At 33.6% G+C, this 120,523-nt stretch overlaps 18 protein-coding genes, 1 long non-coding RNA gene and 2 other non-coding genes across 37 annotated transcripts; 6 read left to right on the forward strand and 15 right to left on the reverse strand.

Moving 5' to 3' along the window:
- Positions 1 to 6,315: 6,315 nt before the first annotated feature.
- On the reverse strand, positions 6,316 to 8,489 carry LOC106386953 (coiled-coil domain-containing protein R3HCC1L). The gene is made up of 6 exons (XM_013826779.3): positions 8,124 to 8,489; positions 7,909 to 8,000; positions 7,599 to 7,829; positions 7,356 to 7,517; positions 7,016 to 7,105; positions 6,316 to 6,865 (listed from the first exon to the last, which is right to left on the reverse strand). Exons 1-6 carry the CDS (start codon positions 8,426 to 8,428, stop codon positions 6,675 to 6,677), a joined length of 1,071 nt encoding a protein of 356 aa, XP_013682233.1. The 5' UTR covers positions 8,429 to 8,489; the 3' UTR covers positions 6,316 to 6,674.
- A 3,944-nt stretch (positions 8,490 to 12,433) lies between these two features.
- On the forward strand, positions 12,434 to 13,063 carry LOC111203545. Its single transcript, XM_022697410.2, has one exon. The coding sequence runs from the start codon at positions 12,434 to 12,436 to the stop codon at positions 13,061 to 13,063; it is 630 nt and encodes a 209-aa protein (XP_022553131.2).
- Positions 13,064 to 14,209: 1,146 nt separating this feature from the next.
- Positions 14,210 to 14,878, forward strand: LOC106383525. The gene has a single exon (XM_022697411.1). It carries the CDS (start codon positions 14,210 to 14,212, stop codon positions 14,876 to 14,878), a length of 669 nt encoding a protein of 222 aa, XP_022553132.1.
- Positions 14,879 to 21,669: 6,791 nt separating this feature from the next.
- Positions 21,670 to 25,619, forward strand: LOC106386951 (transcription factor E2FB). Its single transcript, XM_013826777.3, has 14 exons — positions 21,670 to 22,094; positions 22,580 to 22,733; positions 22,869 to 22,925; positions 23,012 to 23,097; positions 23,177 to 23,265; positions 23,363 to 23,417; positions 23,925 to 23,977; positions 24,050 to 24,100; positions 24,175 to 24,223; positions 24,319 to 24,384; positions 24,463 to 24,539; positions 24,622 to 24,850; positions 25,074 to 25,143; positions 25,261 to 25,619. Exons 1-14 carry the CDS (start codon positions 21,918 to 21,920, stop codon positions 25,425 to 25,427), a joined length of 1,380 nt encoding a protein of 459 aa, XP_013682231.1. The 5' UTR covers positions 21,670 to 21,917; the 3' UTR covers positions 25,428 to 25,619.
- Positions 25,603 to 27,012, reverse strand: LOC106386952 (probable CCR4-associated factor 1 homolog 11). Its single transcript, XM_013826778.3, has one exon. The coding sequence runs from the start codon at positions 26,559 to 26,561 to the stop codon at positions 25,704 to 25,706; it is 858 nt and encodes a 285-aa protein (XP_013682232.1). The 5' UTR covers positions 26,562 to 27,012; the 3' UTR covers positions 25,603 to 25,703.
- A 4,020-nt stretch (positions 27,013 to 31,032) lies between these two features.
- Positions 31,033 to 32,427, reverse strand: LOC106385432 (protein salt-induced and EIN3/EIL1-dependent 1-like). The gene is made up of 2 exons (XM_013825348.3): positions 31,818 to 32,427; positions 31,033 to 31,628 (listed from the first exon to the last, which is right to left on the reverse strand). Exon 2 carries the CDS (start codon positions 31,577 to 31,579, stop codon positions 31,298 to 31,300), a length of 282 nt encoding a protein of 93 aa, XP_013680802.1. The 5' UTR covers positions 31,580 to 31,628; positions 31,818 to 32,427; the 3' UTR covers positions 31,033 to 31,297.
- A 2,006-nt stretch (positions 32,428 to 34,433) lies between these two features.
- On the reverse strand, positions 34,434 to 35,865 carry LOC106386946. Of its 2 annotated transcripts, none has more exons than XM_048752149.1 (3): positions 35,572 to 35,865; positions 35,219 to 35,404; positions 34,434 to 34,762 (listed from the first exon to the last, which is right to left on the reverse strand). In XM_048752149.1, exons 2-3 carry the CDS (start codon positions 35,372 to 35,374, stop codon positions 34,589 to 34,591), a joined length of 330 nt encoding a protein of 109 aa, XP_048608106.1. In that variant the 5' UTR covers positions 35,375 to 35,404; positions 35,572 to 35,865; the 3' UTR covers positions 34,434 to 34,588. The 2 variants fall into 2 exon arrangements, with proteins under 2 accessions (XP_048608106.1, XP_048608105.1); XM_048752148.1 differs by having other exon boundaries at positions 35,219 to 35,394; positions 35,572 to 35,858.
- Positions 35,866 to 36,316: 451 nt separating this feature from the next.
- Positions 36,317 to 39,783, reverse strand: LOC106385942 (NAC domain-containing protein 89-like). The gene is made up of 4 exons (XM_022698774.2): positions 38,633 to 39,783; positions 37,373 to 37,626; positions 37,053 to 37,268; positions 36,317 to 36,792 (listed from the first exon to the last, which is right to left on the reverse strand). The coding sequence occupies exons 1-4, from the start codon at positions 38,823 to 38,825 to the stop codon at positions 36,451 to 36,453; spliced, it is 1,005 nt and encodes a 334-aa protein (XP_022554495.1). The 5' UTR covers positions 38,826 to 39,783; the 3' UTR covers positions 36,317 to 36,450.
- A 1,206-nt stretch (positions 39,784 to 40,989) lies between these two features.
- On the reverse strand, positions 40,990 to 43,216 carry LOC106386945 (cingulin). Its single transcript, XM_013826771.3, has 3 exons — positions 42,262 to 43,216; positions 42,077 to 42,169; positions 40,990 to 41,993 (listed from the first exon to the last, which is right to left on the reverse strand). The coding sequence occupies exons 1-3, from the start codon at positions 42,682 to 42,684 to the stop codon at positions 41,082 to 41,084; spliced, it is 1,428 nt and encodes a 475-aa protein (XP_013682225.1). The 5' UTR covers positions 42,685 to 43,216; the 3' UTR covers positions 40,990 to 41,081.
- Positions 43,217 to 51,175: 7,959 nt separating this feature from the next.
- On the forward strand, positions 51,176 to 51,247 carry TRNAQ-CUG. Its single transcript has one exon. It is a non-coding gene; the product is annotated as a tRNA-Gln (tRNA).
- A 234-nt stretch (positions 51,248 to 51,481) lies between these two features.
- Positions 51,482 to 54,371, reverse strand: LOC106386943 (ruvB-like protein 1). Its single transcript, XM_013826769.3, has 11 exons — positions 54,138 to 54,371; positions 53,545 to 53,733; positions 53,324 to 53,455; positions 53,102 to 53,251; positions 52,867 to 53,022; positions 52,656 to 52,790; positions 52,398 to 52,570; positions 52,220 to 52,319; positions 52,051 to 52,142; positions 51,897 to 51,966; positions 51,482 to 51,813 (listed from the first exon to the last, which is right to left on the reverse strand). The coding sequence occupies exons 1-11, from the start codon at positions 54,225 to 54,227 to the stop codon at positions 51,724 to 51,726; spliced, it is 1,377 nt and encodes a 458-aa protein (XP_013682223.1). The 5' UTR covers positions 54,228 to 54,371; the 3' UTR covers positions 51,482 to 51,723.
- Positions 54,372 to 55,921: 1,550 nt separating this feature from the next.
- LOC111213668 lies at positions 55,922 to 58,691 on the forward strand. The gene is made up of 9 exons (XM_022715478.2): positions 55,922 to 56,182; positions 56,301 to 56,470; positions 56,789 to 56,911; positions 57,032 to 57,088; positions 57,240 to 57,320; positions 57,723 to 57,757; positions 57,881 to 57,970; positions 58,070 to 58,229; positions 58,327 to 58,691. The coding sequence occupies exons 1-9, from the start codon at positions 56,029 to 56,031 to the stop codon at positions 58,429 to 58,431; spliced, it is 975 nt and encodes a 324-aa protein (XP_022571199.1). The 5' UTR covers positions 55,922 to 56,028; the 3' UTR covers positions 58,432 to 58,691.
- Positions 58,692 to 59,191: 500 nt separating this feature from the next.
- On the reverse strand, positions 59,192 to 60,734 carry LOC111213669 (vesicle-associated membrane protein 714-like). The gene is made up of 4 exons (XM_022715479.2): positions 60,385 to 60,734; positions 60,104 to 60,294; positions 59,844 to 60,007; positions 59,192 to 59,592 (listed from the first exon to the last, which is right to left on the reverse strand). Exons 1-4 carry the CDS (start codon positions 60,602 to 60,604, stop codon positions 59,502 to 59,504), a joined length of 666 nt encoding a protein of 221 aa, XP_022571200.1. The 5' UTR covers positions 60,605 to 60,734; the 3' UTR covers positions 59,192 to 59,501.
- A 5,980-nt stretch (positions 60,735 to 66,714) lies between these two features.
- Positions 66,715 to 67,624, reverse strand: LOC125584156. Its single transcript, XR_007321146.1, has 2 exons — positions 67,149 to 67,624; positions 66,715 to 67,063 (listed from the first exon to the last, which is right to left on the reverse strand). It is a non-coding gene; the product is annotated as an uncharacterized LOC125584156 (long non-coding RNA).
- Positions 67,625 to 69,998: 2,374 nt separating this feature from the next.
- LOC106385152 (NAC domain-containing protein 90) lies at positions 69,999 to 71,585 on the reverse strand. The gene is made up of 3 exons (XM_013825108.3): positions 71,282 to 71,585; positions 70,506 to 70,792; positions 69,999 to 70,424 (listed from the first exon to the last, which is right to left on the reverse strand). The coding sequence occupies exons 1-3, from the start codon at positions 71,439 to 71,441 to the stop codon at positions 70,164 to 70,166; spliced, it is 708 nt and encodes a 235-aa protein (XP_013680562.1). The 5' UTR covers positions 71,442 to 71,585; the 3' UTR covers positions 69,999 to 70,163.
- Positions 71,586 to 80,822: 9,237 nt separating this feature from the next.
- LOC106386937 (putative fatty acyl-CoA reductase 7) lies at positions 80,823 to 87,303 on the forward strand. Of its 5 annotated transcripts, XM_048752154.1 has the most exons (11): positions 80,823 to 80,865; positions 83,284 to 83,376; positions 83,507 to 83,610; positions 83,696 to 83,904; positions 85,003 to 85,103; positions 85,194 to 85,386; positions 85,481 to 85,642; positions 85,762 to 85,843; positions 85,946 to 86,233; positions 86,323 to 86,450; positions 86,810 to 87,303. In XM_048752154.1, the coding sequence occupies exons 2-11, from the start codon at positions 83,301 to 83,303 to the stop codon at positions 86,958 to 86,960; spliced, it is 1,494 nt and encodes a 497-aa protein (XP_048608111.1). In that variant the 5' UTR covers positions 80,823 to 80,865; positions 83,284 to 83,300; the 3' UTR covers positions 86,961 to 87,303. The 5 variants fall into 5 exon arrangements, with proteins under 5 accessions (XP_048608111.1, XP_048608110.1, XP_048608112.1 ...); XM_048752153.1 differs by lacking the exon at positions 80,823 to 80,865 and having other exon boundaries at positions 83,174 to 83,376; XM_048752155.1 differs by lacking the exon at positions 80,823 to 80,865 and having other exon boundaries at positions 83,174 to 83,376; positions 86,323 to 86,446; positions 86,810 to 87,162.
- Positions 87,304 to 88,625: 1,322 nt separating this feature from the next.
- On the reverse strand, positions 88,626 to 90,169 carry LOC106386936 (60S ribosomal protein L10a-3). Its single transcript, XM_013826763.3, has 5 exons — positions 90,018 to 90,169; positions 89,509 to 89,731; positions 89,255 to 89,420; positions 88,965 to 89,170; positions 88,626 to 88,872 (listed from the first exon to the last, which is right to left on the reverse strand). Exons 1-5 carry the CDS (start codon positions 90,020 to 90,022, stop codon positions 88,819 to 88,821), a joined length of 654 nt encoding a protein of 217 aa, XP_013682217.1. The 5' UTR covers positions 90,023 to 90,169; the 3' UTR covers positions 88,626 to 88,818.
- Positions 90,170 to 90,367: 198 nt separating this feature from the next.
- Positions 90,368 to 98,488, reverse strand: LOC106386935. 2 transcript variants are annotated; one of them, XM_048752152.1, is made up of 18 exons: positions 98,234 to 98,488; positions 97,735 to 98,049; positions 97,429 to 97,669; positions 96,977 to 97,245; positions 96,621 to 96,788; positions 96,387 to 96,526; positions 95,786 to 96,305; positions 95,572 to 95,663; positions 95,278 to 95,340; positions 95,105 to 95,193; positions 94,940 to 95,005; positions 94,212 to 94,841; positions 94,035 to 94,100; positions 93,869 to 93,939; positions 93,732 to 93,789; positions 93,366 to 93,621; positions 92,670 to 93,227; positions 90,368 to 90,432 (listed from the first exon to the last, which is right to left on the reverse strand). In XM_048752152.1, the coding sequence occupies exons 2-17, from the start codon at positions 98,010 to 98,012 to the stop codon at positions 92,821 to 92,823; spliced, it is 3,414 nt and encodes a 1,137-aa protein (XP_048608109.1). In that variant the 5' UTR covers positions 98,013 to 98,049; positions 98,234 to 98,488; the 3' UTR covers positions 90,368 to 90,432; positions 92,670 to 92,820. The 2 variants fall into 2 exon arrangements, with proteins under 2 accessions (XP_048608109.1, XP_048608108.1); XM_048752151.1 differs by having other exon boundaries at positions 92,670 to 93,233.
- A 1,572-nt stretch (positions 98,489 to 100,060) lies between these two features.
- On the reverse strand, positions 100,061 to 108,330 carry LOC106385151 (putative serine carboxypeptidase-like 23). Its single transcript, XM_013825106.3, has 8 exons — positions 107,932 to 108,330; positions 106,417 to 106,524; positions 106,197 to 106,292; positions 106,003 to 106,095; positions 101,305 to 101,390; positions 100,743 to 101,227; positions 100,557 to 100,662; positions 100,061 to 100,433 (listed from the first exon to the last, which is right to left on the reverse strand). Exons 1-8 carry the CDS (start codon positions 108,167 to 108,169, stop codon positions 100,287 to 100,289), a joined length of 1,359 nt encoding a protein of 452 aa, XP_013680560.1. The 5' UTR covers positions 108,170 to 108,330; the 3' UTR covers positions 100,061 to 100,286.
- A 2,046-nt stretch (positions 108,331 to 110,376) lies between these two features.
- BNACNNG57610D lies at positions 110,377 to 114,438 on the reverse strand. Of its 10 annotated transcripts, XR_007321148.1 has the most exons (8): positions 114,140 to 114,304; positions 113,720 to 113,986; positions 112,788 to 112,999; positions 112,039 to 112,710; positions 111,753 to 111,951; positions 111,395 to 111,486; positions 110,850 to 111,083; positions 110,377 to 110,766 (listed from the first exon to the last, which is right to left on the reverse strand). It is a non-coding gene; the product is annotated as an abhydrolase domain-containing protein abhd-5.2 (transcript). The 10 variants fall into 10 exon arrangements; XR_007321152.1 differs by lacking the exon at positions 111,753 to 111,951 and having other exon boundaries at positions 110,850 to 111,040; XR_007321150.1 differs by lacking the exon at positions 111,753 to 111,951.
- Positions 114,439 to 115,790: 1,352 nt separating this feature from the next.
- Positions 115,791 to 119,917, reverse strand: LOC106386933 (zinc finger protein ZPR1). 2 transcript variants are annotated; one of them, XM_013826753.3, is made up of 17 exons: positions 119,679 to 119,917; positions 119,315 to 119,452; positions 119,121 to 119,165; positions 118,958 to 118,998; positions 118,793 to 118,874; positions 118,552 to 118,596; positions 118,336 to 118,392; positions 118,049 to 118,108; positions 117,827 to 117,954; positions 117,492 to 117,744; positions 117,330 to 117,396; positions 117,152 to 117,222; positions 116,978 to 117,067; positions 116,722 to 116,830; positions 116,407 to 116,498; positions 116,213 to 116,318; positions 115,791 to 116,059 (listed from the first exon to the last, which is right to left on the reverse strand). In XM_013826753.3, the coding sequence occupies exons 2-17, from the start codon at positions 119,435 to 119,437 to the stop codon at positions 115,947 to 115,949; spliced, it is 1,482 nt and encodes a 493-aa protein (XP_013682207.1). In that variant the 5' UTR covers positions 119,438 to 119,452; positions 119,679 to 119,917; the 3' UTR covers positions 115,791 to 115,946. The 2 variants fall into 2 exon arrangements, with proteins under 2 accessions (XP_013682207.1, XP_013682209.1); XM_013826755.3 differs by having other exon boundaries at positions 119,315 to 119,449; positions 119,679 to 119,834.
- Positions 119,918 to 120,523: the final 606 nt, after the last annotated feature.

Consider the following 120,523-nt stretch of genomic DNA (forward strand, 5'->3'; position numbering starts at 1 on the left):
ACATATGATATATGGTGTACAAACTGAAGGACCTTCATCTTAATATTCGTTATTATCTCTTTGAGAAGAAGAAATATTAAAGAAATGATATTATCACTTTACTACAGCTCTCGACCATCCAATAAAACAAGGATATGATCTCATGCAGATCCGTAGAGTAACGTTTAAGATATAGAGTTTTTTACATTCAGGGTCAGTTTCTGAGTTTTAATTACAATAAAAGACAGTTTGTGCTCCTCAGACACTTTCTTTAATTCATTATTTTCTCTTCTAACCAACGTAACTAAAGTATCATTTAGGAGGATCCACTTCTTTTATCTTCTCACAATTTTTTCTCTAGTTTTGTTTATAGCAATTTTTTTCAATAGCCACCAAATTAAGATATGCTCGTGAGCACCAAACCACCACGCTCTCTGTTCTTGCTCAAGTCTCATGTGAAGCGTTTGTAAATGAAAACTGAGACACATAAATTGAACTCGAGGTCTCCTTGTTGCTGCCTTAGTCGTCGTCAACAAATCACCTCCGGATCACTCCGCTACGCTCATCTTCACCGCTGTGGCCATCTGGAGTCGTTGTGGCTGTGGTGTTTTGTTTCAATTCGGCCACTGAGTTGGGCAAATTAGAAAAAAAAGATAATTTTCTGAGTTTAGAAGTTTAAAATAGAGTTTAAAATGAAATTTTTACAAGCTTGAGATATAATAAACATGGAAAATGAAAAAAAAAAAGTGATGAATAATGGAAAAATAATGGCTAGCGGAGAGAAATTGCAGAAAACCCTAATTAATTTAGGAAGAAGATGATAAAATTACGAAAATGCCACTTATTAAAGAAAACATTAAAAAGAAGCCAAACACATTGCCTATGCGAGTCGAACCGACGTACATGATGTAGGGCATAACCATCATAACCACCAGACTAAAGCACCTATTTAGTATCAAAGCCGTAGACTATTTTCTATATATCTAATATCGGGATATAATCAAGTTAGTATTTCATCAATTTAGTATTTCACTGTGTGATTAGTTTGTTGTTTGTCCACAATGTTTTGCGGAGAATGAGTCACATAAATCTGGTTTTGTAGTAGGTCTTTGTCCTCCCCTAAAGAATGAATCATTTCTTGTTTCTTGTGTATGTTGTTGTAATGCTATACTAGAGCTAGACCCGCCCGACCGGGCGGGTGTTTTCTTTTGTTTACTTAATATAATTAATTTTTTTTGCACCATTATATAAGCTAAAAAAATTATAATAAAATGATGACAAAAATATTGCACATAATAAAAATATTTCTGTAACATAATTTCCCTAATAGTTGTTGCTTTTAAAAAAAAAAGCAAATGTGCATTTGATTACACTATGACAACAATATTGAGTCAATTCATAAATATATGTGAGCTAAACTTTTGAAAAAAAAAACAAATCGATGTGGTTTCCTTATTTGTAGATCGTGGAGTTATTTTAGGAAATGTGGAAAAGACAAACTATTTTATGGTGAAACTAATTAAATTCTCAGTGGCATATGACTGTAAATAAATTGGAAAACTAAAGGTTATTTTATAAGTGTACTTCTATTTTAATAAAGTAGATATTCAGTTACAAATATTTCATATTGTTCTATAAGTAGTTTAAAGATATTTAAATCTTAGCATATATATATTTTAAATTTCAAAATAATTAATAGTAAGTTAAACATATATTTTAGGAATATTCTTCATATTGTTTAATATCAAATTTAAACTTGAATTTTGTTCAAAAATAATTAATGGTAACATTCTCCAAGTTTGATATTGTTAAAATCAATTTTAAATTTGAATATTCCCAAAAATTAGCTAATTTGTTTTAGGAAACATATTAAATCCGAAAATTAAGCTAAATTTGATTTAGGAAATAATTTGATAAATAGGAAAAGACAATGATTACTTAAAGATAGGTTTATTTAATTACTTCAGTGGCATACCATTGTAAATAAGTAGAAAAACTTAGGGATATTTTATAACTGTACTTCTATTTTAATAATAGAGATGTATGTATTTATATGTACATGATACCTTATACCATAATTTCATTGTACACATGTACAACGATTCACATTTACATTATATTTGACTAAGATTTAGTTATTTAGATAGAAAACCTACAAAAAAAAAATTGTGTACACAATTATTTTTATGTATAATACAACTTATGTGTACACATGTACAGTTTGAATATAATGTACATACGACTTTTCTTTTAAACCAAATATGATACCACAATTTGGAAAATTATTCACATGTACACTGTAAAAAATTTCACCAAAACCATATATTGTTTTTTTGTGGGGACCATAAATCTTATTTTGCAACTTAATCAAAAACCCCACTTTTGTGCGTAAAAAATTAAAATACTCATTTTACCTAATTTGTAAAATACTTCATCCGTTTCCAAAAGAAAAAATTTCTAGAGTATTCATGCATATTAAAAATACAATTATATTTAGAAAATCTATCTGTATATAATAATAAAAAAAATCTTAAAATCTTACTTTCTTAAAACAAAATTAATTTTCATCAAAATTAATCTGTCATTAAACATATTTTTTTTTGGGGTAAGGAATATATGAGGTATGTGCCAAATTGTAACTTTAAAAGCTATTTAATGTGTACAATATACTATGTACACAAATTTATTATTATCCATATGTACATCAATAAAGTTGTACAATAATACGTAGAAACCAGATAGTTTTTTAGATATATGAGCAAGAATTCACATGTACACCTGATAGTTCGTTAGATACATTTACTCTTGTATGAAAGTATGGTGAAATTTGGTTGAATTTAAGAGTTTAAAGAATGTATGTAAGTGTACACATGTAGTTTAAAGAACATATGTAAACGGACACATGTTCAGTTTGAAGTTAATGTACATATGTACACATTGAAATTAATGTACATATGTACATTATGAAGTTGATGTACACATGAAACTAGCATGAAAACACACACACTAATTAGAAGCTCTTAAACAAGGTGTGAAGGATGATATTTGGGTTCAGTCATATATCAAAAATGCCCCGATCATGTGTGTACATTGGATGAAGGTAAAAAAATTCACACGTACATTGAGTTAACATTATCTTGAGTTCATGAAGTCGCAGGACCTTAGTTATTTAGATAAAAAACCTACAAAAAAAAACAAAAAAGTGTACACAATCACTCTGATGTATAATACAAAATGAAGTGTACACATGTACAGTTTGAATGTAATGTACACACGACTTTTTTTTGTTCATTAATGTTGTAAAATTACGAAAATAACCTCATTTTCTTCCTTACCCATTGTCGACCAGAAACCCTAATCTCCGCCTATCTCGCCTATTTTCCACAATTCTTTACATTCTCAACTTGTTTTTAATGTATTTTTACGCAGATGTGATAGCTTTCAATCCTAATTCATGGCTTTAATCTTAAAAGTTCAAACTAAAGTGATTTTTTTTGTTTCTGATTTGTTGAACGATTTGTTCCATCAAAAATATACCTTGACAGATCTCAAAAGATAGATTGAATAATAAAAACACTGATTATATACATATTTTCTTCAAAAAAAAATCAGGAAAAACAACATTCATTTTACAAAAAGAAATAAGGAACTCAAGAGGAAAAACATGAGACCCACTTCCTTTTGTTTGCTATGAAGAACCGTGAATAGATTCGACAAAAGTGAGATGTTAAATTAGTTGAGGTGATATCATTTAGTTATAAGCTTATTTAGTTAGTTTATAACTAAGAAGTGAGATTGGTTAAGAAAAACTACTCTAGTAGCACAAACTGCCTTAAAATGTAAAATAAACTTATAAACCGTCTCTGAATGTAATTCTTTCCCACGTCAGTCTTGTCGATCCCAAATTATTTGCCATTTTTGTATGTCACGTGTTATGGATTGTATATGTACTCTACATACGACATTCTTGATAATTAACTTCACTATCTTGCACGATTTAGCCCGATGGTTGTAAGATTTAAATTTTGGTACCTTGTTCTTCGCATATTATTGCAATTTTTACACAACTAACATTTCAATATAGGAGTGTATGGTAGCATATATAGTGGTCTCTCGTCTAAAATCAAGAACATAAGTTAGTCATATTTACATAATTGACTGTGTACGTATATTGGATCACTTAGAGCATCCGCAATCAGAGTCCTTAACTGAGAATCCTTCGGAAAAAAATAATTAAATAATCAGTGGATCCTATCAAAAACTAAGGATTCAATCCTTAAAATTCTTAAATAAGAACTCTTTATTAGTGAATCTTTGCACTATTTGCGGTCTTTATTAGTGAATCTTTGCACTATTTGCGGGTCTCCACGACATGTGTCGATCCGCGATTGGTTGATATATTTTTTTTATCTGAAAAAAAAATAATACTTAATAAATCAAAATACACTTTTTTTAAGGACTCTTCTTTGAATAGCACAATTGCGGGTGTTCTAAATATCCTCGGTTGCTAGGTTGTCAAGGAACATGCTCACCGTCAAGCTTGTAACGAAATGTCAGCGAATCACAGTAATTAAGATGCTGCGTAGTGAAACCAATAGGAAAAGATATATAAAGGTGGCCGACAACAATAAGGATTCAGAAGGCACCGATTCATGAGACTAGCCATACATCAAAAGATGAAAAAAGCAGCTTTCATGGTTATAAATATATTTTGTATATGTGGTTACAACTTATTTGTAATTCAGTGTTTTTTTTTAGAATAAAGAAAAAATGATCAGACTGCACCTTACCACACGCAAGGCAAGTTGCAACAAGCAAGTAGTTTCACATCAGCTTTGGTAATTTTAAATGTTTTTCAGGAATAGAAGTTAAACAACAATATTCAATTGGATGCTCATATAGTCTTCGCACCAGACTATTTATATTTCCATTGTTAGCTGATTGCAAGAGTTTACCGTTTTCTAGTTTACCGTTTTCTCTAATTTTGGTTATGCAAAATAAAAGTGAGAAACAAGACTGGAGAATGAAGAGTTTAGGCAAAGCTCAAAGTACGGACAAAACAGTGCGTTATATCTGATTGTCCGTACAATTTGTTGAGGGTTTCTTTGTAGTTAAGGAGAATGTAATCTCTTTCCTTGACGAGACATCGCTTTGTTGTTTTACCTTTTGTAAAGAAAATATAATAATGTTTGATTGTTTGGTGATCGGTCACACCCATGTTTTCTTGTTTCTTTTTTTCTCTAACCAATTGTATGTTGGTATTAATTTTTTTTTTACAATGGGATGGCCCATCTTTGATTCCGTTCAAATCATAACTATTTAGAAATTCAAGTCGATTGATAATTTATTTATTGCTTTATAAATTCTTTGTTAAAACAAAAAAAGGCTTTAAAACAATTTTACTCGTTTTTTATTAACGTGAATATATCAAGACTTGTTGTATGGGGAAAATGTGAAGTAGATCAAACAAATATGATATTTGGGACAACAATGGATCAAAGACTTGGTGTTGCTGATGCCATTAACCACTTTCCAAACGATTCAATTCAACACACAAAAGCATTACAAACAAATGCCATAATGAAATAATCAACTCAAGTGAAGACTGAGGCTTGTAATCTGTATGTATACACCAATCAGCACATACACATGATAAAAGCCGGTAAGCCATACAACTTAGGCAAACGGCCAATGTCAGTCATCTCCCCAAGCATCGTCCCTTTGCTTATGCCTGGAGACAATCCTGCTTTTCCTGGCAGCTTCTTGGTCTCGTAGCTCTTTAGACCCGAATCCAGAAGCCGGTAGCTTCAACCCCATACTGTGAGCTATCAACCGTTGTGCTGTTCTCGCTGATGTCTTTGGTCTTTGAGACCGTGGTTCCAAATCTGAAGTAGATTTGAGCATAACATGACCACCCATAAGAGACACAAGCAACATGTGTTTTGATTGTTTCGTTCATCAATAAGCCAGCTTGACCAAGCGAATTAAAGAAGAATGATAACCATGGCAGAAAAAAGAAGAGTGGATTACCTTTTCCAGATATTGAGCCCAAAAGAGAATCGTGATCATCGAGAACACGTATGGTGATAGAACACTGAACACTTTTGCAAGCCTCTTTGAGCTGTTCCAATCATCAAAACCACATCAAGTTTGGGTCTTAGGGATAAGCTATAGTCTGAATCAGACTTCTGATATGTCCACTCAGTTAGCAACAAAGGGCACAACTTTAGCTTTGAGTATTAGCAAAACCTACTCAACTATGTTAACAAAAAACGTAGCATACTACGCAAAATTATAACTTTAAAAGGTTAAAATGTAGCATACTACGCAAAATTATAACTTTAAAACGTTTCTATTTTAATATATAAGGGGTATACACAACTGAGCGTCTCAACACCAAGCTGATAATGGAATAGAAAGATGGGTGAAAATATAAAGTAGATAAGAAAAAAAGTACAATTTGTGGGACATCAATGCATATCAAGACTTGGTGTTGCTGATGCCATTAAGCACTTTCCAAATGATTCAATTCAACACACAAAAACATTACAAACAAATGCCTTAATGAAATAATCAACTCAAGTGAAGACTGAGGCTTGTAATCAGTATGTATACACCACCACTAAGCACACACGAATGATAAAGCTGGTAAGCCATAAAACTTAAGCAAACCGAACCATACGGCCCGGCCAATGTCAGTCATCTCCCCAAGCATCATCCCTTTGCTTCTGCCTGGAGACAATCCTGCTTTTCCTGGCAGCTTCTTGGTCTCGAAGCTCTTTAGACCCGAATCCAGAAGCCGGTAGCTTCAGCCCCATGCTGTGAGCTATCAACCGTTGTGCTGTTCTCGCTGATGTCTTTGGTCTTTGAGACGGTGGTTCCAAATCTGAAAGTAGATTTGATCATAAAATATGGTCACACATAAGAGACAACAAGTAACATGTGTTTTGATTGTTTCATCAATAAGCCAGCTTGACCAAGCGAAGTTAAGGAAGAATGATAACAATGGGCAGAAGAAAGAAGAAGAGTGGGTTACCTTTTCCAGATATCGAGCCCAAAAGAGAATCATGATCATCGAGAACACGTATGGTGAACGAACACTGAACACTTTTGCAAGCCTCTTGCGCTGTACCAATCATCAAAACCACATCGAGTTAGCGTCTTAGGATAAACTCTAATCCCATTTGTAAACTCAGTTAGTAACAAAGAGCAGAACTTTACATTTGAGTATTAACTGTCAAGATACTAACCAAAGTTTAAGCAAAAAAAAAAAAAAAAAACTGTCGAGAAACTAAACCTAAGCTATCAATTTTAAATGTTTAAGAACACAAAAGTCTACCTAATGGATGGAGAAAAATCAAATTAGATATAAGTACCAGTTGAAGGAGTTTTGAAGACTGCAAGTGCTGTTGTATCATTAACCCAACGAATGAGGAATCCACTGTCTTTGAAGTCCACAAAAAGCCTCTCCAGATCAGTAGTCCTCAAATTTGGAGAAAAATCAGCAAGTACAAGGACATGTCGTGTGCCATACTTGGCTGCAATTTTTATACCAAGAAAGAAACTCAGGCATTGTGCTTAAAAACCAGTAAAACATTTAAGAAGCAATATGGCTTTACCTTTCAGTGATTCATCAGCCTTCTCTGAGCCACCACGAGACATATCGTTATCTCCTGAATCTTCAAACCTCGATTCACTGTACATCACATCCTTGTTATACGTAAAAGTTCCCCTTCCACGCCTCTTAGGTCCTTCAAATTTAGGTTCTTCAACAGAAAGCTTTGATATCTGAGGTAACTCGTCTACAGAGAGTAACGTACTCGGCTCACGATCTGCAAGAGCTTCCCAATCTGCAAATGTAGCATGATAAATGAACAATCTCACACATTACGTTACCTCAAAAATGTATAGATTATTTACGAAACATACCGTCATCTGAAGAATCATCCTTTGTGGGATTCAAGGGGCACTCACTAGACGAACCACTAGTCTTCGTTTGATTCTCTGCATCGCAGGAACCTCTGCAATCATATATTATGAACCCTAAGATCGATGAAGCATACAAAGTTTCTAGCTTTCGATCTCATCGACACGTTTTACACAATCTTCTCTAATTTCTAGATAAATCAAATAGCAGTTAATACCTTGAAGAGGCAAGATCGGAATCTAAAGCACGTTGCTTTACGAGGGAAGAGCGAGCGAGAAGCTCATCGGATTTGAGGGAGAGACCCTGAGAAGAGTATAGATTCGCCAATTGGGTTAGAGCGGCTGATAACTGAAGCCCCAACTCCGTTGAGGATGATGAAGAAGAAGAACCGATCCGCGACTGGAGATTGGTCGTTAAAGACTCGAGAAACGAGATCGCCGCCGTGACGTCTCCGGATGCGACGAGATCCTCCACGCGCTCGCTCCAATTTGGTTCGTCTTCGATTTCCAGTTTCTTCTCCATAGCTTTTTAGGTCTCCCTCTCTGTTTCTAACTCTGAGTTGTCCGAATAAAGTTGGGAACTAAGGAAATTGATTGGAACCGGTTTTGAAAATTGTCTCATCGGTTTAAAACAGTGTTTTCAAACCCGAACCTATCGGATCGGATTTAACCAAAAACATATTCAAATCCTTAAAGAGAAAAAGACAAAAAGACAAAAATAACACTAAATCAAGTTTTTGTTCCCAAACTAGCATTCAAGGTCAAAAGTCACAAAAATAGCACTTAATGTTTGATCAAAAGTCACAAATTTAGGGTTTAGAGTTAAAAGGTGGGGTTTAGGATTTAGGGTTTAGGGTTTAGGGTTTAGAGTTTAGGATTTAGGGTTTAGGGTTTAGAGTTTAGGGTTTAGGGTTTAGGGTTTAGGGTTTAGAGTTTAGAGTTTAGGGTTTAGGGTTTAGAGTTTAAGGTTTAGGGTTTAGAATTGAGAAATGAGGTTTTGGGGATAAGATTTCAAATTTTGAAAAATAAAAAAATTAAAATTTTCAAAGGATAAACTTAGAAAGGTGCTATTTTGATCATTTTAGTTTTTGAGTGCTATTTTTGTGATATAAACTTAAAAAGGTGTTATTTTAGAGATTTGCTTATCTTTAAATCCGATGGATAAAAACCGGTTTATTTGTAATTTGCTATCAAAACTGATTTTTTTTTAATTATTTATCTGTCTTTTAATAAATCATACAAATAAATATATATATTTTTCAATCATAACTCACGTGATAATTATAAAAATTAAAATATTAATGTTGTATTTAAATTCAAAATATTATTTTTATATTTAATTTTCATATAGTTTGACCTTAATTCTATTGAAAACTTTAATGCACGTTTATCACCTAGGGCCAAAAGGAACAATCAAGCATTACATCAAAACCAGAAGGTTGCGAGTAAAATAATGCATCATATAATACCTTATTGAAAGCAACAAATGCAACGGTTCGGAAAAAGATACAGAACACAAAATCTTGATAGAAGCAAAAGACTAATGCAAACTGTACTGCAAACTGAGGTAAAAACGAGATAAGCTTCTCCGCAGCTGAAAACCGATACTCCTAGTGAAGATAGATGTGATAGAAGTAGATGGAGAAGTTGTGCCTTGGATCCGTCCGAGTTGGTGGTTCTTCTGGTTTTTATTTGATTTTTCGGTTAGTTTTGGTTTAACGAGATTATCAGTAATTTTAACGCAGTTTTTTGTTCGACCAATAATAAAATAAAGTTCCATAATACAAATAGTACTTTCTGTGCATACTAAGTTAGATGATGTTTTATTTTTACTTAAAATTTAATAATTTAATGTAATAGATTTTTTATATTATAAAGTTTTATTTTATTATTGGTTGAATTGTGATTAATGAATTTTTAATGATGTCTCTGTTTAAATAGTAAAAAAGAAATTAATTTTTTTTTTAATTGTATACACTATACACAATTCTAAAAGGTCAATAGTAGTAGCTAAAACCAAATCATATATTACTATACATGCTTAATTTCAGTTCTAATCAATTTTTCCATATTTATTTATCCGGTTTAGTATCCTAAAGAAACTGAAGAAAAATTGGAATGCAAGTGAAAACTGGAACGCAGATCATGCCAATATTACATCAAAGATACATACAAACAAACAACATGAGCAAACCAACTCACTCCACACTGCAACAAAGAGATACAACACAAAAAGAAATTTAAGGTTGTTTAAGGTTGTTCACACATATTAAGAGAAATTAAATATTTATTTTTATCTATTATGTTTTGGTTTTTCTTTTAGTTAGAAAATATAAAAAAAATATTTATTTGTATTCAAATAGAAAGATAAAATATTGTAACTAATTTATGTAAAAGTTGATAAAATTTTGAAGAATGGTCCACAATTAAAAAATCACGCATGAAAAATTTATCACTACATTATATATATATTAAACTATTTATTATAAAAACAGTATATGGCTGAATCTATAGTATTGTTTTTTTTAAAATATTATATATTTATCAATACATGTTTGTTAACAAAATACCTATATAAATATTGATACATGTATAATATAATTAATAATAATAACATTTATTATGCAAATACAATAGTGTTAGGTTTTTTAATATTTGATTCGATTTTATTATTTGCAAGGTAAAACTGTAACATTATTGTATTTGCATAATAAATGCTATTATTATTATTAATTAGATCATATACAAGTATAAACTCTAGAATAATTAAATGTTATTATTATTAAGTATATTATAAATGGTTATATGCAAATATAATTATATATTGATGAAATATTATATTTTCGAAATTACGGATATCTTATAATATTTTGATGGAATAAAAAAAGAAGTAAATAGGTTGTTAGGATTTTATCATGAAAATACAAAAAAAAAATATAAGCAACTTTCTAGGGATGATCCACTTAAAATATCACGCATGAAAGAAGTCATGACTTCTATTTTAATCAGGGTTCTAAAAATCGGTCTAGGCGGCGCCTAGGCCCCCGCCTAGGCCCCCGCCTAGGCAGCAACTCGGTCCCCGCCTAGGCAGCAACTCGGTCCTATCCGAAACGATTTTCTTAAAATCCGATTTATACCGATTTATATGATTCAAATTGGTTTAAACTGTTCTAAATCGGTTAAAATTGGTTAAAAACAATCTAAAATTGTCTATATATGTTAAATAAAGCAATAATATTATTACAAATCTACAAATTTGTCTAATTTCTTCTGTTTTGTATATCTAATTTTGATAATTAAACTTAAAAACTAAAATATGTTATACAAATGTATAAAATAAATCAACAATTTGCTAACGCCTAGGCCTCGCCTAGGCCCCGAATAATCCGCCTAGTCGCTCGTCCTCTATAAAGCGCCTAGTTACCGCCTAGCGATTTTTAGAACATTGATTTTAATAGTATGGATAAATATTACGGTATTTCTGTAACAAGAACAGAACCCTTAAAAATATATATATATATATATATATATATATTAGAGTATTTCTGTAACAAGAACAGAACCCTTAATGCTTTTATGTCTTTTTCATTAACCTGAAATCAAATAACAACCCTTACATTTTTTAGGCTCTTGAAAGTTACAACAATAGATACAAGTTTATCCATAAACATTCTGGATATATGGATTAGTCAACTACTGAATATATTCATCTTTCATGATGAATGTAAACCATCATGTTTTCCAAGAAGAATCTCCAACTTTGCGAGTCCTTAGAGAATTCGCATAGGCTTTAGTCGCCACCAGCTGAATGATTCAACGATTGGGGACAACAGCAACGTAACTGCTTCTTTGTAACCTTCTCGAGGGTTAACCACAACGAAGCTTTTGACCATCGGGTCAACAAAATGTGATTATTGTCACTCAAACCATTCGGTTTCCCACATATGAGATACGCTCGTGTTTGCACTTGCCACAGTGAAAATACGAACGTTAAAGACATCCAAGGCGTAGCACAAAAAAGACATCTAAGGCCAACTATGTTCTTACTTGAGCGAAGACCACTGAAATTCTCTCATTTTTGAGTGATGTTGGAAAATAGTCAAAAACGTGTTTTATAGACAAATGGAAGATGCCCATTTTGAATAGTCAAACATGGGATTGGAAAATATCAATGTTTTAATGGCCTTCAGATTAAGAAGAAAGTAAATGTGAGAGTTGAACGTTTAACATTTGTAATCAATCTTAGTAACTATTGGTACACAAGTGAGAAAACGTAAATTTAGAAAGTAGTTCATTTGGCTGGTGTGTCAGATAGAGGAGTGCTGACATGTCAGACTCAGGTGAGGCTCAACTGAGTTATTATATAAGATAGATAATTAATTTAAGTAATTATCTCCCTCTTTTTTATCGAACAAACTTTCTTTATCCACCATAAAATAAGATAAATATAATATATAAAAAGTGAGAGATAACATCATATCTCATTATTCTCTCCAAAGTCCAAACCAAAAAAAAAAAAAAAAGAAACATGGCTTACCAAGCCAACTTTGACACAACGCCATCGTCCTCCGTCGCTCCTCGTCCATGGTGGTCACGACCAATGATGACTGTACCGCCAATTAGTGAACGTGAATCCACTTCAAAGGAGATGGCGGTCATGTGTGCACCTTGCTGCGGCGGCTTCTTCACCATCGTCCTCGTGTTCTTAATCTTTTCGTTCATCGACGATGCTCACTTCCACGCCAAAATCTCCCTCCAGTCCTTCGCCGTCTCCTCCACCACGTGGCAAGGCGATTTTCTCGTGAAAATCCCGAGGTCGAGGTATTCTATCTACTACGACGGCGATGACGCCTCCGTAAGTCTAGGTTCACGAAACGTCGCCGTTTTGAACATCACTAGTCGACGTGTTTCTAGAGATCGCACGGCTTTCTCTTTGTCTTTCGTTGCTGAGGAGGGAAATCGAAGTGACATCGTTTCGGAAGATCTTGACATTAAACTCGTGGCGAAGCATAAGCGTTACCAGGATTATGATAAAGCTGGAGAGTTTAATATACGGTGCCAAAATCTTACTCGGGGCCGTGAGAAGATTATATGCGACTCCTCTTTTACAGATTTGAAGTTGTTTTCTTTAATTGTTCATCGAGGTACAATTGAATAAATCGATTAGGCTTCTAGTTTTTTTTTTGTTCATCCTTTTGTTTTATTTTCTGTTATGAATTAGTCCATACGTTTTGTTTTATTTCTTCTCCTTCCCATATATCAGTTTATCAATTTTATCTAAAATTAACCTATTGGTGAACTTCTCATTTTAAGTTTTTTTTAAACAGCTTGTTAATTAATTTTTAAATATAACATAAAATAAGTAATTGTTTTTTTTTTTTTAATAGAAAGAACCATTCACAACTTGTCAACTGGAATAGTAGAATAGTCAGTGAGATATTCTCATAGAGAATGCTATTAAAGTTGCTTTAAGATCTTTATTAACAAAATTGGATAATTACCGTACTAGGAAAAACATTAAATATAAGAAAATCACATTTTATATTCATTGAAGCCTCAACAGTTTTACCTTTCACAAAATAACATAAACTTTATTTTATTTTGACAACAACATCTAGAAACTACCAAGCTGATCCAACCGGTTCAACAAGCCAAATCAGTAGGATATAATCGACATAAAACATAGCTGAAAGAGAACTTCTCGCACCACGTGCAATTTTGTCCGCTAAAGTGTTTTTAGAATATATTTGATCCGGAAATCAGAAAAAAAAGTTTTACTGCGGTTGAATTCTTCCATGTATAGAGAAAGCTAATCATTCTTTAGGTGTTATCACCATCTTCCAGTTGAGAAGTAAATTCATTTCACAAAATCTTATAGACCACTATGTATTTTTATTTATATTAAGTCAGTCTAAGTAGATAGACAAGATATTACGTCACCTTTATCGACATGTTCTAACTAAATCTATCATAAAAATAATAATAAAACAGAAGAAAAAAGAGAAGTAATGAGATAATGAACGAAAATGGGAGATATTTTCTCTTACTGTTAAGAGAATCTAAAGAAAATTGTCTTCTTATTGGTTTTCTTCATTCTATTTTAAATATATAAAATAAAAATATACTTTATTATATAATAACGACGCTCTTAAATCCGTTATATTTGCTGTGTGACATTTATCAACAATACGAGATTTATCCTACTATGAAAAACCTTAAATAAAAAGTATTAATCCAGCTTTCGATATATACATGCATTCTTTAATAAAGTATATATTTTCACAAAGTGTATAAGAATTTTAACATGTACACGTCTAGAGGGCAAGCTTCAACCACCGATTCAGGCGGCCGAGACGATGGTCCCGTCGAGGTTACTCTAGGATATTGCTGCGCTACCTACTTCTATAGCATTATTTTCATACTCGTTATCACTCTTATCTTTGGAGGTATGGTCCTTTTGTATCATCTTGTCCTAGGCAAATCTGCTTGTTACATAGAGCTCTTTGCTCACTCCGTCTCCGTCTCCGTCTCAAACGTCACAAACGCAGCAAACGTTTCAACCGCTGATTGGAGAACCGGTTTGGTTGCGAAGAGTCCAGTCACCAGATGTAAACTCTCTCTCCATACAGTCACGTCGCGTCTCCTTCGTGGCGACGAGGTTATCTCCCAGGTATCTCCGTCGCTGGATGATTTCGGGAGACTTGTTACCACCGAGAAGAATGATGAGCCGGTAACAATTGTCGACTTCAAACATGTGGTGACGTCGGGAGTTAACGGCAGCGTGGTTTGGGATTATCGTGTGGAGAGTGTCGTAGGGTTGAAGGCGAAATTTGCACATGGGTTCTTGTCGGTGATTTGCAGCGGTATTCCGGTGAAGTTTACTACGGATTCGGCGGGGAACGTGTTTGGTTCGTTGCTCGGAGGTATGCGACGATGTGGATATTCACTCCGGGATAACTTGAATTCGGTTTAGATATTGAGTCTCTCCGCGAACTTTGATATATTTATTGGCATTAGGTTTAGTTTATTTTCTTTATTTCTATTTTTAGTTTCTAATTTAAAACGTTTTTAATTAAATAAAATGGGATTAAGCATGTGGTTAAACCGGGACCAAATGGCTGACACCGTACGTAGTCTTGCCTTCAATTAGATTCAGCGGGCTGATAGATAGAGGACCGCTGTGAAAAAATACATGTCTATTTTTGGTCTGCTATCACTTGTTCAAGTTAACAAACATGGAACCAAATCTGTCAATCTCAGCAACACTACCAACGAAGTAGAGGAGTTTGGTTTGTCCATGTAACGCTAAGATACTCCTTTTTCGTTTCCATGCTGAATATTTATCTTTTGATCACTCATACCTGTGCTTGTGCGTTTGAAAATTCGTCTAGCACCAAATGAGATATGAGTGTCTGAACTGAGATAACAAATATCCCTTGGTTCAGTTGGTTGTCAATTGGATTCTAAGGAGTGCAAATGGTTTAATATTTTTCAAAAGTGGTGGATTTTTTTGGGGTCAACATTTCACTAGTGGTTCATCTGTGTTTCTTGGTCAACCTATCATTTTATTAATAAATTTTCTAAATGTGAGATAAAATCAAACTAGAGGGTGTGTGTGTTACATGGTTTAACCAGTTTATTAACGACTTTCAAATTTGGTTGAAAAAAAAACATGAACTTTCTCGTGTACCATTTAAAACTTCAACTTAATTATCATGATTGGCCGTTTTAGTCTCTAATATATTTTGACTAAACCATTTTTAAAACGTCATTAGAATAATTATGGGGTTATCTCTGTGTATAATCCCTGTTATGTTCATACTTCGTTTTGAAATTAAAAAAAAAAACTGTTCTTCAATAGAATTGGACCCATGACCAAAGCTACACTTGTTCTGTAGCTAAACCACTTGTTATGCTAACTTTGATAAATTATTGTTAAACCTCAAATCATCTTCTCCCAACTTAAATTCCTAATTTATTTCTAGATCTAAAATTATGTTGGAGAAGAAGAACCTAGGACGAAATGTAGGACAAACGAAGCAAAGAGTACCATAGGCCACCATGAAAGACCACTTGACGAGGTCTCTCTCATTTCTCTATATACAAGGAGGGATCGATTTGAGAAAATAAAAACAAACTAGACTTATATTTCGTCTTGTAACAAAGCAAATTAAATTATGTAATTTTTAGATTCAGAAATAAATAGAGATTTTGGTTGGGAGAAGATGATTAGGAAGTCTAATAATAATAACTATTAGTATTTATTAAAGTTAACGGAATTGTAAGTGATATAGTGGTTTAGCTTTGCAACAAGTGTAGTTTTGGTCATTGGTTCAATTTTCTTGAGGAACAACATTTTAATTTCAAAACGACATTATATGAACTTAACAGAGAATATACACGGAGATTAACTCCGTTAACTTATTTTGTTAAAAATTGATAATTTTAAAAACACCCAGAATTAAACTAAAATATTTATAGATATTTTATTATGATTATCTAATTTATTTAATATTATAGATAGTTCTTTCATTGTACCGTTTCTACAAACACTGAAATACTCCTTTTCCAATGGCCTTCGATGCTGAAGATGTGAATCCACCTGACATTGGTTCCCAGTTATGATGAAGCTGGAGATATAAGATGCAAACTGTGACCCCATGAGAACAATGAGAAGATTAAATGTCATTCTTGCATTACACATTTTGAATATTTTTTTTTTACACAATTAGATTCATCAATCAAAAGTGTAACTTGGTGATGGTAGTACTGATATCAATCTATAACATTTGGGCTCTCACGATAGTAGCATCCATCCCCACATTGTCAGTTTTTGGGAAAACAACATATCCTAATATGTAACTAACTGAGTTAAGAGTTCAGTGTTGTATCAACTCAGGAATGAGCTTGAGACGAAAGGAGAGCTCTCTCTCGGAGAAGTTTGGCTTTGGCTTAGTATCATGAGCATCTCTATTGGATGGCTTCATCATCTCCCTCACAGCCTCTGTTATCTCTTCCACATGATCCTCCATGACTCCTTCTATTCCCATCAAATGCTGCATATACACCGCTTCTAAAATAAGCTTCTAATTTCCTAATCTTCATGTTATTTTTTTTCCAATTTGTCTATGGGCTTCTTTTATTTGTTCTTCTTCCATAGATAAATTAAAATAAGCTTCTAGTTTCGTAATATACCTGAAATCATGTCAAGCTTTCAAAGTCTCAGTGTCTCTTTTGCTTACTCATACCTGAGCTTGTGTGTTTAAAAATTCGTAGCAGCCAAATGAGATTTAAGTGTCTGAATTCATATAACGACTGTTCCCTATATAGACTCGGTTGGTTGTCTTGGTGGTTCAAATCCACATAAGTAATACCATGTTCATCTCTATCAATGCCAAAAATTCCATGAGTTGCATTTAATTGGATTCTTAGTGATTAATTTTTTGGGTCAAGATTCCACCAGTGTTCATCTGTGGTTCTTGGTCAGCCTATCATTTTATTATTAAAGTTACCAATTGTGAGATAAATTCAAACTAGAGTGTAGAGGCTTTATGGTTTAGCCTGTTCCAAGGGCTTACCGGTTTGATTATGTAATTACTGGTTCGATATTTCTCTATAACCAATAAAAGATGATTCATAAACCAAACCAAAACTTGGTACATTAATCAAAGAAACCAGCATTAGTAAATTCTCCCTTTAATAAGGAAACAATATGTAAATACTGTATCAACTGTTGTATTATCCTGTTTACATATGTGCTACATGAATATTATTCAGCAAAATATAATATGCTTGACAGATAATCGCTCACGCTTAACGCGTGTAACGGATGTGACAGTTTGATAAACTCACGAATAAATCCAATTTATCCAGCATCATTTTTTACTGACAACCACCATCTGTACAGCTCTTTTTCCCGATATGCAGATTAGATTCGTACTGCACTGAACACAATAAAACTGTACCCAAAATTTAGATTGCATAACTTTATTAACTTTATCGTGGAAGTTCTCTAATTTCAGCGGTAATCAACATTATAATGAAGCAATTTCAAGGCTCTCCCGTCGCCGCAGGTTTGTGGGCCCAACATTTATTTTTTAAAAGCTCATAATCTTGGTAAGAAGGCTATGAACAATAAAATACACTTTAACCAAGTGGTCTAAGGGCATGATTATTGGTAATCCCAACATTGGTCCTTAGTGTTTTTTTTTGTGTGGGGTCCACCACATTTTTCTAAGAACTTTGCTCAAATGTCCCTAATTAAGAAACGTCCCAAGGGTTGTCCCTAACTGTTTGCAGGCCCCACTGACACGTGGCGGTCCGCAATTGGTTCATCATTTAATTTTTTTTTTAAATCAATAAAAAAAAAAAATTAAGGACCAAAAAATGTCTCAGCCGATAATCATGCCCTAAGGCTTCTAATTAAGTCCGCCAGTTTGTGGGTTCAAACCACGCAGCTGCCATATTATATGGGTCTCACTCAAAATAAATTATTATTTTTTCATTTTTTTCGATATTATATCATATTATAATGATAAATGAGCTTCTTCAAAAAAATAAAAAGGTTCGATATTATGTTATGATAAATGAGTTTTGACTCTTGAGTTTCCAAGAAAGTAAGAAACAACTTCTCTTCGTCAATTTCTCCATTTCCCCATCTTAAATAAATTCATTATTAATGGTTTCGATTCGTGACACCTCCTTAAATCCTCCTTATATATACTTCATCTTAAACAAAGCAACCCTTCATCTCTAAAACTCTCAACGATTCCTCTACTGGTTGCAACTTTAGGGAGAATACAGAGCAACGAAAGTCGGTAATATCAGCAGACTGTTCAATTTCGACTTATCGTGCATTTCAGCGTGAGTGAGTTGAACTAGAAAAAAAGAGATCTGATGTCGTTCGAAGCACAAAAACAGTTGCTTCATTATGCCCTGAGAATAAAATGATGAAAATATATAAGAAGCAAGGGTAGGATCTTTTTAAAACTTGAATATTTCAATTTGAAGGCATATTCAGTGATATCAGCTGCGTAGTTTTTTTTTTGTCGAAGGCTTTTTAAACCGTTAGATTATATGCAGATCTTCGGTTCAACTTTCAGATCTTCTAGGTACCAAACCCACAAAAGAACATTAAATCTCACCATCAAAAACATATCAGATCCATGCGTCGGCAGATTAAAGGAGCAAGAAATGAAAAAGAATAATGGAAATTTGGGAAGAATCTTCCTCCTCTCTGTTAGGCTAGATTGACGGCGAACTCGAGCCGATGGCGTGACGACGAGATTGCGAAGATGGTGTGACGTTGAGCTTGAGCACATGTGAGATGATGGCGTGAAGTCGACCTTGAACTCCGCCGTGGATTCGTCTCTGGAGAGCCTCCAGAGCTTCGTCACCAGCGAATCTCCGTATTCTTCAACTCCATTATCATCTTCTTATGTTTTCTGTTGATCAAATATGAAAAAAATAGTAAAAAATAAGAGGAAGAGAAGATTCATACCAAAAAAAGAGAGAAGAGAATGAGGAATATGTGTCTGCAGAGAGAAAGAGAGAAGAATAAATCTGCACCCTTAGATTTAGATTAATCCAACAATTCATAAGGTTATCCTTTTATATGTTTTTTATTGGTCAAAAAGTTTAATATTTCTTTTAATTAATTATTATATAAATTTAGTTAGAATTTTAATGTAGTTTATGTGTTTAGTATATTTAATAGTTATTGTTTATTTTGTGGTTTAATGGATCTAATTGGCCAAAAGAACTTTATCTTTTTTGTCTTCTCTTTCATTATTTGATGATTTTTGTTCGTTAGTATTTTTTGTAAGTTATGTTTTATTCAAAATTTATCTATTGGAAATTTAAGATAAATCTATGGTAGTAAGGGAAACACATGAAGCTTGATAATCAATTTATTTAACTGTCAAACTCAATTAACAAATTCAAACATTTTTATTTTAGGCTCTGAGAACAACAAAGCAACAAATGAGCACTGAGCAAGGAATGCGGCATAGAAAGCCTTAGCTGAGGTGAGCAAATCTCTTTTCCATGACGCTTTAGAATAACTATAATTTTACAAACTCACACACTGAAAATGCAATCAGGCCAGGATCGCAAGAACTTGTGAAGCTGTCGATGATGAGGAAAAAAAAGGAGATTAAACTGTTTTTCCAGTTTCAGACCTAAATTGTGACTCAAGACCCACCGATTTTCAAGCCCAAACATTTAAAACCCAGCTATTACGTTTTCATTGTGTTTGAAAATAAACCTATACCACTTTAACCTTTTTAGTCCACCATTCCCATTTTTAAACTATCCACAATATTTTTACCAAATACTCCCTCCGTTTCATATTAAATGTCGTTTTAGAGAAAAAAATTTGTTACAAAATAAGTGTCGTTTTCGGTTTTCAATGCAAAATTTATTAATTTTATTCTGTTATTTATTTTTCTATTGGTTGAAATATGGTTAGGTGTATAGGTAATTGTGTTTTTATACAGAAAACATGCAAAATTAATTGTTTCCTTAATCCGTGTGCACAAATCTAAAACGTCACTTAATATGAAACAGAGGGAGTATAAAAAAACTACGAATGAAATAGGCATACAACTATATAATTATATGAAATTATATCATTATTAATCTGTCTAAAAGAAACTATACTACAATTATATATTTTCAAAAACATGTCATGACACATTTAAAAAAAAACTAATTAACTTTCTTTTGGAAAAAAACTGTTTTACGTTCCAATATTAGAGTTTTATATTAACAACTACCTAAGTTTTACTATCTACGGTCATGAAATCGTTAATAACGTAAAGATCCGATTAAATCGTACAAGAAATAAAATATGGAAATACAGATACAATTCAATTTGTTAAGCATTCTTATCTGTAAATAAAAAAAATTATTCACTAATAAATAAAATTCTTTATTCACTAATAAATATTAACCCCTAAACATTCCGTACAAGCCTTAAACAAGCATGATCCCTCTTTCTCTTTTCTATCCATTAAAGTATGTTTTTTTGTATAGTTTGTAAACATCTTAAAAACCATTTTATTTTTAATGTCATTCAACTATTTAACAATAATATACTAACAACCTACTAATTAGATAATAACAACACCATAAACCACAACTCTTGAACATGAAAGCACTAATAACACAAATACTCGATAACATCATCTAAAATAATATATGGAAATATCAAAAGCATATGAATTCCTAATCATTTTTATATCAATTCAATCATGCTGGAAGATTTACAAATTTCAATCCTGACCATTTTCGGTTAAAACCCGAACAAAAAAATATTCACAAAACAAACATCAAAATCCCATCCAAGCATCATCATTGTCTCCGCGGAGACTATGAAACTGGTGTTTATTAATGATTTCACACCAAAAAGTATGAATTTTGAATGCTAAAAATTAATTTATCAGTAATTATGTAGATTAATGAAATTTGCAAATTATATTTAATAATGAAGTAGGTAGAAAACCTGATTTTGGTCATAAACATATATGCAAAACTGTTGATTGTAAAATTATCTATATAATATTTTTATACTATGTAATAGCATAATAAATCAACATTAATTTTTACTATTAATTTACTTGATGAAGGAACTTTTTTACTAATATGTAAACAGAAAATATATAAATATATACAAAAAGGAGGGGATAATCTCAAAAAGATTATTCGTTGGTTAGGGAGTAAAAAAGAAAGATTATGTTACTCGTGCGCTTCCCTCCACATCAGTATCTGAACCAAACGCAACTCATTCCCTCGTTTTCTTCCACCGTCTCTTTCTTTTTTTTCTTCTCTCCCGCTTTTTTTTCGTTTCGCCGATCTGCTCACATTCTCTTCCCCCGATTCTCCGCAACCTCAGCCGCAGATCTGCCTCCCCCAAACCTCTTCGGATCTCTACTCGTCGGAGATCCGAATTTCCAGAGATTTGCTTTCGCCGTTTCGTTTTCGCGGTTGAGAGATTTTCGAGATTCGCTCCCATGTCGGACTCTCAGCAAGAGCCCGAGCAACATCAACCTCCTAAGCGGCAGCATCATCCTTCTGCAGCTTCTATGAAGCCTCCGCTTGTTGCCCCGGGAGAGTATCACCGGTTTGAACCGGCGGAGAGTCGCGGAGGTCCTGATCAGGTCTCCGAGGCGATTGTTATCAAACCCTCTGTAAGTATACTGTCAGTTTCGGCTGTGAATTTTGAAGCTGTCGTTACAATTCAAGATTTTCGATTTTGAGGCTTGATTGTATAAAACTCCGATGAGAATTTTTGTGACTCCGGCGGTGAAATGGCGTTTAAACTCTTCGATTGGGCTCTATATGGATTTAGCATTGCAAGTAATTATTGTGTAGGGATGGCTACTTTAGTTTGATTGGTCTAGGGTTTGTGGTGCTCATTTACTTTGCTATTTAGAGTAGATTTTGTTGCTATGTTGCCCTTGGAATCTATGGTTTGCTTATATGCTTTTGAACTCAGCCGAGTCACAGTGTGATGCCTGGTAGGATAAGGTTTATTGGAATCAAAAGTTGTTTCTTCTCTACTGATTCAGGATTATTTTGGTGGTGTCAGCTTCCTGTTGTTCATCTGTTTAAAGGTTTTCCAAATTTGGTGTATTTAACTGTATAATTGTTTATCTTTATTTATTGTTGGCAGCTGACGGATTTGGTAAACCAGATATATGAGCCCAGTGAAATGAATGCAGGTGTTCTGCAAACACCTGTAACAGGGAAAGGAGGGAAGGCCGAGAAATCTTCTAGGTCTGTGAAGTCTAACAAAACTGGAATACAAGCTTCTGGTTTTAATGCAGGTGAGTGGTGGCCTGAAATGTTCTGTATATTTTTTCTATCAACAGAGGCGACTGTTAGTAGACCAATGATAAATAATTACTTATGTGCTCTGAGATAACTGCAGTGTAGTGAGAAGGATCTTTTTGTTTTGGCAGGTTCTCCTGGAAATAACATTGCACAGGCTGGTTCTTGTCGGTATGATAGTTCGCTAGGTAAATAATTTATTTTGCACAAACTAGTGTTTGACTGAAAGTATTTTCGAAAAGAAATCTGTTTTTAATGATCTAATCTAATTCAGGTCTTTTGACAAAGAAATTTATCAATTTGATAAAACAAGCAGAGGATGGAATTCTTGATCTGAACAAAGCAGCTGATACGTTAGAGGTGACGTATTCAAACTCGTAACTGCCCTCTTGATGTATTACTTCCCGTCAAATCTTAACTCATGTTTCTGTTGATGCAGGTACAAAAGAGAAGGATATACGATATTACCAATGTGTTAGAAGGAATAGGTTTGATTGAGAAGACGCTCAAGAACAGGATTCAGTGGAAGTAAGCATGTCATCCGAATATCAAAATCTTGGATTCCTTTGATTTGATGCCTCACGTGTGAGTCACGGTTTTCTGAATTTTCCTTTGTTTGTTTTAGGGGTCTCGATGTCTCAAAACCAGGAGAAACAATGGAAAACATAGCTAACCTACAGGTATAGAACATTCTTATGTATTCATTTACCTGTCACAAGTTCTGATGTTCCACTGCAAACTATCTTGTGCGATGTCACCAGTTTTATAATAGTTTTTACGTGGGTATATGTTAATTCACATTGCCTTCTTGAACATCGTATGAGTCCGCATGAGTATAGTTCTTGTTATACCTTTTCTTTGAGATCTAGACTGTTGGAGTAGGGGGTGGGGTGGGGTGGTGGGTAACTAGGATACTAGTAAATGCACCACAAACACTGTAAACAGAAACTCCATCATGTACTCCCCTACTAGTACATTAGAATGATGGGATTTTGTTTATGTTTCTCATACAGTCCAAGTACGCCACCAGTGTGAATAAATGAATAGTTGGTTACTGCAATTTTTCTTTTATATCGGTCATTCATTTATTCCTTGTTTCATCTTCTGTTTGCAAAACTGTTGGGATTATTCATATTTCCATTACCAGTTGTAGTTTGACGTTTAGTTATCCGTTGATTCTCGTATAGGATGAAATACAAAACCTCTCAGCTGAGGAGGCCAAATTAGATGACCAAATCAGGTATTCTCGTAGATTATTTCCTTTTTGTTTTCTGCTGTTCTTGTAACTTATTGAGCATCAACCTGGTTGCAGGGAATCACAAGAAAGATTAACAAGCTTGAGCGAGGATGAAAATAATAAAAGGTAAGCTTCTCCTGCTATTTCTCCTAGCGAAAGGTACATTACAATCTATTTGCTCTGACTCTTCCAACTTTTAGGTTTCTGTTTGTTTCTGAAGACGACATTAAGAACCTACCATGCTTCCAGGTCGGGTCTCCTTCTAATAACTACGTATTTCTCTTTCACCTACATTTTCCTAACTGGGAATACTGATTTTGTGGTGTCTCTCATGCCTATTTTAGAATAAGACGCTTATCGCTGTAAAGGCACCGCATGGAACAACTCTTGAGGTGCCAGATCCTGATGAGGTATGCTTAAGAGCACATAAACAAATTAACGATACAATGTTTGTAACTACTTACACAACTTATCTCTTCATCAATCAGGCTGGTGGTTATCCTCAGAGGAGATACAGAATAATTCTGAGAAGCACAATGGGACCAATAGACGTGTATCTAGTCAGGTAAATCCCTGCCCTCAAGGGTTATGCTTGCCATCGATAGATTTATGAAATTGAAGTGTCGACATTTGTGATTGTTTTTAAGTCAATTCGAAGAGAGATTTGAGGACATTCCCAATGTTGATGAACCTTCAAATGTTCCATCAACTTCTGGTGTCCCTGAGAACCAAGATGTAGGGGTGCCGGTGAAGGAGGACAGCACCGTAAAAAACATTGAAACGCAGGAAGTTGATGATACACAACGAGTTTACTCCGACATGGAATCTCAGGACTTTGTTGATGGTATCATGAAGATTGTACCTCCAGATTTGGATGTAAGTCCCAACTTCTTCTTCAGATTTCAATTGTTTCATGCGTAATCAGTCTGCAAACTTCAGAATATATAGCCAGGAAAGTAATTGACAAAGATCATATCGATAAAGTCAGGCTCGGCTTTTGGCCCTTGTGATAGGGGAAAAACTTTTTTAATATATAAATCTGCAAGTCAGATTTTCAAAGCTTAACTCATTAATTATCTGAATGGTACATGATGCACAGATGGATGTAGACTACTGGCTTCGGTCAGAGGTAGGCGAAGTCAGCATCACAGACATGTGGCCTAACGAATGTATCCTTGATTCCTTTACTCTCTCACTCTGCTTTGATATAAATTTTTCTTTGAGCTTTTGAGATTTTTCGTCCACAAATATTATCTGTTTAAACCTCCTTTAACTATTATCATCAGCTGGACCGAACTGGAACAATCAGATGCTTTCATTTCATCAAGGCGCTGGACCAAACTGGAACTACCAGATGGTTTCATATGATCAAGGCGCTGGAACAAGCAACACAACCCAGGAACAGCCACAGACTCCATCGTGCCCAAAACGAGAACAATCCACTGCTACGTGATCTACAGGTAGCTGAAGTCACCATCATACCACATTTCAAGCACCACCATATATCTGTTGTATATAGAATCCGATTTGAGAGTATCCAGAGTTATGTTGTATATAGTAGTAGTAAATGCAACTTAGAAACCAACCTTATTTCATTTGGTCCGGTTAGATTTCAGTTAATCGAAAAATAAAATAGAAAACCAAATAACCCAACTAGTTTATAAACGGTTTAACATTAACTACAATGATTAAATTGAAGTTAATTAATTCAATTCCAATAGCCGCCTCTTCAAAAGACCTCTAAACCGTACAAAACACCAGCGTGTTTCTCCGGCCCATGCTCAGCGAAGTACAAGTCCCTCATCCTCTGGAACGCATGCCACGTCAGCAAACTATCCGAACCGGCCTGATGACATTTACCAACCTTCCGGTTTACCTCAAGCGACCGAGCCAACCGGTCCAAACCGCCGTACAATCTCCGCTCGCAGAACTTCATCATGTGCTTCACGTCGTACACTCGCTCCCCGAAAAACGCTCTGAGCAACCGGAGAAAGTCTCGCAGCGAACTCGGAAGCTCCCGGCGCGTGAGGATCTTCACGAGGTAACCGAAATCGTACGCGCTGTGGAACGTCACCCAGCTCACCGACTCGTTGCAGATCAGCCCCGACGACATCATCAGCTCCGCGAACCTCTCCGATTCAACCCCTTCGCTGCGGTTACGCTCGAAATCGATCCCGTGGCGACGGAGGAGCTCGATCGAATCCTCCGCGTGCGCGTCGCGATCCACGTCGAAGTCGCGGAAATTGAACTCCCAGATGAAGCGGCTCCCGTCGACGCCTCCGCCGAGATCCGGGAGGTTTCCGTCGGCGTCGGAGAGAGTGATGCCGACCTGGATGAGGCTGAGGACGTCGACGTTGGATTTGAGAAGCTTGTAGAGATAACCAGGGTTTCCACGGCGGAGAATCGCTGGCTCCGCCTTGAAGATCACGCCGGGAAACTCCGTGTCCATGGAAATGTAGGGGAAATCTTCGACGACAGCGCTGATGAGGTGAAACTCAGAGACGAGATTGTAAGCCCAGACCTCACGAACCACGACCGATCCGCCACGATCGATGAGATCTACATCTGGATTGATCATCATCGTCATCGATTACCTTTTTCTTATTTAGGTATCTGTGGATATATTAGGTATATATATATAGGTGCTTGTAGGGGGAAAAAGCGAAGTGAAGGATGACGAGTGGGCATGCAGGCTCGGTTAGTCTGGTTTATTGGAGTCGGTAGCTCGATTTTCGTGGTTAAATCAGAAACAACTGAACCTGGAAAAAAAAACTATGGATTGGTGTGTTAATCCAGTTTTTCAATTTTGTTATCGAGCTGAACCAACATTTTAGATTTTTTTGGTTAAATCCAAAACTTTTAATTTAATTTTGGTTAGTTCAATTAATATAGTTCAAATATTAGTAGAAATTGTTTTACTTTAAATAAAAATAAATTCTTTGAGCAAAAATAAAAATAATAAAATTGAACTAATCTATATCGAATTGAAATGACTATAACCAAAAATATTTTTAGAATAGTTTCGATTTGGTATATAGTCATAGGACCCATAAGGTCATAACGGAAAAATGGCATATTTCAACATGGACTTTACACATCGTTTCTTTTCCTTCACGAATTTTGCAGTAGTGTGTATTTTGTCAACCGTTAATTTATCAAAATGACGTCGTTTTGGATAAATCTAAAAAGTCAAATATTTGTTTCTTCCTAAGTTTGAACCCAAGCACTGAAACACATCAATGAACATCCTAACCACTAGACTAGCGTACCTTTCTTATTTTAGTAGTGTATACATTAACACTTATATATACGTTTTGATTTTATCAAATAAATCTTACCAATTTATTTAATGTTTTAATCTTATCAAATAAATATATAATTATTATGTTTTTAAATAAATTTTACGAAACCTTATTTTATAAATTTAAATTAATTACTGTTGATTTAAATATTTAATTTTTAGTATTATTAAAAATAAACATATAAAGTCAAATTATAATATATTATAATACTATTAAAAATTGTAATATTACAAATGAAATATATAAAAAAACTAATTTAGATATACTGTAATATTATAAAAAAAAAGAAATATAAAGTCAAATTTAACCTATAAATTTATATTATTATAAATGTTTTAAATGTTACAATAAGATTAAAACAATAAATAACAATATAAAATTAAATATTTAAACAAATGGTAATTAATTAAAATTTATAAAATAATAAGGTTTCGTAAACTTTATTTTAAAAAAAAAATTATATATTTACTTGATAAGATTAAAACAAAAAACAATTGATAAGATTTATTTGATAAAATCAAAACGTATATATAAGTGTTAATGTTTACACTACTAAAAGAAGAAATTTTACACTAGTCTAGCGGTTTATATGTTCATATCAATGTTTTGGTTCGAACCTAGGAAGAAGCAGATTTTGATTTTTTAGATTTATCCAAAACGACGTTGTTTTGATAAATTAACGGTTGACTAACACCTTTGACAGTCAATATATATATAGGCATGATTTTGAGAGTTCATATAGGATTTTTGAATTTTTTGAAAATTCATGATGAAATACGCACTACTGCAAAGTTCGTGAAGGAAAAGGCACGATGTTGAAATGGTCCTTTTTTCGGGTCATAACTGACCAAAATTTAAATATTTGGTTCGGTTCGTTTTGACATAGTTACGAGGAAAGGGAAAGTGTTGGAATTGCGTCGTGGAGACGCTTTGACTCTCGGATTGTTACAAACGCAACTTCTGTGTGTCCATCCAATCACTGCATTTGCAGTTTGCACACCCAAGTCGTTATAAAATACATTTCATTTCGATTAGTTTTTATGATTTTATTAAATTATCGTTACAACTTACCAAGATCAGTGAACATACGAGGGATATGTAACTGCGGCTAAGAATACAAACACGGAATGAATATCTAACGCTTTAAATAATGATTGCACTTCCCTTCTATTGATAGGATGGACATACATTACGTAATTAATACGTTCTGAGAATCTGGACAATGCATTGAGAATTGGTTATGCTAGTTATGCATATAACTTTGCTCTCTTGTCCAGGTTAAGGAAACTAAAGGATGAAGAAACACTCACAAAATGCTTGTTATTCAGGGATGAGATTAGCTGGCCACTTACTAATAAAACACATCAGACCTCTATAGTACTTGATGGCCACGACACAATAACCGTCGACATAATCATGATCTAGATAAGGCAAGGGTATGACTTTGTGACTTAACAGGTATGCCACATAAAGCACCTGCTTAGGACACATGGACTATGTTTTAAAATTTTACATTGCACATTTTTATTATTTTCATATTTTCTATATTAGTTTAGGGCCTTAAACAAATTTTGAAATATTTGGACCAGGCCTGTGTGAGGTACTGAGTTGAGTCATAATGATTCACCAAGATATTGATACCAATCCATCCTCTAGACGATCCTGACCAATTCATCGTGATCTTTTGGTTAGTTATGATCAGTGACGGAGGTACATTGAAGAGAGGGGTCAACTGACCCCTGTGATTTTTTGAAAAACAAAATATTGCTTGTAGTTTTACAATAAATTCTAATAAAATGTTGTAGGATTAGCATACTGACACCTCTAATACTTGCTGAATACCAGTTAAAACTCAAGATTTTTCAAGTCTAATCATTTCTCATTGTCCAATGTCTAAGTTTTGATAATAATTTTTTTTTCAGTAATCAAATACATTTACTTTTAGTTGATAGTTTAAACTGTGATTTTTCTTTTCTACAGTAGCTTATAAATATATTAAATACTATATAATGATACTTGAATATTTATACTTAATCATAATTGATTTTAACAAAAAAAAATTGATTTTGACACCAGTAAATACTGTGGCTGCCTCCGCCACTGGTTATGATCACCTGATCCTTCCGTGTAGATCGTAATTACACTAGTATATACTCTATCCTATATGTATTTGTGTGTATATGTGGCAATGTCATGCAAAAAAAGTCGAGGGTGAGGACTGAGGATTGTCACGTGACTTGAGAAAATGATAAGGTAACTCTGTGTTCGGTCAGTTTCTGTCGTGAGCTACCATCGCTCGGTAATTTATTGGGGTTTGGTGTATATCCACATCAGTCCTGTATTTGATTTCCCTGTGAACTAAATTATCATCACTTGACCAGTCTGGACTTGGGCTTCGGTCCAAGTAGTTTACATGGTGGATCGTAACAGATGATCGGTTCACCCCTTATCACTAGTCAAGGTATTCCAAACTCGGATCAGACAGTGTAATAGCCAGTCCACTCTGTAACACTAAATGCGTTCCTCCCGAAACCGACCGGAACATGGTGAGCTGAGAAGGAATGTTAGGAACCTAGACCCTTCACGATAGGGTTTATCAAAAAAAAACATAACATGGTCGCTGGTTTCTTGCAAGACCAATCAATGATTTTTATTTTTACTAGTCACTGGTTGTTGACGACTAGAAATCAAATCAGGCTTATAACTTCTTGATTCACAGGACTTTTTGTATTGGGCTTTATCAGAATAACCCTTTATAGGTGTTTAATCGAAAACAAATTTGGGACCTTTTTGAATGTAAGACATGTGAAGAAAGTAAATTGGGACTACGTTTAGATTCTACTTGGTGGACCTATCCTGAGATATATGGGGGTTAAACACGATTACAGATTAAAACTTAAATGATTAATACACATATTTTATTTAATCAATTTAGAGGTTAGATGATTTTTACATATTAACTATTTAAATTTTGAAGATCGAAGTAGACTAGTATAATGATAAAAATGTGAGAAATAAACTTGGACGATACGTGTGTTGTTTCTTTTGATAGTTAGGGAAAGGAACGAAGCACACGTAATGCTGAATCCGACATTAATGTGAAAACCAACATGCATTTTTTTATAGCAAGTTTAGGTGAAGATTTTTACATTATAACAAGAACAACTTCTTCTTCTTTTGGTGACAAGTAAGCCAAACCTATTTATTATTTGATGTATGATGTGTATATATATGAATGTATGTCTCTGTCAAAAAAATATACGAATGTATGTGCAGATAGCCAGATACTTATCATTTGAAGCCACAATTAATTAGTGCAAGAAAATCAAAAGAAAAATGTCATTGTTCCACATTTATCATGTTAAATTATGTCACGTACGTGTACATTGAACTTACAAGAAGTCAACAACAACTAATTTTCCATTTATAAAATTAAATGTCCCAATAGTCATGAAATATCTAGTACACAAAATTGAAATATCATTGTTTTGAAGAGAATACATACGTCATAAACATCCACAATCCCCCCCCCCCGCTAAAAACAGCTTTATGATGGTCTGTATGTTAAAAATAAAGCATATAAAATAATAATTACTTTAAGGGATTCGACCCACTTACCTTACCTAAATATAAACTTATGATTAACCAACTGAGCTACTAAAGTTTTGGTATAAAATACGGCCGAAAGTTTACATATCTTAAATTGGGCCGGAAGCACATTTTTCTCCTGCTTCTGCTCAGGGCCGGTACTGATGATGGATGACCGACATAATTTTATTGGTCTCTTTGTAATCGCATGTTACAAAGAATTAATAATATTCACAGAAGAATTGTCAACAATACAGATAAAAACAATCAACGATGTTTTTATAAACAAAAGTATAGAGATTCCGGTTTGTGGGCACATCCGTGCACCGTAGATTCATTCAAACTATAAAGATGTAGCAACAAATCATGAAAACATATTTAAAAAAAAACGAAAAGAAAAAAATACATTCTTAGTTGGATATATATATTCTTATTAGTTACTACTCTTCTTGGTATTGTAGCCTGTGATAAAATCAAGCAAAACTTGGCTGTTGCATCTAGGACATCTAGGGTTACTACTATCCAAAGTCATGATGATGTACATGATGCAATTAGGGCAGCCAACGACCACCATTGATTTAGCCTCTCCTCCTCCACCTTCAGCTTCTTCTGAACATAACGATGAAGATGGGCTCTCAGTCGGCAAAGACGAATCCAATATATTTAGTTTCAGATCAAGTTCAAGAGTAGTACTCGCAGCTTCTTGTTGATTCATGTTTCTTGCCTTTCCAAGAAGAGTATGTATGCTGATATATTATAGGGATCTGAAGAAGGAACACAAAAAATCCAAACCGGAGGTTGCGTTAGAAAATCTTTGTTGAAGAGTGATTTTGTCTATACAACATTATATATATATATATATATATGTGTCTTATGAAAAAGGAAAAAAAAGTATAATAAAATAACAAATATTTTAACAGATTATCTTGGATCTTGGTTAAAAGCTAGCTTACCTTGGTGAAGAGAAGACTAGTATTGTTCTTGTTCTTAAGAGTTGAAGAAAGTTTGACGTCTTCATGTTATGGCTGCTGTTATATATAGACACACAAGATGAGGGCGGGTGTCATTGATTGTGTATTAAAACTAGTATTAGTTTTATCTAACTTTCAAAATAATCTTCTAAGAAAAGTACTAATAGAAATGAGATGTTTGAACAATAATTTGGTTTTGGGATAAAATATACAATATATTGAGTATGTTGCTTTGGCTTTGAAATTGCATTTATTATATACCAAATACTATTTGGATATATACAAACGAGATACTATGTCTTTTTCACATTTTGATCATGAAAATTCAAAATCAAATTGAGAGAAAGAGAGAGTAGAAACTAGGCATAGGCATTTCAGGTATCGGTTCGGGTATTTCGGATAGTTCGGATAGGGGGTTAGAGGATCCATTTACTACTTTATCTATTTTCGGTTTGATTCGGTTCGGATAGTTTCGGATTCGGTTCGGATAGTAAAACTAGGAACCAGAAAATACCCAGAAAAAAATCGGTTATCATTTTGTTCCGATTCGGGTTCGAGTAGTTTGGATAGTTCGGGTAATTCAGGTAAAATATCGGTTATTTAAGGTAAAACATCAAATAATTAGGATGATTTAGATAAAATTTTTGAATATTTTGGATTACTTTAGATATTTCGGATAGTTTCGGATACTTTCGGGTAGTTTGGATATTTTATAATATTTAAATTATTTTCAACTATTTTTGGATACTTTTAATAGTTTTTTAAATTAAAAATATATATTTAAATATGTTATATGCATATATAATTAATATTTTTATATATTCGGGTATCCGTTCGGTTCTTGGTTCGGTTATTTCGGATATAGAAATATAGAAACCGTTCAGATATGTGAGGGTCTCAATCCGGTTCCGGTTTTAGGTATTTCGGTTCGGTTCCGGTTCGGTTCTTTGGTTCCCGTTTTTTGCCCAAGGCCTAGTAGAGACCATATAGTTTGAACTTGTAAAGGTAGTAATGTGTTGACAAAAACAAATATAGAGATGATAATATTATAACATATTATCATGGCATGGGAACTGAAGAGGAAAATTGTTTTTTTTTTTTCCCGCCAAGAATTTATTTGATAAAAGGGCAAAGCCCATTGTCTTACAAAACCCAGATTACACGGGCCAACTAAACAAACAACAAATGTCATGGGGCCAATAAATGAGCCCTAGGCCCAAAGGAAGGTGATGTCGGCCAAAATCCTTCGCTTCAAACCGCATCATCACCTCTGCCTCGACCACCCCCTGAAAACCACCCACCGGTTCACCAAATCACACCGCAGGTTTTAACGGCTTTCTCCTTTTTTGTTTGGGGAGAAGAGGGCGGACTTAAAAGAGAGAGAGTCGTGTGGAAGTGTTAGCCCCGGCGTCCGGCTGCGCGTCTGAGCGCGTGCCGGCGCCGGTGGCTTCCCTTCTTCTTATTTCTTTCTTGTATCAGTGCGGTGTTCTCCGATCTGTAGTTCTCTCCGACATGCAAATGGATCTGGGTTAGGGTTTTGCCCTGGGAAGAGCTCGGCTCTTGGCAAAACTTCTTTCTCTGGATTCATGGCGAGGATGAAGAACTAATCCGATCTTCAGTTCAGGGTTTGTGTGTTCCGGGATGCGGAGGCTCCTATAGCTCTAGCATCGCCGATAAAGTTCCTGGGTGGTGGAGGCTTCTTCAGCTCTGCGGCGCCGGCTAAGCTTCCGGAACGTGGAGGCTTCTACAGTTCCACCGTTGCCGGCTTCTGGTCCCTTAGCTCCATTTTAGGGTTTGGTTTCTTCTTCTAGGTTGGTTTTTAGTTTTGCGATCTTGTTTTGGTTGCGGTGGTTGAGATCTCGTCGGAGGACGATTGAAGCTCTCCGGTGGTAAGGGTTGATGTTTGCGCGAAGCTCTATTCTTGGTGTTTGTGTTGAACGTTGGCTGATGAGATCTTGAAGTATCGATTGATTCTCTCCGATTTAGACGCATGCGAGATGTTGGCGGTCGTGGTGAAGATGGTGAGGAAAATTGTTTTGATGACTACTATCCGCAATAATATTCTAAATGCTTTTTTCAAAGTTGAAAATTGTTAATATTGGTGAATATGAATTTGGACCGTTTGCCGCACGGCCAACAATGATGAAAGATTGACCAAAAAGATGACTACATGAATGGCTTTTGATTGTTTAGAATTAAGATTGTTGACTTTGTAAAGTGAATAAAAATGAAAGAATATTATATATTTAATGAGTAAATAACTTTTAAATATTGACTTAGAAAAATATGGAATATGGTCGGTGAGATTTATTAGGGTCTTATTGATGGAATCGTGAAACCAAAAAAGAAGGTGCAAATAGTATGGAAGATTCATTTGATATAAGAAAAGATTGTCATTGTCATCTTTAGACTTTGTTACCTTGATTCAAGCAAACCAAACTTTCATTATACAAACATGTACGCATATTTAGATTAGTCATGTGTATGTTAGCTAATAATACCATCAATCCATAACTAAAGGTACTACAAGTACCCTAATTCTCAAATTTCATTACCATTTGAATATCTCAACCTTCATCATAATTAAGGCAATCTTCCTAATCAAATCATCAGCAAGATTTTAACAAACAATAGAAATAAAATACAACAGTTTGGAGTTTGGAATTTTAAAAGAGAATTTTTCAGAATTTCTCCCTACAGTTTTTACGTGTACAGTTCATGTTATTTATTAGAGTTGTTGTAACGGATGAAAACTAGTCCTCCACAATGTGTTTCCTCTCGAGCTCAATGAACTGTTTGCTGAGACGGGAGGTTTCAGTGGCGTTTCGAGTCTCGTTCTCTTGTCCTTTGCAACGCAGCAACTGCATTTGAAGAGTTCGTACAAGCTCATTTAGCCTCTGGATATGCCTCTCCTGTGACAAGATGATCTGTAACGATCAACAAAGGAAAAAAACTGTTAGAAATGAAGGGTCTTCTTCTATTTTGAAGGTTCAAAATAGAAGCATATGCATGCATATTAAGGTTCAAAGTTATCCTGAAACATGAGGTTGTTCATACATTGCAAGACAAAGATGGTTTTATACTATTTTTACTCCAGTAACCTTAACTACATGAAGCAAATCAGGGAAAACTCGATAGAGGTATCAAACCAATAGTTCTATTGAAAATTAAGAACTCGAATCAGCCACAGAGTGATTCCGCAGACATCCTCAAAAACAGGAAAGATAACCGCTGAAAGATCAGAGTTTGGTGAAAATGATAAACCTCTCAATGCCAAGAATAAAGGCAGAAAGAAAAGAAAGGAAGTCCAGAGACTGATTGATCCAAAAATGTTCCGTAATACAGATACATGATGATGAGTTTTTCCATGAGAAGAGTTTTACCTTCTCTTTGACAGCATCTTCCCTCTTTGCAATCTGCTGATGTTTCTGAGACAAGCTAGGAGCAGCATCAAGCTCAAGCAGCGGTTGCCTCCATTCAAACTGAGATGTGACTATAAGTATAACCAGTAGAAACACAAGCATGATCGGCCTCGACATTTTTCCTCTTCCTACAAAACCTGTTCCACACTCGCAATAAAACACCACACCCAAGACCACGCCTTTATCGAATTATCGGAGAATGAGATTGAAAGGTCGAAACTTTAACATGTAATATCACTTTAATTCACCTACCCACTTCCTAAATTTCCTAAACAAAACCAAGACTAGAACGATTAAGATGTTTGAGAACTTACAGATCAAGATTGAAGAGTGAGATCAAACTTCATCATCGCATCCTTTGACTTCCCTAGGGTTTGCGCAGGAGAGGGGAAAATAAGAATCTGATCGAGATCTTTCGATAGAATCGTTTGAAGCTATTAGCTTTCTCGAGAATGGGTTCTTCTCGTATAACGAGCGGAAGAGAGGGAGAGATGTGAAGCAGAGAGGTTTAACGGATAATCTTAAGTGCAACCGTCGTCGAGAGACGGTGAAGAGAAGAAGACGAGTACAGACATTGAGAGAAGCTTATTTACAAATTTACCCCCATCCCTATCCATTTGTTTCATTAATCACACATAGGTGTATGTTTTTATATGGAACCGAAAACCAAATTAAACCGAGCCAAATTCAAAAATTCAAAACAAAAAATATAAAACTATTTAAATTATCTATTATTTTAATTTAAAATTTTTAAGTTATATTATATTGTATCCGAACAACCAAATATTCTATGTTATTATTTGAATTATCTAAAATTATCTTAAAATTGAACAGAACTAAAACCATATTAGATTTATAACCTTTCTACATATAAACTGGTTTTTAATATTTTTACCAACCAAATTTTATAGATAATCTATATCTGAAAAAACGAACCAAAAAGCAAATGCACAAAGCCTAACTGCACCCAACCTCATCAAGCTATAACATCGGTTTAGTTTTGATTTCAAGATTCTTCCGATTGCATGGTTTTGAATTATCGGTTTGCTTGCAATTCTATAAGCCGTACCAAAAATTGACAGAATGCTCAAGTTGAAACATTAAACACAAACAAACATATATGAACCGCCTATACACAAAAACAAACATCAACATCGGTTCCAAGTTCCAACTACTTACATAGTTACATAGCCTCACTCTAGATAAAACAACATTGCAATGAGAGCCACTGCACCTATGATAACATCCCATCGTACCCGGTTCACCGTTTTGATCGAATATAGTCCCACGAAACAGCTAGACAATGGTTCAGTGCTACTGCTCTCTTTTCCTTCCTTCTCCTGTGGTGGTATTTCCTCTAGCAGTGAAGCCATATGTTTGTCTATCATGTTTGGTAAAGGAAGTAGCCTTGTCTCCATTGATGCTGATTCAAGTGTTGGCACTTCGTTTGTTGTGTTCCCTGTCATCACCGCTTCATCAAGACTGATTATATCGTCGCTTAGGATATCCGCAAAGAAATCTTCATCAGTATGCACCTAAACACACACACACACACAATTCCATCAATAAGTGCGAGAATAAAGAACCATCATTCATTTTTATCAAGAAAATCATGCTCTATGTGAAACGTTATTATATATATCAAATGCGTAAATGGTAGATCAACATCATGATTATAAAACTAATATACATAGGTTTTTATCAAGATTCATACTAAAATGTTTATAGCCCTTGAAATCTCAGGACCGGCTCCCAACAATATTCATCGACAAGAAGTGGAACAAAGGGGGCAAACCTGTACATTTCTTGATGTTTCTGCCATCTCAGTGAGGAGGTTTTCACCTGATTCACCTGCAAGGTAAAAATCAATCATGCTGTCCCAATCAGATGGGCTACCTGAACTAGCCGGACCATTTGGCAAGATCATGTGCTTATCGGCTGCTAAATTTGGCTCTGGTGCCTTGTGAAATTCTATGTTTCTCCTAAGCCGGCAGACAACCAAAGCATCATCCTAGAAGATAATCAACTAGATGTATTGGAGCGGATCTTGACAATTAAAACAGTATCAAAGTATGTAATCACGTTAACAGTTTTTAAGTTTCAGAACAGTTTTACCAGAGGTGATCCTTTCATGGAATACTCGTGCATAATCCACTCCGTTCTTTCGCCTTTTGGTGCACGACCAATATGGAAGACAAGCGTCCTCTTTGTCCCGATCACTTCGGAAGAAGACTTGACATCACGTTCTTTTCCAGTGGCTTTCCAGTATCCCATCTTGGTTGTTCTCCTGTTCTGTGAGCCATGTGGATACTTTTTGCCACGTGGACAGAAGAAGAACCATTCTGTATCAGATTTAACTATTGACTTATCTGGAAAGAAAAAAAATAGGAATGTTAACTATCTTAAAACACTCCACGAGATCAGGGGTGTCAAAATGAACTATAGCTCATGTTTATTCATGAGCACGATCTCTATATTTTAAGTTTATTTAATAAATGAGTTTAATGATCAAACTTAAATTAGATCACGAGTTATATGAACGATCTTTAATGAACATGAACTGACTCATGAGCTTGTTCATTTCATACTTACAATAATATATAATATATTTTATATATATTATATTTGGATAATTTCTATTTTTTATGTAAAAAAGAAATAATTTCTATATTTATCATATTTATCTTCTAAAATTAAAATGTCAAACCAAATTTTCTTAAAAAGTAATATATATATATTAATCATATTTCTCTTCTAAAATTAAAGTGTAAAACATACATATAAGACATTGAAGATGAATTGGCCCAAGACTCTCAGAAAGAATAGGGATTTGGATCATTGGTTTTGCTTTAATTTAATTTATATTAGGTGTTGTTTTCTTTATTTTTATCATGTGTTCGTTTTTATTTAGTATTTAATATTTATGTTTTGGATTTTTTAATATTTAAATTTTGAACAATATTATAGAATTATTTTTTCACTATTTTATTTTATTATAATTATTTTTATTTAGATCACGAGTTAGCTCATTTAACTCATGATCTAGATGATCTGAGTTCGAGTTTACATATTGAAGCTCATATAATAAATGAGCTGAGCTGAGCTAACTCATGAAAAAGCCGAGCTAACTATGAGCCGAGCTGAGTTGAGCGAGCTAGCTCATTTTGACACTCCCGCACCTGACACTGTTGCTGCCAAGAAAAGGTAATGCTTAGAAGGAATCACAAGATCGCAACAACAACAATTTTTTTTTATCTTAATATGTTACCAAAAAAATAAAAAGTAACAACAACAAAAAACAGGACACCCAAAATAGCAAGTTCTGAGCCCTGAGGGTAAATCAGGCGAACAACAAAGAGCAGAAACAGAACAAACCGGGCAAATCCCAAGGCTCGAAGTTGTAAATATCGGTTTCCGGTATAACCTCAACGGACCGTTCTAAACCGTCCATCTTCCGCTTGAGGTAATACGAGATCAGCTCCACGTCCGTCGGCGAGAACTTGAACCCTGGAAACACCGTCAACGCTTCCACTGTATCCATAGAAACTCCCACCGGGTCCACCTCCATGAAGGCTCCCGCGTACACAACAGTCGCCACAAGAGAGTAAGAGTAATACTCGGTATAATTAATATCGCCGCTCTGGAAATAAGACAAAAGGGTTTCTTGTCTCTGGAGAATCTCTGTGCTCTCTCACTTGAGCTTTGATCAGAGAAGACATTTGCAGACACGGGTTTTTGACCAGGTGTTGCGCGGGCATTGCTTTGCTGCATGTCTGGTTGCCGCGTCATCAAACCTAGTTTAAACTGAAGTGCTTTTATTTCCGTTTAGCCCCTTACTGTTTTCACGTACTCTCAATTTAAGAGGTGCTTGACTAGTCAGTGATCAACATCACATATTGCATCGACTTTTTCTTCTGGTCAGCCGAGTAAATTGACTGTCTATGCTGAACCAATAAGAGATACAAACATAAGTGTCATGATAATGGAGTGGACTAATGCCGAATTTAGAAAGTGTTTAGTTTTGTTGTGAAAGTAACTTGAAACCACAAAGCGGACACTTGTGAGTTGTGACCAACTTGAAGCCATTTTTAAATACAAGAGATCTGGCAGACATGAGAGCAAGCCAAAACGGTTGCTTATTCCTCGAGAAATACCTTCTCATAGCATGCCTAAAGAAGGAGTTCATAAGAAATACCTTCTCTTAATGTTCTTATAACAAAAAAAACTTTTTTTTTCCTTTTCCTTGTTAGATCTTGACGCTATTTTTTAAAAATGGTTTGTATGTATTTTTTGTAAATTCATAATAGAAATATTATTTCTTTTCAAAATAGATATAAGAAAATAACATTTTTTTTGTTCTAAAATTGATACATAGTTGTCATTATCTTATAAGACCCTCACGTTCAACGTCAAATACTTTTTGCGGTAGTGTGCTTACTATCCGTAACAAAAAAAAATGTAAATTATTGCTACCAACTTCAAGATTTTTGATCAGAATCATTAACAGATCCAAACAGTTATATTGAGTTTATCTGCTTTTTGTCGTATGTATTGTTGCTTCTGCTCGTTCCATCTTCAAATGTATACATAAAACTAGTGATTCATTAACTTGTTTGGCTGAGTTGTTTTTATGTTTGGAATTATAGATCTAAACTTGGTTTATAGCTAAAGGTGAGAAAACAAGTCATCACCAATAGGTTCATTGAACTTTTCAAAGTTTATACAGACAAAGGGAGACAAAGAGACAAAGCCACACATACACTTGATAAGATCACACTGACAATATCTCTACTTGTATTTAGGCCAATGTCTTTATCATTTGACCTTTTCTCATGGTAAGTAAGCCTAGTGGCAGGCACCCGATACTTCTTTCACTCTACTAAATAGTGTTCAAATTTAATGAGTGTTACTTTTCTTTTGTAACGGGTAGCTTTTTATGGAAAATATTGATCCAGAAAAAACAAAACAAATTGAAAAATTTCACAAGAAAATCAAAATATTCACAGAAATTGTGTCCCTACCCCTAAGGACCTTAACTTTCATGTTTTACTAGTCAATATCTATAGACAAATGAAGACCTACTTTCCGTTTTTTTTCTTGTCATCTCATTAACTTTGTAACGTTTTGATTGAATTTTAGTTTTACGACAAAACATATAGGGTGATACGTAACGGATAGTTGAGACAAGTTCACATGGGAAGATGCAATGACGGTGTTCGATGTCCACACAATAACAGAGAAAACCTCGTTGTTGTTTCGTTTTTTATTCAAAATCTTAATACTAATCCATTCTGGCATCAATTATACCTCATTATTGTTCGTTGTTCGTATTCTAATTGTTGTAATTATTAGTATGATTCTAGTTTACCCTGACCCTGCGTTTCCATGTGTGTATCATCAATCATGCCAGCAATCAAATAAACTGTTTAATAAAAATATTCGCAAACTCAAACAAATATATAATAATGTACATTATCCTTCAAACCAATCCAAAACATGATTTGATAGATATCCATATATTCATTACTTCTAAATTACAGACTGATTAGTTATTTAGTTATCTAAAGCCTTCTCCTCTAAAACACACACATACATCTACATTAATGCAAACTGTTAGGTTATAAATTCCTATTTTTAAAAGATGCATATATATATCAAGGTAGAAATATAATGTTTACGTAAGTTTAACATGAATAGAAAAAAAAATCAGTGATTTGACTAAGACATGTAACTTATTAAATCCAAAATTTAAATAGAATAAAATATACATATACACATTAAAAAAATGATACTATTTTTTCCTTGCCGGCTCTAGCTCCGGTGATTACACAAACTCCACGCTTGGTAAGTGCCGATGATTCCACTGCTCCGACGATGACGAGCCAATGAATCTCATATTGGAAACAATGTACTCTTTTAGGGTCTTCAAAGATTCATCTCTCTCTCCATTGTCAACAACCACTGATCTCTTCTCCACAGGATCATCATCTTCGCCGGAGCCAACAAATCTTGATTCCGTCCGGTGATCTCTCCGGCTTTCAACGTAACCCCACTTACTTCCACTCTCCATGTTCAGCTCAATAGACTTAAGGTCACTCTCCTCATCATCATCATCAGAACCATCTATTATCTCTAACACCTGACCAATCTCCGACGGCCCTTTTCCCTCAAGAACCCTCCGGAGCTCCTTCTTCAGCCTCTCCACGGCGGCGTGTTTCTCCTCGAACTCGAACTTCGCCTCCATAAGCTTCATCTGAACCCTCTCTTCCCTCAAAACATCAGCTATTCGCATCATCTCCCTCTCTTTCTCCATATCTTTCTTATCTTCTCCGATACCTCTCGCCAGCTCATCACACACCTCCTCGAGAACGTCCCTCGCTCTCTTCTCTCTCTCCATCTCCTCCTTCGTCTTCCTCTCCGTCTCCTTAGCCTCAGCGAGCTCTCTCCCTAACTTTCTATTCATCTTCTCCGTTCTTTGCCTGAGCTTTCTCTCAATCACCGCCTCTTCTCGAAGCTTCTCTATTAACCTCCGATTCTCTTCCTCCTCCTTGTCATACTCACTCATTAGATGCTTCAGAGAAGATCTTGCTCTTTCCAGTTCGCAAACCAGAGCAGAGATTAAACGGTTGCTTGCTGTCTTGTGATCGTCTCCGAGCTTACCGATACGTTTTAAGACCTTTACGAGCTCTTTAGACGTTTTTAAGCCGTCGTTGATGTTCTTGAAACGAGTTTTCACCTGTTAGGGTTAGGGTTTAACTAATCAGAGGTATCTTGTAATGCAAGAAAGAATATGTTTTGTAAGAAAGAAAAAAAGCGTACCGAGTTTGTGCCGGTGGTTTTGTATTCGATTAATTGAACTTTCTGAGGATTTGTTGATCTTCCACGAACTATATCTTCTCCAAGAATGATTCTCTGTAAGATTTTGATTATCAAGACTTGGGACTCAAGAAAAGAATAAAGAAAAAAAAAACAGAGGAAACTTGAGACGGAAGCAAAACACTAACCTCTGATCCAAACCGGGAAATGGGATCGGATGAGTTCAGCTGGATGTGATGGGAAGAGATCTCTGCTGACTTCTTCCTTCTGTTTCCCGACGGTTTCTTGCTTCTCAAGTTATCTCTGTCGGAGTTTAGGGCAGGATCTGTGCCGCCGTCGCTGATCTCCCACAGGCTTGCCGCCAGCTTTCTTGCCGACACGGGGAGTTTCTGAAACTGATCTACAGAGTGTTTTTCCGGCGATAAGGACAAGAGTACGGGAGTTTTAGCGGCGGAGATGGACTTAACCGGAGTTCCTGAACCGCCGTTGTCTTGTGCGGCTCTTTTTCCGGCGAAAATTGCGCGTTTGAAGCGGTTTTGACGAGCTAGAGAAGAAGAAGAGGAGGAAGAACCACCTCTCTTCCTGATCTTGCACCCTTTCTTTCGATCCATAAGTTTGTATTGTAATACAACAAATCAGCAGAACACAAGATTGTCTCGAATCTTGTCTGAAAATAAATAAAAAAGACTGAGGAAGAGATTTGAAGTTTGGAATTGGTTGGTGCTTTTTATGAGAAGTGGGTGATGAGGTTGATCGAGTAGAAGAAACTTGAAGCAGTTTCTGGAAGATATTGTTTTCGAATCTCTGAAGAAACTTTAAAGTGAGTGAAAGAGATATTACCAAAAAAAAAGAGAAAGTTAAGATTAATTTTTTGTGTGTTTTCTTTTGCTTTTTCTGAAGTTTTAACAGAGTAAATTATCTTACTACTGTATATGAAAAAAATGGAAGAATAAGAAGAGATGGTTGCTGAGATTCTTTAATTCCTTTTGAAAGACTTTGAAAAAGGAAAAGAGCTTTGAATCTGGGAAATTGTGTTACTTCTTGGAGGAAGAAAGAGAGAAGAATGTGGAGGAAGACAAAGGATGGGTAGAGAAAGGAGTGTGGTGTGTTTTGTTTGTGTGCGTTGTCTAATTTGCAGGATTCATTGTACACAGTACACACCATTAAACCAGTCTTTTTCCAATTTAAAAAATTTATTTCAATAATTCTATAATTAATAACTGTCCTATAACTCATTAATGCAAACAACGACTTGTAAAAGGGTGGTATTATGGAATCCGTCAATCCAAATTAATACTTTTCTAAAGCAAATCTCTATATAGGACATTAAAAGACTTGCCAACAGTCTAAAAAGACAGTTCGATTCAGAAGCTTTTTAGGGAATGATATGAGCAGCAGTTGTAGATAGAGAGTTTGATCAGTGGTTCTCGAATAATATTTGCATCACCCACCATGCTATGACAAAGATTAACATTATTTTAGACAAACATATACTCACTTATATTGTGACATTTTAAAGATACAATATAGACAAAAATAAAACATATTTGAGAAAATGACACTGGCTATTGATATTATTATTTAAGTTTTTTCTTTAATTTTCAAATTTGGATTGTGTATTTCTGAAATGGTAAATCGGATTTTCTCTCGCATAAATTATTTTCAATCTAAATGGGGATGACAAGTACAACTGCAAAGAAATGAATTATTGTTATAAAAAGAACTGAAATTTTATTGTATCGCAGGAATTTAAATAAGGGTGAAATTTTATATCCGTAGAAATAATAACACTGATAGAGAGAGTTTATTATTAGAGAGAAGAGAAGTTGAGGTGTGTATTACAATGAACGAAAACGTTCGTGTATATATAGGAAGAAATTTACTGTGCAAATAGTACAGCGGGCCCCACATCTTTTTATATTTTCAACATAATCGGCTCCTCCTCCTTTTTTTTTGACTTTCGTAACACTCCCCCTTGGGGACCGGTGTCACTATCCATTCTCGCTTAACGTCTTTGTTGCCTCGTTAAAAACCTTTACAGGAAAACCCAATGGAAAAAAACCATAGTAAGGTAAAAAGAGTACAACTACGTAAGCTCCCCCTCGAATGAGCAGTCATAGATCCTTCTGATGACGCATTCCAATGTTGTGGATGTGTTTTCTGAATACCGAGGTAGGGAGTGATTTTGTGAAGAGGTCGGCTGCATTGTCGCATGATCGAACATATCTTACTTCAATCTCTTTATTCTTCTCGAGCCCTTGGGTGTATGAGAAAAACTTCGGAGGTATATGTTTGGTTCTATCGCTTTTGATATATCCTTCCTTCGTTTGAGCAACACATGCAGCGTTATCTTCATATAATAGTTGGCTCCGTATTTTCGTCAATCCCACTGCTTGAACAGATGTGTCGGCTTATTGATCTTAGCCATACACATTCTCTACTTACTTCATGGAGTGCAATGATCTCAGCGTGATTTGAAGAAGTAGCAACAAGTGTCTGCTTCTGAGAACGCCAAGATATGGCGGTGCCTCCAATTGTAAAAACATATCCTGTATGGGATCGAGCTTTGTGTGGATCTGACAAATAACCTGCATCTACAAAACCAATCATTTGACCTTTTGAAGTTTTAGGATAAAACAAGCCTAAATCAGTTGTTCCTTGAAGGTAACGAAAGACATGTTTAATTTCATTCCAATGTCTTCGCGTAGGAGACGAACTGAATCTCGCTAAAAGATTAACGGCAAAAGATATGTCAGGTCGAGTACAATTTGCAAGATACATAAGAGCTACAATTGCACTTAAATATGGAGTTTCAGGACCAAGTATTTCTTCATTTTCCTCAGATGGTCGAAACAGATCATTTTCAACATTAAGTGATCTAACGACCATCGGGGTGCTAAGAGGAGTTGCTTTATCCATGTTAAAGCGTTTCAATACTCGTTTGGTATATGTAGACTGGTGTACAAATATACCCTTTTGAGAATGCTCAATTTGTAATCCTAGACAATATTTTGTCTGCCCGAGATCTTTCATCTCAAATTCTCCTTTCAGATAGTTTGATGCCTTTTGAATTTCGTTTTGAGTTCCAATAATATTAAGATCATCAACGTACACCGCGATTATCACAAATCCGGATGTTGTTTTCTTTATGAAAACACAAGGGCATATAGGATCATTCGTGTATCCTTCTTTTGTTAAGTGTTCGCTGAGACGATTATACCACATTCGTCCAGATTGTTTTAAACCATATAATGATCTTTGCAATTTTATTGCACATAACTCTTTAGGTTTGGAACTTAAACGTTTCTGGCATTTTAAATCCATCTGGGATTCTCATATAGATATCAGTATATAATGATCCATATAAATGCCGTAACGACATCCATGAGACGTATTTCTAAATTTTCACTGGCCGCTAGGCTCATCAGGAATCTAAATGTGATTGCGTCCATGACAGGAGAATAAGTTTCCTCATAATCAATTCCTGGCCTTTGAGAGAAACCTTGGGCTACGAGACGAGCTTTGTATCTTGTAATCTCGTTTTTCTCGTTTCTTTTTCGGACAAACACCCATTTGTACCCAACAGGTTTTACATCTTTGGGTGTGAGCACAATAGGTCCGAATACATTTCGTTTGTTAAGCGAATCTAATTCGACTTGAATTGCATCTTTCCATTTATCCAGTCATGTCTCTTTTGACATTCATATACAGACTTTGGTTCTGGATCTTCGTTTTCTTCATTTATTTCCTTTGCTAAAAGGTATGAGAAAACGTCATCAATATCATCCATCTCATTTTGTTTCCATATCTTTCCATTATGGATGTAATTGATAGAAATCTCGTGATTTCCATCAGATTCATGATGCTCTATATTGTCGTTCGATTCACAATTCGCTTCTTCCAAAATATTTTCCGCTATTTTGGGAGTATCATGCTTTTCACATTCCTTACGTTTTCTAGAAAGTTTATCCTTTGAACCAATAGGTCTACCGCGCTTTAAACGTGTTCCTGATTCACGTGTCTCAACTGCCGTTCCACTGTTTTGTGGTATTTCAATACGAGCATGAGTATTTGCAGCGGGTATATGTGATTTAGTTACCATTTTGGTATCAGCAAATGCATCAGGTAGCTGATTTGCTATATTTTGTAAATGCATGATACATCGAACTTCTAGTTCTGGCTGTTTCGTAGGAGGATCAAAGTGTAATAACGATGGTACACTCCATTTGATCTCTTTTCTTATTTGTTTATTGTCTCCCCCTAGAGTTGGGAATTCTTTCTCATTGAAATGACAATCGGAAAATCGTGCCGTAAACACATCACCAGTTTGTGGTTCTAGGTATCTTATTATTGTTGGAGAATCATAGCCAATATATATTCCCAACCGTCTTTGCGGTCCCATCTTTGTACGTTGCGGTGGTACTATTGGAATATAAACCGCACAACCAAAGATTTTTAGATGAGAGATATTTGGTTCTTTTCCAAATGCTAACTGTAATGGGGAATATCTATGGTATGCACTTGGTCTTATCCGAATTAGTGCTTCTGCATGCAAAATAGCATGTCCCCATACAAATGTTGGGAGTTTTGATCTCATGATCAATGGCCTTGCAATTAGTTGCAGCCGTTTAATTAATGATTCTACCAAACCATTTTGTGTATGAACATGAGCAACAAAATGCTCTACTTCAATCCCTGATACCATACAATAATCATTAAAAGCTTGGGATGTGAATTCACCAGCGTTATCTAATCTAACTCTTTTAATTGGATAATCTGAGAACTGTGCTATTAATTTGATTATCTGAGTTAGAAATCTCGAAAATGCCATATTTCGAGATGATAACAAACAAACATGTGACCATCTACTCGATGCATCGATTAATACCATAAAGTAGTAGAATGGCCCACACGGTGGATGTATTGGTCCACAAATATCACCTTGGATTCTTTCCAAAAACTTTGGTGATTCTCTGTCAATTTTGGTTGGTGATGGTCTTATGATTAATTTCCCAAGAGCACACGCATCACATGTCATTTTATTACTTTGGTATATATCTTGGGTTTTTATTGAATGACCATGTGAGCTTTCAATGATTTTTCGCATCATTGTAGTGCCTGGGTTACCAAGACGATCATGCCATAATGTAACATCTTCTGGATTTCTTTTGATCACAAGATGTGATTCTATAGCATCAATATAAGTGTGATGCAATCCAGAAGGAAGTTCTGGAAATTTTTCCAGTACAAGGCCTTTGCCTGATTTTTCAGAAGTTATATACAAATACTTCTTTCCATTCTCAGTTGCAGACTGAGTGTTATACCATTGACGGTATATATCTTTGAAATTCAACAAATTTCTTTTAGAATTTGGAGAATATAAGGCATTATCTATGGAAAACTTTGTTCCATTAGGCAACATAAAGTTTGCCTTGCCAATTCCTTCGATCAGATCTGTAGGACCTGATATTGTGTTTACAGTCATTTTTACTGACTTTAAAATAGAGAAATATCTATTATCTTTCAGTATAGTGTGCGTTGTGCCACTATCTGGTATGCAAACTTCTCTACCAATTTGTTTAGTTGTTGTTACATTTGCTTTCTTATCCATTTCTGTAACACACAGTTAATATCAATAAAGAAAATAAACTTTCATAAGTAAACATATTATGCATCAATAACAAGTACACAATAATTATACATTAGATATTTTGAAATACAACATTATTTTGAAAGTGAAATACATAATATTTTATGGCATCACTAGGCATTATTAAGCTTGATCAGTACAAGCACTTCAATTATTTTGATGAGTGGCCTCATCGAAATCTCCCATAAAGTCAGAGGATTCGAGGTATGTCGATGTTGTACCCACAAGGTGTTCATTGAGATTTACTTCTTTTGTCTTGCCTTTAATAGATTCTTGGTACAATTGGCATAGATGTCGAGGAGTTCGACACACTTGAGACCAGTGTCCATTCGATCCACATCTGTAACAGACGTTCTCATTTTTATGAGTAGGGTTTTCTTGGGTTTCTTTCCCTTTTACCCGATCAGATCGATTCCATGTGTTGGATCCCCTTCCTCTTGGGTTGTTACTCCTTTCATGGTTGCGGTTAAATCGATAACCACGACCACGACCAAAACCACGATTGTGACCACGGCCACGACCACGCACACGATAAGAATAATTTCCTTTTTCCGGATTTTTTATATATGTTGCATCTACCTCAGGAAATGCTTTGGTTCCCGTGGGTCGGACATTGTGGTTTTTAATGAGGAGTTCATTATTTCTCTCCGCTATCATAAGCGCCACAACGAGTTCAGAGAACCTCGTATACCCACAATTTCTATATTGTTCTTGTAGAACATAATGATTTTTGTGGAACGTTTGGTAAGTTTTCTCGAGCATTTCTGCTTCCGAGACAGGCTTACCGCAATAATCTAATTGCGCCGCTATTCTCAATATAGCGGAATTGTACGTTTCTACTTTTTCAAAATCTTGAAATCGTAGATTTTTCCACTCATCAAGTGCATTGGGGAGAGTAATTTTTCTTTGATTATCAAACCTCTCCTTCAGAGCTTTCCGAAGATCTAAAGGATCTTTGGTTCTCGCATAATCATGCGTAAGATTTTCATCTAGATGCCTTCTCAGAAATATCACGGCCTTAGCCTTTTCATGAGAGGTTGATATATTGCCGTCTTTTATTGTTCCGAGTATTTACTCGAAATCTAGATGAAGCTCCATGTTTGTAACCCATGCCGTGTAGTTTGTCCCAGTTACTTCCAATGCCGGAAACTGAAGTTTCTCGATTTTTTCCATTTGTATTTCTAAAGCACATAAATAAAAATTATTAGAACATTATTCATATTAAAAGGAACCGTTTACATTAATCATGCAAGCAATTACAAGGAGAAGCGATGTAAAGAAAATTAAACCGATACTCATCTTAAATTCACTCGGAGTAAATTCTCCATCGAATAAACCATAAATAGAAACACAAATAAAAATGGCACATAAAAACAAAAGTGCGCGAATCATCTTTCTTGAAATGAAAAATCGGAGGAGAGCGATTTGAAATTTTTGAGAGAAGATGAAATGTTTTGGATGATGAAATGGAGTGAAAATGAGTTGTATTTATAGATGAAAATCATTGTTCATGACCGTTGGAGAAAGGAGAAATTTTTGAAAAATTTTCTTTGTGACCGTTGGGGTTAAATCGAGTGCACCAAAAATTAGTCTGAAAATATCGTATTAAACGGTCAATCAAATCTATAAATTTTCATAAAACTAAAAAATTATGACAATGAAATATTTATGTTATGACAACAAATCATGCGACGGCTCAGCCGATCAATGCAAAGTAATAAATAAATTATACGGCGGCTCGGCCGACCAATTAATAATAAACAGAATATAAGGCGCCTCGGCCGACCATTAAATTACTAATAAATAATATAGGCGGTATTCCGGCCGTTATAACATGATATAAATAATAGTAGATGCGGTATACTGACCATTATAGCAGGGTATAAATGATATAAATTAATTTTACCAAATTGAAGAATGATCGTGCTGATAACGTGTTATAAAAAGAACTGGAATTTTATTGTATCGCAGGAATTTAAATAATGGCGAAATTTTATACCCGTAGAAATAATAACACTGATAGAGAGAGTTTATTATTAGAGAGAAGAGAAGTTGAGGTGTGTATTACAGTGAACGAAAACGTTCGTATATATAGAAAGAAATTCACTGTACAAATAGTGCAGCGAACCCCACATCTTCTTATATTTTCAACATAATCGGCTCCTCTTCCTTTTTTTTGACTTTCGTAACAGTTATCTTATATATTAAAACAGAAGTCACAACCATGATTCATGTGTGATTTTTTTTAAAAATAGACCTAATGGACTTATTCCTACAAAATCATGTTACATTTAATCTCTAATCTTATCATTTAAATTTTGGAACTATCAGAAATTTTTATTGGACTATTAATAATTGGATTTAAAGAATAGATGATCCATTGGATTTATAGATAGTATAAATTAAATAAATATAATTTAATGTTTTAATACTATATCTCTATATGTTAAAAATTTAAATATTTGTCAATGTTAACTTTTAAAATTACAAAGATTTTTTTTTTAAATAACAAAAATTATATTATCTAACAATGATTAATTTTTACTACCTTAAACCGATGAAAACAAATTTTAAACTATATAGTTTATTTTAAAAATTAAACAAAAACTAAATGTTTAATTATTTATTCGATAATATAAATTTATGAACCAGAAAGTTTAATTTTTTAAAAACTTTCTAAATTTATGAAATGTTACAATATCTTTGAATATGACAATAAAACAATATTTTACTAATCTTTATATATATAGTTACGATTTTAATAATGAAATAATAATCTGAAAATATATATATAGAAGAAGATACAAATACATGTGAAAGTTTAAAACAATGAAAAAAATATACCGTAAACTTATTATGTTTTGAAAATTGATAGACACATATATTATAATATATACCAATTTAGAATTGAAAATAAAATATTTATATAAAAATAAATAAAAACAAAAATCCGCGCGGTTACGCGGATCGAGATCTAGTTATAATTTAAAGGAATTGTTTGGCATTTGAAAGACGGGCACATGTTGAGTACAATAATAATGAAATACTTATGGAAACATAACAAGAGATGCGTTCCTTGTCAGTCAAATCAAATCCCTCTTCCAGATCTTTTTTAACTATAATTAAATTTAGATATAACAATTCAAAATAAATTTTATAGCCAGTAAATAAATTTAAATTTTGTGAGGCTACGAGGGTCCCACGATTATGCAAGAAAACAAGACATGAATAAACGGCTCCGATTAATTTGGGTCCTACCTACTGCTCTCTCTCTCTTTTATCCTCTGTGGAGTCTTTGACTACTACTCGCAAATCACATGGGGACATTGACAAAATGTAACCACACCTATATACATTTTTGCAACTATTAAATACTAACAAACAATTCACCGTTATCACTCATATAGTGTCAAGAAGGCTAAAATATAACAATTATTTGTGACGTGCAAAATGGTCCCATGGTCTAGTGGTCAGGACATTGGACTCTGAATCCAGTAACCCGAGTTCGAGTCTCGGTGGGACCTTCTTTTTTTTACGTGGAAACAATTGGCTTTCACAAATGGTTAGCAGAAACTGTTTTCAAAGATTTAAATATCACTAAACATCTGTTTTATCTCATTCCTTTCATAAGCCGTTTGGATGTTTAAGACATAACCATTCCTTCTCCTAAAAGTGTGAACACTCGCACTGCTGCACCATTTGAGTTTCAGTTTTCCGGTTTCCTCCCACTTTGATTCAAGGTCTGTTACAACTCAATATGAATAAACCCAACTCATGTTACAATCTCAAGAACGAGCCGAGTATATTGGCCCACGTACAATACATTGGCTAAACTAACAGAATCTGGCAAACAATTCTATCCCATCAAGATTAAGATTCCTTCATGTCTTAGAGATTACAAAATAGAGTTAAAAGAGACGCAGCAAACAGAGAAATATTTTGATAAAACATTTGATTAATGTTTCTCTTTTCTTTTTGGCCGCATTGGATAAAGTGTTTCTCAGGAGATGTATTTTTCTTGTTGCTCGTGCAAAAGCTTTGCTGAAGATTTGGCATCCAGGTACAATGATGTTACTTCCTCTATATCAGCCTGTCACATGTTGAAACGCCAAGATATTACACTGGGAGGTTTTACAATGACTCTGCACTACTGTTAAAAAAATTCACAATTACCTTGCAGATACTGTCACGTCCATTCATTTTCGCCACGATGCTCGCAGGAGACAAAAGCTGGACCGCGTGCCTGCAAGTGAACGCACGGTTTAGAGATGACATAACGAGTTTTTTTTTTTGGTAATAAGGGCATAATGACATTTTAGTCTCAAACCTTAAGGATGTTCTTTGCCCAATGTCCCCGAGTAGGACCAAACATTCTTCATCCACTGTTAGCTCTTCCACTTGCGCACGAATGGCTATAATCTGACCCACATTACACATGTATTAGAACGTTGTTAACTAATCCAAAACCGAAAACCTTAAGTGACAATCAAAATAACCTGTATCATTTCAGAGGGATTATAGATTTGAGTCCTGATAATGACCAACCGATCCAACAAGTCAATAGGGACGCCATGTGGACTAGGCATATCAGTCCCTCTGCAAATAAAGTTAATCACAGTAACTAAGTTAGCCAAAGATTTTCAAAGAATGAAAAGGTTCAGCGCTTCTCCTCACCTGACGTTGCAAACACCTCTGTTTGTTGCAAATATCACAATAGGAGACAATGAACTCTCAAGAGCACGGTTCAAGTATGAAAAGCACTCCATATCAAGCATATGCACCTCATCGATAAATAGAACTCCTGGAACAAGCTCTGCAACACCTTCATCTATATAACGGTTCACGACCTGCAATAATCAGATATTACATACATATTATTAGTCCTCTAGCATAATTTAAACAAAAAATCATTTAGGTCTTAATGAAGATGACCTTGTTGATTTCTTGCCGCAGCTTATCAGTGATCTCAGTCTTCCGTGGTTTCATCATTTGGCCCATCAGAGAAAGTATATCCTGCCCTCCTTGAGGTTGAGCGTTTGCTGCATCCAGATCTTGAAGCGTGACATCCTAAAACCAAAGTGAAGAAATTTTTTTAGAGGCTATCACACATAAGAGAGAGTTCTTGGTATATGCAAAGGTTAACCTGCACAATCTCTTTCTTTTTGTGAACCTCTCCTTTAGGAAGTGGAACATATTCTTCTGCTTCCAGATCGAACTCAGTGGCAAAAGCATCGCTTCTACCCACACGCTTGACAGCTCCACTGTTTGCTTCAATGTATATAACATCTCCTACAGCTACCTGAGAGTCAAAACAGTAAATATCAGAAGAAGTTCCTGACATGGTGACCTGGTGATCCAAACTGATGTAAACAACTAACCTTCTCCTTAATCAAGGCATCGTATATAGTGGGATCCAGCTTCAGCTGTTTGGTTCCTTTGACTGTCTTGAGCCCAATGATAACATGGCTGATGCTTTTACCATAACCTCCGGTTAGGCTTTCAGTTTCTTCAGGGGACAGCTCTGTAACCTGGAACTCAAAAGGAAAACATGTTACGGCACAAGAACAGAACAAGAGAAGTGAGAATAGCATCACACTCACCTCTCCTTCGTAGACGTCTTTGGTTTCCTTGATGCGTAGACCAATGGCACGTCTAAAATTCTCCATGAGAACCTCAGTTTTCTTGACCTCCGATGAGTAAACCTCAGATCCAACCATTGGACAGAAGGGAACCTGCAAACAAACAAAAAAACAATTAACATTAAGTTGAAAGTGAATAAAATACACTCAGAAGATGCAAAGTGAGGACATCTGAAGATTACCTTACTTCCAAGCTCTTGAGATATACCAAGAGCCAAAGCTGTTTTGCCAGTTCCGGGAGGTCCGGCGAGCAAAAGAGCCTTGCCAGCCATTTTCTTCTGCTTGATCATGTCGACTACAAGACCAGCTGCCTCTCTAGCCTCAAGCTGACCCACGAATCCAGCCGCCAATGGTATAGGGATTCCCGTTGGCTAGAATAGGAGAGACGCAGAGTTAGCAACGAAAAAAGCTATTGAAAGAGATCACACCAGTGCTCTCAAGAAATTACTATCAGTAAAAGAGCCACATAAAGTTAATGAAACACACAATGAAGGACCACCACAAAGGCAATGCTTATGGGTCTCAAAGCACTCTTCAGCACCACAATATAGTATAACAAATGCATTAAAAGATTGAAGCTTTGCAGGAAAAAAAAGTCTCAAAGCAATTAGCTTTAAAACAATGAAAAGGTTAAAAACTTTGAACCCTAAACCCGGAAGAACTTTGAGCTATACGTGCGTACTACTGCAAGCTACTAGATTCAAAGAGAGATACTCAGGGGATATATATATATATAGAGAGAGAGAGGGAGGAGGAGGAGGAGGAGAAGAACCACCTCGAGACCAAGGCCTTTGATATGAGTGTGAGTAGCAATCCGCTGCTTCTTAGCGGTGGACTGTATTTCTTCAATCTTCACCTTCTCCATCTCCGTTTCCTTGTGAAATATCTACTTCTTTTGCTGTATTCTCCGACGACGACGGCGGAAGAGTTCGAGCTCCTCTTTTTTTTTGATGCTTGTGCTGCTTCACATTGGCAAAAACCTCTCCTTTTCTATCACTGATATCAGGCCTGGGCATTTTAACCTGGACTGGGACCGGAACCGGAACCGATTCGAAGATACCCGACCCGGAACCGGACCTAAAATTTACAAGTACTTTTTGGGTCTAAATTTTTTTTACCCGAAAGAATCGGAACCGAAAAAAAATGACCCGAATAGACCTGGACCCGAAAAGAACCGACCCGAATAGATCCGACCCGATAAAAACTGATTTGTACCCGACTTAAAAATATGTATATCATGTTTTTGTGTTCTATTTTATATATATTATTTTATGATTTAGTTGAAATATCTTTTGTTAACAATATTTGTTATTATTTTTTAATATTTTTAAATAATATAAAGCTTTAAAATGTAAAATTTAGAGTTTAAAAATGTTTTATTTAAATTACTAATAGTTTCATTTAACTTATTTTGTAAAATTTTAGATATATATGACAAATATCAACTAAATTTGATGAACTTGGGTATGTCATGTCATTTTCAGATCCTAAATATCCGAACCCGACTCGGACCCGATATGGACCCGAAAAATTACGGGTACTTTATGAGTATTTTAATTATAGACCCGAACCGACCAAGACCTGAAAAGAACCGACCTAAACCTGAACCGAAAATTTCTAAGTACCTATTGGATCTAAATATTTAGGACTCGAAAGATCCGGACCCGAAAGGAACCGGACCGAATCCGACCCGAAGATCCGAACGCCCATGCCTAACTGATATGTTAGTCTTTATTTCATGAATAGACCTTATATTCCCTATTTCCTTACAAAATCTCCCCCACTCTTTTTAATCGAGTCAATAGAAGTAATAACAATGGTAGGAAACAATCTACTGTCCCTCAAATTAGCCCTGGGACGGATCCGGATATCCGGGAAATTTAGGGTATCCGGATCCGGATCCGTCGGATCCGTGGATTTAATATCCGGATCCGGATTCGTGGTTTCCGGATATCCGGGTTTCGGATATCCGTCTCGATATTCTATTATCCGCGGATATCCGGATCCGGATCCGGATCCGTCAAAATAAATAAAAATAATTTTTTTAACAAAAAATACAATTTTTTTTTAATATAATACATAAATTAAATATTTATAAATATATTTATATATGTTTATAATATTGTAAAAACTAAAATATAATATTATAAGATTAATTCATGTATAAATATTAATATATCAAATATAAATATTAATAAAATATAAAAATTTAATGTATTTTAAAAATACGGATCCGGATCCGGATATCCGGACCTAAAAATTGAGATATCCGGATCCGGATTCGGTTTGCACGGATCCAAGATTTTACTATCCGGATTTGGATCCGGGCACCCCGGATATCCTATTTTCGGAGCGGATCCGGAGCGGATCTCGGATCGAATCCGGATCTCGGATAATAAGTCTCAGGCCTACCTCAAATACAAAATAGTTGGCAAAAAAAATGGTGAACAAAAAAAAACAGAGTTTTTTCTTTTGTGTAACACAAACAAAAAAGAGATTACAAGAATGTTTACTCAGGACTGAAGAGTTATTAAACAAAATTAAGGGAATAAACTAAAATATACGAATAAATAAAAAGGACATGTTCTTGTAACTCTTTGTTGGTCTCTCCATCAAAGTCAGATAAGCTTACTTCTGGAACCAGATCAGAGGCCGACCGACCACACATGGAGACTCTCTCGATTCCCGCCTCCGCGTGGTTTTCAGGCGGCGCCATTCCTCCTCCACCGAACGCGAGACTTTCTCCGCCGTACCTCCTCCGGAAACTGCCCGGCAGAAACTCCCGACGCTTGGCCGCCTTTAACGCCGCTTCTCGCTCCGGTAACAATACATTTCTTCTCTTTCTATCTACGTTCTTATTTCCACTAGGAATGTTGTTCCTGCTCAAATGATTCTCATCGCTTCTGAAAATTGTAATGCGTCTTTGGGTGATTAATAGTGAGTGAGCTTGTGGGGGAGGATGTGCTGCAGATGTTCTTGAAAGACAGGGAAGAAAATGGAGATTTCATTTCCAAAGTCTCTGATAGGCTCTGGTTAAGGGATGTTCTCGAGTCTATTGATCTTAACTCCAATGGTGGATCCTCAGCCATTGGACTAGAAGATAATCAGGTAAACTATGTTAATGGATTCATGTTTATGCGTAGTTTTTTAAAGTCATGGATCTTTCTTTTTGTAGTATTATTAAAATGATTGAAGCTAGCTGGTTTCTTTCATATGTTCATTAGTAATTTAGCTAGTTGATCTGATCAAGCTGTAGGTTTTAGTTCTAAGTTGTAAAATGTCAGTCCATCATCAAGAACATGACAGTGTCAGTGAACTTAGTTTGAGATATGTATCATCGTGTTGCAAGATGACAGTGAGCTTAGTTTGCTTTCATGGTAGACATTTTCTTACTTCAAAATGTTACTTTAAACGTTATATATGCAGGAGAGGTTGGTGGATGGCGCGGAAGATGATGATGAAAGCGGTTTCTTGAAACTTAAACCAACTCAAGAGTGGATTGCTGGGGAAAGTGAATCCGCCCCCATGAATAGGAAAGCACTAGCTAAGGTGTGTCATCTCTTTTTGAATGTTCTTGTTCTCTGTCTTCGTTTCACAACCTCTTCTCATTACAATGGTTAGCTGCGTTTTATCTACTTTCCCTATAACCCTTTTGGGGTTTTGTGGCAGGCATTACGGGATGATAGCGAGCGGAGGAAGAAACTGAACTTTCTGAAATATGAAGCTGTATGATTATTCCTTTCAGTATGTTTCTTTGATTAACAGTTGATTTGTGTGGGAAATAGCTGTTCAGTACGTGATGCAGTGGTTAGTTTTGGGTGCGTTAGTTTATAGAAGTCACCTCTGAATGATTGCTTTGTGTCTTTTTCTTTTGCAGCTGAAGCGTGAACTGATGTATCTGTCAATTGTAATTGGAACCGGGTGCAGCGGATATTGCTTACTAGCTTTATCACCCCAGGTAAGCTCTCTCATGGATGATTTTTTCTTTTCTTTTTAAGGTCAACCATACGTTTAAGAATATATTCCAAATAAGATGATATAGATACGAAGTTGGTCAGAGGGTATCAGTTAAGCCTTAACCCATCCATAGTATACCATACTGATTATAGCTGTCATTGTCAGTCATACAACACTTTCTGCTTCCCTTTCTTCCTTCTGCATCTCCTTAATGGGACACTATAATCAATCTGTTTTGTATAATAAAGAGTAGCGAACTGTGCTATGAACAGTTGTAGAGTGTTTTTGTATTCCCCCAACACTCAAAGCTCTAACCAGTCTATACAATGGCTTCACTTTGCTTTATCATTTAATTATTCCTGAGAAACGGTGTGTTTAAAGAAATATTGTTTTATCTAAACAGGCTGCCGTCAGTTATGGGGTTGGAGTTCTTTTCAGGTTAGCTCTCTATTTTAATGGTTGATGAAAAATAGATCTTGAGATTGTAATTTATAATTTATGCATCATACTTGCTCGTATAGTCACATCGCATATTCCTAAACAAATCTGCTTCCAGTGCAGTTGCTTGTACCTTCAGCTTTTGTACGGATATGCAGATGGTGTTACCCGCGAAGATGTTCCTACTATCTTCCTTAAAAAGAAGACTAAAAAGTAAAGATAGTTCATCAAAACGTTGGTCGCTTTCTCCATGGAATAGTTTACATTCGTTATGTTGCTCTTTGACTTGGGTTTGTATTGTCCCAATCTCAGAATCGGGATTAGAAGTGAAGACCTTGAAGACTTTGTAAAGAGGACAATAAGGGGCAGTGGCATGGCACTCTCTTCCCCACGTCTAGTGATCCCAGCTGCAATCTATGCTCTGTGGATACTCTCTCACAAGTACTTCCAAAATGACTTGTTCGACTTCCAGGTAGCTATTTCTAAGCTATATACTGCTTGTTTATGCCTTTGAGAGCTTGAAAGTCAAACACATATCAAGTCTCCATTTACAATGTTGTGCGTTTCAGATAGTTCCAGCCATGGTTGGTTTGTTTGTATACAAAGCCGTAGCTCTGGTTCAAGTGTACAGAGACAACCAAGATCTTCAACTCATTTTCCCAGACGACCTGTGACCTTCTGGAGTTAAGACGATCTTTGACCTTCCGAGTTAGACTGGTTCATGGTCTCAGACAGAAACAGAAACTGGACTCATCTGCTAAGACTTATAGCTGAGCCTGAGGATGTAGAGTAACCCGTTTGTTCTCGTTCTTTTTTTCCTTCTTCAACGTCGTCTCTTTGTATATTTGTACTCTTCTCTATATCTTTACTTCTAAATATCTCAATTTTTGTATCACATTTATAGATTTTGAGAGAAAATACAATGTACTTCGTATGTCAATGTGCCAAAAGTCCAAACCGAAACTTTTGAACACGTGTGAGATGGATTGTTATAAACAATGTACCAAAATCGTTCTGTCACCTTTTCTTTCTTCCTGCACATCCTTTTATCTTAAGCATATCAACTGGAGTAAGCATTGCCTTGTAAATTAGGCTCCCAAGTCTTATATGGCCTGCAAGCTGCACTCTCGATTCAGCTATAGCGTATCAAAGGCAAGTATTAAACCATGCTTTCCCTTTTTGAGCCGGCCGGTCAGACATGATGGTCACAAACATTACGAAAAGAATAATAAATCTTCTGATGCATGTCATGACCGGATGATGTGTGGTTATTATAGTTGTGATACTTTGTGACTTTCAACTGGTTCCATGCGGTGCTAATTTGCCTAATTAAGCATAGCTGGAACGGTCATCTTCTCTCCCATATGCTTGAGTTCATCGAAAGAAGAAGGATTCAATTGAATCTCATTCAATTCACAGGTATAGAAGAGAATCTAAACAAAAGATGTTGTGAAACCAAAAAAAATAATCATGTAATTTTAACAACATAAGCAAACAGTGCAGATGCAAGATTCATAAAGACAAACCGGACTGGAAGTACAGGGAACAAACTCACTCAAGTGATAAATTCTGAAGCAGAAGGTAAAGTGTTCTATGAAACTCTGTATCATTCTGACATTTACAAGAGTTATATAAGCGAGGAAGACAATGACATGTAACCTCAGATCTTAATTTACAAAAACAGTGATCTGTTTCCGGTTGAAAACTTTTGGAAGCATCATTACCTTCGACAGGGGCTCAGAGATCAAGATCTGCAGGAAGACAAAGTGATGCCTCCACAGAAAGATGCAATTATGATGTACAGCACGAGAACTATCAAGCACGTCAACACCACCCTGTCAAACACAAACAATAATAGCAAGATTCGTTAAAAACCGAAAAATGAGTTAACTCTAATGATCAGGAACTCGTTTGTATCCATTGAAGAGGTGTGTAAGTGTAACATTATAAGCCAAAAAACAGGGATATGAAATCGTATGCATCTCTATTTTAAGAAACATATCAGTAAAGTACGGCTTCATATCATCACCCAAAAGCTAACGAAACCACAAGAGAATCTTCAAGTGAGACAGAGAGAGATGCTTACAAGAGCTTAGCGTTTTTCATCCAAAGAGCTCGGCGTAAGCGCTTAGATTGTTTCCTGAAGTGAAACGAATTATCCTGCATTGTTGCCGTTTTGTCAACAAGAAGCTCAATCCTATCACCTCTCTCCATTATCTTCTCAATGTTCTCCACCATCACCGATCGAATCTAGTAAACAACACACACAAGTGAGACAAAGTGAAAAACTTTCGCCAAAAGAGTCTGTCTTTTCAATGAGAACTATACAAAGAAACACTCTTTAACCTCACTGACTTCTCCTCTGACACGATTGAGAGTATCAACACTAGGATTACTAGAGAAAAACTCCATCTGCTGATGCAAAACCCTCGAGAACTCATCATTCATCGCGTAAGCCGGAGCATGATGCGCCACTCTCCCGTAGTTTTTCATGAACCTCATATGAACATCTTCCAAATACGAAAACGGAATCCTCCCTAACACAATTCAAATCACCACCACACAAAGACTCTGAATCAATCAGAGACTTTAAAAATCACCATGGCAATTAAGAAAGCGAGGCTTACTTCCGAAGGTGTCGTTGGCCATACAGAGAAAGGTAAGCCCATCGGATCTGAGGATATGGAAGATGTAACCATCTTGGGAGAAACAGAGTCTCTCGTCGGCGGTTTCCGGCGAAAGCTTCTCGAGGATCCGCCGCACCACGGCGCCTGTGTTTCCCGTGACGGCGCTGAATTCCGCTAGCACCACCGTGCCCCTCGCCACAACCGCGTAGATAATCGCCATTGGAGATGTCAGGTACGGTGGATCGCTCGCTCCGGCGTCGACTTTGCTGCGATCCGAGCCGAGTCTTAAAATTGTTGAATAAGAGAATACGTTTGGAATAAAAACCCCTGATTTGTTGTTATATTTTTGGTAGTCACCCACATATTGTTTTCTAACATTTTAGACCCTATACAATTGAACCACCACTTTTAAATGTAGTAAACGTACCATTGCACAATCTCGTCTACTAGAAATTTGGATTGTAAGATCGAATCACATTTTTATCCACTTGATCTTGCTAAAATTGCTTTGAAGGCTTTTTTTGGGTCTAAGTAGTTACAGATTTTAGTCTCCTCTTGTCTGAAACCAAATTTTGTTAATATTTAAAACTTAAAACATTGCGTGAAACTTTATTTTTTCAAAAATCCAAATTAGGAGCGCAACAAAACCAATTCTTGCATTTAATCATTAGTCTACTTCATCCTCTCTTTTTTTTTTTTTTTTTTGTCAACGAGTCGATTTCAAGGAAAATGGTTCATTCCCCTATGAACTAGTTGTTTCCAGTTTTTTCACACACGAACTTTTAAGCCATGCCAAAAACCACATGAACAACGGAAAAATAATTTATTCCCCTATGAACTAGTTGTTCCTGGCTATTTCACACACAAATTTTTAAGCCATGCCAAAAACCACATGAACAATTCTTTTTTTTTTGAATTACATACACAAAATATCGATTTTAAACTAATTCCCCAAAACCGTAAATGGTGTTGTTTAAACATTAACTTGGTTTATGACAGGTGGAGGGTCGGTTTCATTTAGGTTGATAAAAACAGAATACTATTAGGTTGATTGTTTGCAGTTTTTAAAATAGTTTTTGGTTTTTGATTTTCTAAAATCTACTTTTTTACCAATCAAGATTTTTGAAAAATAGATTCCCTAAAATTTAGGGAAACCAGATTTTGAAATAACTACCTACTTCTTAACAAACACTAAAAACCACATTTTTTTGGTTTCCTTAAACAATGTACGTGACCTTTTGTTTTTGTTTTTTTTTTTAAATATTATTTCTATATTTGAGCATTAATATAGTATAAATAAATAAAAATAGATTAGTGATAATATAGTAACTATTCCAAATTACTAAGAATCAACAAAAAAAAGTTGTCTATCATTTAAATTTAAATTCTAATACTACAAAATAAGGGCTTTTTGCAAAATTGACCTACAACTTAAAGTCAAACACAAAACAAACCTCTTTTTTTTTTGAAAATTGGTTTTGCCCTATTCACCCCACAAGTTCATATAATTTACGAAAATGCCATCAATTTTTTTTTCTTTTTTTCTTTTCGAAAATGACATATTTACTCTCTCACCCTCATCATCTTCAAGTAATTACAAGATTGTCATTGTCATCAATACCACAACCACTATGAACAACCAATTTGAAGCTCTTAATGCTCCCAAAATCGATTTACCCTTCTTCTTTTTCCATTCTTGTGAACTAAACACAACATATCTCTCACTTTCTCTCCACAATGAGCTAAAAAATCCAAGATTTTGATTCTAAAATTTTTATGGTTCATAGAGTCATAGAAGCTAACGATTCTGGGTGGGTGACTTTCGTTTGTGATTCTGTGTGCTTGGAGAAGCCTTATGTATGCTAAGGAACTTATCTCACCAATTTAAGGTATGACATCGAGTTTTTTTCCAGATCTGTTCGTCAGACGACTTACTTGGGAAGTCGTCTGGCTGTAGACGACTTAACTGGAAGTCGTCTGGCTGTAGACGACTTACCTGGAAGTCGTCTGGTCAACGCAAAGGTTATTTTTGCAATTGACTTTGAAATCTGTAACCTGAGACGACTGAAAGTTAAGTCGTCTACTATTGTTTGGTTTCAAAAACCAAAGAACCTAGACGACTTACATTTCAGTCTTCATAGGTTAGTTTTGCATTTGACTGGATAATTACAGAAGTTTGACTTCCCCAGACGACTTACATTTCAGTCGTCTGTCGAAAATTAAAATAATAATATTTTTTTAAAAGTAAACGACTTACAATTAAGTAGTCATAGGTTAGTTTTGCAATTGAAAAAAAAAACTTCAAGATTTAATTATACACAGACGACTTATAATTCAGTCATCCACCAGACGACTTACTTGTAAGTCGTCGAAGATTTTTTTCCGAGATTCTGGTCAAACCTCGTAAATCCTGGACGACTTACATTTCAGTCGTCTCGTGGACGACTGAATTATAAGTCGTCTGTATATAATTAAATCTTGAAGTTTTTTTTTTCAATTGCAAAACTAACCTGTGGCGACTTAACTGTAAGTCGTCTACTTTAAAAAAAAAATATTATTATTTTAATTTTCACTAGACGACTGAAATGTAAGTCGTCCAGAAAAGTCAAACTTCTGAAATAATCCAGTCAAATGCAAAACTAACCTATGACGACTGAAATGTAAGTCGTCTAGCTTTTTTGGAGTTTTTTTTTTAACCAAACAATAGTAGACGACTTATTTTTCAGTCGTACGAAATAACAGATTTCAAAGTCAATTGCAAAAATAACCTCTGCGTTGACCAGACGACGTATAGTTTAGTCGTCTGGACAACTTAGATTGAAGTCGTCCGCGTCTTCTCTGCTAGTTTTTAAGTCTTCTACGTTAGTTTTTGAATAACTTGTATTTTTAAGAGTGATAAGTAACTTCAAAATATGTAAAACTCATATTTACAAAATATGTTCTCTCCCTTAGTTTTACTAAATTTGACTAAGTTTTTCAACGCAAACTTATAAAAAAATATGATATGCTTTGACTAGTTACTATTGTTTGTTTCTATCTCTTAAGTATTATTGTTATAGACAATAATGATGACTATTTTTATGAGTTGGAAGAAGGGTTAAATGCTTCTTAAAATATTGTATCAATATGAAGCTACCAACATTCTTGTTTATTAAGATGAGAAAAGGCCATTGGAGTTTATTATTGCATATGAGAGATCCAAAGATAAGAAAAAGACTACTGAAGTCTATTATTTCATTGATTTGTAAATGTGTAAACACATTGTTAGCACATTTAATACATCTTGGAAAACATTATTACTGATTTTACAAAAAATTCACAACTAAAAGAGTAGACATGCAATTCACAAAACAGACCACAAACAAAACTATTATAGATCATTCCTCTACAAAGACAAGCTTGGATTCCACTTGAGTAGACAAGACCAGACGACTTTTAAGAAGTCCAGACGACTTCTAAGAAGTCCAGACGACTTCCAGGAAGTTCAGACGACTTTGTCAGACGACTTACACTTCAGTCGTCCAGACGACTTCCAACATCTCAGACGACTCAAACGATTTACTGGGGCTATATTCGTAAAAATGGCTTCTGTTTTTTTGTTTGGTCACAAGGGGTTGAGCTGTAATTTCACTAGGCTTTTAGGTTAGTTTTGCATTTGATTCAAGTTTGGGTATAGGTTTGGGATTAAAATCAAGTTGTGGGTTAGTTTTGGCAAAAACCCCACAAAATAATCTATATCAGTAAAAAAATAATAATTCTTTTGTAGGATATAAAGGGCCTTTTTAATAATAATTTTAATTTTTATTAAAATAACTTAGAATCAAATTTAAGAAGAATGATATTTATAACACAGCTTAATTTTACCAAAGCTATTACAGTTGAATAATATTTTATCTAATAATGAACCGATAGCCACATTTTTTAATTTAATTTATTAAATTATAAAATAATTCAATAAAAAAATTAAAACTAATTAATTTTTAAAATAAATTTAATTTTTAAAATTTAGTCAATACCAAAAAATTATGTATAAATTTAGTTGTATTAATGTACCTTTTAATAATTTTAGCTAGATTATGTATAAATATAGTAAAATTATAAAGTAAAGTATATATAACTTATGTTTAAACACAGAATTAAAATTTTAAGTTTATGTTTAAACATAAAATTATATTTTTTTTTGCTGTTTTAAAAAAAAGAAAAAAGCTTATGTGTGTTTTGGTAATGATATTATATTTTTTATTTCCAGAATAAATATTTTACTATTGATAATATTTTCATTTCATTATTTTGTAAACAAAAGCCAAAAACTAAAAACTAAAATCTAAAATCACCAATCATGTTTTTCAAAAAACTAAAATCTAATGCAAAATCAAAAACCAAAAACCAAAATTTAAAATCCAAAAACCAAAAACTAAAAACCAAAAACCAAAATCCAAAAACTAGAAACCAAACAAACAATCATCACCTATGTCGTTTTGTTCTTCTTTCTTTTGTCAACTGTTCTTCTTTTTCAGAAATCTTTTTACTCTTCATCATCAATTGAGGATAAAAAAATTTATTCTGCATTTCCAAGTTATATGACATAGTAACCGATTGGGGTAGATATTTTCTGAGTTATATGACATAAAGCATATAAAGAGATCATATGACATTAATTTCTAGATTGAGGAGAATATATAAATCCCTGCAGGACCAGAACCTGATAGTAACATCCGCTTACGGAACCAATCAAGCGTCCTAGACTGCGCCAATTTTATAGTTCCTTGTGACAGTACATGGAGATTGGTAAGTTAGTATTTGCTGCTCTTCTTTCTCTATGCATCATGTAAAATGTTTTATTCTTCTGATAATAAATTTTATCCCCAATTGATGAAGAGTAAAACGATTTTTGAAGAAGAAGAGAAGTTGACAAAAAGAAAAAGAAAAAAAAAACGATGTAGTATTATGTTTTTATCAACCCAAATTAAACAGTCTCTCCACCTATCATAATCCAAGTTAAATTTTAAATAACACCGTTTACGGTTTTAGGGAAATTAATTTAAAATCGATAGTTTGTGTATGTAATTCAAAAAATAGAGTTGTTCATGTGGTTTTTGGCATGTCGTAAAAGTTCGTGTGTAAAATAGCCGGGAACAATTAGTTCATATGTAAATAAGTCATTTTTCCATTGTTCATGTGGTTTTTGGCATGGCTTAAAAGTTCATGTATGAAAAAGTCGGGAACAACTAGTTCATAGGGGAATAAGCCATTTTCCCGTCGATTTCATCCTCTATTTTCTCAAATTATAAAAACTGGAGTCTTTTTTCACGCTACGCGCGGAAAATCGGTTTAAATATATTATGTTTAGGATTTAAATCTTTAAATAATATTAAGAATTTATTTGATATGTTTAATTAAGTTTTGTTTCAATGTTGATATTGAATAAAATATGTGAAAGATAATTGTGTGTTGACTCTTTTAATATTTGGCGTTAATTGTGATAGAAAATAGTACTCGTTTGAACTAATTTGGGCCCGTAATTAAAACTAAAAAATTGTAGTTGCATGCTTTTAACGTGAAACTCATGCAGATGTTAATTACATGATGTCTATTATTAAATATATGAGAGCAAAGTTTATTTGATATTATAACGTACTACTATAAAGGTTTTAAAAAGCAAATTGTTTCCAAAATAAATGCAAAAGTATGAAATAAGCAATTTGAGAAAGAAGAGTCAAACATAACCAAAAATACTGGAAAATGAAAACAAATAAGTTTATTGAACCATGCAGTCTTCGCAAAGATGAGAAGCAGATCTAGTTTCCATCCTTGGAACGTTTAGAGTTGCCATTCTCAATACCATCACCCATCCTTTTCAGCCCTACAACTGCACAAGCTTGAGGGATTTTGGATGGCTTAGAAGCATCATCCCCAGTCGCTAGTATCTCATTTACTGGAGCCAATAATTGGATCTGCTATTGGTTCTGGTATAGATCGTGGAGCAGATGGAGACAAGACTTTCGTAACGGTTATCACTCATGTCCTACCAGATAGATTGTGCTCAGTCATCTTTACATTGAACTTGTGTGTTTATCCTATGGTGTTGAGCAGAGCTTGCGGAACAGGCACCTCAAAACCATCTTCTTTATTTCCATTGCCCTGAAATGTGTAAAAATTGTTGTCGGCTATTATGTAATTTTTCATAGCTATTTTGTAGTGTTGTAAAATATTTTATAATGACATAAATATAATGCTGTAATTTAAAATAAAATAGTTAAAATTAAATAATTAAAATTAATTAATAAAATTAATTAATAAAAAAATTTATTTATAAAAAACGAAAATTAATTTTAATTAAAAATGAAATTTTATTTATTAATTAAAATTAGATTACAATTAAGTATAAAACTAAACCAGGATAAAAAAAAATTAATAAACCAGAATACATTAAACCAAAAACTAAAACATATTAAACCAATACCTAACTAAACCAAACCTAATAAACCAAAACCTAAACCTAATTTACGCCGCCGTCGTGATCTTCCGACTCCATCCTCCTCGCATCTCTGTCTTCTCTGCCTTTCTCTTCTTCTTCTTCTTCTTCTTCTTGCTCGGCTCCACTACCACCACCACCGCTACCTTCCTTTGACATCTCCACACCACACCACTGCTTCTTCAGATCCTGCTTTTCGTTTCTCTACAGAAGAATCAAAACACAAAACAATCAGAAAATAAAACTGATGAGAAACCAATACATAGCAAATGGAACACGATACAGAGACCGAAGGTGCGAGTCCGATAGATGCAGACACGGCGTGGTTCATTGGAGTAGGGAGGAGCGGAAGGAGATGTGAAGAGGGAGATAGATATTGGCCGGATTCATCTCGGCAGAGCTAGATCTGGTGGTGGTGGGCCTTGTGTTCATCGTCGTCATCTTATTCATCCAGTCATGAGCTTCGTCGTTTTCCTCTAAAGTCGTGACCTTCGACTGTTTTCTTCTTCCAGCCAAGCTTTTTGTTCATGGAATGATAAAGAAGTAGACGAAATTGATGAGAGATTGAATTTTTTTTTTTACATGTTTCCATGGAAAGATTAAGAGATTGGGTGAGAATCTATGGAGAGAAGATGAGTTTCGGAGAAAAAAAATAAAGGAAAAGCGAAAAGCAAAGTGTCGTTAGAGAGAGAGAGAGAGAGAGAGAGAGAGAGTATGGTCAGATGTGGTCCATTGGATTAAATCCAATCCAACGGTAAAGATTGTGATCCGGGTAGATTGATATTAAATTCATTTTTTTATGGAATTTATTCTCATTCACTAAAAACTAAGGAAAGGTAAAATAAGAAGCCCAGAACAAAAGACGAAGCCCAAAATCAAATAGAAACAGATGAAATGGATGATTGCTGCAATATGAGCGGCTGATTTTCTGATCCGACGTGGCATAGCTTAGAAGGCTTGTTATTCTCCTTTTAATAGAGTCAGATTTCAAGTGGTAGCATCAGAAGAGTTTCTAAATTGGGCCTTCAAAATATTTTTCTTGATATGGGCTCTAACACACAAAAATTAGACCCTCAAAATATAATTTATATATATATATATATATATATATATATATATATATATTTTGATTAAAGCATAGGCCCATATCCGTGTTATGTGACCAGGATAATTGTGACTTAGTTTCGCGCAGCAGGTCGATCGAACATGAAACGTGTTGGCGTCTCAATCCCGTCTCCTTACCACTCGACCACAATCACCCGGTCTATAATTTATATTTTGTTAAGACTTTTACTAAACTTTTACATTATAGAATTTAATATGATTTTATAATAAAAAATAAAAATACATATGAAAAAACTTGTGCCCTTACACCAAAAAAAACTTTACTAAAATTCACACCAAAAAAAACTTTACTAAATTTATAATATATTTATTTCTTATGTTCACACTCACGGCGTAATCGTAGACCGATAACCTAGTTTAAAGAGGTTGCGGCTGTAACTTCCGCCACCGGAATTCAAAGTTGTGAAAGACTATTTATAATGTTTGGGTTTCCAGTAAAGAGGTGAAAACATTTTTTTACCAAAAAAACCTACTTTAAAGGATAAATACAATTAATTATTTGAAATGACATGATACTATTGATTTCAAACTAGATTTTATAGAAGAATTAATTGTACTATAATTACGAACTAGTTTCACGAATTTTACTAATCATGTGATTATTTTAGTTTGTTTAACTGAACTGTATAAATTCGGAGAGACAAAGTTTAGAGCATCTTTAACCCAGATCTATATTTGTTTTTATATTAACATTTAAAAGCAAAACTACTCTTAACTTTATTCTATTTTTTTCTTCCAAAATAAAAAGTGTTATATTTTTTTTATTTATAGATAAAAGATGATACTTTCTCCGTTTCAAAATAGATGATGTTTGATAAAGTTTTTGATGTTTCAAAATAGATAATGTTTTGATATATTTATATTAATTTTAGTTTTATTGAAAAGTGTGTAACCAATGATGTTTTATACTTATTTTTAAGGATTGACCGAATTAATTTTGGTTTATATTTTTAATATTACTTTTTAGGAAAGAGAGTATTTTGGAACTGAGAGACTATTTTTTATACTTTATTCTGTATTTAGAAATTGATATTTTTAAAAAATACATTAGAACATATTTTATTTCTAGTAAAAAAAAATTATATTTTAAAGAAGAAAATAACAAAAAAAAATAATTAAGAAAAATAATAAAACACAGTGGAGATGATATTAGAGTAACGACAATTGTATTTAGGTCTTGGCTTCGAGCATTGACTGTGATCCAATACTCTCCTCCTTTGTATTTTTGCTTATGTGACAAACTATCGACGCGACGACGACCAAGACTCATTGTAGTCTTCTTCCAAAGTCATCGATCTTTCTCTACATAATAGAACAAATCTGTCCTTTTGGATCTCTCGTTTATTTAAAGTTTATATCCAGCTGGTTTTGAAAACATGCATGCTCAAGTAAATTAGTTCTTTTTCAAAAAAAAAAAAAAAAAAAAGTAAATTAGTTCTCTACCTTTTTTTTTTTAAAAAAAATAGCTTTCTATGACTTTTCTACTTTCACCCAAGTTATACTCCATCTGTTTTATACTAAGATTGTTTTAGTTTTTAAAATTTATTTCATTATAATTATTGTTTTATATTTTCAATGAAAATATTAATTATTTTTTCAATTTTACTTGTATTATCTTAACTCATTTATTAACATAGTCAAACAAAATAATGTATTATTTAGACACACACAAAAATTAATATGTATGAAATATTTTTAAACATCATCACTTAATATGAAACAGATACAACACTTAATCTGAAACAAATGAAATATAATATTTCTCTGATTTTCGATCTAACAAAATCAAACCAAATAATGTATTATTTAGACACACAAGAAAATTAATAAGTATGATTTTTTTTTAAACATCATCACTTAATATGAAACAGATACAACACTTAATCTGAAACATATGGAATAATATTTCTCTGTTTTCGATCCCCGGTTTACTTTTGTCTCATATTTTTTCCTCTTTGTTGATTATTCGTCTTAAGACTCTTAACTAAGCCAACAAAAAAATCATTCTATTTTCTCAAAAAAAAAATATAATATCTTTTCTCATTTATTCTTACTCAAATTATAACGTTACAAGGAAAACAAAAATAATTGGCGGTCATAGATTCGAGTAGTAGTAATGTAATAACCAATGGGTAATAACTAGTTATTTTAATTTGCTTGCTTATGAATTTCGTTAGATTCAAGGCCAATTCAGCTGCTCCCATTCCCAGATTGGTTCAGTTAAACCATCCACCATGTCTGTGTCCACAGAGAGATCAACATGTTCTCCTCCTGACATGGAAATTTCTGGTGACGTTCCCACAATAAATGATGTCTCAGCAACTGCAGCATCATTTGTAAGCATTATCCCTGTCTGAAGAACTCCCACTGGGCGTCTATCAAAAGCTCTTGAGCTTCCTGATGTTATGTAGACACGACATAAACTGAATTCATGTCTCAACTACATTTAAAAAAGAAATATTAATGAGTTTCTAACACTTTGTATCAAGAATCGTATTAAAAAAAACTTTATACATGCAACCTTAGGGATTGTGGAAACGTTGTCTCTATCGTCAAGGGCTTTGTACTCATTCATCTTCCATTTTGTTTTTCCTCCTGTTGGTGCTTTTCCGGTGTAGAAAACCATAGTTTTCTTGACTCCAATCATTCTGTTATCCTTGGAAAAGACTGGACCAGGTGATCCAGTTGCTTTCCAATACCCAGAACCAGTGGTTCTGCTCGGCCTGCCTCCTCTTGCTTCGCGCTCTTGTCTTGGCACAAAGAAGAACCATTGCTCAGCATCTCCTCGACATCTCTCTCCCGCAAGATCTGCAAACCCCCACAAAGAGGGTACGTTCCACAGACCACACACACAATCATTATCACGAGTTTTTATTATTTATATTCCATAGGATGTTCAATCATAATAAATCAAATATATCTGAATTAAACAGTACGTAAGACCGCGGTGACAAAAAAAAAAACAGTACGTAGAACCTTAATCTAAAAACCAAACAGCGTACTCTTACCATTACGATTAATGATTTTTTATTTATCTCATATCTGAACCCGGAAAAATACACACAGAAGGAACCTTGGTTTACTTTGAAAACTAAAGATATATTTAACCAAAAACTATTTTTCTGAAACAAGAAAACTGAGTAGCCTGAACCGAAGAATGGCAAATATATATACAACACTAAAATAAAGAAGTCTACGTGCTACAAAACCTAACTTGTTTTATGCCGTTATGACTCAAGAAGTAATATTACGCCATAATGGAGGTTGAAGCTACATTTTCTAGTGAGGGTAGCGTACCTGGAAGATGACTAGGTTCGACCTCAAAGACATCTAGAACGGGAATGACACGGTGCATTGAGTCACCACTCCTTCCTTCGAGCTGGTTTCGTAGGTAGAACACAACCAGTTCGTCTTCCGTGGGATAGAAGCGAAACCCAGTTGTAAGGTCCTCCTCCATTTTTGTATGTGATAAAATAGACTTGCTACAAAAGGAAACCTCTGTATTGTAAATATGTTATGACAAATCTATCTGCTTCTTAAATATAGAACTCATAGACATTAAAGAAGGTGTTGAAGTAGTAGAGATTGGTTTCTCCGAGTGAAATGAGAAAAGTTCTACGCGTTTTAAGGTTTCTTTTATACTATATTTATTATTCCATTTTGTCGGATATTGTGAAAGACAAGGATGTTCTTGTGTGTGTGTGTATCCGATTACTTTCGTTGTAATGTGTGTTTACTGTTTAGTAAGCTTTTTACGAGCCACGTACGCCAATTGAACGAGTCAAGCCTCGTCTTGGTGTCAAATTTCCGTCTCTTTTCTTACACCAAAAAACAAAAATCGTCTCTTTTCCCTGACTTTTCTATATTTTCAATCCAGCTTGCCAATTTTATAATATAGTTATGTTTCTTTTAAGCAAATTCAAATTACTCGTACTTTATAGGTTTAATTCTGTTTCTAATTCCTAGTTTTATAGAAGACAATTTTCTTTGTCAAGATGTTCGTCATATGTAATCCCTTATATATTGAGAAACATTACATCATTGTTTTGTAGTCACGTGTCATTATGAAAATAAAATTCAGAATTCTTACAGAAATAGGTTGGTCCATCTTAACTTATATTATACTTTTTACTAAACTAACTATTAAATTGATAAATAATATACAGAAGAATATTCTCACACTTTACTTAAATAAAAGCTACAGAATTGTCTAATATGATTAACGTATATATGACAATTAATGATTATGAATAATAAATATTTGATAACAATTTTTGTATCTTAGCTTTTTTTTGTGTAATTTTATATTATTAAAAAATATTAAACAACTACATTAATCATATAATAAAAAATGTACGATGTTAAAAAATTCAATTTTGGGAGGTATATAGTAAAATTCCCATTGACAGCTAGTATTGTGAAATTAAAGTTTGTGTAACAATTTTTGTCATAGTTACAGATGGCACATTTTTTTCCTTTTTTCTTCGTCTGTGCAAATAGTCAAATACACGTTATTTATTTATATAAACATTAAGGCAATTTTGTTTGGATTTTTCTTACTTATGATCGATCTTGCCAAAATAGATTGAATCTTCTAATCTATATATAAGCAGGCCTTTTCCCGGGATAGTGAACTTACAAAAGGAAAACATTGATCAGCTTTGTGATACCCTAGTCAACTGATATTTTAAATACTCTCTCCGTTTCTAAATAGATGATGTTTTAGGGAGTTTTCGATGTTTCAAAATAGATGATATTTTCATATATCAATGCACTTTTCAACTTTATCAAAAACTGTGTAACCAATGATATTGTGTAGTATGTATGAGGCCTGAGACTTATTATCCGAGATCCGGATTCGATCCGAGATCCGCTCCGGATCCGCTCCGAAAATAGGATATCCGGGGTGCCCGGATCCGAATCCGGATAGTAAAATCTTGGATCCGTGCAAACCGAATCCGGATCCGGATATCGTAATTTTTAGGTCCGGATATCCGGATCCGGATCCGTATTTTTAAAATACATTAAATTTTTAAATTTTATTAATATTTATATTTGATATATTAATATTTATACATGAATTAATCTTATAATATTATATTTTAGTTTTACAATATTATAAACATATATAAATATATTTATAAATATTTAATTTATGTATTATATTAAAAAAATTAGTATTTTTTGTTAAAAAAATTAATATTTTTTGTTAGAAAATTAATATTTTTTGTTAAAAAATTATTTTTAATTATTTTGACGGATCCGGATCCGGATCCGGATATCCGCGGATAATAGAATATCCGGATATCCGCGGATAATAGAATATCGAGACGGATATCCGAAACCCGGATATCCGGAAACCACGAATCCGGATCCGGATATTAAATCCACGGATCCGAATCCGGATACTCTAAATTTTCCGGATATCCGGATCCGTCCCAGAGCTAGTATGTATTGTGATTGGTTGAATAACTTTTAATTTATATTTTAATAATACTTTTAAGATAAAAACAAGTTTTTTAATAGTCGTGCACAATGCTAAAATTTCATGTATTTTGAAACAGAAGGGAGTATAAAACACTAGTTAGATAACGATTCAGTGCTTAGAGATGGGAATTTGTGCCACTGTACGTAAATCAAGGACCAGTTCGGAGAATTGGGGATACTATGATGAGTTTCATGTCCATGACTAGTATAGAACAGTTTCATCTCCTAAACTTAATTGGGCAGATATATAAATTAGGGGTTACCTACCTAAGTCCTAACCCGTCATTAAGGGTTTGTAATCTAAAATTATATATATAAAACAGAGAGATGAACCAATACGGAAACTAAACACCATCATGGGTTGTTAGGTGAAACTTGAAAGTGTGTCCACATCAATAACTCGTTTTAAGTATGTTGCGATCTTAATTAATCTTAACCTATATACTTGAAAAATGGGCCACCCGAGACTCTTTCCTGAAGAAATGAGTGGCTTCGGTACTTTAAAACCTTTTGAGTTCGGTTCGATTCTGTTTAAGTTTTGAATTTTTTTAGGACTGCAAATTAAAATCTTATGCGGAATTAAAAATTTTAGTTTGGATTAGGTTCGAATTTTTGCGGGTTCAGTTTGTTCCTATACCCGTTTAAATTATGTAAACAAATTAAAAATCCAAATATAATTTCAAAGTCTCAAAATTCAAAAGTAATAATAATTCACGGCATATAAATTTGAATAATGTATGTTAAATATTTTGAGTAGAGAACTAGTAGGTATTTGAGATATTTTTGATATTTTGAGTATTTTGAATATTTTTGGATAAATTAAATCTATATAGCATTAGATATATTTAAATATTTGATAGTAGTTCCGATATTTTTGGATACTCAAAATATTTTGGGTTATATAGGACTTGGAACAAATTCTAAAGAAATACCATTTTGAATCTATTCGGATATGTTACGAGCTAAAAACTTTCGGGTTTGGTACAACCTTTTTAAATTAGATTCGGTTCAGTTTTTCGAATCCACGGTATTGTGCTTATCCTTAGTTTAAGATGGTTCATTATAAATATCAAACTCAACTACTCAAGTTATTTGATAAACTTAGTTGAGGAGCGTTGATTCAGCTCAACGATGTGGGACTTTCGCGTTCTTTCGCCTTCGGTGATAAAAGAAAGGGCAAATCTTCAAAATAGCATATTTCTAAGTTTATGTCACAAAAATAGCCCTTAAAAACTAAAATGACCAAAATAGCATTTTATCTTTTGAAAAATTTAAATTTTTTTTATTTTTCAAAATTTGAAATCTTATCCCAAAACCCCACTCCCCAACTCTAAACCCTAAAACCTAAACTCTAAACCCGAAACCCTAAACTCTAAACCTTAAACCCTAAATCTTAAACCCCACCCTTAACTCTAAACTCTAAACCCTAAACCCCGCCCCTAAACTCTAAACTCTAAACCCTAAACCCTAAACCCTAAACCCTAAATCATAAATCCTAAACTCCACCCCTTAACTCTAAACCCTAATGTCTAAATTAATTTACCATTCGGGTATAAGTGTATATTTATCTCTTTTGATAAAACATTAAGTGATATTTTGATCATTTTTATTCCTAGAAGTTATATTTGTGACAAAAACTTTTTTAGTGCTATCCTAGTCATTTTCTCTAAAAGAAAACACAAGATTATTTTCTCCGTAACAAAAACAAAGAAAAGAAAAGAAAAGAAAATAACAATACTCCGTTTGTGTTTCAAAACAAAAAGAACAATATTCCGTTATGAATTATTTATTGGGTGGAAAATTTTCCAAATAATTTGCGTGCTCGTGGGGTTTTGCAATACCGAATTTGCATTAAAGTTGTCAAACAAGTTGCGTGAGCAGTAAAAGTGACAAGAAAATAAGGTTAAGAAGACTTGACATGTAAGTAACTAGATTAATAGTCCAATCGAACATTGAATAAGTTGATTCATCACGATCGTCGAAGAAAGTTATAATCACCCATGCAAAGAAAATAATTATGCCTGAAATTTATTTAAAAATTTGAGAGGAGCACGGAGTAATTTATTTTTCATTTTATGAAAATACATGTCAAAGAAGAGTTTAGGAGTGATTAATTTTTCTTATAACGACTTGCTAATAATATATTGTGCCATTTCGTTTGTAGATTTATAACGATTCCCCATCAAATTAAAATCTAGTTAGCGCATATGCATATACTTTTCAATTATATATATAAGGGAGTGATTATTAAGGCCATATATATTTTTGACTCATATATAATAAATAATAAATAATTGTAATCATAAGATAGTAAGTGTTGCCCATTTCCCCCACTAATTAAGTTGGTTCCAGAGAAAAAAAATACTCCGTATAAATTGGGTCAAGAGATAGTATAATGTGTTTCACGTGGGGAACGAAGACCTATTCCCGTGAAGGCTACAAGGTGACCATTGTGATTAGAGTTTTTTTTTCATGTAAACGAGATTCTTCATGTCATGCGTAGGGCCGTGTGGGTGTACATTTTGCAATAGTTGTATTCACAACACTCTCCAAAGGGTAGACTACTATGGAGTAAAAATTTAACCTTCATAGTTCCTTACGACCCAAGCCGCACCTCCAATCTTCTTTTTGCTATCCCAAGAGATACCAACGTTGCATTTGATCCAATACCAAGTCGAGGGAGTCCACATACAATTTTTTCTTTTCTTCTGGGCCGGCATGTGTTATAGTGCTGGGTTCAAACATTTTCAATAAACACTTCACTTAATTGTTCTTCACTTAGGTTTTTGAGTTCAACTATGGAACCAAATTGTGTTCAGTTTCTTGAGAACAAGACATTGCTTGCCACTGGCGCTTCCGGTTTCCTCGCTAATGATTAATAGTCCAATCGAACATTGAATAAGTTGATTCATCACGATCGTCGAAGAAAGTTATAATCACCCATGCAAAGAAAATAATTATGCCTGAAATTTATTTAAAAATTTGAGAGGAGCACGGAGTAATTTATTTTTCATTTTATGAAAATACATGTCAAAGAAGAGTTTAGGAGTGATTAATTTTTCTTATAACGACTTGCTAATAATATATTGTGCCATTTCGTTTGTAGATTTATAACGATTCCCCATCAAATTAAAATCTAGTTAGCGCATATGCATATACTTTTCAATTATATATATAAGGGAGTGATTATTAAGGCCATATATATTTTTGACTCATATATAATAAATAATAAATAATTGTAATCATAAGATAGTAAGTGTTGCCCATTTCCCCCACTAATTAAGTTGGTTCCAGAGAAAAAAAATACTCCGTATAAATTGGGTCAAGAGATAGTATAATGTGTTTCACGTGGGGAACGAAGACCTATTCCCGTGAAGGCTACAAGGTGACCATTGTGATTAGAGTTTTTTTTTCATGTAAACGAGATTCTTCATGTCATGCGTAGGGCCGTGTGGGTGTACATTTTGCAATAGTTGTATTCACAACACTCTCCAAAGGGTAGACTACTATGGAGTAAAAATTTAACCTTCATAGTTCCTTACGACCCAAGCCGCACCTCCAATCTTCTCTTTGCTATCCCAAGAGATACCAACGTTGCATTTGATCCAATACCAAGTCGAGGGAGTCCACATACAATTTTTTCTTTTCTTCTGGGCCGGCATGTGTTATAGTGCTGGGTTCAAACATTTTCAATAAACACTTCACTTAATTGTTCTTCACTTAGGTTTTTGAGTTCAACTATGGAACCAAATTGTGTTCAGTTTCTTGAGAACAAGACATTGCTTGCCACTGGCGCTTCCGGTTTCCTCGCTAATGGTAATTCTTTGTTCAGTATTCTCCGTAGCTCCTGTATGCAAGAAATCAACCGACTAAACATTGGAGCAACATTATTTATAATAATTCCACTCGTGTAATTCGTAAATAATTTTAAGATACAAAGATAATTGTGCCACGGATATCAGATTTATTGATAAACAATATTATTTAACAAAATAACAAATGGTAAAAAAGTAACGAATAAAATAGCTGATACAGTACAAAAATGAGATTGGTTGCACTCAGAACCAACATTAAGGAAGGTAGGTACCTTTCAAACATGCGCTTATCAGAAATAAAAGCAAGTTTCCATTAGAGAGATCTCTTTTTTTGGTCGCTAACTACTACATCTACTAAATTTTGCTTTTAATATGAGAAGAAAAGTTTTGTAGGAATTGAGTTTTTGATAAAGGAGTAATTGAAGGTAGTTGTTAGTTGGTTGTTGTTGATGATGAAGTTGTTGCAAATAGGAAGCATGGGCAATTAGTTGATTAACTCGAACAAGATCTGAATATAAAAAAGATTTTTAATAGCAAGAAGATTTCGAACCACCATTGAGAAAGCGATAGAGAAACTAGCATATATCGAAAGGCATTATTCTTCGATAATATAAGCCTAGCTAGGATAAGACCCGCGCCTTGCACGGAATTAAGTTATTATTTTTATTATATTTTGGAGAATGAAACAATAGTTTGGCTTCATTTGGATTAGGGGTGTTCAATCCAGATATCGGGTTGGTTTCGATTCGGTTCGGTTTTTTCGGTATTTTGGTTAGTAAAATATAACTACTATTCTAAATCCATATTTACTTTGACTTTAGTCTTTCACATACTTTTGAAAGATTTCAACTGGACAACTAAATTGATCAGCCAATCTTGTTGCTTTAAATCATTAGTATATATATATATATATTATTTAGTTTGAATATTTATTAAATAAAAATTCATATGCGTTGTATTTTATGATCATTTGTAACTTATTATAACAAAAAAATAATCTATTGATCACAAAATTTTCAGAGTGAGAATCTTCAAATTTCTAATAATATATAGACGTTTTGAAAAATTCAAAATATAACATATAAGAAAAAATATAAATGTTTTTATTATATATTTAATGTGATTTTTAATATCTTTTAATAATATAAAATTAAAAAAAGAACTAAGATACCAAAATTGTTATCAAATATTTATTATTCATAATAATTAATTTTCATATATACGTTAATCATATTAGGTAATTTCGTAGCTTCTAATTAAGGAAAGTGCAAAAACAATATTTGGTAGATTATTTATCAATTCGAATATTCGATAGTTAGTTTAATAAAAAACTAGATTTTGACCCGCGCTTTCAAAGTGCGGGTTTATTTTTGTTTTTTTTTTCAATTGACAAATATTTAGTAAATGTCACATTTTCATATATTTGTGTTTTATTTTATAAAAGACTTAAAAATTTTATCTTTATTTATCGTATTTCATTTTAAATGACTATTTATGTTAAAAAAATTAAACTTTATTTTTTTAATGAATTAAGTTGGTATAACTCTGATAAATTAATTTTATTATGGGGTTAATATTTTAATTAAAAAATTATATACTTTTAATAAAGATTTATACTTTTCAATAAAAAAATTCAATTATTTTTATGAATGCTTAAATTATATTAAGAAAAGAAAAAATAATAATTAAGAATAGTTGAAAAAAAATTATTTGAACTTGGACTCAATGGTCCAAAGGAAAAAAAAAGGTGAGAATTGAATCTGATTTTTTAATAGGCCCAAATGGCCCCAGAGAGATTTGATTTGGGCCGGATCCATAAATAATGACCCAATATAGATTTGTTATTAATATTACTTAATTGCCCTTAATGAAACATGCAATGTTAGGGAAGGAAACATGCCCCTAAGGTAATTATGACAATAGGATCCTGCTTTAATAGTATAGATATAATGTAAGTTAAGATGGACCAACCTATTTTTTTAAGAATAGTATATTTTATATAGTCATTTATTAAATGAGATTTTATAATCATACACTTCTATGATCATTCATATCGTTTTATAACTGAATATTTAAATCATCGATAACAAAATTTTCAATGTGAAATCTTTAATAAGTTTATAATTTATAAATGTTTTTGAAAATTCATTGAAAATTTTAATATTAAAATATTTATGTAATCTTATGGTATATAGTTTAATCTCTATATATATATATATATATATATGTTTTATTATTAAATGATATTTTTTACTCATATGGTTTTAAAATCATGTGTATCTTCTTATAATATTAAATAAAAGTTCATATTAATACAATTTTATGATCATTTGTAACTTATTATGACAAAAAAATAATCTATTGATCACAAAATTTTAAGAGTGGTGATCTTCAAATTTCTAATAATTTATAGACGTTTTGAAAAATTTAAAATATAACATATAAAAAAAATATAAATGTTTTTTATTATATATTTAATGTGATTTTTAATATCTTTTAATAATATAAATTTTTTAAAAAGAACTAAGATACAAAAATTGTTATCAAATATTTATTATTCATAATAATTAATTTTCACATATATGTTAATCATATTAGGTAATTTCGTAGATTTTATTTAAGGAAAGTGCAAAACATTTTTTGGTACGTTATTTATCAATTCGATAGTTAGTTTAATAAAAAGTGTAATATAAGTTAAGATGGACCAACCTATTTTTCTAAGAATAGTATATTTTATATAGTTATTTATTAAATAAGAATTTATAATCATACGGTTCTATGATCATTCATATCATTTTATAACAAAATATTTAAATCATCGATAACAAAATTTTCAATCTGAAATCTTTAATAAGTTTATAATTTATAAATGTTCTTGAAAATTCATTGAAACTTTTAATATTAAAATATTTATGTAATCCTATTGTATATAGTGTTTAATCTATATATATATATTTATTTTATTATTAAATGATATTTTTTACTCATATGGTTTTAAAATCATGTGTATCTTCTTATAATAAAAATGTTAAACCATTGATCATTAATTTTTAACATAATAATTTTAATAGTTTTAGTCATTTATTGTCGTTTTTAAAAATTCAAAATATAACATATACGAAAAAATCTAAATTTTACTTTTATAGCTAATTTGATTGTTTAATTTATTTTAATAATATAAAATTAAACAAAAAATGATGGAGGAGATATAAATTGTTATCAAATCTTTATTATTAAAATCATTAATTGTCATATATATATTAGTCATTTATGGTAATTCCGTAGGTTTGATTTAAGGAAAGAAAATAACATATCATATCATTATATCATATAGTTTGACCAACTTATGTATCTAACAACATATAAAAATCGAATGTGGACCTACTTATTTTTCAATTGAATGTAATTGACTACCTAATTAAGTGCCACCTATACATTGGGGTCTATTTTAGTTAATACAAAATTGAGGTTGATTCTTTTCAAATGTTCCTCAATTAATATACAGGGGATGGCATTGCAGATTCTTTAATAATAGTTTCAGTAGGTCTCGATGTTGGCGAATGGAATCGAGTATTACAGGTACATTGATCCTAACATGAGATTCTTGATAGTAAAACCGATCTAAGAATCAATTTTTATTTTATTTTTTGGTATTTAGTTAATTTCAATTTGGAAGCACTCACAGCTGTGAGTACCGCACTGGGTTCGATTTCCCTTGGCCACCCGGAGCACCTTAAGTGGTAAGAAAACGCGGATCCTGCGGACCTCGTAATGATTAGTCTTTGGAACTAGAAAGCCTTTGGGATCATACTACGGTTATAAAAAAAAAGGTGTATTGCATCACGTTTTACTTGTTTAATCCTTTTTATTATTTGAGGAGCATTGATAAAAAATAACATTGGCTTCATGTGTTTATTACATGTGTGCCATTTCTTAGGTGTCATCACCACATGCACTCTCACCTCATTTTTTTAAAAGTCATTTCTCAACTATAATAATTACAAACAAATGCCACTGGTCATTACATTATACTATAAGATTTTCGATCAACATTACACTCGGATTTTTTTTAAAAAAGGGGATTTAACTAAGGCAACATATTATTACCATTCAAAGAGAGACTTTATTGCTTGTTCGAAAACTTGAAAGTGGTTCATTTAAATAAGGCAATAAAATATACGTGTGTTTTAAGTCATTTACGCTTGAGTAAATAATTGATTCTTTGAACTTCGTACAACTAAGTTCTTTACGGTTTGAATTGGTTATTTTAGCTTGATATGCCGATTTGTAATAAAATATCATAACATGTATTGCTGTTCATATCTAATCTTGCAACAAGTAAACCATGTTTATCATAATGTTTTGAAAAATTAATATGAGCTTCAAATCGTTTTATGATCTTTTAGATTCAAGTCATCGAAAATCCCTTTTTTATTCCCAAAACTTAATGCTTCAAATTTAAAAGGAAACACAATTGAATTAATCACGGGATCGAATATATTATAGAAAAGAAAAATGAGAATGTTAACGTATTCAAGGAAACAAAATTCAAAGAATTGAAATACTTACCTTAATCGATCGGAGAATATTTGTGAAATGAAGTTTGCGTGACCAGAACTTGTATAGTATCAGATGGTTTGATCCCTTTTTATTTACAGTAACGTCGTCATTAAGTGTGTCGCTTATGGTGCACTTGTTCATGTTTTCAATGATTTATGGAATTCTATAGATGCAGACATAGTATTATGTGTTTTACAGTGTTGGCAAATTAATTGGGAACAAGGTAATCTATTGTATTTATTGTATATAATAAATCTTTTGGAGCTGATATTATATGTATATCTTGCTAATATTTTTCATCTTTCATAATAAGGCCGACTTAAGAAGGTTACTAACATTGATGGGTTTTCCAAAATTGTCTTCGACCCCACTGGTGTTCCAGAAATTGATGCTTTACGATTGATGTAATACATGTATTCACATATTTTGTTAAATAATGTTTTTAATTTCTCAAGATGATCTATTTGCTATTGCTCATAATAGGATTGGAGAATATTTGTGAAATGAAGTTTGCGTGACCAGAACTTGTATAGTATCAGATGGTTTGATCCCTTTTTTTTACAGTAACGTCGTCATTAAGTGTGTCGCTTATGGTGCACTTGTTCATATTTTCAATGATTTATGGAATTCTATAGATGCAGACATAGTATTATGTGTTTTACAGTGTTGGCAAATTAATTGGGAACAAGGTAATCTATTGTATTTATTGTATATAATAAATCTTTTGGAGCTGATATTATATGTATATCTTGCTAATATTTTTCATCTTTCATAATAAGGCCGACTTAAGAAGGTTACTAACATTGATGGGTTTTCCAAAATTGTCTTCGACCCCACTGGTGTTCCAGAAATTGATGCTTTACGATTGATGTAATACATGCATTCACATATTTTGTTAAATAATGTTTTTAATTTCTCAAGATGATCTCTTTGCTATTGCTCATAATAGGATTGCAAACGAAGACTTCTGAAGACATAATTGACAACAGTTATTTTGTCTCTATTTTTCATTTTCTTTTGTTTTCTGATATATTGTTCCTTTTATATTTTATTAGACTATTGCTTATGTTTCATTTAATCTTATATTTATAATTTACCTTTATGCAAACAAATATACAATTTAATTTTAAAGTCCATCGCATATAAATTTATATTGACATACTAAAATTTTTAGCTATAACCCGTACTTTCTTATATATATTTTTTTTACTATGACTTTAACTTTTATTATGTCTACATATTAAAAGTTATAATACTTTTAAATCTACTCGCTCCGCGCAGGGCGCGGATTATCACCTAGTAGTAGATATTGAATTATATTAGTTGGTGCTATAAATTATATATAAATGTGTTATATATAGTGCTACGTACGGATAGCTAGGATCACACATTCTCAGCAACTAAACATTTCATACTTCCTCTTTGTTCTCCATTCAGGTTTTTGAGTTTCAACTATGGAACCAAGTTGTGTTCAGTTTCTTGAGAATAAGACAGTTCTCGTCACTGGCGCATCCGGTTTTCTTGCTAAAGGTAATAATCTTTATACTCTCATATACCATGATATCTCAGTTGAATATATTTTGAGCATGAACCTGTTTAATAGAAATTATTACCATTTATTTGTCATTAAATATAGTATGTTCATCAATATTTGTAATAGTTTTCGTGGAGCGAGTTCTGAGATTGCAACCAAAGGTGAGGAGGCTTTACCTCCTCGTAAGAGCATCCGACAACAAGGCCGCGAAGCAACGGTTACACAGTGAGGTGTATTTACACACTTATGACCAAACTTTTTCGTTAAATAATCGTACGAGTTTGAATGTTCGGGTCTTGATTACTTCGTAAACAGGTTTTCGAGAAAGATTTATTTAGGGTGTTGAGAAAGAATGTTGGTGATGAATGTCTAAACGCTTTAATATCGGAGAAAGTTGTTCCTATTCCGGGTGACATATCACTAAACAATATGGGAGTGATCAGAGATTCTAATCTCTTACAAGATATGATGCAAGAGATCGACATCATTGTGAATTCTGCTGCCACCACGAGATTCGATGAAAGGTATTACATTTACTTAATCTGTAAAGAAAATGACATAACATATATCTCTTGTTATTGCCTTATTAATTGGGAAAATCACATAAAAAACCTTTAAAGCGTCACTTACTAACACTTTAAATCTTGAACTAACAATTTTAACTTTCAAAGTGATATTTGTATCATAAAAAACCTCCAAAATAAAAAGTTAACATGTTAAACAGGTAAAAATGATGTATTAGTTTTTTTTTTCAAAAAATAATTATTTAATTAAAAAATAAACAAAAAGTTAAATAAAAAATCCGAAAATTAAATAAAAATTGAAAATTTAATAAAAATACAGAAAAACAAAAAAAAGATCAGAAAATTAAATATTTTTTTTCAGAAAAATAAATAAAAATAAAAATAAAAACTAAAAATTCTATATAAATAAGATTAAATACATATGAACTAAATAAAAATTCATAAATTTCAAAAAATTAGAAAATTTAAAAATTCAAAATAGTTTTTTTATTACAAGATTTTTTTTTTTAAAATATATCATATCATCGTTGACAATAAAAATATCAAATATACCACTAGTGACGATAATGGTTTCTAAGATAACCATTAAAAATGATGATTTTTGGCATATCTCCAATGATAGTTTCCGACCATCATCGTTGAAAAGGGAAATTTTTTTTTTGTGAACTTCTGAATTTTGTTCTTCTGTGTTTTAATTTGATCTGATTTATTTTTTTGAATTTCTAATATTTAATTAATTTCTGTTTTTTAAATTTTCTGAATTTTTATTTAATTTATGAGTTTTTATTAAAATTTTCTGATTTTTCTTTAATTTTCTATTTTCATTTTTTTTTTTTTGTTTTAATAATTAAATAATTATTTTTGAGAAAAAACTGACACATCATTATTTTACCTGTTTAGCAGGTCAACTTTTTATTTTGGAGGTTTTTTATGATACAAATGTCATTTTGAAAGTTAAAAGTGTTAGTGAAAAAACTTCAAAGTGTTAGTGAAAAAACTTTAAAGTTTAAAGTACTAGTAAGTGTCACTCTAAAGGTTTTTTATGCGATTTTTTCCTTATTAATTAGCTTTTGTTTTTTGTTTTTGTATGTGAAAAAGATATGATGTTGCTCTTGGGATCAACACATTTGGACCTCTCAATATCCTTAACTTTGCTAAGAAGTGTGCAAAACCACAATTGCTTCTTCATGTATCTACTGGTGAATCATTTAAACCTTTTTATAACCAAATTGATAGATAAGCAGTAATTATGTCTACCAACGTTGTGTAAATATTGTTTTATTTTCTAGCCTATGTTTGTGGGGAAAGATCCGGACTCATACTAGAAAAACCTTTTGCTATGGGAGAAAGTCTAAATGGCAAAAACAAGGTAGATATCGATGCGGAAATGTTATTGGTAGAGCAGAAACTGAAACAACTCAAGAAACTAGGTTATTCAGAAGAAGAAACCAAACAAGCCATGAAAGATCTCGGATTGAAAAGGTTTGTGTACTATTTCAAATGCTAAAATTAGAATCTTATAATATATGAAATAACTTAACTGAGGCTGAGGTATATACTATAAAATCTTAATTAGGGCAAAACTTTATGGATGGCCAAACACATATGTCTTCACGAAAGCAATGGGAGAAATGCTTATTGGCTACTGTAGAAAATCTATGCCTATTGTAATCATACGTCCCACAATTATCACAAGCACTTTCTCTGACCCATTCCCCGGCTGGATTGAAAGTATAAAGTAAGTTATCACTGATCTAATTAATCATTTTTAATTCGATTTTTAAATATTTGTTCATCCAAGTATATTTTTGAGTTTTTCTAATTCAATTTATTTGTGGTTATTGTGTATATATGAAGGACCATAGACAGTGTGATTGTTTCATTTAGAAAGGGACTGCTAAAGTGTTTCCTTGTTGATGATATGGCAGTATGTGATCTTGTAAGCTCACTAAGCATACTACCAATATTGGAAAATGTAAATTAAGATTCTATTATTACTAGCTTGATTCTAACGTGAAAATGCATGTATATATACTACAAGATACCCGTCGATATGGTGGCAAACGCAATGATTGTGACCGCAGCTGAACATTCACGTGAGTCAGGGAGTCATACCATATACCATGTCGGCTCATCTTATCAGAACCCGGTGATGTATAAACAGATATATGAAATTCTAAATCGTTTTTTCCTGGCGAGCCCTCTGCTCGGTCGCAATGGCTTGCCTATTGTCCCAAACGTCAAAATATTTCCCACAATGGCTAGGTTTCGTGTCTACACGAGCCTTCGTTATAAATTACCTTTACAGGTAAACTTATGTAAATTGCACGTACGTACGTGAAATACATTTTTATATGAAGAGCAGTAATTTTAAAATGCATCCTCTCATTCTCATATCTGTTATTTTTTTGTTTTCAGATATTGCGATTACTTAGATTAATTTTTCCATCGCAACTCGGGGAGAAATATGAAGTTCACAATCGTAGATTCAATATAGCGATGAGAATGGTGAAACTTTACAGGCCTTATGTAATCTTCAAAGGCATGTATGTTCAATATGACTCTCACATTTCCTTCAACTTTCCCTTTAACATTAGTTTTCTTCCTTTTCAAAAAAAAAAAACAGTTTTCTTCCATTTTGAATGGTATATAATATTATAGATTTCTTTTAATACATATGATATGTCGTTCCTCCGGAATAATTTATAAAAGACAAATAATAGACGTATTTATTATCAATGAAAGGCTTAAAGATCTTTATAAACTTGTAAGTTAAGATGAATGCTTAATTGTTTTGAAAAGCATAGCAAATATGATTGCAAATCACACTAAATGTTCTATAAAAGCTTTTTAAAGCTTTAGTTTCCAGCTAATTTAGTTTCTTGTTGATGTTATTTTTATGCAGATTTGATGATAGAAACCTGGAAAGATTACGAATCAAGAATGAAGGCACAGAGATAGACAAATTAATCGGCTCCACCAAATGCATTGATTGGGAAGACTACTTCATGAATATACATATCCGTGGCCTCATTACACACGTACTCAAGAAATAAACTTCACATTAGGCCTGGGCGTTCGGGTCTTCGGGTCGGGTTCGGGCCGGTTTTTTTCGGGTCCGGATTTTTTCGGGTCCTAAATATTTAGACCCAATAAGTACTTAGAAATTTTCGGTTCGGGTTCGGGTCGGTTTTTCTCGGGTCCGGGTCGGTTCGGGTCTATAATTAAAATACCCATAAAATATCCGTAATTTTTCGGGTTCATATCGGGTCCGGGTCCGGGTCCGGGTCGGGTTCGGATATTTAGGATCTGAAAAGGACATGATATACCAAATTCCATCAACTTTAGTTGAATATTTGTCATATATATTTAAAATTTTACAAAACAGCTTAAATGAAACTATTAATAATTAAAATAAAACATTTTAAAACTCCAAATTTTACATTTTAAAGCTTTATATTACTTAAAAAATGTTAAAAAATAATAACAAATGTTGTTCACAAAAGATATTTCAACTAAATCATAAAATAATATATATAAAATAGAACACAAAAACATCATAGTTTTAGATATACATGTTTTTAAGTCGGGTACAAATCGGTTTTTATCGGGTCGGGTCTATTCGGGTCGGTTCTTTTCGGGCCCGGGTCTATTCGGGTCGGTTCCTTTTCGGTTTCGGTTCTTTCGGGTAAAAAAAATTTAGACCCAAAAGGTACTTGTACATTTTCGGTCCGGTTCCGGGTCGGATATTTTTGGATCGGTTCCGGTTCCGGTTCGGGTCTTCGGGTCCAGGTTAAAATGCCCAGACCTACTTCACATACAATGCATTGATCTGCCAGATCGTACTGAAATTTCGATAGCAACCTGGTAAACTTGAGCTACGGACTTAAGAAAGAAAGCAGCTAGAGCAAGTTTTGTGGACAAGCTTGATGCGTTAGACTACTATTTTTTTTTTTTTTTCTGAACGCATAAAATATGTATTCAAAATTCAACATGTCTTTCATAAACATTCAGAATATGTCTAGACGAATAAAATGTCTTTCATACTATAAATTATTAGCTTAGACGAATAAAAAATGTCTTTCATAAACATTCAGAATTTTATGTGATGTTTTCCTTTATTTATACTTGATTTAGTAGTTTTGGACCACTTAAAATTCAACATGAAAGAGTTGCAAACCAAACCCTCTGAATGATATTTAATCAGTCACTAGACTATGCATTTTTCTTCTTAAAAGAAGAAATTGAAACTGATACTATATTGTATATAGTCTCTTGGGACTTGGGAGGTCCTGAGCAAGAAACTCTGTGCTCTCACAAACACAACTTGGTCTCCGAATTGGTTTTAAGCACAAACACAGCTCCAAAGTTTTATCTAGGGCTGGGCAAAAAAACCAGAATCTGAAAAACCAAACCGAACTCGATCCGAAAAAATAGTACCGATCCGAATCGAAATTAATTAAATATCCGAACGGACTTGGTCTCCGACTTTGGTTTCCCAGTGTTTGATAAAACTCAAAGAGTTACTTTTTTTTTTTTGATCAAAACTTAAAGAGCTACTAAAACTTATGCTCTGTGGTTTTACGTGAATCTACGACTGAGCATACAGAGAGCCAAGACAGAAAAAGCAAATTATAAAGGTTTTGTTGTCAGATGTTAAGATCATTTGACACATTATATTTCGATATTGATAACGAAATCGCAAATCTTGAAAACTTAAATGAAAAAAGACAACTAATCATATAATAGCAAAAAAAGAAACAAAATTGTCTTTGAAGAAAATGATCCTACCAAAAAAGGATTCTGAAATTAATCCAAGAAGTAGAGAAGGCTCACAACAGAAATGAAAATCAAATCTATTCTCAGCCTTGAAGATGATGATATCTTTAGAGAAACTCTAAGATAATAATAAGCTTAGAACACACGGTTTGGTGGACCCATTGTACTCTTCAAGTACAAACACCTCACCTGCAAAATAAGAAACAACTCTCGAGTTAAAAGACTAACAAAATGTACAGAGGATAATAGAGGAACATAAAAGAAGTAAGACTTTTACTAACATTTTGCCAGTTCTTCTTCAGAAGTGAAACAAGGAAGTTGACACTCATCTGAACATTCTGAAAGATCTGCTTCTCCTCCATGTCAAGGTTACCAACAGCGACACCCATGCAAAGAACCTTCTTGAGCTGGAACTTCACAGTTGCCTTGGTCTCATTCACTTTGGCTTCCAAAGACTCTTGGTGGCTCACAAGAGTTGGGAACTTTCCTGTTAATTTGTTAATTCAAAAGAGTGAATAATATGGTAAATAATATAGAGATGAAAAAGATTAGGTTTGGTGTTTAAACATGCCTGCCTTGTTGAGACCAGGACCAAGAAGACGAGGAATCTGCTTAATAACAGATTCAGAAGCAAGGAAAGCGTGGAACTTCTTCGCTAGCTTCTTGACAAGTTTCTTGTTCTTGTTCAGCTTCTTAAGCGCTTCCACATCCATAGACTCCAACCCAATCTTCTCAGCCTATTAAGTAAAACCACCAAAACCCCACAAAAGTTGCTATCTTTTTCTCAGCTTCTTAAGATTGTTCTTAAAAAGAGTGAAAGCTAACCTCTTCAACGTGCTGGGCATCACCGAGCATGCAGATCTTCATCTTAGGCCTTGGGATGTGAGGCAACTTGACGGAACCGCTGAACCGTTTGTCCTTTTGTGGGTCGTAGTTCTTGAGACCAATCTGGAGCTCGATGGTCTCGGTGAACTTGCGTGGCTTTGTCTCCTTGCAGTGAGTGATCATGGAGGAGATCGCCTCTCTCACGGCTTCACTCTGGAGCTTACTGCATCATTCCAAACAAAAATAAAAAATCCAAACTTTCAATAACCTAAACACTTAATCTACTCATGAAAGTGATCAACTTTCACACATATGATAAAAAAAAAAAAGGACAATACTTTTTTTGTGTGTAAAGAATCATTTTTTTTTCCACCTAAAGCTAATCTATGATTATCCAAAATCAACACCAGTCAATTTGATTACAGATGGGAGCTACTAGCAAACATGATAAGATGATTCTAAACTTGTAACGAAGAAGAAAAATGAAATCGAGTTTTGAGCATACAAACCTCATTTTTGGCAAACTTCCTCGGATGCTGTAAGGACGGCAAGCAAGAGAAAGGGGTTGAGAGTGACTTATATTATGAACCAAGCAAGAAGAGGAGACGAAACCCTAGCCCATTTTACTTTAACCCAATTAAAAGCCCATTTAGGCCCATATTAATATTATCCACTTGGGAGCTTTCAAGCCATATATATATGTATATGAATGTCCTCAAATCAGTTTCTTTTTTTTTTTTTTTCTTATACAAGTGACTGAGAATCATAATCTTCTGAGCATTTCAACAACTTGGCAGAAGGTTGTTCATTTGATTTTTTCATCTCCCAGCAACAATGCAAAATTACAATTACGCTTAGCTTCTTTTCAAACAAATGTTATTGAACTATGAATACATCAAAAGATACTCTTTTGAAAATGGAAATCCTACTATATAAAAGGGACTAAATTCAAGGCTTTTGAGACTATCCACCTCAGCCAAAATATTCTCATCTAAAAAGAATTAAAAATAAATATCATTTAGAAAATAATTAACTAACATACAACTTTTGATATTTCTAGAAATTTCAAATTTGTAACTGCTAATTTATTAATAGAATCATATATCTATATTGAATTATGTTATATTTTAATAGTTAGACTTTAAGGGTAAATAAATTATTAATTTATAATATATATAATTTATAACATTATATTGTAGTTATAAATAAAGAGAAAATAACCGGGAAGGATGAAGAAGCTCATGTAAAATTATGTAATTAAAATGGTAAAATGGTGAGTATGATGAGGTGAATCTAAGAAAATTTGTTGTACAAATTATGGTGCTTTATTCGTTCACTATAATGATTTAAAATAAAATATATATTCACATATATTTGTTTTTTTTTTTGGTAAGATGTTAAGATTATTATTTTCTAAAAGGTTACACTGTTGTTTTTAAACAACTTATTACAGCAAGGAAACAAAAACAACCAACAACAACTCAAGGTAAAAAAAACCTTAAGGAAGTCTTATACAAGAAATATAAAAAGAAGTAGAGAAGATGAGAAAGAAGAACTTACCGGGTAAGAGAGGAGACGGTCACGCATCATACGGTCGAAAGAGGCAAGGATGACTGATGAAGGTGAGGAGACATGACTGAAAGTAGAGCTTGATGACTGGAGTAGCATGTGCATCTACGTTGACGCGAGGTTGATTGATCTAGGCTGCAACAGAGTGTAGATCAGCCGGAGGAGAAATCCAAACTTCAGCAACAAAAGGCTCCCATATCAAGCGAGAGAAAGAGCACTCAAAGAAAAGATGATGGTGAGTTTCTATTTCCAGATTACAAAGGGCGCACGTTCCTGAGACATTTAATCCCCAACGCCTCAACAGTGGCGGACGTAGTAAGAGCGGTACGGGGGCATGTGCCCCCATCTAATTTTTCAATTTCTTTGAGTAATTAATCTTAATAAATGACAGTGCCCCCTATTGAATTATAAAATATAGTGAAAAGTGTTATGTGCCCCCGATTAAATCCAGTTCTAGATCCGCCCCTGCGCCTCAAGCGATCCTTGGTTGGCAGTCTTCTCCGCAAAGCCAGCCATGATATAAACACATTACGTGGAATATGTTCCTTGAACCAAATATTCTTGTGCCAATATGTATTATTGATAGTGTTTATATTCTTTTCTGACATTAGTATCCATATTTTTTGACAAACTGATCCAAAGAGATTAGTTTGTGGAGCTAACCAAACGAGGATTATAGTGTTTACTTTGGAAAAAGTAATAGGTTGAATGATAGATGGCGTGCGTGCCCTTTCACATGGAAATCTGCACATATATTAAAATTGTAAGTTTTGAATCATAGAGAAAATATAGTGTATATGACTGAAGTTGGTACATTCCGAAACTAAAGATGGCTGAAATTCTTCTTTGTCAAAATGCATAGATGTGAATCTTATATGAATAGAGTTCTACATTGCTTATAGCAGTGTAATAAACTCCGTGTGTAAAGGAGAAAAAATGTTATATAAGTGAAAACAAAAATTATGATTTTTTTCTTGTGCCTATAGGCTCTTCGCAATTTGAAGAAGAAAGAACATATTGTGTGAAAATCTTTGGCTTGGTCAAATTTTATCCAGTTGTTTATAAAACTGTTGTTATCTGATTCATGTAATTTTTCAGTATTGATTTAAAAGCCCAAAAAACCTATCTATACTGACTTTTTATATTTTTTCTGTGATTTGAATTTAAAAATAGATAAAACTTTCGATAAGTTATGTAAACTCAGAACAAGTATTTAGCTTTAGAAAGCATTTACATGTTTCAAACTTATAATATATACATATATAATGTTTAAAATTATGCATATAAAACCTGTGTAAAATGTGTCTGAATATGTTTCTCTTCTTTAATGTGTTAATCGTACTATATATAATATTATTTTAAAATTTCAAAAAGTTTATGTCACTGTCACATACAAAAAACCATCAATAAAAAATATAATTCTCCATCTACAACAAAAAAATGAAAAATTATTAACATATAAATTTAAATTAAAAAAACTAACATTGGAAAAACAAGAAGTTAATATAAAAGAAAAAAATTAACAAATAATATTATAAATAAAATAAATTTATAAGACATAATCCGCGCGAAGCGCGGAAAAAATCTCTAGTACATATAATATTAGATCATAGTTTAATACTCGCCTCCAAGGGAGACAATCACTTTTCAGTACAAATATACAAACTTAAGAAATTAATACTAGTGAATTGTGATAGATAAGCGTCAGATCAAATCCTCTCCCTCTGTCAGTGTCTTCCTTCTTTATCCAAACATGAAAGAGAGATCATCCATAGGAACCTCATCAAGCCCAGCGGTATCAATATCCTGAAGACCCTCAAACCAGTTTCCTATATCTGCCTGCTCATCTATTTCCTCCAGATCATGGAACGCTAGTTTTGAGAAATCTATTGGAGCTTCCTCATCTACTCCTGCTGCACCACCATCTCCAGCGTTGCCTCCTCTGCCTCTGCTCGCTGGACCTGTTGGGTGAGTTGATCTTGATTGGTTTTCGTTCTTTTCTTTGGGTTTCGGTTTGTTCTTGTTCACGAAACCGTCTTCTCTCTTACCTCCTCCACTAAGAACCGCACTATCTATACTCGTTGTGACTTTAGATGAAGCGCATCCGATAACGTCGTCGACCAATGCTTCTCTCCTCTTTGTACTAGACACTGCACCTACAAAACCCCCCCCTTTAGCTCAAGATCATCCGACAAAAAAATGTTTGAAGCGTATACCCACAGTCAACATCTAATGTTTATGAAGATCGATTCTGGAAGCAACATCTAAAAGTGCAGATTATTGCGTACCTGAACCCTTGGCCTCAGCCTGGTGATTAGAAGGTTCATTGAGAGTGTTACTGGCTGTTCCAGAGCCGCCGTTTTCTGATGATTTTGCATCGTTGCTGGGAGATGAAAACAATATGTCTTGAAGTGCGGGATCAGCAAAACAGCTAAGCCCAGTCTCTTCGAACTTGCGACACCTGGCAAGTGTCCTCCTGATGAACGCCGAGGCCGCTTGTCTTGTGACCTTATGGGATTTAAAAGCTTTATTTCCACGGGATGCCTGTTTCCAAAGTAACATCCATAAGGAAACCTCATATATTTATCTTATCCCACAACCAATTCATCCTAGCTCATTATGATTAAATGTAAGCATTCACTAGCTTTTATTACCATTCTTTTCTTGTGAGCTGTTTCCACAAGCTGGTCCATACCTAGCTGCTCAATTTTCCTGCATGTAAACCAGAAATCTTAGCAAAAGTAACAGTGTAACTTGGAAAAATAATAAATCTGGAGAAGCCAATCCTAACCTTTTCTCATCATCTTTCCCCTTCTGGATGGTAATATTTAGCTTCTCCAGCTTTTGCTTCTTGTTTCGGATCTATTATATTGGTCAAACATAGAACATTGATAAATTTTCAACGGGAAGCAGCAGACACAAACGTTACAAGCATAGATTATTTGTTTCGCGTTCACCTGCTGATAAATGCCTTCCTTCAACTCCATAACATCTGTGCTCATAGTTTCTTCAGCCAGATCAGGCTGCGAATAAATAAAAATGAAAATTAAGTGATAATGTTAGAATAACACGTTTTTTTTTCCATTAGCTCACGTTCTTCTCAGATTAACTAAAAGACTGGAGAGAAAACCTACCATGGCCTCAGGGAACACACCAATGCTCTGTAGTTCCAGAAGAAGTCGCTCATCCAAAGACATTAGCTGATACTGCGTGTCAGATACTGGAAAGTTGGGAATGTTCACGTCCCTAGCTTGCAGCTGACCCAGGCTATTTGAATAGGCCTCACCGCCGAGTGCAGCATCCGAATGTGAAAGATTATCATCCCCGATCCACTGTTCATTGCTATGGACAGATGTAGACATGCTACCATTTCTGAAAGGGTTATACACAACACTCCTCTCATTGGAAAATCTGTCAAATAAACAACTCTTGGGGGTCTGAAAATCCCCGCTTGACTCTACTTCAAATTCCATTCTGTCTCTCTCTCTAAACTCGGTGTCAATATAGGTACACGAACCAGAGTGAGAATCATCACTAGCATAATGAAGAGACAGATTCTTCCCTCCATTGAATTGTACGACTTCTTCTCCATCATCTTCCTCGATTAGGGCAGAAAGCACCCTCTTGTACAACGGAGTAATCTCGTTCAACTTTCTCATGTCCAATCTCTCAAATGAAAGATCAGATATACATGACAACGCTGGACCTGAATAGTCAACAATTCCCTCACCAGGGCGATGTGGTGCTTTCGGCAATTTGATACCCTGAGATATAATGAGTTCCTTTCATTCATGCTACTTTCAGATAAACAAAAAGTCTAATAAAACTAGACATTGCTGCATAAGTTTACAATGCAACTTACCATAACGTTATAGCCATCTAAGATTGCCTCTGACAGAGATTCATCGAGTTCTTCAGCAAAATTCAGCTGTTTTTTTTTTGACAATCACAAGTTAACGAGTGTTTGAGTTGGCACCCAAGAGAGAACTCACATATATAATATTATGGACGGTATCTTAATTATTACCTGATCTTTTATGTTCTGCATGTCATCTGCATTGATGGCAGCAAAGATGTGGTCCATCTTTTTCCAAAACTTACCAGAACAAGCAAGATCTACAAAAAAAAAGATATTTCAAGTTAAAAAGAAAACTTATTGCAATAAAACTTGAAAGACAAGACATGTGGAAGGATGAGTACTCGCTGCCTTCCGTGCTGAATTAGCCGCTGCAAAAATATCTTCACGATCATCATCAGATTCACCTGAAAAGCCAGACAACGCTACCTTAGAAATTTAATAACGCTACCTTAGAAATTTAATACCTACTTTAGTACAAACGAAAATAACTGAGCACGAGCTAATAGTTACCAAACCTAAAATATTCAGGGTAAAGATATATGTAGCACTTCACAGAAATTAATTTGATAATACACTACGATAACAGTGAATATCGTAAATGACTGGAACTCGAAGTGCCAAAAGGATATGAATACCTGTAATATCTGGAGTGGAAATAGAATTTGAGGCACGCCGCGTAGAAGGTTTACGATCTTTAACCTTTTTCGCTGGTGGACGCCCATATTTGCTATTCAGAGAGAGAGAGGTAGAACGTTGGTCACTCGTCTTTTTAGCTTTATATATACTATAATACGTACTAGGTATAAGAAAAAGAAAAAAGGAAGAAAAACTGAATTAGGCATAAATCACCTTCGATTCTTATCTGACGCAATCTTGACATTGTGCAGAGGCTTCTCTAGTGTTAGATTCTCTGACTTAACAATCATAGGATGAAAGCCAGGAGTTGTCAATGACGAAACACTTTCACACTTTCCTTGCTTCCATGCACCACCTCCTTTATAACTCGTTTGCATTTTATTTTTCCTTAACGGCGACCCTGTTTTAGGAGTTGTGAACAAGTCCCCACTCGCAAGAGCACGCTCTCTTGTTTTGTTGTCTCCAGCTCCCGAGTCCTCACTTTCAGAGAAACCATACGGTGATGAAGCATTCTTCGGCTTCCTTTTCATTTTTAAAGGGCTACTGTCAACAACTGAGAGTGACCCAGTGGTTCCAGGAGATCCTCTAGGACTAAAATCAGATGTTGCAAAACCTTGAGCTGAGAACTTGCTTTCAGCATGCTTGATAACAGGCGGAACTACATTCGTTCTCCTCGTTCGAGAATTCTTAGGTCTCTGGCCAACCCATTGAGCCATTGCATGTGCAGATGAACCTGCTGGCAAATGAAGCGTTAGACTGTGTCTCATAAACATAACAGATCGTGTATTTAGACAACACTTAGATTGCCTCTAACCTTGTAATACTCCAGATGATGGCTCGACTTTGATTGAAGAATCAACACACATAACGGTTGCTGTTCTTGGAGCCCTAGAAACATTTCCTTTCAATATTGCAGTAGAGCTGTTTGTGGGGCCATCTTCCTGTAAGTTTCTCCTGGATAAGCAAAATAATGCGTTTATCAGCAAACAATTTGCTGTTAAATTAACGTAAAAGCTATAACAAAAAAGAGCTTGAGGTATCTGCTCACTTATTGTTTCCCTTGGCCATAAGCCTCTGCTCAGCAAGTACTGACCGGTCCCTTGCAAGGGAAACAGTCTCCAACTCATTCCTGGGTAATCCACCCATACCTGGACTGTCTGGTTCAAATGAAGACTCAAGCCGGTTAATTCCACTCACCCCGGTGGAAGATTTCAATCTGCAACAAATGTGCCACGTTGTTATTTCTGTGAGAATGAAAGATATGCAAGAGGGATCAATTTCGAAAAACTATACATACAACAGTATGTTGCAAAAAATTTCTACGGTTCCCCCACTTTCAGGCCCACTTAAGGTTATTTGACTAGAAAACTCTCAAACGGTTTTCAGTGTTTTATGTCCGGATACCTGAAATTTTGGGTGTCACAAGAACGCAACTTAGAGTCAACTGTCGGCTTCGGCTGCTGCATGACACGTTGATCAGGATTCATAACTCTGTTGCCTAGAGTTGCAACAGACCGTTTCCTTTTCATTCTTGTCTCCCATCCTTCACCACCAACAGGCAGCCTGCGTATCTTCTCCTCTATTCGCACTGTTTCTCCAGGAACACTTGGAGGTGAATCAGAGCCCCTTTCTATAACTTGCTGCCTTGCAAGAGTAGAAACTCTACCATCCCCCTGAAAGTAGTAACAGACCAAAACATTAAACCACGGTCACACTAATCGAACAATCAACCAAAATATTCAAGTGGATGTCTCCTTTAAAGATTACAAAAGTTGCCTAACACGGAGTGGAAATAAACAATCTTCTAAACCATTGATAACCATCATATATATTTAAACTGAGATCTAGATACAAACCTGCACATCTCCAAGTGGGGTACGAGCACGCTTGTTCAATCCAAGCATCTTTTTTCTCTCCTCAGATCTTTGAGCCATACTGTCTTGCGCTCTCGGAACCTGGTTTCTCATCTTATCCAAGTTAGCTGCGTCCATCCTCTCACCAGGGGATATATCACTCCTCCTTCGTTTCTTTGAACTCAACGTCTCCGCATATTTATCCAACTTAAATATGGATTCACTTAGCTTCTTCGCTAGATCCCTACAAGATAGTAAATAACAATTATACTTGTAAAAAAATAACATAAAAAGAAACAAAAACCATACCCGGCCTCTCGGGAAGTATCTAGCACACTTTCCTTAAATTGCTTGAGCTCCTCTGTTGCCACAGGAGGAGAAGGCTTAGGATGGGACATTCCAAAAGAAGTATCTTCTGATGAGGCCTCCCTACTAGGGACGCTGAGAACCCTCCTTAGCTCTCCTGAGCGAGTATAGCTTTGATTGCCTAATCTAATCGGTTCCAATGTTAAGACTTGAGACAAGTTCGGGGTATCAGAAGACAAGCCTACTGTACCCCTGCTCAAATTGTTACCAGAGCCTAGCATCGTGCCCTTCTTCAAACTCTAAAAGTCACTTCAAACCCTGCAACCAGAAACAACCACAAGCACGCATTTCAGAAAAAAGTAATGTGATTTGATTGCTTCCCCAACAACAAAAGATAGAAACTTTCAATCAATCAAGTAGTAAGCAACACTCTTTCTAACTTTTAGTTGGCGAAATCACTTCAATAAGAAGAGAATCTATGAAAATTTACGAATAGTCTCACCGCTGCACCTAATCCCAAGCCATGAATCAACACGAAATTGCAAAACCCTAGAATCGCGGAGACGAATCAAAACACGGAGGAATTGAGAGGAATCTAAGCGTAATTGGGACAAGGCGAAGCCTTTTGAATCGCTAGGAAAAAAAATTCAACGAGGGTCTTGTGGTGGATTGGATTGGTTTAGGCAAAAAGTAATCAGTCTCTCTGCTTTCTTATTGGACTGAGTTTCCTTACCTCCACTCTAGATTCCGTGTGCTTTGTGGCAGATGATGTCATTTACCGTTGACCGGTGTGGCATTTCGGTTTAAGTTTCGGTTCGATTTTCGTTTTAATATAGATTCTCTATAATTAATACTCATTAATAAATTTTACCTGTCTCAACTTAGACTGATTTAAATTTTGACACAAATCAATAAAATAATAAGATAATAATTTTTTTTTAAAAAATTATGTAAATATATGATCCATTAAAATTATAAATTAATAATTTATATATATACATATTTTATATAAGCAAGAACATATTATTATATTATTTGTTTTATATTCACAATGGAACTATCTTTATTATTTCTTAACACTTAATAAATTTTTGATGAGATTTAGTAATATTATATCTAAAACCACATTTAAGTTCTATGCAATATATATTATATAAACTAAATAATATAATTAATATAAATGAAATTTCAAAAAATAACAATTTAGAATTAAATATTTTTCTTATTTTAGAATAAACATATCTTAAAATAGGAAATCTAAATAACAAAACTTTTGTAAATTAATATCTCTATAAATTAATAAAATTTCAAAGTCCCAATATTATTAATTTATAGAAGTTCTACTTAGATTATTTCTCATTTTTATTAACATTAGTATTTTTCAGGTTTGGAGAACTTTGGTGATTCTGGAGCCTTTTGAAGTGTAGAACTTCACAAATGTGTCAGAAGTTTAGCTATGGATGAAAACTTTCTCACGGTGCGATTGAGTCCATCTTTTGATACAGGATAGAGATTTGGGTTAGATTTCCAATGGCACTGGTTATATCTAAAATTATGCTCGTTATACCAAAGAGTGATAAGTCTGTCTCGCGAGAGGAAGCTATGGAAGATTAAAAGGCATGTCGATCGCCAGTATGCCCTTGGTATCGCTCGACACTGATGCCAAAAGACAGGCCAAGTCTATTTCATGAACGAATTTGCTAAGAAGTCACCATAAATTACCATAATGCTCTTTGGTGAGCTCTAATACCAATTGATAGCTTTGATTATTGTCAAAGCTTTAAGAACAGAACAGTAACAGCTAAAGCTCGAGACTTTGTTTTTGGGCAATTAATCATTGCCTCTTTTTGGGTTTTTCATTGATATAAATACTGGAGTTCAACTTTTAAAACTGGAAGATAAAGAAACGTGGAGTACAACTCTTACAAACTTGGAATCACAAAGAAAATGGAAACCTGGATAAACAATCCACTTGCTTATTTGCAGAAAATGGAAACAGAAAATAAGACTGTCAATCGATTCAGTCTTATTGATACCGTGGATTGGGGCTTTGGGCTTTTGATCATTGTGAAGCCCATCAGACAATCAAAGCTAGTTGTTTATTGCTTAGTCAGAATGGTTTCTCATGTTTTGTGTTTTCTTCTGGCAGAAACTTTCACAACTGGTCACAGAAGCGTTCAACTGGTTTCTCATGTTTTGTGTTTACCACGAAGAGTGTAGTGGTAAAGCAATCGCAGACCATTTATCACAATGCAACTGAAGTATATGTTTTGGTATCAGTCAGGCAAAAGGCATAAAACTTTGTACTCTACTCTTATAAAATCAGATCTAAAGATCTAAAAGTTTTTCTCTCTTATTATATTGTTCCCTTCGGTATAATGTGGAATATCAACACAATTCTTCTTGTATCAATTTCAAATATAAGAACACTGAAATCTTGGAGACATCTTAGGATGGCCAGAAATGAACCAATTCTAAACAGGAAAATAGGAAAAGAAAACATCGAGTTTACTCTCGAGTTATGCAGGAAAGCCTTCTCTCCTTCGTTTGTTAAACTAATAAGATCTTGGAAGCTCTTTACCAGCCAAGAACGATCTTAAAAGAATGAGAGCACGCTCTGGTTGCAACACGGGAACTTCATGTCCGGCCCCTCTCACCGTTGCAAAGGTTAGCCCTTCGTATACCTCTGTCCATCCTCCAACCTGTCACCACCACCATGCAACATTACTGGCTCTGCACCATATGTATATACTATAAAATGTATATCTGTATGTGTGCATATACTATAATATGTATTAATATATCTGTATGTGTGCTAAAAGTACCTGGTTCCCAGAGTACCAAGGGTACCAGCGGGTTTTCACCGTAAGATTTAGATGGCTAATGGAAAGTCTAGTCGCAGTCACTGGAACCACCGAGTCTGTATCCCCGCTGCATCAACGTATAATAAATAAAATGCAAGTTTAGTGACCAAACTTGTACATGATACTGAAGTTAGTTTTATGGCTCACCTAAACACCCATATCCTCAAACCAGCGGCCATGAGTTCCTTGTATGTGGGCAACATGGAATGGTCAGAATTGCCCCAGTCCCAGTACTTAAACAAAATTTCATTGCAAACGGTCCACTTATAGGGAATGGAGGTAAGATTAGCGTGCATGGCTCGCTGAACATCAGGACGGTTATAATATATCTCTGCGTAGCTCTCCGTACAAGGGTCTTCTTCCTCTACCAAAATCCCTCCATGCATGAACTTGGTCTGGTTGGTTTTTGGTACACATAAAGGTGAGTAGATGCTGTACCCATTGACTTGGCCGAACTCAACGACCGTGGCGTAGTAGAGTGCGTAATCACACTCGTTAGAGTTAGTATTCTCCGTAAAACTGCAGTGCTTGAGGATAGAGTTGTAGGACCTGTCCGAAATCATTGCGTGTGACCACCAGTACGTGACGGCTCCTAATCTGTCGTAATGCCTGTCCGTATCTCCGTTACCAACCTTACGAAAAGTATATGCATTAAGACAAATCTGAAGTAATGGTTTTGGGAATGCGATTAATACAACCTTAGTTTTACCATGAATCCCTTGAGATTGATTATGCTTTTGTTGAAGGTTTTGTTATAATGATAGATCTTTTTAGCAAGCTGAGGAACATAATGCCCTGTAAATAGAATTATAGTCAAAACTCCTAAATTAGTTATATTTATAAGATTTTCTGATTTTATTTATTTACTTAAAGAACTACTAATTTAAATGATTTTCTAGCCTATAATTTTGTATGATGTTTTATTTTTATACAGCACAAAAATTACTTTCATGTTTTGTATATTGATTAAAATAAGTGACTGAAAAAAAAAAAATAATAAGTGACTGATTTTATTACTTATTAAAACTTTAAATGTTGGCTAAAGGCTGTTTCTTTGAACAGGTCTAGTATGAGGACTTAAATTTAGACGTAATTTTCCATGACTAATGTTGTAATGTTTCTATTTAATATATAAAATATAAGTATTACTAATGTTTCATGGTCAAATACATAGGAAATATGTTATGGAGTAACTTTATAATTAAATACTATTCAGATTCATGTTCACATGAGTATTTTACTTTTCTTAGTGTTACAATCAATAAATTTTTAAAATGCCATATCGTGTCTAGAACAACGGTTGTATATGGAAAATATAATAATAATATGGAAGAAAGTGAATATAGCAAGGTGGAAACCACCATCTGATTAAAATAATATTTTGATTTGCTTAGTTATAACATCCGATTAACTGTAGGAGAAAATATAGGGCATGAAGCATCGATTGATATTTGCATAGTTATAGTTAGATTAATTTATTATTATATGCCCAAACAGTTAATTAATCTATAGTATTATTTATGAAGTGATTTAAATTATTTTTCATGATTTCCATGATTTTAGGTACTTTTGCTTATTTGTCATATTTTAATTAGGTTTAAACTGAGTCATTAATTTATTAATAGTTTTTAGTTGAGTCCATAACTTATTAATTTAAATAATATAACTATAAAATATGTAATTAGATATATAATTATTTTGATTTTGCTTATTTGTCATGTTTTCTAGGCCTGGGCGTTCGGATCTTCGGGTCGGGTTCGGGCCGGTTCTTTTCGGGTCCGGATCTTTTCGGGTCCTAAATATTTAGACCCAATAAGTACTTAGAAATTTTCGGTTCGGGTTCGGGTCGGTTCTTCTCGGATCCGGGTCGGTTCGTGTCTAAAATTAAAATACCCATAAAATACCCGTAATTTTTCGGGTCCATATCGGGTATGGGTCGGGTTCAGATATTTAGGATCTGAAAAGGACATGATATACCCAATCCCATCAATTTTAGTTAAATATTTGTCATATATATCTAAAATTTTACAAAACAGCTTAAATGAAACTATTAATAATTAAAAAAAATATTTTAAAACTCTAAATTATACATTTTAAAGCTTTATATTACTTAAAAAAAGTTAAAAATAATAACAAGTGTTGTTCACAAAAGATATTTCAACTAAATCATAAAATAATATATATAAAATAGAACACAAAAACATCATAGTTTTAGATATACACGTTTTTAAGTCGGGTACAAATCAGTTCTTATCGGGTCGGGTCTATTCGGATCGGGTAAACATGACAAATGAGCAAAGTTGTTCAATTTGTTCCTTATCAAAATTGCATAGGGAAATATTTTCTTATAAGTTCATTCCTTCATGGGGAATTTAGAAGAAAAAAGTGGGATCTACCTAAGGTAGACTACCTTTCAATAATTTGACTAAAATTTTAACATATCTGATATAAATTTTGAGGAACAAAGAATTCACAATAATTTTTTTCCTTCAACATGTTCACCAATTTGAGTTTTATAATGCTGATTTTTGGATTAATAAGACATAAAATAATAAGTATTCGTAAGATGATTATGCCCGCATGTGCGGACAAAACACCTAGTAAATAGTACTCCCTCCGTTTCACAATAGATCGTTTCACAATAGATGATGTTATTCCTTAGTGCACAAAGATTAAGAAATTTACTTTTCTCTAAAAAAAGTAGTTTTAAAAATATAATTTTAAAATCATTCAACCAATTACAGAAATAACTACAACATCTGATTGGCTACACGGTTTTTAATAAAGTTAAAAATAACATAAAAATATCAAAACATCATCTATTTTGAAACAACAAAAATCTTCTAAAACATCATCTATTATGAAACGGAGGGAGTAATAGATAGGTACACCAACTTTTTTGAATGATTTTGTTTTAATAGTATATTAGATTTTGGGTAGAAAATTTTATTTAATCGCATTTTTTCTTTATTTAAAGTAGGCGTGGATATAAACTCCATAATCCGAAATTCGAACTGAATCCAAAAAAAAATTTGATCAGTACTCATTCCAAAATATAAGAAATAGCAGAGTGGGTCTTGTAGGATGACACAAAACATATCCAAACTCGAGATACTATTACGAGAACGCGAACATGTAACCCAAGTAACGAAAATCCAAATTAATCACGAATATAAATATTTGATGAATAAATATTTATTTCTAATATTTTAATTCTATATTTATTTTCAATGATATCTAAATAAGTATCTAAATTTTAAATAAATACCTTAAATATCGAATTCTATATAAATAAGTATTTATTTCTTATGTTTTGCTAATTTTGGATTTAACTTCAGATATATTCAAATCAAACCAATATAACCCGGATTTGAACGATATAAATTTATTTTATGGGTTTTAGGATGAGATACAAATTAGAACCAAACCAATGTGTTAAATCCGAACCTGATCAGTATTTACAAATTTTCCGGAATGAGACCTATGATGTGATATAAATTAGACACAAAAGTTCAAATAAGGATACCTGAACGAAACCTAACTTAAAATGTAGTTTATGTTTTGTTCAATTAGTTTTATATTTGATAAAAAATTTTACATGTTTGTTGTAATAATCCGTAAAACTATACTCATATAAAATATCAATAATAACATGTTCCATCATATCATTAAACATTAATAGTAGTTAACTATTAATATTTATTTTATAAATATAAATATATATATACATATGTATGATTAACTATATGTTATTCAACCCGTCTTTAAAGCGCAAATTTTTTGTTTATTATTATATAAATTAACTATATGTCATTAAATCCGCGCTATACTTGTTAAATATATCGAATTTTTTAATATTCTAATTTAAAGATGTATATTTAAATATGATATTATTTATTAGTTTATATATTTTACTTTAATATTTTGTTTTAATAAATGGAAGTATGTTGTAAAATTCATGAATATATGTTATTATTTAAATTTATAATGTATAAAATAGTTAATAAATTTATTAAGTTACTTTATATTTATTAATTGGTGTAGTAATTTAATTATGAATATAAATGTTATTTTTTATTATATAAATAAAAATAATTAATATTTGTTTATAATTATAGTTAATATTAGTTATGAATTTTATAATTTAAAAGTAAATATTAAAAATAAATTTATATTTAGATTTTAAATAAAAGAGATATTAAAAGATAGTATTAAAATGCAATCTTAAAAAAAGATAGTTAAGAATATCTTTTTAGATATCTTATTTTGAAAATATTAAAATAATTGATAAGATATGATATATATTTAATAATAACTAAGTTAGTTATAGGAGAAAAATAGAAAGTTAAATAAATGTTATGGTCCAATCTAGACTATTTGTAAGTAGATAAAAAGTTCTTCTGTTTTAATAGTATTGATATTCTATTAAAAGTTACTAGAGGAATTATTAATTTTTGAGTTTTCATTGTTATTTGTTTATGAATTTTTAAAATCTGAGTATAATCTATTTTTTTTTTGGGTGGTGATTTTAAAATTCCAGTCAAAATCCTTGTTATTGGAAAAGTTTAGTTTTCACTGATTTTAAGATTGTATTAAAATCTTTTATTATTGAAACGTAATTTTTTTTATTTTTACTCATAAGACTCAACTTTGCCAATATATCTATACACATAAGATTTTTGGAATCTGTGTAATAAAATGCACTCACATACAAAAACACACAAAAGTGAAAAATGAAATAATACAAATCACAACTTTAACATAATGCAAATCATAACTTAAAAATAGAAAATAAATATTAAAAATTTAAAAATAAAATTAAAAATTTCCAAAATATTTTTAAAAAGTATTTTAGAATTTCAAAAATAATTTTAAAAAACAATATGAAAGAAAAATATGAAAAACAATTGTATTATTTATATATATCTATAAACTAAGGGGTAGAATGACATTTTGCCTCTTTAATGATTGAAATGGTTCTATTTCCCTATCTCCTACCACCGTTAATTTTTTACTTTAAAAGTTAATAACAATCACTAGAATTCTATACACAAGTAATGAAAATCAATGTAAAAATATTTGATAAAATTTTAAATTTAGTTAACTTGTTAAATCCTCTCAACTATTATAATCATCAAATTCCACAAAAAACCATATTCCAATAACCCCCCCCCCCCAAGTTAAATTTAATTATTTTAAAAATGCTTAAGCACTAAAGTTACTGAGTTAAGTTATGATACACTTTTTGATTAATATTAAACCAAATACAGAGATTTCTCACAATTTATGTGGGTAACTGAAAAAGTTACTAAACACTTGCTATGTGGGTTTATTATAACCAGGTTTATCATAAACAATTAAACCAAATGAAATTTGAAATGCTTCAAAATATGTATATGTGACATACCGGCGTAGCTTTCACCAGCAATGTAGAAATCTCTGTATTGATATTGAGGAAATCTTGACATCCATTTGATAAGAAATATCAGATTTTCCTGAGCTGCAAAATCATTACCATAAAACAATCAAAATGATTGTTTTTGGAACAAAAAAAAAACAAGACAATGCTTGACAAACATGAATAAATAAAAAGAATCTGACCAGTCCGGTCGTCTCCGGAATCCTTAAGATCAGAGCTTGTGTTAGTGTACGAAAATCCAACTCCAACTGGCGATTCCAGAAACAATATGTTTGCTTCTATTCATTACAAATAACACATTTAAAAGACACATGATATTTATTTGTAAAACAATTTGATTCCATAACAAACAAAATATAAAAATAAAAATAAAGATTGAAACACAATTTTGAATTAGAAAACCTGTGTTCCAAGAAAAGCTGTTGAGGTAGAGACTAGAACCGGTTTTATTGATCCTAAACGGTCCAATTTCCTCCGAAGCTCCATACCCAATCGACGAGCATCCCGGTCCTACAACTTTGTTTCTAATTTACGTTATTGTTTCTACAAGATTGCAACTGCTTTAGTGTCCATATCATGCGCATTATCTTCCTTTAACATCAATTCTTCCTTTAACAAGGCATATAAAATAGTTAAAAATTGAGTCTTTTGCAAGAATGCACGCAAGAGATTAAATAGCAAATGGGTAGGTGAAAAGAGGGATATAACTGTTTTGAATCATCCATATATATAAAAAAAGAGAGTTCTTAAAAAAATGAAAAAGTAAAAGATGATGAGATTGGAGCCGCATATTTCGTTTATGAGAGTCATCATATTGGGTTGGTGATGTTATTTTAGTGGACAATAAGTTGTTTTATTAACATGTGGGTACTTTACCATTTGAAAATTTAAGAAGTATAAGATGACATGAAACACTGTTACTTCTCTAACTACAAAAATAAATTTAATGCAGGAGATTGATTTGGGCTCAAATCAGTTTGCCTCAACAAAGCAACATATAGAGTCTTCCATCACTCAAACCTCAATTGAGGTTAGCAAGGAAAGTAACGGAATGCAGGAGATTGATTTGGGCTCAAATCAGTTTGCCTCTTTAACTTCCTTAGAAGGAGAAGAAGAATATCAATTGGATTTGGATGAAAGTTCTGGTCCAATAGACATTTTGACACCTTCAGAGAAAAGATTCCTTCATGAAAGACCTGTTAAACCCTCGGCAAAAGGTATGGAATGGCAATTGCAATCCGCGTCTCGCGGACGAGGAAATAGAGGACGTGGAAACCGTGGAAAACTACGGTAGAAGCGACATTTACCCCTCTCTAAAGTCAACCAAAGTAATGCTTTGGTAGTCTCTTGTTTAACTATGATCATTGCATGTTACAATGACTTCAGTTATAGCCTACTATGTAAGTCTTTTCAAATAAAAGTATGTTTTAGAAAAAAAAAAAAAAATTTAATGGATTTCACCCTTTTGACTAGTGTACGAGGTACATACAATCATGATGTTTTTAATATTTTTTCTTCAGTAACATTGTTTCAGTCATATCATAAAATTATTTCAATTTATAGGTTATCCACTGACTAAATTATTTACCGAACAGAGATTGTTAAACGCAAATTTAACGTTTATACTTCCATTCAGTATTTTAATATTTTTGTTTCAAAGGTTTATGAACATTTTTTGTCAACTGTAGAACGAAGTATTATACCACCCAATTGAGATTTCTGTTTTCTTTTCCATTTGTGTTTATAACTTTCAAATGGTATTTGATTAAACAAACCTCAGGTTTTATGTTTTCGAAAGACGAAGATAATAATTGACATGCGATATTAACCAAAAGCAAACTATAAACCAATGTTTTAGCCCACACAAATAAGCTAGTAGCTATATAAGAACGGAAGCAGGAAACACAAGAATCTAACCTCCATTGAGCCAAAGAAGAAGTGGTTTGTTCTTAGGGGAAGAAGATGACTCGGTGAGCCAGTAGAAAAGTGATCGACCGTGTGACTCGTTCACAGTAACGTAGCCGGAAAACTGTGAGAATCCTACTTTTGGTTGCCCTGGAAGTTCCTTGATCCTGTCCTCCTCTTGCTCTCTTGTTGATGATGTTGATGTCGATGATATCACTAGTAGAAGAACGATTAAGTAGCTGCTTGTCATTCTTGTTCTCTCGCACTTTCACTATGTTAGATTTTTTTTTAAATGGAGAAGAATTGCTATCACTAATAAGTACATACTTGTATATCATATGTGAGAAGGACATGAATTGTCTTTTTGAGGGTCTTTATTTAATTAATGGACTTTGCTGAGTCATCATTCATTATATTATTGAGACCTATATATCTTTAATACACGAAAACAACTTTATCTTTGTATATGACTAGATTTTCTAGCGCGAAGTTATATTAATAATTAGTTTTATTTTATTATAATATTAAAATTATAAATTTAAATAATTTATTTACATTTTTCTACAAAATTGTATTCAAAGTATGGTTTATTTTTTTCTTTTTAAGTTTCATACAATTATACATTTAAATAACAAATACTTAGATATATATTTGCTTCATAATGTAAAAGTACAATTGTATTTATAAACATATTTATATTCTTTTATCAATCATAATATTATTTCAAAATTATATAGATTGTTCGATGCATACTAACTATTACAACATTTTCATAAATATTTTTATTATAATTTTTTCTATGATTCTATTTGAATGATATAAAAAATATTTGATATGCACAATGTCTAACTTTTCTTTGTATTTATCAAATTTTACAATGAAAGTATGGTTGTTATATACGTATTGGGTTATTTTTATTTGAAATACTCTTATTTATTTCTTTAAAATGAAATCTTATAATATAATATTTGGATTTAAGTTTTAGTCATATTAAATATTTTGATGACTTTTAAAAATAGAAATATTTTTTTGTTAGATATAAGAAAAGAGGAATAATTATATGAAATTTTAGCTAACTTTAAGTAATATATTGTTATTAAAATAAGAATACATAAATTTATAATATTAGATATAAATTCTACTTTATCTAGTAATGATATAAATATCAAGACTAAGATAATTTATTAGTTCATATTTTTTTTTCTTATTGTTAAAAGTTTGTCAAAATTTCATTGTTTTTAGTTTATTAATTAATATTCTTAGATAATATAGCCTCCAGATGATGAATATATAATGAATATTCTATTTATCTTTCTTTCTTTTTTGTCACTGAAATTATAATTTAATGTCAATATTATTGGTAACTATTATCAGAAATTTCAACTAATTTATTTCGTAAGCCTCTCTAGATTCTTTATGTTTTCATATATTTTATTAACATTTTTCTTCAAATATCTTTTGGAGAACTTTGGCTTTTATATGCTTAGAATCACCAACATTATTTTGATGACTTTTATAAGCTTTCTGGTATTTTCGAAACATTTTATAATTAGGAGGATGTTTCAAAAATTAGACAACTCATCTAAAACCAATTCAAAATTTTAGGGTTTCTCAGAAAATTTAGATGGCCATTTAATATCATAAAAATGATTTTAGAAAATATATAAGAGACTCAACTTAGATACTTCCATTAGGTTTTACGATTCAGTTTGTTTATTTTAACAAGGTTTAGGATTTAGTTTTAGATTGAAATTGTCCTATGTAATACTTTATTTATTATTTTAAGTGTCACTTTGACATTTTTCACTCATATTAAAAAAATAAATGAAATATATTTATTTTTCTATTAGTTATGCTTATTTGACCAATAGTATTTGAAATAAATAAAATTATTTATAAGATCAATGCAGTTTGCAATTAATATTAAATTGAAAGTAAATATTATTTTCATTGAAATTCTAAAATGATATTTTGTGTAACAAACAATATATTAAAATGACATTTTGTCGGTATTACTTGGTAATATCTGGTTGGTTAGTGACCGCACGTTACCTTCGTGAAAATGTCATTTACTAAATGCTCCACACAAGAATTTTCACACTTAAAACCACACTTAGCTAAAACAAGTGATATGCACACTTTCTAACTAAGACATCATGTTTAGCCAAAGACAGGTTTTTGTTATAATCTGAAGTCTGAACCATGACATGAGTCTTTAAAGGCATCCATCATCCCATGTAGTTGCTGCCTTTGTCGCTTTGTATGAGATGGGAATTAATCACAATGTAATGCTGCCACAAATCATTCTATAACTAGTTTATTACAAATCCATCTTAATAATATCGTCCAATTTGTACCATATATTGGGATAAAACATAATTCATAGTAAATTGTATACTTCGGTTTAAACTTTATATGACTGTCAAGTCTAGTTCTTACTTTAGTTTAATAAACTGATAACATTAGCAATTTTTCTTTCGCATAATAAATCTCTTTAGCAAACAAATCTTAAACGAGACCTTCAACATAGAACGTTAAGACATTTTTGTTTAATCATCACTAGACAAGAAGAGCCTTTATAATGTCTTCGCATTTCTCCTCCTCAGCGTTTAGAAGATGTCCATAACCAGGGACTTCATGGTACTTAATCCAAGGAAGCCTCTTCGATATATATTGATTAATTTCACGAGGAATCATTCTATCTTCCATCCCTTGCCACATGTGGACTGATCCTACACCTTCCTCAAACGGATTTTCCAGTTCAGTTGGGTCGAACTCCCATGTCGTAAATCCAGCTATCATGTCACGGTGAAGGCATTCATGGTCTCCTTGTTGTCTGGCTTTTCTCTAGGGTAGAAACAGATTAAAATTAAAATATAGGGTCAAAATGTAAATATTTCAAAATAAAAAACAGGTTTTAGATTTTTTACCATGAGAGGATTAGGATTCTCTTGCTTCTTCTTTATGATGACCAAATCTTTGTTGCTGCGTAAGGCTTTGCTCCCAGAGATTACACTCGAAGAAGTAAACAACTTTTGTGTCAACCACCAATACAAGAGCCAAGGAACATAATGAGCCACTCTAAAGGTCCACTGGTCCGTTTCTGGTAGTAGCTTGAGCGCTTCACTCAACATGTTTTGAGGCACTTTAGAGCATGATTATCCCTATAACCTCATATGAGTTTCTTAATGATTATTTAATTAATTAATTGTACTTTAGTTGTACTTAAGAATTCTAGTTAAGAAACAATTAGAATGTGTGCTCCAAAGGCAGTTTTCTAATTAGAGGTTCTTAAAAAAATTAACTTTTTTGTGGATTGCCTTCAAAAGAGAACCATATCTCACATACTTCAACGATCCTATATGTCTATCAACAAACAAATACCACGAAAAGACAAACTTGATGAGATTTAGCTCTGAATATATACGTGTTGATGATTAGGAATTTCAGAAAAAGAAGAGTACAAAGCACATACACTATCTCAGTGTATCGAAGTCTCCAAGCAGGGAAACCGAGGTGACTCCTTACAGGTCCATAAACCAGCAAAAGATACGTGCACATTCTCACCTGCCAGAGTTTAGATCATCAGTTTAATGTTTATTTGAGTTTCATATGAGAGAATCAACACTAACCAACAACTTTTAATGCTTCGTTCAGATTAGACTCTGTAAAAATAACAATCAAAACAGCTTCATTTGAAGATACTTTTACTAATCTATAAACGTTTCTTTATATCATGAGTTAGGGAGAAGCTGATGATTTGATTCATGACCACAGTAGCACACTAAAGAAAATGTAGCTCATCGAAATGAATGCTATGTTTTGTATCATACCTGTAACAGAACTGAAAAGGTAGAAAAGGAAGTGAAATCCGTAAGACTACAAACTTTGAAGAAATAAACACGCATGACTATCAACAATATCTGATAATTATCAAAACAAACAACATTGCGTAGGAAAGCTTCAAGTTAAGCCTCCTTGAATCCATTCTCAACCAGCAATTCAGCCACTTTCATTGAGTTACCATCAAAACTATTCACAACAACGCAAGACAACATGAATCAATGTCCAATTATATCAAAAAAAGTTTGAAGCTTTTGGTCTCTAAATCCTCCTTACTTGTCAAGGACACAAACAACTGTGTTCTCCGGATCAGAGAAGCTCCCTTTAACTCTCTTCAAAACCCCCGACTCATCTTCCCCACTATACGGAACCTGAACGAGCTCTTACCAAGAAACTTGAGATTACGAAACGCGTTCACGGTGGATTGGTCGGAGATTGAGGTGAAGGGGGCTGTTGATGCGAGGACAGGGGAACAGAAGAGGATGGTGGTGTGAGAAAGGGTGAGAGAGAGATGGGTTTCGATCGATCGAACGAAGACGGACGATACGCCGTGAGGATCGATCGTCTGACGGAGAACAAGAGAGAAGAAGGACGAGACGCCGTGAGGACCGACCGAATCGTCGATCGTCTCTGACGCTGACGGAGAAGATGAGAGAAGACGTCGTGGTTTCTTTCTCCGAATGATAGAGAAGACGACAAAAAGGAAAAAAAAAAGAAAACAAAAAGAAAAAAAAAAGAACCCTTTATTTGTTGACACGTGGTTATGAAACCCACTCAAAAATCGGTTGCCAAAGACCCAACTTAAGGATCGGTAATGTGCTTTTTAATTAATTCTGATTTAATTAAATCAGCTACTTTCCTTAAAAACCATGCTAAGAAACTGGGATAAACATGGTCTTAGTCCACCAGTAGCTCACAAATGGAACCACTAAGACTGCTCCAGCTAATCTATGAAAACCAAAAGAAAAATAAAATATGAGATAGGGAAGTGTAGAAAAGGATACAATAGTTTTTGAATTTGTTACCTGTGAGGAATGTATTTGAGGCAGCTATAAACGGAGTAAGCACCGAGTGATACCCCTATAACGTAGAACTTTGGTCCCAGATTGAGTTTATCTGCAAGTTCTTGAATGTCGTATGCTTCGCTTTTGATTGTGCGTGAAGGGTGTGGATCACTTTGTCCATATCCTGCTCTATCGAAAAACACAAAATATAGACCTTGCTCCTCAACAAGATCCTGTAACAAAAAATAGAACCTCATTGTTCATTAATGTAGCGATTGATTCAAACGTCAACTTTGCGTTTGAGTTTGCATGTAACATGTCCAAAAAAAAACACATTCTCACAAAACATCGTTGTAGATCAATATGACAAACGGATAAATTTATTATATCTTTGTGTTTACATATGGATTTTTTTTATAACGTCAATTTTTAAGAAAAAACTTTTTCACGTTTTTATAATATTATTTTTGTAGAAAAAAATAATATATTTTTTTTTTTTGAAAAAAGGCATAAAAATGATTTTTTTTTTACTTTGTTAAATCGAGGAAAACAACATTTGTATCATACCATCAATTCATGACCATGTAAATGTCAAACTAAATGCTAATAAATTAGTTATAAATTATGAAAATTGTGCGTGTTTTTTATTAGGTATAATAGATCCCATTGAATAGATCTATGAAAAAGTCCACTAACTCTAATGAGAAGTGCAGCTCACTGGACTTTTTCTCTACATATTCATATGGATCGTAAACATTAATGAACATATATCGACGTGGTCACACGACGAAATATAATTAGGTACCTTGGAACCCAACTTTTGCTTAGCAATCCAGAACTCAGTTGCCACTAAACCACCATCACGTGATTAAAATGGTACTTATTACATGTGAGATAAAAGAGAAGAGAGAAGAGAGCAGATGGCAGAGTTAACTACAAAATCAGAAACATACCTTAGAGATAGGAAAATCCATATGTTTGGAGCTGCCAAATCCATGAACGACGATGATCTTGTACTTAGCGTTGTCTCTATCAACGCCAGATTCTCTATAAGCAAGATGTCGTCCATCACTGAGCTTGACTCTCCGAGCAGTAACCGGAGGACCACGAGGAGTACCGCAGATTCGCGATGGTGGAGGCCTCAGTGTTCGGTAAATGTAGCATACAAGGCAGACAAGGATCGAAACGATGATCAAAAGCATCATTATCGTTATTTATACCTGAAACAAAAGGTGGCTAGCTTGAGTTAAGAAAAATGCACAATCTTAAGATTATGAATCATAATCATATCAAAACATTAGATTATCAATCTTTAATTAACTCGATTAGAATCAAGAATAATGAACTAGAAAGACAAGGAGAAAGAGAGAAACCCTTAAGAAAGATGCTTAGGATTGGTTTCTAGGTGAAACTATAGACCTCATATTTATTATAGTAGGGGAACCCATACATGGAAATACTTACAGTCACGATTCCTCTATTATTTTTCTGAATTACAACTTTATCACGAAAATAGTAAAAGCAAAGAGGTTAGTGAGAATGAAGGAGACACAGTAACCGTCAAATCAGCATCCACTTATTGACGTAGTATTATTATGTGTTGGGAGTCCTGTCGTTGACATGCGTAATTGTTGTCCTGTGATGGATATACAATGAACCACATTCTCTCCTTTTTTTTTTTTTTTTTTGTCGGCATTCTATCCTTTTCATATACATTACTTTATCTCTAGTGAATTGGAATACATTTTACCTAAAGTATATTATATTATTTAGTCAAAAAGGTATAATAATATTATAATTTTTATAAAAGCGTGACGAATGTATAATATTATTTAGTCAAAAAGTATAAAATAACTAAATCATAATAATTGGTTGATTTAATTCTTCATATTTTGATTAGTTTGGTTATTCATATTTTGGTATATTGGGTTCTATTTCAATTCTTTTGAAAAGAATCACAATTTTTTTATTACAATTAGACTAAAATAAGAATAACCTTGTTAGTTAGATTTTGGTTAGTTTTTCTTAGATTGGTTAGTATATTTTGTAAGATTTTGTATAATTTAATACGTTGTTTTTGATAAAATTAAAAGATTGAAGTGTTTAAAAAATCATAAGATAGTTACACCAAAAACTCATAAGTTTTCTCCCCATCAATTTGGTTATATTCAATTCATAAACTCATAAAAATATATGTTTATATTTTCTAAATATTTCCTTTTTTTATTTATGTGCTTTTTCAGAAAAAGAAAATTTTAAAAGTTAACTAAAATCTTATAATGAAAAATCTATTAATAGCAATCATATATAATATTTTTAGTTAAGGATATCCGTGTTATTAACTATTGTGAGAATTAACATGATCGTGACACTTAAAAATTGACTTCTCGGCTAATACTATAGAGATTTATCATATTATAGTGCATGTGAACAAGACTGGTTGAAATAAAATAACGGTAAACAGAAAACTAACAAAAGAAATTCGCAGTAGGGTATTGTCAACGCCTTGAACCTTTCCAGCTTCATTTTTTACCATTGAAAAAAGATATATTTAAAGAATTAATATCATGTATATCAAGTAAGAAATCTATGAAACAAAGTAGTATAGTATATCATTCATTTTCTAAAAGTCAACAAAAATACTTAAAACAAAAACAGAAGGAGAGCTGGAAATTGTAAAATGAAAGTTTTATGTATAAGGAAACGTTATCTATGTGCAGTTGTTTATTGGTGTGTGTCCACCATATTCTTACTTTATATTTTTGTTCTTAGTCTTAGTTTCCATCTGTTGTTCAAAAATAATAATATCATTTTCATTTTTTTAAAAAATTATACTTGGATAGCATAAAACAAGATGAATAAATTTAAACAATTCTTACACAATTTTCAAACAATTATCACTCGTGTGAAAAAACAGAGTATATGATTTTTCTCATGGCCTCCGGGATTACTAATTTTCTTTTGGATTTGAAACAAGCTGATAGTTAGATATTAGTATAACTATTACCACAGATGTGTGAGAAAGAAAGAACGAACTCAGACAACCTTTTTGTAAAAAATAAAAAAAAGAGCAGTTTGCTCTCTGAGAATTGTTATACCATACAACAAAAACATGAATATCCATCTCTATGATCATCACCATTGGTCCGACAATCAAGTTATCCAGACAACTTTTTAGGTCTAAGGTAATTTAGTGGTCTCTGTAGATCCATAAGCAGCATCGGCTGAAGAAGTATCTATGTCGTTGAGACCCAGCTCCTCGTTTTGCTCCCATGACCTCTCGAACTCTTCATCTGTAGTTCATACATAACAACACATGTCATTCCAAACACATTGAGTCCTGTTCTTATTCACATATTGAGTCTTAAGTCAATTTTACAAAATGTTTGAATATTTGTTTCAGTCTTGAGCTAATACAACTCAAGGGTGTAGTCAGGGAAACTTACATGTGAGTTGATGATCATCTTTGATATCATCAGTTACTGGTGAAATAAAGGAATTTGCTAATTCATCATCAAGAATCAAAGTCCATGGCTGTTCTAAGCTTAAGAGCTGCAAGGTATGGAGAAAAACATCTTTCACTATAGAAACCAAATACGGCAAAGGTAATAACTAACAGAAATTAAATAAAGATGCTTACCTTAGTTAGCCTGGAGCCAAATTCTCTCCACTTGTTCTTCTTACTCTCATCTAGACTGTCACCAAAAGTGAATCCGTGAACTCTCGCTAGACCTGTGAAACCCCACATACCACACTTGGGTCAGTCAGTACCTATGAGCTATAATCCATCACTGGCAAGGCAGAATATAGGATACTTGGATCAGGTACTTGACATACTGACTATGCAATGGCTTATTATATCTGTTCTACAATACTTGGACCACATAAAGATGATAAAGGAGCGTGATTCAGACTTGAGATGGATAAAAGGTAAATGTTGAAAGGTCATACTTACTTTCTCTGATCTGTGTGACCAACCCTTCCACTGTTGTTACCATTCCACCAAGTGTACCACCAGCTAGCTCCAGATCAAGTTCTGGGATTTTCACTCCTGCTGTGTCTGACTATTACACGCGATAAACAAAATTCACCATAAATAACATACTATACTACAAGGTGTTGCTCCAAAAATAAAAAAATATAATAATCCATTTCCTAGCCTACGTGGTGGTTCATAAGGTTATCTGGCTACAATATTGCCATCAACTAACCTTGATAACATCTCGGCTAAGGTCAGTGATGTCCTTCACAGAGAGAGTAATTTTCTTTCCCTTCTCAGGAATAGCACCACCAGGCTTCAACTGCTCACAATCACCCCCAAAAAAGTTAATAACCTTCAAGACCAGACAAAATCTCTAACAAGATGAAACCAAAGGGAGCCTAACCTCAGAATTGCGATAGCCACAATCCTCACATGTGGATGCCATGACTATAACCTCCTGAAAGTACGGGATTTCTATTTTCTGTCAAGTGATAAACAAACAACATCTACGAGTTCACTGACAAACAAACATATGGAAAACTTGTTGTTGAAAACCAAGGAATGGAACTTTGAAAGGATACTAGTCACGAACATCCGTGTCTCACACTGCTTCATACATGCTCCGCAGGTTGAAGGGAAAGTCATCACCTGTTAGAATCATTGCAACATGATATGAATAACACTCTCACAAACTTAAAACGTTCAAGAGAACTAATTCAAAACGTTACAGAATCAGAAGTTACCTCTTCAGGGGCAGAGTAACTAAACAAGTTATCAGAAATATCAGTGCTATTACTCTGAGCGATAGCTCGATGACCAGCTGTTGCTCCAATCGTTCCATGAGGTATAGAACCCGTTTCACCAGAAGGTGTGGCAAGGCTTCCTTCTGAATGTCCAGCTTGCGATGGATCAGCAAGATATCCAAGTGTTGCTTGTTGCTCTGGTGTTCGATCATAGAACTTAATGGTTAAAGAAGGATCTGGTGATGGAGCATGCCTGTCATGTTGCAAAACTTGTCAATAAGCAAATGAAAGAGGTATAACTTCTTCTAGTTTTTTGAGGTGTTTTGGTATCTTACGGATTCTCGACGAAACTGTTTCCAGCAGGATCGTCCAAAACGAAGGTGAAGGGTGTCTCTGCTTTAGCACAAGCTCTCAGTTTGTACAAGAATTGGTCTATTGCTTCAGCTGTTTTAGGATCCACTTTCTGTGTCCAGCAAAAATATATAGTTAAAGATTCTTGACTGTAAAACAATTAAACTGGACATAAGACATAAATGTACAGCTCCTAGTTAGAGTACCTTGCGTTCTTCTTGAAGGGCACTCAGTTCATCCGCAGCTCGTGCTAATATTCCTTCCACCTGTAAAATAAACAACATATTGACAATGAACTGGAAGATAGGAAAACAAAAATTCTCAAACAAAATTTCTAAGTGATAAGAGTTCTCGTAGCGATCTTCCTAAAATTTAAGTGACAAGTTGATGGTTACATCGCCACTATATGCACCACCAATTTGTTTAAGTTGTTCTAAGAAATAAAATACTCCACAAATTCATAACAAGATGGTTAAGATTTAAAAGGACTTACAGTAGACAAACTTCCACGTTGGGCCTCTGGTGGAATCTCAAAATCCAGTTCAGGAATCTGAAGGCATATATTTGCAAAATTAATGTCAGTTTCCAGCTTCATATTCATATTCATTCCGGTTTTTAAATATAAAGGACGCATCCTGAATTTGCAAAATCAGAGTACTTTCATTTCAAAAAAGCAATGACATACACAGAATTAGCAATGACAAGTCACCTTAATAGTGGCTGATTCAGATTTCACAACTTGCCGGTCAAATATCTGCATTCCCACAGAAACAAAGAAGGTACAATTAGCTTAATGAGCCAGAGACAACTAAAATCAGATATTCACGTTTCTTCTAATAACCATGGATTGCTTACTTTCTAGCACATGGTAAATACATCTACAAATGAAAAAAACAAAAAAAAAATGGAAGGGAAATAACAGAAATGGATATTTATATCAATCTATTAACCTTGGCATCGCCGGCTAGAACCTCTAGATGGTAACAGCAACCTCGGGTTTGAATCTTTCCCGCAAACTGAACTTCATTATTCCTATACCACAGATAATAGATAAAAGTAAAGTCTTTGTTTTTTTCAATTGAGAGAACAGACACGCATCTTTGAAAAAGTTGTACCTTTCTCCGCAATGGGGACACTCAAATGCAGATATTAAGACCTGTAAGCAGAAGTAGTTAAAGAGAAAGGGTATATAAATTGAACATAAAACCAAAGATAAAAACAAGTCTTTAAATAAAATAATTGATCCTCTTGAAAACAACAGAGATATGACATATATACCTTTCTGAAGTGAGGGATCAAGGTCAACAGAAACCTGCTTGTTCCCTGGAAAAAGAAATAAGAAAGCTATGTCAACTATTGAAAAAACAAGCTGAAAAGACTTAAAAAAAAAAAAAAAAAAAAAAAAGAGAGAAACTAGCCTAACAAAGGTTTCATCCAACATCAGCGAGAGAGAGAGAGAGAGAGAGAGATACATTTTCACCGCAGCGCATGCACATGCTCTCAACCACATAGAGGGGAGCACCAAAGGAGTGATCGGCGGAAACAGCTTCAACCACCGATCCAACATCGATTTGCTGTTCTTCTCCGTTGTCCATTATCTCCGAACTCTTCTGAAAGCAACACAAAAGAAAAGAAAAGAAAAGCATGAAACTTTGTGCTCATCAAGAGGTGTTTTTTTTTAAAAAAAATTATTATTTGTAAGAAAATAGGATCATGGGAAGGTTCCAAATCCAGTACAATACAATATGAAGCTCTAAAGGTTCATTTTTTTAAAAAAAGTTGAAGAAGATGTAGCCAAAGCAGAGGCACGGAAGTGCGTAACAGGGAGCTTTGTACCTGAACCAGGGGGGCGGGGAAGAAGATATTAGACAGAGAGCTCACGCCGCCGGGAGATAAACGGAGCAGAGACGGAGAGTTTCGGGGGGAAGGAGGAAACTGCTCGCAATTTAGGGTTCGTTTCTGTTCCTCATACGTCGTCGTTTCAGGTGTTTCAAATTATTTGAAACGACGTTATCAAGTTTTTTTTTTTCTCTTTTCTCGATAGACCGGCCCGTTAGCCCAGCTAACCCCATGAGGAAGTGGACTCGATCCCAAGTACAGCGATTCCAGTTTATACCCTAAAGATAAGAGCATCATTAGCTGATGTAAGTCTTTCACCATTATAAAAATACTTTTGTGTAGTTATATTTCTAAAATTGAACTAGTAAAAACATGACACGAATATACAAAAGTTTCGTTCGAAGTGTGCTGAGTATCTCAATTCTGACACTTTTCTATTTTTTAATGTTCAAAAAGACTGTGTGATCGAGGTACCACAGTTGAGTCGAGGGTGCTCTAATATTGCAAATTGCACATACGCTGTCCAGTTGGATTTGGACCTAGCTCCCAATCAGTTATTCAAAAACTATACATAAATTAGTTGGGGAATAATTGTAAAACTATTATAGTTACATTTATGAATTATTCCTTTATCTTCAGTAATATCTAAATATATTTTGGGTGTACTATTTTTCTTTTGGCCAACAAACACCATATTTTATACTATTCTTTTGAAGAGAAACATATTTTAATGCATCATAGGATATTGCAAAACTTTGTATCATCAAAAAAGACAAATCACATAATTTATGCCAGCTAATTTGATACTATATAACTCCTCCTCGTTTATATTTTTATATTTA

This window comes from Brassica napus, chromosome C3 (assembly GCF_020379485.1).
Source record: "Brassica napus cultivar Da-Ae chromosome C3, Da-Ae, whole genome shotgun sequence".
Classification (NCBI taxonomy): domain Eukaryota; kingdom Viridiplantae; phylum Streptophyta; class Magnoliopsida; order Brassicales; family Brassicaceae; genus Brassica; species Brassica napus.

Excerpts from the sequence above, each read along its gene's own strand:
- LOC106386953 (XM_013826779.3), bottom strand. The coding sequence starts at position 8,428 with ATGGAGAAGAAACTGGAAATCGAAGACGAACCAAATTGGAGCGAGCGC. Across the intron at positions 8,001-8,123 it reads TCCGATCTTGCCTCTTCAAG|AGGTTCCTGCGATGCAGAGA; the intron begins GTATTAACTGCT and ends ATATGATTGCAG. Across the intron at positions 7,830-7,908 it reads GGATGATTCTTCAGATGACG|ATTGGGAAGCTCTTGCAGAT; the intron begins GTATGTTTCGTA and ends CTACATTTGCAG.
- LOC111203545 (XM_022697410.2), top strand. The coding sequence starts at position 12,434 with ATGGCTTACCAAGCCAACTTTGACACAACGCCATCGTCCTCCGTCGCT.
- LOC106383525 (XM_022697411.1), top strand. The coding sequence starts at position 14,210 with ATGTACACGTCTAGAGGGCAAGCTTCAACCACCGATTCAGGCGGCCGA.
- LOC106386951 (XM_013826777.3), top strand. The coding sequence starts at position 21,918 with ATGTCGGACTCTCAGCAAGAGCCCGAGCAACATCAACCTCCTAAGCGG. Across the intron at positions 23,266-23,362 it reads AAGAACAGGATTCAGTGGAA|GGGTCTCGATGTCTCAAAAC; the intron begins GTAAGCATGTCA and ends TGTTTGTTTTAG. Across the intron at positions 24,385-24,462 it reads AGGTGCCAGATCCTGATGAG|GCTGGTGGTTATCCTCAGAG; the intron begins GTATGCTTAAGA and ends TTCATCAATCAG.
- LOC106386952 (XM_013826778.3), bottom strand. The coding sequence starts at position 26,561 with ATGACGATGATGATCAATCCAGATGTAGATCTCATCGATCGTGGCGGA.
- LOC106385432 (XM_013825348.3), bottom strand. The coding sequence starts at position 31,579 with ATGAATCAACAAGAAGCTGCGAGTACTACTCTTGAACTTGATCTGAAA.
- LOC106386946 (XM_048752149.1), bottom strand. The coding sequence starts at position 35,374 with ATGTCGAGGCCGATCATGCTTGTGTTTCTACTGGTTATACTTATAGTC. Across the intron at positions 34,763-35,218 it reads AAGATGCTGTCAAAGAGAAG|ATCATCTTGTCACAGGAGAG; the intron begins GTAAAACTCTTC and ends TGATCGTTACAG.
- LOC106385942 (XM_022698774.2), bottom strand. The coding sequence starts at position 38,825 with ATGGAGGTGGACCCGGTGGGAGTTTCTATGGATACAGTGGAAGCGTTG. Across the intron at positions 37,627-38,632 it reads CGAGCCTTGGGATTTGCCCG|ATAAGTCAATAGTTAAATCT; the intron begins GTTTGTTCTGTT and ends TTTTCTTTCCAG. Across the intron at positions 36,793-37,052 it reads AAACATCAAGAAATGTACAG|GTGCATACTGATGAAGATTT; the intron begins GTTTGCCCCCTT and ends GTGTGTGTTTAG.
- LOC106386945 (XM_013826771.3), bottom strand. The coding sequence starts at position 42,684 with ATGGATCGAAAGAAAGGGTGCAAGATCAGGAAGAGAGGTGGTTCTTCC. Across the intron at positions 42,170-42,261 it reads TTTCCCGGTTTGGATCAGAG|AGAATCATTCTTGGAGAAGA; the intron begins GTTAGTGTTTTG and ends AAAATCTTACAG. Across the intron at positions 41,994-42,076 it reads AAACCACCGGCACAAACTCG|GTGAAAACTCGTTTCAAGAA; the intron begins GTACGCTTTTTT and ends TAACCCTAACAG.
- LOC106386943 (XM_013826769.3), bottom strand. The coding sequence starts at position 54,227 with ATGGAGAAGGTGAAGATTGAAGAAATACAGTCCACCGCTAAGAAGCAG. Across the intron at positions 53,734-54,137 it reads TCAAAGGCCTTGGTCTCGAG|CCAACGGGAATCCCTATACC; the intron begins GTGGTTCTTCTC and ends CTCCTATTCTAG. Across the intron at positions 53,252-53,323 it reads AAGACGTCTACGAAGGAGAG|GTTACAGAGCTGTCCCCTGA; the intron begins GTGAGTGTGATG and ends TTTGAGTTCCAG.
- LOC111213668 (XM_022715478.2), top strand. The coding sequence starts at position 56,029 with ATGGAGACTCTCTCGATTCCCGCCTCCGCGTGGTTTTCAGGCGGCGCC. Across the intron at positions 57,321-57,722 it reads TACTAGCTTTATCACCCCAG|GCTGCCGTCAGTTATGGGGT; the intron begins GTAAGCTCTCTC and ends TTATCTAAACAG. Across the intron at positions 57,971-58,069 it reads CTTAAAAAGAAGACTAAAAA|AATCGGGATTAGAAGTGAAG; the intron begins GTAAAGATAGTT and ends TCCCAATCTCAG.
- LOC111213669 (XM_022715479.2), bottom strand. The coding sequence starts at position 60,604 with ATGGCGATTATCTACGCGGTTGTGGCGAGGGGCACGGTGGTGCTAGCG. Across the intron at positions 60,295-60,384 it reads GGCCAACGACACCTTCGGAA|GGAGGATTCCGTTTTCGTAT; the intron begins GTAAGCCTCGCT and ends GAATTGTGTTAG. Across the intron at positions 59,593-59,843 it reads ATGAAAAACGCTAAGCTCTT|GGTGGTGTTGACGTGCTTGA; the intron begins GTAAGCATCTCT and ends TGTGTTTGACAG.
- LOC106385152 (XM_013825108.3), bottom strand. The coding sequence starts at position 71,441 with ATGGAGGAGGACCTTACAACTGGGTTTCGCTTCTATCCCACGGAAGAC. Across the intron at positions 70,793-71,281 it reads CGAACCTAGTCATCTTCCAG|ATCTTGCGGGAGAGAGATGT; the intron begins GTACGCTACCCT and ends GGGGGTTTGCAG. Across the intron at positions 70,425-70,505 it reads ACGTTTCCACAATCCCTAAG|TTGAGACATGAATTCAGTTT; the intron begins GTTGCATGTATA and ends TTTTAAATGTAG.
- LOC106386937 (XM_048752154.1), top strand. The coding sequence starts at position 83,301 with ATGGAACCAAGTTGTGTTCAGTTTCTTGAGAATAAGACAGTTCTCGTC. Across the intron at positions 83,905-85,002 it reads ACCACGAGATTCGATGAAAG|ATATGATGTTGCTCTTGGGA; the intron begins GTATTACATTTA and ends TATGTGAAAAAG. Across the intron at positions 85,387-85,480 it reads AAAGATCTCGGATTGAAAAG|GGCAAAACTTTATGGATGGC; the intron begins GTTTGTGTACTA and ends AATCTTAATTAG.
- LOC106386936 (XM_013826763.3), bottom strand. Across the intron at positions 89,171-89,254 it reads TCCTGGTCTCAACAAGGCAG|GAAAGTTCCCAACTCTTGTG; the intron begins GCATGTTTAAAC and ends ACAAATTAACAG. Across the intron at positions 88,873-88,964 it reads TGAAGAAGAACTGGCAAAAT|GTGAGGTGTTTGTACTTGAA; the intron begins GTTAGTAAAAGT and ends CTTATTTTGCAG.
- LOC106386935 (XM_048752151.1), bottom strand. The coding sequence starts at position 98,012 with ATGCTAGGCTCTGGTAACAATTTGAGCAGGGGTACAGTAGGCTTGTCT. Across the intron at positions 97,246-97,428 it reads CCCCACTTGGAGATGTGCAG|GGGGATGGTAGAGTTTCTAC; the intron begins GTTTGTATCTAG and ends TACTACTTTCAG. Across the intron at positions 96,527-96,620 it reads ATGGCCAAGGGAAACAATAA|GAGAAACTTACAGGAAGATG; the intron begins GTGAGCAGATAC and ends TTGCTTATCCAG.
- LOC106385151 (XM_013825106.3), bottom strand. The coding sequence starts at position 108,169 with ATGACAAGCAGCTACTTAATCGTTCTTCTACTAGTGATATCATCGACA. Across the intron at positions 106,525-107,931 it reads TCTTCTTTGGCTCAATGGAG|GACCGGGATGCTCGTCGATT; the intron begins GTTAGATTCTTG and ends ACAAAGTTGTAG. Across the intron at positions 106,293-106,416 it reads CAGCTTTTCTTGGAACACAG|AAGCAAACATATTGTTTCTG; the intron begins GTTTTCTAATTC and ends TGTAATGAATAG.
- LOC106386933 (XM_013826753.3), bottom strand. The coding sequence starts at position 119,437 with ATGGACAACGGAGAAGAACAGCAAATCGATGTTGGATCGGTGGTTGAA. Across the intron at positions 118,999-119,120 it reads TGATCCCTCACTTCAGAAAG|GTCTTAATATCTGCATTTGA; the intron begins GTATATATGTCA and ends TTCTGCTTACAG. Across the intron at positions 117,745-117,826 it reads AACAGTTTCGTCGAGAATCC|GCATGCTCCATCACCAGATC; the intron begins GTAAGATACCAA and ends GCAACATGACAG.